This window comes from Plectropomus leopardus, chromosome 5 (genome assembly GCF_008729295.1).
Source record: "Plectropomus leopardus isolate mb chromosome 5, YSFRI_Pleo_2.0, whole genome shotgun sequence".
NCBI classification, from domain to species: Eukaryota; Metazoa; Chordata; class Actinopteri; order Perciformes; family Serranidae; genus Plectropomus; species Plectropomus leopardus.
In genome coordinates, this window is record NC_056467.1 from 14883338 (window position 1) to 15027516 (window position 144179).

Below are 144179 nucleotides of genomic sequence, written 5' to 3' on the forward strand. Positions count from 1 at the left end.
AAATTATCAGAGTGGGGGGTACATTCTGACTGGGAACGAGCTTTCTTGACTTTATTAATGTTTGGCTGTGTCTGCAGTGCATGTTTTGACTTCTCTTCGGGCTCCCACAGTTCCTCTCTCTGCTCGTTCAGGATTGGCTCACTGTTGGAAGGTGGGATCTGACCAGGTTGATCCAGCTCACTGATTGGCTGAGTGCTGCCAGTCTGACCTTTAAATTGAGGGTCATTCTGGGAGAGCAAAGGGGCATCACTACGGCGACTGGGGTCACTGAATGACTTCTTCTTGGGAGCTTTGCCATTGCCATGGTCATCTGTCATCAGTCTGTCCATTGCACCTGGCTCAGCTACGATGCTCCTGATCACCCCACTGTAGTCACGAACGCCATCATCACGGAGCCCACCATCACTATAAACTGACAAGTCACTGGCCATGCTGCCCTTGTACTCTGACAAGGCTGCAGCAGCAGAGGCCTCTGGAGCACCTCCTCCTTTGACAGATAGGGAACCTAGAAGATTGCTGTCCACAGATGAAAAATTGTTATTCCCTTCTTCTGCCACAGAACAGCGCCGCTGAGGCATGGGGTCACTAAGAGAGCGGTAGACAGTGGACTCCCCATTTCCAACAGCTGCTATTGTTGACTCCACATTACTACCATTACTGGAATCAGAGCCTGTGTTGTTATTACCAGAAGGAGAGAATTTGCGCCTTCGACGGACTGAACTTGGTGTCGCAGGGGCTTCAAGTCCTCCTCCTCCTCCCGCGCTGCCTGCTGACCTTTGTGACACAGCGCTGTTAGTGTTGATCTCCTCACTGTTGACATTGTTGATACCACCAGTGCTACTGAGCTCCATGATGAAACTGTCACTCTCAGCCACATGCGCAGGATGAGGCAAGGAAGGAGGTAAGCTGACTTCATTCAGACGATTTGTACAATTCAAGCTGTTCTCCGTCATTTCTTCTCTCTCCTGCTCCGCCTCATGGAGAGCCGATTGCTTCCATGCGGTGACTGGCTGCCCTAGCACATCCCTAGCAATAAATGACCCCAAATTAACCCCTGCTGACCCCAGGAACAACCTCTCAGAGGGGTCACTGGGGGCTGTCTCTGGCTCTGTTACAATCCCTTCATCTGTTAAACTAGACTCATGGCCTGAAAGTTCATCCACAGAGCGGTCGTACAACATGCTTTCCTCCGAGTCGCCCTTCAGTAAGGCTCGCTCTGTCTCTCTGCTCTGTCTCTTTGCCTTCTCCCTGTACTCTGTGCCCCTGCTGTTTAGCTTCTCCGACTGCATACTTTGTCCATCCCTCTCCCTCTCCCTGTTCTCTCTCTCCCTCTCATGTTTATCCCTGTCTTCTGTGTTCTTAAACTCAGACTCTTGATCTGTCCTTGCCTGATCCTTCACACACACTCCTGCTTTCTTCCTCTCCTCATTTGTTTTCTTGACCTGGAAACATTCATCCTCCAAATCATCATCAGTTCTCCTTACATCTACATCATCATCTTCTCTACTACTCATCTGGCAGATATCTTGAATGACCTGCCTTGCCTCCTGAACATACCTCTCCTGCAATGGAGTCGGCATCCTTTCCTCATCCTCATCATCAAATCCATAATCCCTTAATCTTTGCCCTCTCCCAAACCTAAAATCACCCCCATCACTTTCTACCTCCCTATCCGACACTGCCACCCTCCCTTCATCCCCCTCTCCATCGAAGTCAAGCTGCTGCTCAGAGGAGCTTCTCTTCGTGGCGCCACCTGTCAAGTAACACCTCACTGCTGGTGTGGGTTTGTCTGAATAGGTGAAGGATTTTGCCCGACGCAGGGTGGCAGTCAGGTCTTTCAGTGACGGGCGGCGGCCAGAAGGTAGCAGAGTACCGCCATGAGATCGTGAGCCCATCCTGTACACTGGTGACCCCTCCAAGACCCCGGATTTGTCTCCACTCGTTTTCCGCACCTTAAGCTCTGACAAGTCTGATTTCAGGAAGCTTAAGAGAGACATAGTTTCTGAGGTGATATCAGGGTTGGACATGGATATTTTGTTTTTATCAATATCATCAACCCCATCGCCACCTGTTGTCTTCCTTAATGATGCAGTCTCACCACCCCTAACCCCTGCAGATACTCCTCCTTCTCTGGCAAGCACATTGCATAAGGGGGTGACTTTGGGCAAAATCTTGGGGCGCACCCGCACAGGGGTACGGGAGAAGTTATCCCCATGGCCAAAGCTTGGGGAGCGATACATGGTAAAATTCCCATGGTAAGTTTTACTTAGCATGGATGATGATGCAGTTCTGCTAGTGCTGCCTCCTGCTATGCCTGTGTTTAAAAACACATTTGCTGCACGGCTGGCGCAACCAGCCTGGTCCTCCTCCTTTAGCGTCTCAGTGCTGGAGTATCGGCTGTTGCAACGCGAACCACCAGGACTGGAAACAAATGGGGGGATGTTGACCTTTGACACCCGCGATACACCAGGAAGTGTCGTGGATGTCACAGGTGAGGTGATGCGCTCCCATTGCTGCACCCTGGCTCTGTTACTGTTACTGCTGTGCCCTCTTGCTGAATGGCTCCGGGATACTGCTCCAACAAATTCTCCTCCTGTATTTTGCTGGTGGTGCCTCTGTAAGTGCTCCATTGTCAAGGCTGGGTCACTGTCGGTATCTTCTGATTCGCCATCATGATCATCATAATCATCACGGCCTGTTGCAAGAGCAGCTACACCAACCTTCTTCTTCTTTCTCAACGAGCGGCGGCGCACTGCCTCTCGACTGTGGGGGCCTAAAGAACCAGGGCTGTCCTCCTCACTGCCTGAAGACCTGCCAATGCCCTTAGCACCCCACCAGCCATTTTTACTTCGGGATAAATGGCTACCTCCTCGCTCAGTGGTGCCTCTTTCTCCTGCTTTGTAGAAGATGTCAGGAGCAGGACCAGAGGGGACACTCGAACCACCTTCTCTTCTTCTCCTGGAGTGCTCCTCCTCTTCGTCTCCAGAGCTAAACCTCCAGCGGGAGCTTAGAGGAGAGGCAAGTCTTTCTGGGGCTCTAAGCTCGATGGAGGGAGCTACAGTAGAGGAGGAGGAGGTAATGGCTTTATCTGGAGCTGGAGCAGAGGAGGAGGAGGTGGAGGTGGGGGCTGGCGCTCTAGAGGAGCTATGTGAGGAATGTAAACTATCCCTGGGCAGCCCGACCCCCTGTCTATCCCTTCTCTCCCTCACTGTCGGCTGCTGAAGAGAGGAGGAGCAGGAGGAGGTGTCCAAGCTGTTCGATTGACTCCAAGACGAAGTAGCTGGGGGTTGAAGGTCAGTGCTGGGGTCAGATGTCAACCCGGTCGTCCTGAGGTTCTTGTGGGCAGCCTCGGTCTCAGGGCTGGGACTATGAGATCTGTGTGGAGATGGGTTAATCCTTTGGTAGCGACTACCCCCAGTGCAACTTCGACTGCTACTGCTGCCACTTTGAAAAGTATTTCTGCCAGAAACTTTGTCATTAAAACTTTGTGCCTTTAAGTCTGCCTCCTTGTTGTTTGAGTACTGCTGATGGTCAGTTTTGGAATAATAGTCCATACCGTGACAAAAATTCTCTTTAGCAGTGCTTTGCGCTCCAACTATGTTTTTGCCATACAAAGACAGGCTACTGGCTTCATTAGCAGAGCTGCAAAGCAAGAGTTTGTCATTTCTATCCAAAAGAGGAGCACTCTCACTGGGGCTGAGATTGTGTAGATGTCCTCCACTAGCTACTTTTAAATACTCACAAGAGTCCGCCTTATGCTGCTGCGTAGTTTTGTCTAGCCTCTCATCAAAAATTTGTCTAATTTTGGTGACACTTGGCCACTTGTCGGAGTGCAGGGGAATAAAGTCACTGTGGTGTGTAGAGAGATAACTTCTGTGAGATTTACAGGGTGGGGGAACCCCTCTACTAACAACATCCTCTTCCTCATCTGTAGTCAGAGTCTTTCTGGGATCAGAGGGACATGCATTGATCTGTGAATAATCTCTCTTACCAGAGTTGCTCTCGGTTGTAGAAATCCGCTTTTTCTTTTCTGAGTCCGTGCCTGACAAAGAGTCAGTGTCAGAGTAAAACACTTTATTGTCTGTCAGTGACTCTGCATGAGCAATGTCACTATCCTGGAAATATCCACCTCCGTTGTCCTCGTGAAAAGATTTACGAGACGGAGACCCCTCTCTCCTGGAGCCCCTGGCCCGGGGAAGAGTGCTGCTCCCCCGCGTCAGTGCTGCTCCGTCTCCCGGTGAGGCTCTGTGCGTCCCGGAGGAACTAAATTTCTCAGTGAGCTGACGGATGGATGGAGAAATAGAGGAAAGAGGAGTGGAGGAGCCTTTCTTTGGGTCTGCGGTCGGGAGGCTGGTGGTGGCAGAGATTTTGGAAACTTTTCTTGACACACTGACATTACGCGTCGCCAAGTGCTGTTCTGCTTTGCTGGGCTCCGGGGGAAGGGCGACGCCAGCTGCCTCCAAATTCTCTGATTTGTGTTGTTGGTCTTCACTCCTGTTGGCGCTCCAGGACCCAAACTTTTTGAAAGAGACGCTGCGATACACAGCCGCGTTCTTCCTCTCTCTTTCTGCCATTGTTCATGTCTTTCTTTGTTTGATTTCACACACACATTTTAACTCCACAGATGTTACAGATCCGAGCACCTTTTGAAGTTGTGGTCCATTTCCCCTCACGAAGCCTAAAAAAATAACTAACAAAAATCACTCTTTTTAATTGTTGGCAAAGCTTCAAACTGCACTTTCACGAGGTTAATCAAGTGATAAACTGCTCAGAGCGTAAAAAGATTAGTGCGGCTCTGTTATCAAAACTTACATGTTGTCGATTCCCGAAACCGCATCCGTGCAAGGAGGAAAAGCGCTACAACTTTTTTTTGGCCAAAACTTTCCCAACCTGTTCACAAACACAACTTTTCCATTGTTAACCCCCTGCTCCTTTCTAAACTTTAGCCCATCGCCAGGTTAGCAGCCTGCACGGGCCTGATGCATCACCCACTGTTAATTCCCCAAACTGTTTGTGGTTTCCTTTTTTTGTCATGGTTTGGTTTTCCGTAACTTTTGTTGTTTTTTTGCATGTTAATGCCTGAGATAGGACAGAGGGGATGGGCGGGACTAGGGGTATAGGGGCTGTCATAGCCCCCTCGGGGATTGAGAGGAAAAGCTTTTTTGTGTTGTCTTTTTTGATAGCAGAGGCAGATAATGTGGACAAACGAGATATAATTATAGCCCTTTCCCTTGCGAAAAAGACAGTAGCACTGACAGAAGATTTAGACAGAAAAGAACATATTTTAGAGTCACATTTTGGAGCATTTCTGTAGATATCCCAGTGAATACACCAATATAAACACACAATTGATTTCCAAGATACAGTACGGTATTTCTGTTTTTAAAGGTAAAGGCTCACAGAGGAAACCAGAGACTACACTTTAATTTCACTGCAAATTCAGCCAGCAGCTCAACACCACACGGTGTTATGAAGGTGTTGGTTAAATCAGAGTGTCAGCATTCAAGGGGGTGCAGAAAAACAAAGAAAAAAAGTTTTCACTAATGCACAATAACTCCTCTGTGGTGCTTCCCATGTGGCTGTCTGGTTAACAGGTCCCTTTGTTCCTGAGAGGAATTCTGTGCTGCAGATAGGAGCAGCTGCTGACTGCAGCGCCCTCTACAGTCTGACCTGCAAAGTGTCAGGTCACTGGTGGTAGATGGTTCACTTACCTGTTGGAAAAATACAGATTACCTACCTCACTCTAATAACCATATTCCCAAATAAAACCTACCCCTGTACAAGACTATATATATAATACTACTGACCTGCAATAACTGAATTAAAAAAAGACGATTTGTCCAAAAATCTGTCTTAAATTTGGTTAAAAGTTTTCTTGGAAAGGTCTTAAAAAGCAAGCGTCTGATACACCCTTACAACTGGTATTTCAGCTCCAAATAAAGTGTACCTTTATTTACTTTAGGAGCTCTGATTTGAGTTTTGTGATATGAATCTTGACAAATAAATCAAAGAGGAAATTTGAACCAGACACTGTCATGTTGCCTGGTGAAATTCTGTTGACCTGTAAGTTGGAAAAGTTGACTTTTGTCAGGAAAGTTGCAGGTTGCATTACAGGAAAATATGAGAGGAGAAAAGAGCAAGGGACACAATCTACTGCATCAGTATTAACCTCTTAGATATAAAATATATACAAAGTAAATGATAGAAATTAGAATACATAAAGAGTCAAAGTTCATATTGTGAAGATAAGGACAATACATATGAGAACAGAATGAAGCAAAGACATTGATGATGCTGGGTGACGTTTAATAATGGCTGTTAGCTACATTATGACAACATTCAAAACACTTACAAGAGAAACTCAAGAGGCCTTCTTGATAAGAGAAGGAAAAAAAAACCTGAAATATATTAAAAACATAAATGTCACTTTTCATCAACATAATCATACAAAATGATATCTATGTAACAAAAATAAAATTCTATTCCTTGAACGTTTCTTTTTCTTTTTACAAAAATAAGAATTCTTCTAAATAATACTGATTGACACAAAGATGTTTGCACAATGCAGACATCGCTGAATCGCTCTAACTTGACCACACGCACACACGCACGCACGCACACACACGCACGCACGCACACAAACGTGGGAAAAACATTGACATTGCAAATAAAAAAACAGAGATAAGAATAAGACCTGTGTATTCAGTTTTTTTGCTGAAGCCAGAAGCACAACATACAGTATATTTCTACATTACTGACTATGCGCACACACATACATTAAGGAGTTCCTAACATTTTTAAGCACATGACCATGGTCAAAATGTTCCTTGCATTTTAAATGCATCAAAATGACATGTTCACATTAACCCAATATTCACAACAGTGTATAAGCAGAATGCCACAATTACCAACAAAACTGCAGAGTAAAATCTGGTTAGATTCATGCAAGATCCTTAAACCTTTAAGGCAGTGATTCTCAAATATCTTCATCAAATCCCCCCTCCCACCTGACAACCATTTATTAATCATTAACAGTAATTGGGGAAGCAACTGTAAAAAGAAAAGGAACCATGTTGAATATTAGTAAAATAAAGATCAGCGTGATAGCGCTGGCAAACTCTTGTCTATTTTCCTGATATAAATGATTTTCGTTCAACCTTGTTTCTGCCATCTTTTTTCCTGGCAATTGAGAGAAAGTTGAAAACCACTGCCTTTAGTACATATTTATAATGTTTTCTTTACAGTACTTAAGTATTAAGAAAAATCAAATCAAATTAACATTTCGCTACAGCAAAATGCAGTTACAACCATCTACTACACACTCTGCGTTAATGTTCATTTCATGAACATGACAGATTACCAAATCAGAAACTCAGTAACTCAGTTACTTGGTATAACTCTATAAGAAATAGTAGAAGGAAGTTCAGTTGTATAGATTTGAACACATTTACACTGTATGTGTCTGGTAAAAGTAATCACAACAATACTAAGCACTTAACAAATCACATATACTTTAAAGTACCTCGGAGTCCAGAGCTCCTTTGATAAAGGTCTCTTTTCTCAGTTATTCACGTTTTATTCTATCATCTCTATAGCACCGAACTAACATAAGCAGAGGTGATTTCTTGAAACAGAAATCCCAATTTAATGTAAAGGAATCACACACTAATAGGAAGTGGGTAAAAAAAGCAGTATTGAGCCTTAATTTAGACCCTGCCTTATGGTCCATAAATAGCATTTTACCTTCCCTCTAATGCATCGGATATTGACTCTAAAACATATTAAAACTGGCACACAGTTTTAAATGAGTTTCCTTTTTGTTTCACTGGAGAATTTAAAGATCACATGTAGATAATTATAGATTGACTATTGCAGAGTGGTACGAGCTTAATATTGAAGTTTTCTTGGCATTGTTTTATCTCTGATTGTAGTAGTCAACATCTTATCCTTACTGGATAACTTTTTCATAACCATGTTCATAACCACAGCATTTGTAGAGAGAACAGAGCTGGTATTTCAGTGCAGCAGGGTTACAGCAGTGGGGTGCACACACCATCCAGTGGTGAAAACATGCAACAACAACTTTTACAACATTAGGGGATAAACAGTAGATGCCTTCATATGAAAGTGCAATACTCAATACAAAAATGCACATTTCCAGAAACAAGTGCTTCATGCAGTCATTAACATTCACCATTGCTTTGAGCATTTTACATGGCAGTGTGCTATAGTGGATTTCATCCAAAATATTAATTTTTCCTTCTCTCTTTAACCATTTCCGTTTCCACCTCCACATCACACATATCTCTAAATCATCTTTCACCTTTAGTACTACATAAACTTTGGAGGCCTGCTAAAATGGACGACATGCCTCCTTATTTTATCATGTAAGAGCATTGTCATATATATCTACTGTATCACAGTGTAACATAAACATATTTTTTAAAAACAGTAAAAGTTCCTCTTTAATAGCCAGTGTACAGCAGAGACTGAAAATTAACATTTCACAGATAATACTGGATGTGAATGCCCTGGTCAACATGTACAGCACTCCTCAGACACAATAAAGAGAAAATCAAAGAGACATAATCTAGGGTCTCTGCCAGAAGTGTCCTAAATGCCTGAAATCCCAGACAATTACACTGTGATGGTGACCGCCGATTTTTGATTATGTAAGTAAGAAGAGAATATGAATTTTCTTTTCAGCTTTGAGAGTTTCTCCTCCTGGTTTTCTGTCTACATTTACCTTTCAGTCTTACAAGATCACAACCCTTATTTTGTATTTCAGTATGGCAAGTCATATAAACCTTTTACCGCTATTTCTAAGTACGTTTTAGACGTCTGTAACAGCATTTCTCAGAGTCAAAACTGTATTCTCTCTTGTCAGAATGGGAGAGAAAAAATATCCACAACACATTCTTACTAGTAGAAATGACATTTCAAGATATCTAAAAATATGACTGTGCAAGTCAAAACTAAATTTAAGATATTTTCGAAAAGTATATATGCCCAATTTCACATTTAACCCTTTGAAACCTGAGCAAATTGGTTTAATTTCTTTCAAAAACATGGGAGGAAGGCAATGAGCCCCCAAATTTTGCTTTTAAGATAATTTCACAATTTAACAATTTAAGATATTAGTAAAATGTTAATTATCAAATGGAAATTACCTCAAAATAAGCAAAAACAAAACAAAAATAAAAAGAGGGAAAAGGGAAAGGAAGACAAAAACAAATCCACAATACATATGTGGATATCTTTGCATAATGTGGCTTGCCATAGTTCAGAAGGATTTTGATGTGTCAATACCTCTAAATCTTCAGACCCTCATAGGAAGGTACAGTTCGTCTTTGCGGTGAATGAAAGGTAAAATAATAAAGGACTTACATTAGATTAGAACATGCACGAGGAAATGTGTTTGAAAAAACTCAGCAACCAAACATGCACGACTTTGCAGCCTCCTTGGATCCACCACTGTTGTAGCTTTAAGAAATACTGTTGCAGTTTGGGATCCACTGTCGGCTCACACACTGGTGCCCTTGTCCCTGAGGGTAGTAACTTTGAGTACAAACCTTCTGGTGCTCCGGCGGTAGCGAGGCTGGGTGAAGTAAAACAGAATAGGGTCCAGAAAGCTGTTCATGCTGGCAAATGGCCGGGTGCTTTTATAGATGATTGAGAACAAGTTTCTCGTCTCGCAGGGCGCATTAGGCAGAGTACGAATGACCAGGTACATGGTCTTGGTGAGATGAAATGGCAGGAAGCTGATGCAGAACACTGCGGCCACCACGATGATCATCCTCACCGCCTTGTCCCGTTTCTCCCCAGTCGCCATGGAGACACCCTGGTAGGACACAGGGCGGCAGAGGATGTGGGCCATCCGACAGTAGCACACCATCACACCCATGAAAGGCAACAAGAAGCCGAGGCAGGTCAGCGCCATGCCATAAGGATAGTAGTCTACTGATTTCTTTGGCGTACTTAAATCATAACACACAGTGCGGTTTCGCTGAGTTCCGATTGCAGCGAAGTGAAAAGTTGGCGCGCACAGGACGGTGACCACCAGCCAAACCGCTCCACAGATACACCACGCCAACCTGCGACCACCTTGCTTGTGCCACATCGCCAGAGGATGGCAAATGCCCACGTAGCGCTGCACACTGATGCAGGTGAGGAAGAGGATGCTGCCATGCAGATTACTGAAAAAGAGAAAAAGAAAATTAAGTTGAGTCAAGTCTTATGACGAGGGATTTCCCAATCACATTGCAAGGATCAGTATCGGCCCCGATTAACACATTTTTTAATTGGTTGGAATCAGTTATTTTGAGCATGCATCCCAAATGATTCTTTGTTTACATCCGCTGTCACACAGGGAGCATGATCTGCAGCAGATATTCAGGGATGATTGTAATGCTGCTACTCCCAATAAGTAGAAACTGATTTTTTTTCATGTTCAACTTCAGCTGCTACTCCGCTTTAAGTGGAATTGAATTTCTTATTGTTCATTTTTTGTAAACTATTTTTACTATAATGTTGTAACTAATGGAATTGTGACCCACTTTTATTTGTTGTGAGTGAGAATATTAAAGTTCAGCTATAACACTACACAAAGTGGAACTGTGATTATATTACATATTTATCGTGTTCTGTACTTCTATTACAATGCTGCTCTAAGTAGATTTGAGAATAATTTCTACTTCATAATGTAAAATAAAAAATGCTGCACTACGCGGGACTGTAATGAGAGCCACATACAGAAAATCTTAGTTTGTTCGCTTTGTTATTTTGTCAAAAATAAAATAAAAATCACTTGGGGATCTGTTTGGATGCAGACATTTTTTCTTGTATTGCACTGCAGAACTATTAAACTATCAAGAATATACACTGGATTGATTTTAATAACATTAAAGTACTTTTAGTGTGTATTGTGCAGCTCTGTTATCAAGGTAAATACAAGTATCAGATCAGGACTCGGTATCAGCAGATACTCAATATCAAGTGACTCAGATCAGGATCAATCCCAGTTTAGCACAACAGAAAATAATCCAATATTCTGTCAAGAATCTCACCTGTAGAACTGAAACCTGACTAGTTTACAGGCAAACTCCCCAAATGGCCAGTAGTCATGACTGCCATAGTTGTAGATGAGCAAAGGAAGTGACATCACATACAGGAAGTCCGCTATGGCCAAGTTGAGCATATAGATGTTGTTTTTGGACAGGTTGGGTCGAGTCCTCCATATCTTCAGTATGACAGCAGCGTTTAGAGGAAGTCCAAGCAAGAAGACTAAAGTGTAAACAGTAGGGAGTAAAATACGCTTGAAGTCTTCCTTATAGGTGCAGCGAAGGATGCCAGCTCCGCTGATGGTACTAACATTGCTGATGTTGCTGACGCTGGTGTTGAAGCTGTCTGCTGCGTATGACTCTGTAGGCCACGTGCTGGTAGATAAAAAGTCCAAAGGGAAGGTTTTTGAGATGAGAGTGTCCGTCGGGAAGGAGTTGACAGAATTTGGCATCTTTACATCCTGGAGGAAAGGCAGGGAGAGACATGAGGGCGTTGTTACTTTGAGAATAATGTGAATATTTTAACTAAATTAAAAAAAAAAAAAAAAAAAATCTAGGCCAGTCATGATAATAACGTGATCAAGTTTTCACAGTAAGCAAAAATGATCAAGGTCATGTTCATTTGTTGACAATATCTCCAATGTATTTACATGTTTGTAAGTTAATGTTAGTTTATTAAAGAACATCACAAAATTTTAGCCAACATGATGCCAGAATAAACAGCAGGGTTTTCCTGATTCCCCATTATCAGCCTTACCGAAATAGACAGGAAAAAAAAATACACTAAGATGTGTTTTGTTGTCATTCCTGGTCAGTTTAAAGTTCATTGCTCGTTGAAACATTGTACATGCACAATCATACCATTATAGGATCATTATATTAGTAACTTAAAATGGTCTTAAAATGATAATACTGTGTATCACAATTATAGGGACAAACAATTTCACAAAAATGGTTACTGCGACAGACCCAATTAAAAAGACAAATTAATGCCATTTTGAAGAGCTTTTGACGAATATTTATTCATTCATTATCCGTGACTGCTTTTCCTGTTAAGGGTCGCGGGAGGTTTGGAGCCTTTCCCAGCTGACACTGGGAAAGAGAAACTCTCCACCAGAGGGCACAAGAGATCAGTATTTGTTTGATATATACAGTACTGTCAACATCTTCAACACCACAGGAAAGCAGTCACATTGGGCCTTTCGACACTTGACTTTTCCTATAATAACTATTCTACTGACATTAAAATACATAAACAGTGGCAGTGAAATGTTTCAGGTGTCAGGTGTATGTTTTTAAAGTAAAATCTTCATACCTAAAAAGCTACAGATGTAATCAGGTAAAAAAAAACAAAACAAAGTATTGTACCATTAGCTCATAACTATGCTAAATTACTTTCCATCTGTGTAGTGCTATACTAGTATTTGCTCCATCACTAGAAAAACTGCACAAAAATAAATAACTGCCTGGCCAGTCAGCCCATTAGATTATGATAATTTATTCCATCACTCTATAAAAAGAGGGAGCTGCAAGTTTTGAAATAAAAACCACTGCAGACTGTCTGGTCACCCACTCACAGCTCATACTGTCTGGAAAGCAGAGATTAATCAACAATCCAAATTACCGCTCCCACCACCAACATCAATCATATTTTCACGGCAGCTTGTGGGCGAGTAAGTGATTGGCTTAAGCCACTTCCTCCGTAGACTTGTCAGACTGATTCATGGCGTTTCACAACCAAAGCCTATGTGTGCGTACATGTGCAGTTTCTTGTTAAACTGCTAAAAAAAAGTGTGTTTTTAGTAATCTGTTGAGTGAGTCTCTGTGAGTGTGTTTTAAGTTAACTCCTCTGTGTGGGTGCGAGACCAGTTTGTTGTGAGCAGAAGTGATGCATGACTTCATCAGGTAAACTAATGGAAGGAGAGGAGGAGGGAGAGGAGGAGGGAGAGGCAGCAGAGTGCCAACAGACCATAAAACACTTCACTACACTAAATCAATGAGTAGGCAAAAAGGTACAACAAAGGTTTTGAAAAGCACACTGCAGTCTGCTTCATTTGCCGATGACTCATTTACAGTGTAATTTGGATTTTTTGATTTGTTGACTCGCCTTTCTGAAGAAAGGCCTTGAAACCGACTTTCTTGGCTTTCATACAGCCCAGCAACGCTATGACAGTCACTCAAATCACTCAGCTTTCTGAAATCCCGGCACTTTAAAAACTGATGTCTGATTAACTACAAATCACACTCTGTCAAAGATGCAGTATATTTTATGAAGGCATGGGGCTCTTGTTTTGCCTGATGGTGCCTCTTATGGTCAGTTTTACCACCAGGGCTGAAATTAAATCAACTGTTTTTTAAAAAAATATATTTTTTATTACTATATTTTTATTAAAGCTTCAATCCATACTGTAACTTTCCATAGTAAATAATAATTGAAATTGCACAACACCTTTCTAGTCTTAGGACCACTCTACGTGCTTTTAGGGCTCATTTGTGCTCAATGTGGAGATGGACAGAGACTTCTGTCTGCACGCTGCGTTCATTTTATCCCTATTTGTGCACATTTTCTGAAAGCTTATGATATGGACAAAACAGAACAATGTAGAGTAGTTCAAGCAAGATTTGACTGTAGGAGACAACTAAGATATTTAAAAAGTGGTGGACCTGAACAAGTCTGTAATTTAGTAAAAAGAGTCCTCTGTCAACATGTTGCCACATATATAATGGCTTCACAGGCCATCACGTCTGCAACGTTACCTTGCAACGATTGTTAAAATGTACATCATTATGACCTCCTCCGTTGCCTGGTTTGTTGTTGTGTGAAACTTTTGACTCTGCCCTTTAGTGCCACCTATCGGCTGTATCTATGCCAACATAAAGGAAGTATGGAAGTATGAAGGGAGTGACATTTTCAACATTTGAAACGGATGTATCTATTTTCGTAAGAGAGTAAATATGAGCCTTTGCAATACAGAGTCACATTCCACATGTCACACACAGGTGGTCGAGGCTACCATATATAAGGTGCCACCTGCTACTCTGTTTTAATCATTGATAAACACTCACACAAACATGGCACAGCCATCAGGAGCAATTCAGGGATCAGTATCTTTTCCAAGGATACTTTGACATTTGGACTAAAGGAGCTGGGAATCACACCACCAGTCCTCCAATTACTTGACAACCCACTCTACCTCCTAAGCAAAGGTCACGGTGCCTCCTGATTGTGAATTGTGTCACGTTGTGGTTGTTGGTATTTATAATGCTGGCATGCAAATGCAGTTAATGTGTCAGAGAGCAAGCTGCAACAAGAAACCAAGCATGGTAATTATTTTACGAAAGAACAGGTCACTGGCAGGTCTCGTTTGTCTCGTATTACACTGTTAAGTTTTCTACAGAAAAAAAACAAAGAACACACACATTCTCGATCCAACAAGCCCCAGCAAATGAATCATTGATCTACAAAGCAAAGCAGGAACAACAGTTGGAATCTGCCGACGGACACAAACGCCACTCTGATTCCCATATTGAATATCCGCACCTTATTAGGACTGCCACTGTGTTGCAGATAATCATATATCACAGGAGGAAGATATTGTTCATGAAAGCTTAATTAACTGTTGAGTGCCCATTTCTTAAATAATTAGGTAGAAGAAACAAATGGAAATTTAAAACCTCTTCCAGAGATATCTCATTATATCCAAACATGTTATGGAAGGAACATGTGCAAAAGTAATTAAAAATTTAAAACTCAGTTAATGAACCATAGTTGATCAATGCCTTTCACACTTAATTGCTAGTGTATTTAAACTGAAATATTCACTGGATGAAAACAGATATGCCATTGCAGATTCACATTTCACGTTGAATAATGGCAATGTATTATTTTTGTTAGGCTTTAATGATGATTGGGTATCTGTCAGTGCTCCTGAAATATAGGCTGTGTAAGTATGTGTGTGTTTGGTCATGTTTCCAATTTCCAAACACTCCAGAGAGCAAACAGTAATTACAGGCCTCTAAGTGGTCGTTGCTGCACTCTGTTTTGTGTGTGTGTGTGTGTGTGTGTTTGGCATTAATATTTCTTTGCTAACAGATAATCACATTGAATCCCGGGTCGTCAACTAGGGATCAGCAACCCCTCAGGAGGCCAAATTTTGTGGGGTGGGAGGTTGTTGCTTTTTTTCCAAAGAGTAAAATGTGTTAACATTTATCCAACATATTATTAGCAAACATGAATTGACCTCATCATAAACCTTTTTAATTTACAGTACCCAATATTACTGGCAGGCTTGCTGTTAACCATAAATCCTTGTGCAATCAGGCGAGATAGATAAAATAAAATCCCTTTGCAGCACCTTCTTTTCCCACACATTAGCCAATTAGCTGTAATATTAGTCCAAGTGTGCGGACAATTCCGGTCTTGTTAGACACAAGAGATCGTTTTTGTAACTTTTCAAGCAAGCAACTGACACACGGTCCACCTCAGAAACCACCAGCGAGAGAGCAGAGGGTGAGGTCGATGTGCCACGCTACAACTGCTGCTGACTTTACAGTTACAGGAAAACGCAAATGAGAGAAAATATCCAGGGAATTCTCTATTCCCAAGTCCAGCTCCATTTTATACAACAAGAGGTCCTTGGCCTGAAAAACAGTGACAACTCCTGACTTAAAGCACAGCAAGAAAAACTGACAGACCAAATCTTCAAATGAATGGCAAAGAAAAAAAAAAGGAAATCAAATGACACAAAGGTTTACAAGTGTTAGTGTGCAGCCTTAGACAATTTTTAGACGAGACTCTCAAAACATAAAATGAAAGTCGCGTGTGCCATGAGGTAATTTCTGGCCACATGTTTACTCCATCATACTAACAGCAAACATTCATTAAAATATTGCTCATCAGCTTTTGCAGGAATTAAACAGACTGTGATTATGGGAGTGAAGGAGTCACCTACTTTTGCTCTGTGACTCAGTGCAGGTTTTTCTGCCCACATAGTATTTTTGGCAGGGGTTTCTGAGACTTGTCCATACATCTTCTCCTCAAGCTCTGCCTGTGGGAAAAAAATGCTTTTCCGCACCCATACAACTGACAGCTTTCACAGCTTTACCACCTTGAGGGGGAAATTTTGTGATTTAGAATACATTTCAACTGTATAAGCTAAGACTCTGAGACAGAAAAGGAAGAGATATGTGGTTCATTTTGGGATCAGTAAGCTAAAAATAGAAAATTACAAGGCATTTAATCTGTTATGCATTATTTGTGATGCATCTGCTCACTGTAAAGATAATGATGCCTTGCTAGAATTGAGCTAATTGTGTACACTTCCTCTTTATTGACTGCACCTGTGACAATCATTTAGTGCTACTCTGATTTCCTGCAGCTGACACCAGCGCTGGTTTATCTACCTGTGAAACATGTGGGCACTAAGCACATTTTTAAAGACTTTTTAAAAATTCTGCAAAGCAGTATGCCATGGTTGTTTTTTGTTATGCCTTATTGATCACAAAGCAAAGCATAAATCCAAGTCTGTTCTTTTTTGACTCTCCTGACGTGTCCTTGGATCGAAAGACCTGTTTCTGATTCCAGCATTTGTCAAGTGTCATTCCTCAGCCACACTACAAAAGCTGAGGTTTTGCCATTAACTTAAACTCTTCTTCACATAAACTGGAGTGTGATAAGTAGTTAGCATTCATTTACACTTGCATTAGAGGGAAATATGTTGCACCATACTACTGCAATTATTACTATGAGCAGATGACAGATTCCAGGGACAAACATAGCCATCCAATCAGTTATCTGGTCATAGACAACACTTTTCATTCGGCAATCACTAGCACATTTGATAATGTGTAGAAATCCGCTTGCCCTTAAAAGTACTGCCCTGAATGCATCCACAGTTGAAAAGCTTACTGGAGAATGCGGGCATCGATCCCGCTACCTCTCGCATGCTAAGCGAGCGCTCTACCATTTGAGCTAATTCCCCAAGCTGTCCTTTTCCCTAAAAAAAGACACCAAATGACATGTTTAGCAGTGCACACCCACAGTGCTGCCCACAGGCGTAATGTTACCAGTCAGTGACAGGGACGATCCCTCACTCTGTCCTCTATTTATCTGTCTCTCTCTCTTTCACACGTGCTTTGACAAGAGAGTCACGCTGCTGCGTACTCTCTGCCCTCAGGCCTGCCAACAGGCACAGCAGAGGGTGACGCAAGATTATTTATAAACCACGAATGCAAGAATGTGACTGCTACTCAGGACCGATACAAGATATTAACAACTCAACATAAACCTGACAAGGCTGTAAATCAAACACCACAATGTATAAAGTTTAAATAATTATTCAGCATGTGGATTTGTACCAACAGGACTTTTGAACTCTGGTTAAGGTAACATGAGGTAACTCAGAGTATTTTTTAACAACAATAATCTCTGATCAATCCTCTATATGCTAAATTCCCAGCACTAAACAGCAGACAGACACAGTACGCGCCTAGCTGGTGAACACTGAGCAAAGACAGTGTGTTGCAATTAAATTTTTGGTCAGTGTGTAAACATAGAAACTTTATAATGGGCCCCAGAATGATTATAGAAGGTTAACAAACCAACTGACAAATGCTTAAAATAGTATATAAAATGATATGATGTCGGCAACAATAAACTGTCAAAACCCCATAAATTATAGCATTCATTTGGTATGACTTATCATTTCATTGTTTGTTAACGGGGAAGTAGTTTTAAATTTTAATTAAATTAAATTAAAGCTGCAAGCAGCGATGAATGAGCCCTCGCACCTCCACTCATGTCAGGGCTACGGCAGGATGACAATTGATGTGGTCGTGTCTTTCTGTGAAACTCAATTTGAAATAATTCATCTTTTATCAATAATCGTCATTGTAAAGTATTACCAGCACCCCTTTCACACATATACAAGCACTCAGATACACAATAATGTGGATTCATTAGCTGTGGCAGCCACTCTTTAGCCACCTGTCTAACCAAATGGAGCAGGTAACAAGCAGATAAGGGCACATAAAGATTCATACTGTACACTACACAGATGTGCTCTGTGTCTGTAATAAACACAGAGCAGGAGATGTAAATGAATAGAGGAGGAGGATGTTGAGTTGAGGGGAGAGAGCAGGGAACAATTCACCTCTAATTGCTTTCCCATCTCTGATCTACGGTCTCTGGACACACTAATCAATGATTCATGCCTCTGTTGCTCACTTTCTGCTGCACACACTCATTCACTGATGTGCACACACACTCACAGGCTACCACACATGTATGCAGACTCATGCTTTGGCTGTGAAGAATAATAAAAATTAGCATACACAACAGAAGGGAAGGAAACTAAAATCAGTGTCAAACATAATAGACTGCAGACACAGTTGCAGTCGGACACAAACACAAAGGAGGCACACACACATGAAAAAACGCTAAAATGTGGCAGTAAAGTGTGTTCATCAGGTGAACAAACAAAAACAGAGACATGGACATGTATGTACAGAAACATGCATGCACAGCACACAACATAAACATCCTTCTAACTGAGATAAAACAGTTTTTTTTTTTTACCAATGAAGACAGATGTAACTGCAGTGGAAGAACACACACACATACAACTGCTGCTAATTATCTTAGCTAATATGCTGCAGGCTAACACGAGTCAATTAATCCTAAGCAATGGCAATTAAAGACATTTAAAACCAATCAGCTGCACTATGAATAGACACATGGGTGATGTGGAGGGCCACACAAGAGGAGAATAAACTGTTTTGCATGAGAGCCAACTACAATCAATCTACAACAGATCTAATAAACAACTTTCAAACTCACCCCAGAGTTCACAGGCTATCTCTAACATCCCGAGCAACAAACTCATTTGAACTAATCCTCCCCTTTCTTGGTATTCTCTGAAAAAAAATTGTGTTCAGTCCAGTTTGATTTCCAAAGAAGTTTAAGTACAAATATGGACATTACATGGCTACACTAAAGTCTCTAAAAGTAAGTCTTTAAAAAGTAAAATCCCCTTCTGGCAGAGCCAAACCAAAAAGCCAACTACAGATGGATGTCTGCCTTTTTATATGTGATATGGATCGCACACAAGGCTACAGGTGACATTACACAGCGCTCTGCTGATAAAAATTTGTCATAACTTGCCAGCAAAAACGTGTTGTTGCTCGCTGCTGTAAGGATTTGGACTGAGGATTTCATCAGGCGTGTAAAGACTGATAGACAGCAGTTGAGGCTGGTCCTCGAGTGACGCCTGTCAAGCGGTTGCCACACACAGGGGAAGTGAATGGAGCTCTGATGAAACAAATAAAACACAGACAGGACAGTCCAGCATCAGCCACTGAAACCTTCTAGGTTCCTTCTCACGTAATCATCAGACTTAATTGTCTGACACTGTGTTCAGGTTAGCAGGTTTCTAGTTAGGGTGGTATGGTGTGTGTAAGTGCAGTTTGTTTTGCTTTAACCACTCAGTTTATGCCATTCACATCTCAGATTTGATTAGCTGATCAAATTTGGTCTGGTGTTGTGCCCACAGACAGCTGTTTCTCCTGTTGGAGAGGAAACTAACCAGTTAGAGGCCTGTGGGCAGAATTAAGACTGGGGTAGGCTACCAAGCTCAAAACTCTACACACCAAATAGTACTTCTGAGCATCGATTCACGTTAAATCCACTGATGCCAAATGTCAGTACCTGAGAGCACATGCATGAGAACACCAGGTTTAGACGAGACGCAAAAATGCCATAAAGCTCCCCCGAAGCCTGAAAGCTTTTCGAGCTCTGACTCCAGAAACGGAGCTCAACAAAGCTGCTGGGTTCAGGAGGCAGAAGTGTCCGAACCAGGAGGCTGGCCACGGAGTTTCACGCCTGCTCCGCTTGCTTCCCAGCAAACCAACACTGGCATCTGATCTATTTTCTTTTCAACATTATTTTAGTAATAGCCTAGCATCACTGCTAGGCAAGCAGACACACATACACACAAGCAGAACGACAGATGGACAGATGCAGAGGACACGCTCCATGCATAAGAAAAGAGCAGGAGGAAAAAGTTTTCCATCACTACATCACCCCTGCAGTTTGTTCAAAAATTCAATTTTTGTTAGCACAGAGAAATTCAAGTCATCAGTCTCAGTTGTAGTAATTTCTGTGGCTGTTTTTTTGTGGATGAGGCTAACTAGCTGCATAAGATCACTTTCCTGAACTCTGTCCCACCACCAAATTTCTACCTGTTGAGCTGTTTTTGTTTGCCAATGAGCACAACTCCAGACCTACAGTGTAACAGTCAAACACTTTCATTTTCTATTATTTCTGTCCTTTACCCCTCTCTATCATTAAAATAATAAAGGCATAATGATAATGCACAAATATCCAAAGGACACAAATATTTTTAGATTCTGTTGCTGTCTGGGAACTTGTTTTTGCTCCTGGATGGTAATTTCTATTGACTCCTTTTAATGGTGGTAGAAAAACATGTTTTTTTTCTTTCTAAACATAAGCTGCTGTTAGTTCTTGTAACAGCTCGATGCACACCTCTGGTGAGGCAAAAAGCTTACCAAAAGCTTAACAGAGTGGAAAAGTGACTGTTAGCCTGCGCCCTGCGGTGGCTGTTGTCATGGGTTTGTGGTGCAGAGGGGACGTGAATGCCTCTCTGGTAAAAGCAGAGTCAGTAAAAAACAAGACAGGACAAAAAGAAACATCTTTACTGACTGACTCCCTAATGCATCTCTGACAGTGTAGAAGATTTATACAGTATCTTCAGCTCTGGTCACTTTGGCTCCTAATTAAGACGAATTATTGGGATGATCCTTGTAAATCCTACTCAGGCCAAAGAAGTCAGATTTATTTTTGGGTCATTTGCATTAAATTACCAATTTTAAGGAGACATTTGGCTGGGATGTTTGGGACAAATGCCTCATAAAGGAGACAATATCTGCACTTAACTTTTTTCTGTAAACAACTTTGGCAGTGTTTCTCTCTCTCTACCCCTCTATCACATCTCTGACTGTGTCACTAAGCCAGTGTTAAAGTAGGGTGTTCCCAGACAGACAGACAGACAAAACAGCTACTGAAGCCTGACCATTGCCTAGCAGAAAGGAATCTTCGCTAAAAACACAGTCGCCATGCCAAAGTCCCATGGTGAGAGTGCCAGGTCGTTTTAAAGTGACAGCCCCTCAAAGCGATTACTGGGTATTATGTCTATTATGTGACAACTTTTTTTTTACTGAACTTAGTAAAATCCCCTTAGTGTAGAAATACAGAAATTATGGAGAAAACAGTGCGACATAAATTGTGTAATATGAGTGCATCACAAAGATCACACACCACTATATTTCCACTAGTGTCATCAACAGCAGGGGATGATGCAACAATTAAAGGGAAGCAATCATGTGCATGTTGAACTGAGACAAATGACAAAAAAATAACTACTAAATAATAAATACTTTTCAAGCAATAACGCAAAAAAAGACCAATTTCCAACTTCTCAATTATAGGGAAACGCTATTTTTCTATTTCTTAATATGTGACGGTGAACTGCATATTTGCAGGTTTTAGACCGGTGGTTGAACAAGTCATGACATCTGAAGTAGTTACAGGCGGAAATGAATGAACAAGTCATACTGACTGACTGTCTCTAGTGTCCTGTATGTACCAGGTCAGTTTGTTAAATGTCTGACTGATCATGAATTTATGGCTTTTCCCACTCACCCTCTTGTGCATCGCATGGTACTGCTCATGCTGCCTGCTACAGTGAGTGAATGAAAAGCAATTAATTGATCAGGAATTCAGTTCTTTTTAGGTTATTCTGACATGAATAAAGCATAAGGCTGCAGAGGTAACTGTGATGTCTGCTCCTTGCCTCTCAAAGAACAACTTATTGTAACTGACGTTTCTGTAACATGCTACTGAGCTTACATAGCTTACCTACGTAAAAGTGGGATGCTGAATCAATGCATTAAAATGAATATTTCAGCTTGATAATGTAAACGTATACATGATGACAGATAATGCATTGAAGAGAAGTTTGTGGGGTGGGCAGCACTAGCTGTTAAAATGCGCATGTACTTTAACTGAGTGTCACAGAGAAACTGGCACTATATTTTGCATTGAAAATTGGGACGTTCAATACATTTACATGTATTAACTGGAAGGAATCAATACTACAAAAACAATAAGTCTACCCATCACTAATCTAAAGACATCACATTTGCATGGGAAACCCAGATGGCTATTTTTTTGCCTTTCTGATACTGTACGGACTACATACACACGTGGACAAAATTGTTGGTACCCTTCGGTTAATGAAAGAAAAACTCACAATGGTCACAGAAATAACTTCAATCTGACAAAAGTTATAATAAATAAAAATTCTATGAAATTTAACCAATTAAAGTCAGACATTGCTTTTCAACCATGCTTCAACAGAATTATTTTAAAAAATAAAATCATGAAACAGGCCTGGACAAAAATGATGGTACCCCTAGAAAAGACTGAAAATAATGTGACCAAAGGGACATGTTAATATCAGAAAGCTTGGTCTCAGTCGCAGGTCATGGGTCTTGCAACAGGACAATGACCCAAAACACACAGCTAAAAACACCCAAGAATGGCTAAGAGGAAAACATTGGACTATTCTAAAGTGGCCTTCTATGAGCCCTGACCTAAATCCTATTGAGCATCTTTGGAAAGAGCTGAAACATGCCGTCTGGAAAAGGCACCCTCAAACCTGAGACAACTGGAGCAGTTTGCTCATGAGGAGTGGGCCAAAATACCTGCTGAGAGGTGCAGAAGTCTCATTGACAGTTACAGGAATCGTTTGATTGCAGTGATTGCCTCAAAAGGTTGTGCAACAAAATATTAAGTTAAGGGTACCATCATTTTTGTCCAGGCCTGTTTCATGATTTTATTTTTTTTAAATAATTCTGTTGAAGCATGGTTGAAAAGCAATGTCTGGCTTTAATTGGTTAAATTTCATAGAATTTTTATTTATTATAACTTTTGTCAGATTGAAGTTATTTCTGTGACCATTGTGAGTTTTTCTTTCATTAACCAAAGGGTACCAACAATTTTGTCCACGTGTGTAACTATTAAAGTAGTTATCAGTAATCCCATGTGCATGAATGAGTGGGAGCATCTGGTTGGCAGCTGTCTTTTTGTCACAGCCTATTCTGATGGCATCCCATGAGGATGCTTCTTCCTGTTACTGTATTTTCTCAGTTAAGTATAAACTTGAAGGCAGAATAAGCAGGACGGATGTTGTTTGTAAACACAACATTGAAAGACTCCTCTTGGATACGAGATCTTGCACCTGGTTGCTATATTTTTAGAGTTCTGCTTTCACACCCTGCATCCTGTTATGGCTGGGGGCTATACACCACTGCCCAAAGGTTGATGCCCAGAAACTCTCAGAACACAGCAAAATAAATAATACAGTCAGAGAGCAGAGTCTCTGCAGATACACCCACACCGCCACACACTTCAAGTCACAAGTGATGACTGAGAGGGATTATCTTTGCATGAATCCACACATCATCTTTTAGATAAATCCTACTTATTTTTCCTTTAATATACTGTGGTATGAAACACTGTTCTGGATATTCTCAGATGATTGATACAGATATTAAGACAGAAGGTTGGTCTGTCGATACACTGCTGGTTGTCATACAAAATAACAGAGATGTTCTATAAATAAAAAGCCATTTATCGAGGTTGCAAGATTCATTGCAGGGTCCATAAACAGGACCAAACTTCACGTAGAGCATGATGATGCCTGGCCTGTTGATCTTTATACTCCTAACTCTAACTCTCATATATATATATATATATATATATATATATATATATATATATATATATATATATATATATATATATATATATATATATATATATGATGACCCAATTCAATGCAACATAAAAAGTCAAAAAGTCTAATTAATATTTGTCAAGTTAAGATTTGTGAATGAACAAAGTTCTGCAAATGAGATTATTTAAATTCTCTGTCTGACATTAATGTATTTTGTCAAGCGGAAATAAAACCTGAGCCGAATTCATGAGAATATTGGAAGTTTTCCCAGGATGATTTTATAGCTTCATTTTTGTGGTTTGAGACTTTGGCCTTTAAACAGTCAGCCTTAATCTGTTGGCTTCACTTTCATTATAATGGTTTGCAATATCACGCAATATTTTCTGCAATCTTCACATACATGATGTCACAAATTTTCACACCTGGTATGTGCACAGTAAAAACAACCCAAACATACACAACCTTGGTGCCCTGAAGCAGGCCACCTTGCAGCTTGTATCTGATTAGTGCCTTGCCTGAGGGCACTGTTGCTCTTTTTCTTTCATTACCCAGATTTAGAGATATCAAGTTTAATGACTTTGATGTGGATTAAAAACACTGCAGAAAGTAAACAGGGAAGGGATGCAACTAATGTGATGTTTATCACAGCAGGTAAGTTCTCATGAAAAGTAGGGTATCATAAACAAATCTTCCTCCACCAAAACAGAAAGGCATCTACAGGTTTGGTGGGTTTGTGGGACGTTACAGTGACTTATTTTTAGCAAAAGAAGCGTCCTTTTGTTTTGTGCGTCTGTTTTCAGTAGCATTTCCTGGGTGTAATACTTAAATGTAAGCACACATGTGGGCAGGAATTATATGTCACAACAAAACTGTAAAACTATGCTAAGAATATCCCACTGACACCACCTGAGCTACATGTAGAGCTGGTATGATAAGATTGGTATTTGGCAAAACAGCCACGCTCTGCCCCAATGGGATCGTTGAATTCAAATGCCTTCGCTGAAGAGGTTATGTCTCATTCCTTTACTTACAAAAGAGGCAACAAAACTACACACAAATACAACTTACCCAGGCTGACGGCTGATAAAAAAATAAGTCGAAGCAACATCAACAAGTTGGCGACATTGTGAAAGACTCGTCCCGCTCCTTTCCTCTCGTCTGTAATAAGAAAGAGCTGTTTAACTGGAGAGAAAAATACGCTGTGGCGGAGAAAGTGTAAATAAATGACTACGAGCAGATTTGAGGCACAAAACACCGAGTAAAAGTATCTGTAACCTCGCGGTTTCTCTGACCCCCGGACGTACCTGCTGAAGTGGAGCTGCTCCGGCGCTCGAGCTGCGCGCACACTTCACACACTGTTGCTACTGCTGCTGCGGCACTGCTCAGCGGCGCGCGCTAGACCGGAGCCACGCACGCGCAATGAGTCTCGCCTCAACATAATCAGGTCAAAGGAAACAGCTGAAGATGTTTGTACCCGTAGGTAGATTTGTTTGCAGTAAAAGATGAAGCATTTTTCTTGAAAAACATTTTACAAACATCACTGGTCGTCCCTGTCTGCCTGCAAACAGACACACTGACATCTCATGCTTGATATGTTTAATTATACCGTTTTAGTTCAACTGTAATCAATTGTTTTAATGGATATTAAAATATTTGAACTATATCTATACTCTCAAAAGTTTATTTTTGGCTTTGATACAATTGCCCTCATGTTACAATCGCCCCTGCATGTGGGGGCGATTGTAACATTGGGCTTGTAATGTTGCTTGTAAAAACAATTGACAGCTGTCAACAAGTAGAGCACAGATGCATGTTACCTACATAAAAATTGTATCCAAATAGCTCAAGAGGTTTTTGAGTAATGACATCAAAACCAAAAAATTTTACAATTGCCCCTGGTCTCCCCTATCTTGTGCACAGAATTTTAAAAAAAGAAAAAAAAATCACTTTTCAGGACTTCAGGGCCTAATCTGATCACCGAAAGGGAGTCAGATGCCCCCTGGGAAATGCGAGAAATATCCTAAAATCCTTGAAATCTCCTCAACATTAGTTTACGGCTCATTGACACTAAACATTGGCAACTAACAGCACTGACTACCAGCTCTGAGTAAACACAGCAGGTTTTCTTGTGCCCATGTGACTCATCTCCTTGGGATTTTATGAGCCTTTTATTGTGCTCTCATTTGATTTGTGAACATTGCTGGTTCCTGCTCAGCATCCGGTCTCCATCAAAGTGGGCTATATCTGATAAGATGTAGCCACCACAGAGACACAAATTTGGGAAATGTGCTAGCTCAGGGCCGAAATCACCTGTTAAACATTTAGGGCGGTCCTTTTTTTAATCGACACCCTCTGAGACCCAACCATGTAAGGGGAATTGCCCCGGGGATAACTTTTTTTTAGAAACTTTAGAGCTAAACTGATCATTTGAGAGCATTTTGTAAATAAAATATTAGATCAGGGATTCTCAAAATGTTGATCAATCAGTGGCAAAGTGCACACACAATGACTTTTTATTGCCCTTTTTTATGACATACTAACACTTTACTAACACTGACTGTAACAGTCGACAGTGATAAAGCCCACATAACATTCATATTACATTGTAGTTTTCCTACAAAAACAACCAGACATTACAGTGTTTTCTATTGATTGTATCTACCCACAGCAGTTGAGCAATGGATTTTGCTGGCATACATATTCAGAACTGCAGTACACTGTAATATTATAACCAGTAGTTCTAATAGTGGCAATTTGTTTATTTATGATGATGATTACATTTGCAAATGATTATTCTGGATGGAGGTCCATGGTTGTCTTTTGTAGTTCAGTAATATTTTATTACAAAATACAAGAACCACAAAGTAAGATTTTTTTTCTTATCCGTGGGGGGCATTTTGAGCATGTTTGAACAATTACTGCCTAATGGTAGCCTCCTATAATCATCACTAAGCACTAATTGCTATAAAGAGATTATGTTGAACAATATGTGAATAGAAACAGGTGTGGCTGCTTCCCTTATGTACTATTTGTCCCTTCAGATTTGCACAACCTTTATTAGGTCAATGAGTGGCATTTTAAAAAAGAACCAGATATGTGTTAAGATCAATACCCATGTAACCATATTAATGCAAGATCTGCAAGCCAACTGTGAGAAAATACACTAATGTTGTGTTTTCGGTCTGGAGAAGTTGAGATTAAGAAACTGGGGTGTAAAGTAAAACCACTGTCTTCCCACATCTGTATTTTCAAACTAGATAACATATTGCTTAATATATTCTTGTTTTTGTTTTCAGTGTTGTGGCCACTGTGTCATGACCACACATACTCCTTCATATCTACTTTCTCAGTTTGTCATGTGAAAATGAACTGTGCAGACCTCACTCACACTCATAATGAATCTGCCATTCACAGCTGAATCATTTATTATTAACAAACTTGTCAATAGATATTACTAACAGGAAGAGAGCTGTCTTCACATGTTGTTCTTGAGCCACTTCGCTCTTTATTTAATTAATAACCTATTGAGCGTAAATCATTGATTTGAACAGACTTCACTCCCTGTAGCTGTTAAATCCAAAGCCTGGAGTACTGGAGCATGAACCGTGACACTGGAGTGTCGACCGTCCCTAACAGAAAGATGAAGTTATAGAAACCAAAACATTTGTGCTGTTTGAATCTAGAGTTTAGTCCAAGTTTAGAGTGTGTGCTCAAGTGAGGGATACAAATAACCTTGGTGTTTATGAGCCTGAAGTCAAGAGAACTTTTAGGAATAAGCCACTGATGGAAAAAGCCTGTACAGAACCAGTTAACACTAAACCAGAAATTGGCAAACATGACCCTCAACCACACACTGATATAAAAGCACAAAACTGGTCATCTTGCAAACAAACAAAAAAAAACCTCATGTAGATACAACAGATGGGCACACACAGCACAGTAAAAGACAACAAGGGAGACAAATCCATCAATCTACCTGCTTCTCTCCGTCTTTCTGCCGCTGATATAGAAAATGAATATATCAAAGAGGGTCAAGTCACTTAGATGATTGGATCTCTAAACAGTTCCCCCCACAGACTTCTTTTTTTTTTCTGAATGAGCTCGTTTGTCATGTTGAAACAGAAGACGTGTGCAGACAGGGAAGTAGCCAAGAGTTTATTTCCCTTCAGAAACAAGTTGTTCAAAGCTTCATCAGCAAATTTCGGAATTATTGTGGACTATGCTAAAAGCCACTCTTATCCAAACTCAGCCATTTCAGGCCTACACCCTTCTTTAGCATCTTTTTTTTTTGCAAAGACATGGCTAGAAAAGTGTTAATGTGCCAAATCTGATCCCCGAAAGGGAAAGGGCAGCCTCAGAAAAGTGCATGAATCACACTTAAAAAGGCTTGGCCTTCTTCAAAAAGATAAATATTTGAATTGTGGTCAATTTCAGGGATGCTGGTACATGCTGACTATCCACAAACTCAATCTGAATTCTGTTTAAGACACGTCTCTGCATTCTCCACAGCTGAGTCACAATGGTCTTAATGAGTAACACCATAAATTTATTGTGAATTTTATTTGGACTGGTCTTAATGGCTGCAGAGTGACAGTTTCACTCTCCAAGAATTGAAAGTTGAACCAGACCGTCCTCGTGTGGGGTTTCCCACAAAAGATTTGTTCCCGACAAATATTCTCATGACTATAAAGTTTGTGTACATCACTTGAGCTTTATCTTTTTTCATGTCTTGACTTCTACTTTTTAAGTGTGTGACTGACTGTTTTCATATGGAGTTATGATCCTGTGAATGCCCTCACAGATGGAATACGATCTGCATCTGGTATTTCCATGTTGTCCATCACTGTCAATTCAACTTAAAATCTCTGAAACAACTGTGTCATGTCAAAAGTAATTGCTTGTGATTACGTGCCCAGTACTGTTTGAGAGACTCAACACCAACAGGATGTTATTATTTGCCTGTTATCGTCTCCAAGTTGTGTGTATTTTTTGTGTCTACTGAATATTCCTGCGTGAACAACTTAAAGGAGCAGTGCGTAGGATTTAGTGGCATCTAGTGGTGAGGACTGCGGATTACCACCAGCTGAAACTTCTCCTGGATAAAATTCCTTTAGTGTTTATTGTTCAGAAAGTTTTTACCCAGAGCTGAGTTATCTGCCGAGGTCTTCTCTTCTCAAAACAAACAGACTGGTTGATTAAACCCGATAAAAACACAGAATAAAATCAGTGTTTTTCTAAAGCTGTTTACTACAGTGGCTGATGAGAAAACACAAATGGACTTATCTAGAGTTAGTGTTTGGTTTGTCTGTTCTAGGCTACCGTAGAAATATGGCAGACTCCGTGGACAAAGATCCGCTCCCTATGTAGATTTAAGTTCTTATTCCAGATGAACCACAGTAGGCCTGTAATAAATGTGAAACCTGGAAGGAAGAAACAAAAAGGAATTGTTAATAGTGTCAGATCCATTTAGCTGTAAATAATATCAGGTGTGAGTTTGCAGGATGTAGCATTCTTGTTTTCCTATTATTAAAAGGAAGTGAAAAACTGAACATGCAGCACTAACGTGAAGAAAAAGGTTGAATGATGGGGAAACAGCATAGTGTACTTGCACAACGAAAGTGATTGCTTATTAATAAAGCTCATATGCTCTCCTGTTGTGAAATAAATAATGTACACTGTGGTCAGAGTATGCTGTTGATAGGCATACATCATAACAACACAATCAGTGTTTCTGCGCCTCTAATTTTCACTTAAGCAGTGTTCGTGGCTAAATAAACAACCATCAAGCGCAAATCTGGAAAAATTCTAGCTCAAACAAACTGAGAAAAAAATCACAGAGACAAAGGTGCAGATGCTCAGATGAAGACGAGGTAGTTGAGTCTCGTACTATGAGGCGACCTGTTGCTCTGTGATTTGTCCTGCAGGATCCCAGCAGATGAATTAAGTCATTAGTTTCTCATTAATGAACCACTGCGGCCACTGCGGTCATTATCATTAACACTCATTGCCACAAACTACATTCTGACATTTCACAATAATAAAATGCTTGTCTTTGTTTATTTTAAATATTTTTAGAAAATACTTGTGTATATACTGTGTTTTGGTTTACTTGAGGTGTGGCTAAAATTATAGAGACACTCCACAACATTCAACAAATCCAAAAGCATTCATTATTTTTTTAAAATAAATTTAGTAGATTATTATTTAGTAGATAATCTGATGTTAAAATTGCATGACATGATATTTGTGACAATGACTTAGTCGCAACTCTCCCTTTTACACATAAATATGCTTTTATTTGAAAATGCTTTAAAGTGAGACTTTGTAACTTTTTTTTATTCATACGAAGGAACAGCTGAATTTAGGAGCAATGAAACAGGAGTTTTCTACTACGTCCTAACTTGGTATGGTATGACCAGAGGGTAGTTTTATCTTTTTTTATGACATACAAACACTTTACAAACACTGAAACAGTCGACAGTGATATAACCCACATAACATTCATATTACATTGTAGTTTTCCTACAAAAACAATCAGACATTACAGTGTTTGCTATTGATTGTATCTACCCACAGCAGTTGAGCAATGGATTTTGCTGGCATAAATATTCAGAACTGCAGTACACTGTAATATTATAACCAGCAGTTCTAATAGTGGCAATTTGTTTATTTATGATGATGATTACATTTGCAAATGATTATTCTGGATGGAGGTCCACGGTTGTCTTTTGTAGTTCAGTAATATTTTATTCCAAGAACCACAAAGTAAGATTTTTTTTCTTATCTGTGGGGGGCATTTTGAGCATGTTTGAACAATTACTGCCGAATGGTAGCCTCCTATAATCATCACAAAGCACTAATTGCTATAAAGAGATTATGTTGAACAATATGTGAATAGAAACAGGTGTGGCTGCAGCTAAATTGGTATGGTATCACCAGTAGCTAGTGTTTGCAAACGTTAGATGATATTTCTGTCTCGGCATTTCATCTCATGTTTGTCACTTGTGGCAACAGTGGCTGATGTTCAGCATACGTGATATAGTCTTGCCTTTAGTGAAATTAACTATTAAGTAACAGAATTACCATATTGTGTCCATGCTTAGAGCTCTGATAAGATAGCCTGTGTGTGTGTGTGTGTGTGTGACTGAAAGAAGGAGAATACGCAATATAAAATTGGTGAACAGGGAAATAGAAGTGCACAAGCACTTAGCATGCAACATCAATTATCTGACTGCAAAGATGTTTAATGTTTTTCTTATTACTATCAAAATCAACTGAATCCTCTCACCTGCAACATACCAACAATCAATTATAGTCAACAGTAAAGATATGAAGCTGTGTGTGTGTTCTTGGTGGGGCACTGTGAATAAAAGAGGTGTGTGTAAATGTTTGTTCAACGGTTCATTGATGGGTGGTGGTATTGCACAACCCGGTCGGATGTCTGGTGATGGATGAAGGGAGAAGTGAAAAAGTGAGTGTCCTTTGCTGTCAGTCTTTTTCAGCAACAAAAAGGAAATAATGTTTGTGGTTCTTGTATTTAAATGCAGACAGCACAAGAATCATAAAACTTGTCAGTGTCCTCAAATCAACCTGTTCCTGCAATGAGACAAAGAGGAGCAAAGACTGCAGGGTTTAAGTGCGATTAAAGGGAAAACACTCTAAAATAGTATATACAATTTACTGATTTAATTGTTTTGGGCCATTAAGTCAGTATTATTGTCTTGCTCTCATGTAGATTAACTGTTTAGAACCTGGATCAACGTCAGTTTTGTTGACGTGTTTCACAAGCATTCATAGCACTGGGACCTAAGAAAACTGATTTGATTTCTTTCAAAAACTGTGTGACAAAGGCAATGAGCAGCTTGGCTAGAAATGTCCCACAAATTCCAAAAAATTAGTAAAAGGTGACAAGAAATTGACTTGAAAATTAGCTGCGGGGAGATTAGATTTTATCAGAAAAATAGAAATAATTTGTCCAGTGAACTATATTAGCAATTCTTATAATTTTATCTTTAAAATGACGCTACAGGAAATAAGTTTTGGCTTATTTTCATGCAATTTTCGTATAATGTTTTGCAAAATTCTTGCTAATTTCTGGGCCGTTTCTTGTTAAGTTGCTCATCATCTTCTTTCTGTAGCCTATTTTTGAAGAAATCAAGCAAATTTGTGCAGGTATCAAAGGGTTAAATGGCAGGTGGATCAGTTCACTCATCTGGGCCAAACCCCTTCAGCCACTGTCAAAGCTATCACCTTGTCCCATCCAGGACTCTCCACTGAGGACTCTGAAGACATGTCCATAGGCAGGATATGAGACATTGGGGCTCTCTGCACAGATAGACTCCACCGGCTCTCCTACACAAAGCAAGACACACACGCAGACTTTGTAATAGTTTGGTGTCTTTTTATGGTTATTTTGTGTCTCTGAAGTAATTTTTTCTTTTTTTAATTTTTTTTGCATCACTTAAGAGTCTTATTTGTGTTTTTTGAGATAATTTTGTCTTTATACTTGGTGATTTAGTATCTCTTTGTGGTTGTTTTGCCCTTTTTTTATAGCTATTTATTGAGTCCTTTGAGTCCCTTTCTTGCCAGTATCTCTTAATTTGTGTTAAATTTTACAGGTGATGTTCAGGCGGTAGATTCTTACAGAAATATTTGTGCATCCAATTTAAGCCTAAAACTGAGCTTTGATGTGATACATCTTCATTTATGACTCATGCGATGACTACAAAGACTCACACCCCATTTAATAGGGAAGGAGTTCTGTGTCAATGGGTGAGGCTACGACTTATCCATAACTGAATTGTTGTGCTATTACTTTAATAATGCAACACAAATAGGTTCAATTCAGGCAAATGTGACAAATTTCTGCTTATGAACATTGGGTAAATATCTTGGTTTATCTCAGTATAATGCAATGAGTCCTCCTTTTTACCACATTTACCCAGCAAGGGGAAAATGACAATACATTCAGAATAAAAAGGTCACAAAACACCATCTTCCTTTTATAGGAAAATTTTAATAGTTATTCAATGTTCTACATTTTACAGTAAATATACAATTACAAACTTGGCTTAGTTATAGTACTAGATCACTAACTGATCTAAAAAAAAAACCCTCAACAACAAAAAAACATTAAAAAAAAAAAAGAATAAAAAAATTAAAAACAGATTTACACTTCATATCACAAGCCTGACGCTGGTCCTTCACTCTGGACCAAATAGCTAACATACAGTTCACTTCTCTCAACGCTGAACAGACGTTGGGCTTCAGTTTCAAACACAACCTTACGGTAACAGATATACCATAGCATGTGCAAACTGGGTACCAAACTAAAACTTCCAAAGATGGGGTTGTTCCTAATACTCGATCCAGGGGGGATACAAGTATGCTTTTTTTTTTTGGAAGACAAGGAATTTCCACTTTTTGCATCACATTTAGTGTCAAATTAAACTAAGATATCTGACAAATTGAAATTAAAAAGCTGCAGCAGAACATCAAAGACATTTAAGAGCCTACTATTCACTGTGATAGTAGAGTTTTAATTTATACTCATGAAAAAATAAGACTTAGCAACTGCAAGGCAAAGAAAGAAGAGAGGGGAGAGGGAAAGAGAGGTGTTATGAATGGTTCTGGTCGTATTTTCACTGTCAAAGTGAAGAGGCGCAAGCTTAAAATATACTGGATAAAAACTAAAAAAGCATCCTCGTTAATGATACCCCTTTTCGATGTTTGGAAATGTCACAAAGGACAGAATGATGGAGGAAAACTGAATATGATAAAAGACACATGCTTAAGACAACTTTGCATTCCTCCACTAAAGACAACAAACTGTCCATTTTCAGTTAAGTGCAAATTTAAATAAATGAGAGGCGAGGCATGGAGTGAAATGAGGAAGCTGTTCCACCACTTTGAAAAATGAGCCTGCTCTGTGGGAGTGCACCTCAACTGAGCCTCCACATTAAAACATGAGCACTGGTCCACAGCCCAGGAACAAATCACTGTCTTATTAACTTAAAAATGACAAACTCCCCCAAATACAATCTTATTTGGTGTCAAAAATGTCATTTCTGAAAATGTCTGGAAAAAGTAAATTTAGTGCTTAAAATGTGACCCAATTTTGATCCTTCACTGTAAATGACACCAATAATCATTAAATTTTCATTTTACATCATGCTGATGCCACTTTTGGACTTTGTCACTGGTGACATCTAGTGTTTAAAAAGACTCAGTGATTTCATAAATACAAAAAAAAAAAAAAAGAAAATAGATCATCGCCATTGGTGGCACCAATTTAATGATATAGTTCAACATGACTGCTGCTAAGACGAGGTGGTGAGGCTTGCAAAGGTCAGACTGAAAGCGCACAAAGCCCAAAAATCATGTGAGAGCAGAGGGTTAAAAGTGGACATGAGAGGGAGCAGAATATATGATCTGACATCATTTTGCATCCCTGAATGTGATAAAAAAAAAAAAGAATGTTTGGAGGGATGCTAAATGGCCTCTGAAGTGTAAATAGGATAAACACGGGAGGATATAGTAAGGATGATAAAAGTGAAACAGGCAATAATGCGTCATCGACAATGTGTGGAATAGGACAGCAATAGGAAAACACAGATTCACAGAAAGCTAGACATAACAAGGACTCAAGATTCACCAGTTACTGAGGAGAAGAAACTAATATTTACTTAACAACTGTTGGTGAAATATGGCACAGAACAAAGGGAATGGAGGGTTTTTCATTCATCATTTGATGCATCCTTGCACCAACAGAACGGAAATAGACAGAAAAGCTGGCCCCCAAAAGCACGATGGAGACCTTTTTTTTCGGTCAATGCTATCCATTTCAGTTCTGTTATAAATCCTTCCTAAAGGTCTACAAATTTAGGCAACAATTAAAATGTGAGATTTGGTGACGAGCATTACCACAAGTGTATTGACAGACCTTGTCTTGACTTTTCCCCGTCCTCAGTAACAGATATGTAGAGGACAGAGATGCAGAAGAGGAGGTAAAAATAAAAATATTAAAAGCACAAACAGTAGCTGCCACAATGATGCAACCATGCTTAGCTAGAAATACATTACTGTACCACTTGCTGTTTAAATATACTGCATTTTTTTTTCAAAATTAGAGATCCAATGCTATAGTGAAATACACCTGAATATTATGCATACCCATTATGCTCAATTGACCAGAGGGAAAGAAGAAAAAAACATGATTTAATTGAGAAATACTGACAGAAGTAGTGGTTGGTTAAATAAATCCTAATGACAAGTAACATTACTGCTGTCGCAAGAAAACCCACTTTCTGTATTCCTCTCAGTTTTACTGACTTAAAATGTACAAGATCCTTTCATGGTGGTAACACTTTATGACTTGAAAACATCCACGTGATGTTTTCTAAATTACAACGGTCGTTTTAAAAATAAGGCTCAAATATCGACGGTTTTCATCCGATAGCGGCTTTATGTAACATTTTCTTGAGAATTAACCTACTAGTGTACAAACATCTGGACTAAGAATACCTCAAACACTCGACCTTATTGTTTTATTTTTAATTACAATATAAATTGCTTCTTCCTGCCTCCAGTACTACAAAGCCTAGGTACCTGTTACTTAGCATTAACTTATAGTCAAGTTTTTTTTCTGTTTTTTTTTTTTTTTGTCATATGTTGTGCAATATTTCCTCACAAAGTTATTCAATACCCAAATTTTTGATATGTTCTACATCTCTTCTTAGCAGTAATAATTATTGAATGGAGGCTGCATACAGAGCCTGTAATCCATATTTAGAGATTACAACAATAAGCATTAAAAACAAAATCATTTCAAAACGCTGATAAAATAATTACTGTATGTTAACAGTTGGAGGCGTTCCCTCTTTTTTATTGCAATATCAAACCACTTCATCTACATACCCGCGCAGTAAATGCTGTTTGTTATACAAATCTGTACTCTACAGATCCTGAAGTTGTCATTTCAGTCTTTCTCGTGTGTGTGAATCCTGACAAAATGCCACAGGCTTCACCTAAATATGAAACCTCACCACCACTACTCGGTATGTTCATAATGTTTGATTATGATGTGTCATCATAGTGCCTTTGCACCTAAATGCCTTTATATGTATAAGCTTATAAAGGCAACAGAAACTGGCTGTATATGGTCCACGTCTCATTGGCTCAGATATTATCCTCATCTGATGACTATATTCTTAAAATCAAGGTTTATGCTGGATTTTAAAAAAAATGGAGAAATACGTCTGAATGCCGTCAGTTAAAGCAGATATGAGCAGTTACAGAAATTTGCAGTAAAAAAATGAACAAATGGATTAATCTTTTCCTAAAAAATAACAAGTGTAAAAAGGCAACTGGACTGAACCAGTTTGAAACTAAGTCACTGAACGCCTTTTTCCACCTTTTTCTGCACATTATAATGAACCGTTGGGAGCAAGAAATCAGTTTCCTTGACATGAAGTACAAAATGTAACAACATTGATCTTTATTTGAATCATCTGGTATCGATTCATAAAATTCGAGATCAGTCTTTTAATACTTTCCCACAGACGTGTGAAGCTTTAACCCCGTTAGTTTCGCTATTATTACACGGGCTCTAGTCCAAAATATTAAAGACCCTAGTATTGAAAACCTGCTCATTACAGCTCCTTTTATCTGTAACTGTTAGCTTGTTTTATGCTTTGGTGTAAAATAATCTAATCCTGTTCTGTATTTGTACAATTAATAACATTAATTCTCTGAGGATCTCTTTCACATTCAAGCAAAATTGATATTGTAACTGAAATATCCCTTATCAAATCGAAACCTCATTGATCTAAACATAATCGACTCAGGAAGTCAGTGGCAATACCCAATCCAAGAGAGGATAAAGTCTTGCACGTAATAATCTTCTATGCCTTCCTATCATTGATAATTGGAATCCAGAATAGAGGCTGTTCAAGAATCAGAGCAAGTTTGGTGGAAAAAGGGGCATGAGTGTCACTATATCATCACGGCTCTGCATCCTTGCTAAAATGTCTCAATATTTTCTGCTGAAGCCATGGACACTAAAATCTGCATTTTTTGACTACACTGCTCTTGCAATTCAGATGATATTACCCAAAGTTAAACATTTTATTCAACAGCATAACAAATAACCCCTATGACATCGACCAAGTGTTTACACATTACAGCCTTCTGATTGGACACAATTTCTTCCTAAATGTGGTGCTCTACCACACAGAACTGGAATGGATAAGTGAATTGAATGCTATCCATCAGCACATATTGATTTGACTGGTCCATTATTAAATTGTGTACTCAAAAGTGTGGGTTTCTGTTTGTACGGTTACAAAGTCCTCGCCTGGACGCAGAAATGGAGGAGGAGACAATGTACTCGCAGTGAGGACTCAATGTACACATGTAGTGTGAAAATAGCCGAGTGTCTGTGTGGTCTCTTGCAGGTGAGATGTCACAAACTCGAATGTCTTGTACTTTGAAATGACCTGACTGTGAATATGTGATCTCCTCTTCTTTTCTTGTCCTCTGTCCCTGTCTCATCCTGCTCTGCTCTCTTTGCGCCTACACAATCCCTTTAAACTCCTTCTCTGCTGTCTGCCATGCACAACCCTTGAAATCCATGTAGTATGTGAGTGTGTGTGTGTGTGTGTGTGTACATAACTGGAGGTATTGTACAGTAAGTGCCACTAAATGATTATGTATTTTCCAACACATACAGGAGCCCCTGTATGTGTGTGTGTGTGTGTGTGTGTGTGTGTGTGTGTGTGTGTGTGTGTGTGTGTGTGTGTGTGTGTGTGTGTGTGTGTGTGTGAGAAAGTGAACACGACCGCCCATGCTGTTGACATGGTAATTATAAATATCCTTATATTTTTTAAAATGCATTGACCTAAGCTAAGTTTAAGAGTCCAATAGTGTCACAACATACTAGCCTGCATAGTATGTAGCATGAAGTGATGTTTTGTTAGTGTGTGTTATGCTAATGTGGACACAGTGGGACACGCAGCAGGATGTGTAATGGTCAGCAAGTGCTCTGCTCAAAGCGACATAGCACTCAAGTGGAGACGTAACGACGGGGAAAATGGACTGACTACTGCCGGACAGACAGCTACGCACTGGAAGACGGCTGAGATTTAACTGAAAGAGATTTAACTGAAATCGAAATAAAGTGGTTAAAAAGGGCAAAGAGAAAGGAAGAACAAAGGTAAGAAAAAAAAAGGCTACAGAAAATAAGTGTTGAGTTTGTTTAAAAGAAAGTAAAAAAATTAAATAACCCGAAAAAAAAAAACCCAAAATGCTAATCATGTTAAAACCCTGTGCTGATGTCTAGTTGTTAGAAATTTGGCAGCATAAGTCAATAATTCTTTGTAGTGACTAATCGAGATGATAATGAAGAATAAGTGCCCAATATTTTCCAGCCAACTGAGCAGCAGCAGCAGGAAGGACCACACACACCAGCACAACACAGAAACAGGAGCAACTGACACCTGTGATTGGTCAAGAGTCCTTCTGGAGTTCCGATGACAGACACATCGAGAGAAAATGAGGAGATAAAATTAAAAAAATAAAACAATAGCCATACAAAATAAAGTAATGACTGGTTGGCAAATGAACAGAGAAACAAAAAAATAAAAAATAAAAGCAGCTTTTTGTAAAAACGTTAGAGAATGTCGCATACTAACAATAACAATAATAGTAAAGTGGCTGTTGCACTTTAGTTTTGTTCTTGCAGACAGGTGCCGAGTTCCCATGGTTACCAGTGGGAGCCCGTGTAAGATTTGAGCAGTTGCATACGATGGTGAACTCCAGATCTGGTGGGAAAGAAGAGCAGAGGTACACATTGGTGATTGATTTGAGGCTGCCTCGGACCTCTGAGGAAAAGAGGGGAGAAGAAATGTGAGGCAGCGCAGTTTGTTCAAGTCTGAGAAAGACAACAGAGGGACAAAAAAGCAAAGAAAAGGAAGAGAGGAGGGGGGGGGGGGGGGGGGAGGAGACAGATGGAAGAGAGAAAATTGTGGTGGTGAGGAACAACTGAAAGAGGAAAGAGCGAACAGCAGGTGGGCAGACACTCACATGATGGGTGGGCTCTACCAGTGAGGCGGTACGTAGCTGTACCCAGGTGTCCCTTGGGGCCTGTAGGTTGGCACAGTAACTGGGTGTCCTCCAATCTGGGGGTGCTGAGGCGTTGTCAGCAGGGTCCCTAAATGGTAAGTTAACAACACCATTAATGAGCTTTAGCCAGTTACAGATCCTTCTGCTGAACAGCTGTGAAGGCTCAATTTGTTGAGTTGTGATAATTGAGTTTCCTGTGATATTATCATGTAAATGTTAAGGATTTTTCTTTTTTTTTTTTTTTAATCAGTTTATGACAGAAAACACACAGTCAACATGACAGCTGCTTTTTAAATATAAAATTATCCTTAAGGAAGCCAACTAAATCACTGAATCATTTTTAGAGAGAGATTTTAAAATAGGGCTGCCGCTAACAGTCACTTTCACTGACTAATCTCACAACTATCTTAAAAAATTGGATTTTGGGGGCGCCGGTGGCTCAGTGTCCTCGCTACAGCGGCCGCAGGTTTGAGTCCAGCCTCGGCTCTTTGCTGCATGTCTCCCCCTCTCTCTTTACCCCTTTCACACTCACACTGTCCTGTCGATTTAAGGCAATAAAAATCCCAAAAAATTGGATTTTGGTCAATGTAATTTCAGCAAATGGCAAAAACTGCCCTTCACAATTTGCCAGAGTTCGTGATGACGGCTTAAAATGTCTAATTTTGTCTAAACAACAGTCCAAAACATATTCATTATCACAGAAGATGAAGACAACCAGCAAAGCGTCACATTAGAGATGCTTTAATATGAGGGAGAAAAAAAAAAGAATATCAATGATCAAGAAAGTTGCCAGTAGATTTTCTGAACACGAATCAATTGTCTAATTTATACCCTGCTGTTTCATACAAAAAGACTGTCTCCAGCATTAATGTAGGAATTCAATTCACAGATTACAGTCAAGGGAGAGCACAGAAAAGTCAATAAACAAATATAAACAAACATAAAAAAAAACGAATAAGCAAACATTTTGGAGTCAGTGATTCTGGTCTTACCTGCACTCATGGCCATGGTTGTCCCAGCTACCATCCCCATGGCAGCCATGCCGTTGTTGCGAGGAGCAGGTACAGGGACGGGGGCAGGGTAGAGGGCTGTGGAGGGGATGCTGTTAGGCTGCACCACGGTGGTGTGATGGATCACATGTGGCTGAGCCGCATACACCGGCTGGGTATAGTACGCTCCCTGTCAGGATGGACACAGGACATGATTTTTGAGACTGAGGGTGTGCGCTCATGTATGAGCTCGTAATAACATTTAAATGTTTATCATAATTAAAGGCAGTCTAAGAAGAAGGTATGAGTCATTTCCCACTGCAAAGAAAAACAGAGAACACTCATGGACGTCATGACTTTCTTGCATTTTCCATTTCTTCTTGTTTCTGCACTTTTCAAACATCCATTTAATCATTAAAAAGAACAAACTGCACAAGAACAAATTGATGGCTCTGTTGTTGACTGTGTTTTTTTATCTGTTGTCAGTGTAATTTGCTAAATCACCAGGGTTTCTCTGTGGAAACGCAAACAAAATTGACTTTTAAATCTCAGTTTTGTTTGGGATTTTAGTCCCTGGAGCTTATTGAGACAACCAGACTGATTCTTTGGTAAAAAATCAATTTACCATTTCCACAAACGACACAAACACATCACTTAAATTAAAAGATTTACACATAAAACCAGTTACATTGCAAATATCCCCACTGTAGGACTAAAAAAGGATTATCTTATTTTAAGAAAATACTACTAGACAGTGCCTTGTTTTTTTAATTGATCACGCTCACAAAAAAGTTTAAAGCCTAAAGTCATATGGTGTTACATTTAATTGTTTCACCAATTTTGTTATATGTTGTAAATTGTAATCAAATTATAAGATACAATGTGAGCATATTTACTGAAATGACTGAATTAAATGGTGCCGCCAATTAAACAGGTGCGACCGGACAAATCCGATCAGCATTTCTCAGTAGTAGACTGCAGATTGTTGCCATGGTGATGTTTGAATGTAATTGTAATAATGTAAATATGCTTACCTGTGCATATATGTTCTGCTGAGGGTAGGCACTGCGGATGGGGTACATGGCTGTTGGGTATGGGGTGGGGGTCGGAGTGTAGGGCGGGGGCGCTCCATTTGACTGAGTGGGGGGCACTTTGTATGGGGTGCCTGCTGAAGTATATCCTAAAAACAGTCAAAGACAAAAAGAGGAGAAAGGAAAGTGGGTTTAGAAATACATTACACTAGGGGAACCCGCTTTATTCATAATTTTCTCATAATTAAGAGTCTGGTGTTAGTTTTCTGTGGGTTCGTCACTACATTCGACCCCTCTCACATAAAAGTAGTTCTATGATCTATTGTTGATAAAAAAAATTGCTTTTAGCAGCTTTGAGTGTTACCACCATTCCTCTACTCCTTTCAGAATAAAGTCACCACAGCGCTGTGATCACAGAACTCAGTCCACACTGTCTTAAATTTCTTTTCTCGTCTTGATGTAATAAAATCAAAAATGTTTCATATTATCAAGTTTGGAGTCTTGGCTCATGCAAATATTAAAGTTCAATGATGTTTACATTGTGTGACGTGGGTAGCTTTTCTCTTTGAGTTTGGGAGGTGTGGGTGAAGAAGACAATTAAAAGTTGCTTTCAAACTTGAATTCAGGTGTATTCAGTCTTCTTTAAAAAGGTCAACTTATTTCTTTGAGACAAAAGTTACACAAAACAAAAATGGGTATGTAAATCAAAATTCTGGTTTACTGTCTTCTGGGTAACATAACTAAAGTCTCTGATTGTCTCATAATTGTCTCCTTCAGCTCATTCACAAGGGCAATCAGCTGATTTGACTCAGCTGGGCAGCAATAAGTGTCCTAGCTGCCTGCGTGCTGGCTGATTGTGAGTCTTGTAGTCAATTACTGGATGTCAGGTTGGTTTGTAGTTCTTGCTGCAACCACCAGGAGGGAAAGTATCTCCCCCTCAATGACTCTACCTCTCATGACATCACAATTGTCAACAACCAAAAGTTGTGCTCTCTCGAGCACCAAACAAGACGGAGCAAACCAGGTAGACATTAAGCATGAAGGGGACTCCTGGGAGAAGCAGGAACTTGAACTGCTATTGTTCTCTCATACTGTGGAAAAGGCGAAGAAACTGGTGAAGTCGTGAAGCTAACAAGAGTCTGTGTTTGTTTATTGTATCTACCAACTAGCACTAATTTTAGAGAGAAATCTTCATTTTTGAAATGGTTTGCCTCTCATTCCCACGGTCTCCTCCAACTTAAATTGCATAGCTAGTTGAGACAATCAAGATCACAAATATAAAGTTTGCACACAAATACAACTCATCTTAATAGATCTGATCAATGCAAAATTGACAAGAATACTGTTGACATGATACCTTTTAACGTAGGTTTCCAGAGGTATGTGTTTTTACAGACATGTAAGGAATTGTTAAGTTAATATTTCTTAAAAGGAGTTTGGTGGAATATTTTTCCAGGAGAGGGATCAGAAATATTCTCGAATAATATGAATAATTCTACTCTTATAAAAATGTCTCAACATCATCAGGGTTAGATGGGGGGCAGTAAAAATCAAACTAGTATAATACTTGATCATACCGGTGTGTCTCAAAAACATTTAAACCCCTCCTTTAATTATTTGTTTTAACATTTAAATGTAGTAGATTGAGCTGAAACCATTTTGATAATTCATGGTTTAAGGAATCTTTTAAGCAACATTTGGAAGTTCCTTCTTCTCAAATAGAATTGGCTGCTATTGTGTGTCTTACATGACAGCAAAATTGAATATGGGGCTTTGGACTGTTGCTGCTCAGACATTTGATAATGTTATCTTAACCTCTAGAATATTTTTATTTGACAATTAAATGCATTTTCACTGTTTTCTGATGTATTTTATATCAAAATACAGTAATAATTAGTTGCAGCCTTATTCAAATGTTCTCTCTTCTGCATTTCCTACAAAATCCACCAGATGGGGGACTGGTGCAGTCTTTAATGGGACTGGAGTCTCAAAACAACACAGCCAAGAGTTTGTGTATCTCAAAAAGCCTCATTTAACCAGTCTCAACCTGATCTTTGAAGACAGCATTTCTGTATTGTTTACGGCTAAAGCGATCGCTTCTGTAGTCCACGTAAATGGAGTTCATATAAACCTTTTTATGAAGCATATACATTGAAACAAACAAAAAACTTTAGTTGCACATGTGATTCAGGTGTAGCCACCATTTAACTGACGCTACATGAAAAGGATGAAAAGCACAAGGTGCAGTGTAGGAGAGTGAAGGCATGTGGTGCAGCCTGCTACATCAGTGTCTGCTGTTAACTGGGCTCTCTGCTCTGTGGGGTGCAGTAACTCTGAGCCGCCACTCGGAGGAGCCTGAAGGTCAAACATGCTACTAGCTAGTTGCTGCTGCGGAGCTTATGAAAGCGCTTCTCTCACACAAGGACAAGGGAACAAAGAGATGCTAGAGCTGCCGTGTGTGTGTCTAAAAAGTGTGTGTGCATACTCTCACACACATGCATGCAAGGCATTAGAGGACAATGGAGTGTGACAATTACACAAAAGCCCTGCTGATAGAAAACTGTTTGTCTATTCAATGGTCTTGGGAAATAATGACATTGACCAAGACACATTTCTAATTGGAGCAGAGCTGGCTTGTCTGAAAGGTTGATATTTGTCTGGGGCACAAAATCCAAAGAGTCTAATTTCACCATACATTAAGCACTGCAGAATGCAAAGAAAGAAGTGTGCAATTAAACATCACCACTGCTGATTTAAACAACAGCTTCAGTAATTAAATTCTTTTGTTGAAATACAACTGAATGAGCTTTGCCAAAGCATACCTGATATTTTGTTTGACTTCCAAAAGATAAAACCAAACTGGGGGAGGGGACGAGAGGAGAGGGGCTTCAAAAGCAGCAGAGATGAAATCTACAAACCCATCCTGCCTGTGTAAGATGCTTAAAATTCAGGAGAGTGAGAAACAATTCAGGTAGCTAGTTATTTGTCTCCCTGTTGAGAATTTTTTTTATCTTTTATTGATTTACAGTAATTGACACCTGCAAATATGTTTTTATTCCAGTGACAACCTGCTTAAAGCTCTCCATCTCTCATATTATCTGTTCTTTTAAGGACTTTGTTATTTTTGTTATTGGCCCCAATTTATACCCAAGCTTGATCTTTAAACAGCTCCATCATATTCAACCCAGTTTGGGTTTCCAGGCTAAAAGGTTAAGACCCTGCCACACTTAACTATCTATATCTATACAGACACACCATATCTGGAAAGTACTCAGACAACTGTTATTCCCATCTGCTACAGGGACCAGACACTGAGCCCCAGCAGAGCACGTATCTGCTGCTTTAAGGCCACTGGCAGCTGTTACTGGCTAGCTTCCCACTCCTTCACCATCAATGCCCTTTAGGCTGAGATCACCACTTAATCCATACTGCCTTCACATTACTGCAACCTCCGTGGAGCTCTACACAACCTTGTTTGCTTAAAATATTCTGCGATGACATACATTTTGACAAGCGAGTGACTGTGGTACTGCATCAATTTTTGATTCACAACAAAATGTTAATCACAAAAACTCAGACAATTACACACTGATTTGGCAGCTGAGAGCATCACAATACAACATGATCTCAGAAAAGAACACTCTGAGCCTGTGGAACAGCGACGCAGTGTCTGTTTTTAAAAGCTGGTTTAGGTGAAAGAAGATACGGCCCTGGGGTGTGTGATATGATAGTGGCATCAATGGTAAAACTTTTAGAATTTCTGTTTGGAGATTAGGAGGTAATCATATGAACATGATGGTACACATAATATCAGTGTTACCTATTGGCATAACAGTATTGGTTTTTTTTTCCTTTTATGTCTATCCTAAATAATTTTTATTCTTGCATACCTGTATGGTCTGTTGTTTAAGTGTATATGTGATAACTGTGTTGGATATTTGATTCCCTCTAATAAAAGGGTTGGGGGGGGGGGGTTGCTTATGCACTTTCGGTTGCTTATGCATAATCACCATATAATTTAAGTGCAGCTCTGTAGAGCAGCAGCAGTAATAGATCCTCTGACTTCAAATTAAAATTACACCAATGTATATATGTAGTGTAATTTTTTTTTTAAAACATAATTGGTTTTCAGCCTTAACTTAACCACTGCCTAACAATTAACAATTCTTACAAAAAGGTTTAAAGGACAACTAAAAACTAGTTGCTGGACAGAATAACATGTCAAAGACAAAACTTATTGTTCCTATGAATATATATTTAAATCATTTAGTTCAATTCTCAACAGGAGCTACACAGTAATGCTCTTGGCTCTTTGGCTCTGCCTGCACATTTGTTTACTCTGTATAATTCTTTCCTTGTATTTCTACTCGTTTCAGTTTTGCTTTGTAGTTTTTACACTTTTGCATTTTGTATTGTGCAAATCAAGAAACAAATATCCCTCATATCTACTCAACAAAAGGCAGGCATACAGGAATACAACACATATAATTCCCGTTTATTAGATAAAAACGTGATAATGATGTGAAATCATATGCATGTATCAGTGTGTCTGTGTGGCATCCTTTACATAAAACTTCAATGGACCCGCACACTCACTGCTATCTTTGTGGTGTGTTTATCTGAAACATCCCACTAATTAACTCCAAAAGTAATTTAGGTGGACTGCCAGCAATTTCCCCAGCGATATTAACAAACAGAAACAAAGTCATGAAATGATGTGTGTGCTTGTGAGTGTAAGGGCTCACCTGGTGGATACCCAGGACTGCCTGTTTGATAGAGATTGGGCGTATAGGTGGGAGCTGTAGCAGGATACCCTCCTGGATACCCTGCAAGATATCACAGACAGGTCCTCCGTTATCAAAAACCGTAGCTTAACCAACAGAGAGGGCCACAGATGCACACAACAAAGACACACTCTCACACACACACACACACACACACACACACACACACACACACACACACACACACACACACACACACACACACACACACACACACACACACACACACACACACACAGGTAGGGCAGTATGTGGTTTGGAGCAGGATGTGCACAGATGGTGCTCATTAAAAAAAATGTCTGCACCAATCACACAGTCGACTGAATGCATCTTAGATACAGACGAGACACACCTGCCAATATGGTGTAGGTGGAGATAAATTCAGAAACACATTAGCAATGCACGTGCAAGGGGAGCGCGCACACACCACACACACTCTCTCTCGTGCATCATCAATTACACGTCGCGCAAACAAAGCAGATTTTGACCTGAGAAAAAGCTTTCACTGATAAAAAGGTGTGAGTTTGACAGACGGAGACAAAGAGGGAGGGAGGAGAGAGAGAGAGAGGATGAAAGCAGGAGAGTTAAGAGACGATATGTACGTGAGTGAAGCCCTGCTTGCTGCTTGCTATTATTGGCAGTCAATCTCACAGACTATCTGTTCTGTAGCCTTGAGCCTTTGCTATATCTAGTTCTGGCTGCTGTCTGCTGTTGTAGTTTGAGCCACAGTCAAATTAACAGGTTCATTAGATATCTGCATTAATCTACACTGCAGCAGCAGCAACGGTTGTGATGATAAACTAATCTGTGCTCAGTTAATTTTATTAAGATTGCACAGGAACATTTGACCGTACAATAAATCTAAAAAATTCTTTTTGAAAAGACAAAAAAAAAAAAAAAAAATACAGGTATAGCAATTCACAAATTCACAAAGAGGTTACATTTTATGTGTTATTAGAAATATTCAATATGTTTTCAATGCAAAACAAAAACAATTAAAAATGCATTTTATTTAAAATTTTAATTCAACAGAAAACTTCATAAAAGCATTATTAGTGCTGAATCCATTAGCTGATTGAATGGTTAGTCAACAAACAGAAAATTAGTTATTAATCAAATCATAGTTTCCAAACATCCATTAATTACAGCTTCCCAAACTTGAGCTTTTGTTGCTTTTACTGTTTTATGGAATTTTAATTTGAACCTCTTCAGTGTTTTGCACTGCTGGCTGGACAAAACTCACAATTTTAACTCACGTTGGACTCACACACTGTGATGAGCATTTTTATAGATTGTATAAATTAAAACAAATATGTTTATTCTGATAGATTATTCAAAACAGTAGATGATTTGATCATGACACAAATCAGTTGCAGCACTGAGCATAATATTTTCGATTTCTGAATGAGACGGCAGAGTCTTTGACATGTAGTCTGACTCATTTAGAGTTGTTTCTTAATGAGGAAAATAACACAAAATTATCATCTTAGCTCAGCAGCTGCAGCACGGTTCAGTAGATTTAACAAAATGTCTGCTGACTTGCTCAATTCATTGTATGCACTGATTCAAAGCCTTGAATTAACTGATACAATAACACACCAGATGTTACATCCCTACAGAGCACTGAACTTGTATGTTAAAAAGGTGTATTAGTTTGATACTAATGAGCTACAGGAAGGATAATTATGACTACTGCTTTTTACAAGCATAAAACATTTTTTGTTTGCTGACTGATGAACAGAAATGTAAATACTTAACAACATAAATTAAATCACTCAAAACACCCCTTCCTCACATTAGAAATCAAATCTGTTTACATCAGACATTTCAAGTTGACCTGGGTAATATTTAAAATCTTCAGAGCGTACTTCTCCATGAACCAGTTTACAAAACAACCTGATAATTTAAAAATCAAGATTGAGACCAACTTAAAGACTAAAATATATAGAGAAAACCATGTAACAGAAGCATATCCGCGCAGATAATTTTGTTAATAAAACTGCGAATGAATTTGTTCAAATACAAATTTAAAATAACAACCAATAATGTTTGGTTTGGTTTGTTCTATTATTGTATTATTGATGTCTGCTGGTCACAGTGAGCGTGCAGTTAAGATACACAGAGGCGCATTTTCCTATGTTCACAAGAGGTTGTTTATGATCAGTCAGGTTTGATCTTTGGAAAAATCAACTTTCATGGACCGTTTTATCACTTCCGTATGTCTGTGGTGAGTGTTTTTACAAACACTGGATACACATGAGATGGACTGCTTACCAATTGAAGCCCATGTGGGAAAAAAATTAAGTCTCTGCCAGGAAATAATCCCTGAAAAACATGCTGCTCCTCAGACTTTGTCACATGTGTGTCTTCTAGTTCACATGCAAAGGTAAACCAAACAGTGAGAGAAAAGCACATAACTGTAAACAACACTAGTTCTCTCATTTTCGGCATAACATCTAATTTTTAAATCTGTTTGCAACATGATGGATACATGATCAAAACTTTCATCTCTCCTGCAGTCACATCTGACCTACGGTTAAAACTATGCACTGTGTTTTGGAAAATAAAACTCCTTTGGTGTATTGAAAAAGATGGAGTGAAGGAAAGTAAAACGACATCATGGAGCAGCCAGTATTATCCCAGCTTCATGCTACTGCATCACATTAAAAAAATGTCACAAGAAATGAAAAAAGAAAACTTTCTGCTTGAGGCATATTAAAGTCTGGTGAAACAAATCTGACCAGGTGACTTGGATGACAAAATGTGGAGCTGCTCTGCAGAGTTTTTGCTTCTCTGACTTGGTCTCAAAAACATGTCTTGCCAGGCTTTTAACTTGAAAAAGGTGAGCTGTTTATCTTTTTCATTACATTTTTTCTTCTGCTAAAACCTACACAAAGGTTCATATGTGTAGCGCTGTATGACACCACAAGAGACTAACGAGCTTTTTGTCCAAGCTCATGTGCTTTCTGTCTGTTTTTAAAGGAGATTCTTTTATATTATTTTTCTATTGTCTTGGTACATCTCAACAAGTCCTTTACCTACTCTGCACTGAAAGCTTGTGCTTGTATGAAATTAAAGCCCCACGATGTGGATCTTTAGGTCATGATCCAGGTTCACATTGCTGCTCTGCAAAGACTGCTGACTCTGCTTCCCCCTGCCTCTTCAATCTGAGATTATTGACATCCCGAACTTCAGTCAACACTTTGTGACTCTCATCTCCTACCTTCCTTTACCCTTATCTAACACTTTCCATGCTGCATCAACCCCCACTTGTACTAAAAATGCCAGAAACATTTTTTACTAGTTTGTATTTTATCACTTTCTTATAGTACACAAGCTCTCTGGATACTACATTATTGCTTATATATTGCAATTGAGTCCCAAATCTCCACCATTAAATGTTTATTGAAAATTTTTTTTGTGACCTGTTTCTGCAAACTGCCTTGTCTATTGCAATATGATTATTAGATGTAAATTCTTTGTTCAGATGCTCACCAAGGACACCTTGGCCAGGTCACTCTTGTAAAAGGATTTTAAATCTCAATGAGTCTTTTACCTAGTTAAATAAAGGAGATATATATATATATATATATATATATATATATATATATATATATATATATATATATATATATATATATATATATATATATATATATATAACACAGATTTATTTTTTTTTCTTTCTCCAAAACCCATTTTATAGACTGTGGAAAAGCATACATGTAGTCCAAGGTCTTAACGTAATATCTGGTGGTGATGGTGCCATCAATTTTAAGATATAGTGCTAGCACATATGCTAAAAGTGCAGGAGAATAATATGTATTTATAACCCTAATTTGTAAGCAGCATTATAGTTTTACTGTACAGTCTAATGCTGCAGCACTTCTCTGGCAGTTTGTGTTATAGTGTAGAATAGTTCATTTATACATGAAAAAACATTTTCCATTTTTTGAAAAGAGAATTTAGCTTGACTAATTCTAGCCTACTCATTAAAAAAAGGGGGGGGGGGGTGTTAGGACACACCAACAGTATTAAAGAAAGAAAGGACAGCTCAGCCGAGGAGGACACCATTAACGTTTAGGTCTAATCTATCACGAGTGTCTCGTCCATAAGTACATGAATGCTTCCTTCTGTGTAGTGCTACAGCTGGCAGCTGTAGTTAGGTAGAAAGAAAATAGTTCCTACATGTAACTACGCACAACAAGGTCTGTAGATTATCTTGAGTAACCACTTCATAATTTCTAGAAAATTTTCCTTTTGTTTCTTTTTTTTGGGTGCTTTGAGCACCACAAGCCAAGTGCCATGTATTTCCATTATACTGGAGAGAAGGCAGGCATCTCTATGTCTGATATCTGATAATTGGCACTACAGGTAAGAGGAAAAATATGCATTTTGGATTTTGGGGTAAACTGTCCCTTTAAAAACTCTAGGTAGAATCAAGAGGCCGTAACTTTCAAGGAACTTGTTCACTGACTCAAAATTCAGCGTGTCACTGGCAGATATCCTTAAAAGCATGTTTATTATGGCATTGAGGATGATAAATGTGTGTGTATGTGTTAAGTCTCACCTGTGAAGGCCATGTTCTTAGGGTTTCCATATGGGGTGCCAGGCTGAACAGGGCTGTAGACTGGATTCATAGCTGAAGATAACCTGTTCTTACTGAGAAAGAGAGAAAAAGACAGTGTGGCAGAGAGGGCAGGGGGGATAAGAGAAGACAGAAGAAAAACAGAGGAGAGAGAGGTAAGCCGTGTAAATTGGAAAGAAAATTGTTACGATTACCAAGCATACGCACACACTCATCACGCACATAAATCCCAAACTCAGATTCTTAAGGCGACATCCAGCTGAAGGATTTTGCCAGCATGCAAAAAAAAAAATCAATCCCTGTGAATCCTCACCCTCAAGTAGGCTCAACGTAAGTACGTATTTAAAAACACACACTTTTGGAATAAATAAGGTACTGACGAAAAAGCACAAGTACGCATGGGTCCACTGAAAATAATGGTTTGTTTTCCTGTGTGGCATTAATTACAGCTCGCCCTGCCTTTTTAGGTGCAGCATTTTCAGTGCCGCACCTAAAAAGGCAGGGCAAGCTCTACCAGCCAGGTTTTCACAACAGGATTGAACGAAGAAGTGGCCACTAAACATTTAAGGAGGTGACCAATAACAGAGACATTTATACTACGTCTCACATACGGCATCTTTCCCCGCCAGTCTCACAATGTAGACGAAAAGAGCTCAAGCGCTTCAACTCCAACTTACCTGCTTCATGGAGAATATGGGCATGGGAAATTGTGTACATGTGTGTGTGTGTGTGTGTGTGTGTGTGTGTGTGTGTGTGTGAGTGTGTGTGCATGCGTGCCCCGTACCTCTTGTGCGTGTCTGGTTGATACATGAAACTGAATTTGTCTGTGGGATGCCCGCTCGCCATTCTTGCTGTATGCAAATGAGGAAGGAGTGGAAGTGGATATGCAAATCTGAAATTAAAACAGCGAGAGGTCATGATTACAACGAACACAGGAAAAGGAAAAAATAAAAATAATTAAATAAATAAAATAGCAAAAAAGCAAGCACCAGTGCAACAGCAAATGGTTAGTGACCGCAGCAGGGGAGACAGTGATTTAGACGGTGCATTTGAGTGAGTGTTTGTGGTGATTGCTGTGCCTTTAGCTACCAATAAATGCATAACTGTGCTAAATACAAGTCAGTGTATGGATAAAAATATTTATGTAAATACTGTGTGAAATGGACTGTGTTGTCCATGGACTGTGAAATGGGTAAATCTACCATGAGCCGTTTATGTGCATACAAAAACAAGCTGTTTCTAGCAGTACTGGCTGATAAAAAGAGCCTTGAGGTAATATTTTATTCATTTCTGTGTCTGTATATGATGTGTACATGTCCAAGAGAAAGTGAGACATGAGTATGAGTGTGTGTATATGTGATGTGCTGTACACAACATCCAATACAAGCAGCAAAGAAAACATTAAGACGGCCAAACGAAAAAAAAAAAAGCACCCAGTGAGCGGGCAAGTGACAGGGAACAAAATATAGTACAAATAGGCCGAGTTTTGCACTGAGCCATGAGTAAGCATGATCTAGCACACACATGAGCCAGAACCACAAGAGCATTGCACAAACACAGAGCAGAACAGCTGAGGAATAAATAAAGAGAGGAAAGGTGCACGTGAGCTGTGTGTTATTTGGGTTCATGTGTATCTTGTGTTGATTTGTACTTCTGAAAGAGATGGGACCCCGAGATGTGATGGCAGTGACCAGGCTGGTTCTTTCTGGTTTTCAGTGTGGCTCTGCCGTCTGTATGTAATAAGACTGCGTGAAATATGTCGTGGCAAGCTCTCAGCACACAGCACATCATCCATTCACCATGTACAGACTATCAAAAACTCTTTTGTCCAATTCTGCCTCCTGTAGATTTGTATATTGTACAAATTTAAGTCTGACCGATCCATCCTGGGCTTGTGCTTCATGGCCAGTTAACAAATCCTTCAGATGATTACAGCTTCACTGTCATAATTCCAGGACATACACTGTACCGTGGTGATGCCAAACGGCACCAAGTGACACTTCAAATTAGGCAAGGAAGCATTTCAGCGCTCCGTCCAGGAACACTGACGTCAAAACGCCCAGAAACACTTGACAACTGAATGTGAGCACAAACACGTGGGTGCATTTGCTTGTGAGTTGTGCATGAATTCCTTAAAAACACACATATGCATGCCCTAAAAATGATCAAAAACATGAGCCTGTGTTTGTGGGTGTGAGAAAACAAGAGTGGTGATATGTCAGCTTTGGTTCATTACCCAAATTCATATCTCATAACAAAAGAATGTGCCAGGGGAATTGATTAACCGAATGCTGAACACATCACATAGTACATACCTCATTAATCTACTGTACCTCCTATGATTTAAATCCTTCCTCTGGGGCAACTCTGCCTCCCACCTTTCAATCCTTACACCGTTCTTCTTCGTTTAGTTTATCATTACTTTTCTCCACCTCACTTCATCGGTGTTTCTACATGCAAACATGTGATTATCACAAGATTAAAGCAAAACACAAAGATTACTGCAACTGCCACATTTAAAAAAAACAAACAGCTTAACTGGATCATTTCCTGCAAATGCAACCCTGAATTTTCCTAAAATGTCTTCCAAGCTCACTGTGCAAGTTTTAACTTTCTGTACTGTTGATCTGCAATGAACAAATCAACAAAACCACTTTGAGGGTATACCGTGATATGAAAGTTGAACGTTATCATACCGTTTACATTTGCTTATCTACAAAAATGGGGGAAAATGCAACTAGGCTGAGAGTTTCGCTTTTATTTTAGTTATTTTAAAAGGAAGACTTTTTACACATACCTTCATTAAATAAATGTTTCAAGTTTCAATAATAAAATGTCTGTTCAACCAAAACTTATCCTTCTGTTTTTATTCCTGTAAGGGTTATTCTGACTGATAATAATAGTAATTCTGTAATACCATGAAACCATGAAACCACAATATTTTCTGAGACAATTATCAACAATCATATACAATTGCAACCTAATAGCAACCCATGGCTTTTGCGAAAATCAAAATCATTGTCATAATTTGGTTGAAGATATCATTTTATCATCAGCCAACGCACTCTTCTAATTTTATTTGTGTTATTTTGTTGCTTCAAGAAAATCTAGTCTCTCATTATCTATCTTAACAGGCAATTACCGAACCAAAGCATCAAATAAAAGTTACAGTAAACCATGTGGGAGCTTTTTATCTGGTGGTAATTCACATGAGAAGTTGTAATGTGCAAGTAAATGTGTAGCGTGAGGGATCAATGCCCATTAACACGTAGACAGGTGGCTAAGCTAACACATACCCTGTTACAGCTGTGCCTGAATAAAGAAGAGAAAGACGTGTGTTCATCCATGTCAGCCCGAGGAACAGAGTGTGTGTGTGTGTGTGTGTGTGTGTGTGTGTCTGTCTGTGAGTGAGTGTAGGCAAAGGTGACAGAAGTGAATGGGTGAGAAAAAGACGGGCACCACAATGTGCCTAATGAAGGTGTGTGTGAGAGGAACAAATATGGTAGAAATGCATGTGATGAGTAGGAGTGTCAGACCAACTCCTTTTTGTTTTCGGGGGGAGGGAATGAAGACCTTCTGTTCAACGGACCACTATGATTGTAAAATTCTCTAGAGGATATCCTCGATGAAAGAGACAGTTTAGGCTACATTTATTTGTAGGACAGTGTAAAGGGCCAGAGACGAGTACACATATCCTTTCATGGTCTGGAAGCATTTCTGGCTCTTAAGGCATACTTCATAACCAAAAGAACTAAAAATGACAACGTATTGTTGGTTGCCTGAAATATCAATAACACATCCGCACTTGCTAGACAGACACCAGTAAACAGCAACTGCTGCTGGGTACTCAGAGCCAAAGGTTTCGACTGTGTCCTCACAATGAAGTGCAATTTTCTTCTGCTACATGTTTTACTGTAAAAGGAACGAAGTGCTTTTTTTGGAAAGTAGATAATTTATATACCATCTGTACTGGAGGCAGATATTATCAGTTTCCATCTCTGTGTGCAGCTGCAAATCATGACTGCCATTTCTGATTAATGTATTATTTTTTTATGCATCTATAGCTCTCACTTGTGGTTATTTTCATAATTGAGTAATCTGCTGATTATTTTCTTGATTTATTAAATTAATAATAAAATTACGATCCCAATTTCTCAGATTCCTATTTTAAATGTCTTGTTTAGGCCAAACAGGATTACAATACCAAAAATATCTTCAATTTACAATCATTAAAGACAGAAACTATCTGTCAATTAATTTATTCGTTGATGGACAGAAAAGCAGGTGAAAAATTGAGTTACTGAAGTCGGAAAATAATATCTTCAAATTACTCAGAAAACATTAAGTATTTAGCTGGTAATGCTACTTTTTTAAAAATTTGATTTATGACTTAAAATGATTAAATTATTATCAAAATAACTAACATTACCATTAGTTAAAATTTTTTGACCATTTAAACACTGAGGAGATAACCATTGTTTTTGCTAGGATACATTTTAAAGCTTTTAGTGTGAAGGAGCTACAAGGCAAACTGGTCAAAAACAGTCTGGATCCACATTTGTGATTTTTTTTAAAGGCTCAGTTTTTGACAGGTGCATTACAATTCCTCATGCACACACTTTATGAGTAACTGGCTGTTAAATGCATTTTGTAAAAAATGACTTATCTATCCTTTTGCTCCTCTCTCCTCGAGACAATCACACCAGACTTCAAAGACAGCGGGGCTAGCTGCAGTGTAACATCCCCTCATCAGTCAAAGGGCTGCAGCTTACAGCCGACTCTGACAGTGATGATGAAACTGTACGAGACATAAAGCGTTTTCACTCATCTGCTGATATTTTTTGCACCTTTCAGTAGCTTATTGCAATGATACCAGTGACCATGTTACCACGTTTGGCTCTATAACCACCTGGCATCCTCGACATCAAACTGGATCTCACTTAAAATTTTCAGCTACCTGTCTGTCTATGACACTGATGAAAAACAGAAAATTGGATTTTGGAGTAAAAGCTGATGCTGGCACATAAAAGATGCCAAAAGATGGTGTGCACTGAATGGATGTTGTTTGCAATTGATTTGACTCTTTTAGTACATATCTGTTCAAATACCTTAAATTCGAGATTCTCAACTAGACTGCAAGGCCACACAAGCATGCAATCATGCCACAACATAAAAAGTCAAAACTATATCAAATAATTTCAGTGAACATAGTGCAACTAACAATCATTTTCAATTTCATTACAAAATTGTAATAAAAGCCTATTTTTATTTACTAAACACTGACTTACACAAATTCCTTGTTTTATCCAATCAAACAGTCCAAAACCAAACAACATTAAAATATTCTTATAAATGAGAAAAGCCAGACCATTAAATCTTAATTTTTGAGAAGGTGGAATCAGCAAATATTGGATATTTTGCTTGATGAATGTCTGAAGCAATTAATAGAACAGTTGCTAATTTTGAATATTTCTACTGAACGATAAAACAAATGTATGAAAAATTATCATATATTTGAAGATTAACAATATATTTGAATGTTTCTTGCTTCTTCCCAAGTTGCAAAATTTGTCGCTAGTCACTTAATAAAACACCAAAAAAATAAAACACGAAAAGGCATTGAGTGCACTGCTGTAAAGGAAAAAGGAACGTGATTTTTTTGCACAAGACAAAACGAGAGCATAATAGCAGAAACAGAATGCGGCACCATTATCGATTATCTTGCTTTCGTAATCGCAGGAAGCCGAAATCATAATGAAAATAAGTGTCAAAAATTGCCCAGCCCTAACTGCAACCTTCAATGTTGACACTGACATTATTAAGAAGCCCTTCAAGCTCCCTGTCTTAAACAGTTATTTATCAGGACTTTGTTAAGCTTAAACTCTATTAGTAGGACTTCATTTGGGCTGGATTCACAGCTATAGCCGCAAGGCCTGAGAGCACACACACGTCTCGCTAACCTGCATGCTAACAGAGCTAGGCCGAATTTGTGTGTGTCTATTTTTAAATGTTTTGTGTGTGCTCAGTAATAGCACTGTCAGGTTTCGCTTTGTTTCAGATCTTCAAAGATTATGCCCCCATATTTAATTTGTGTATGTTAATATCAAAATGTGAATGTTGCAAAACAATAACGTTGGTTGCACTCCATAAAGGGAGATTCCTGCAGCCTCAGGGGACCAGAAGAGGTAATAATGAGGAAGGAGGAGGATTGTGAAAGAATAAACCTCTCACTCACTCGCACACACAAAGAGCTACCATTCCTAGAGAACATGTACAATACAACACAACCCCCACACCAACTCTATCCTCCCACATAATACCTCACCAGGCATCTACTCTTTAAAGCAACAAATCAAAACCGGTGGGCGTCATCACACTTCAGTGCAGGAGAGAATAGAGCTGAACAGCTTTTTTTTTAATCCTCAAGAAGGCAGCATTTCACTTGGGTCATATGAAAAGAAAACGGAGAAATAAAAACCATAAGACCAAAGAAACGAGATAAACTACTGAGTGTAATGTGGTGAATCAAGTATATTTTTTTCTTCGATATTCCAAATAGCTACCTATAATGAGTTACATATTTAATATCCTGTGGGCGACTTTTTTTTTTTTTTTTTAAATCGCATTATTTTAACATTGGTTTACTGTAATGTCTTTTTCCAGAATATTAATCTGTAATAGTTACTCATTTCAAACTCTTTTTGCAGAGCAAAAATGCCAGAAAAAAAAGTGACTGTTTGTACAACTCCTCAAATGTGAATGTTTTCTGGATTTTTGTCTTCCATGATAATCACCTGGAAACCTTTGGATATAACAAGCCATTAGAAAATGTTACCCTGGGTTACTAGGGTTTTATTAAAACATTAAATTATACACTATCATAACTTTGTTTCGACCTAACAATTAAAGCTGGGGTAGGCTATTTAATTTTGACTTTGTTGGGCAAAAAAATCCCATATAAACTTTTAACATATTGTAGTTCAAGGGATCTGTGAGAAAACTCAGCTTCTAGACCTCCTTTTGACTCTGTTTTCAGGCTTTTGTAAATCTAGCTGGTAACAAGAAACTCTGGCCGATCACAGGTCATTTCAGAGAGAGGGAAATCCTGTTGACTGATCTACAAATGCAGATGTGCTGGCATGTCCCTTCAATGAAAGCCTGATTCAATGGCAGATAGTCCTGCTGAAAATGTTGCTGTTCCAGCATCGGCAACATCTGCCTACTGTGTAAAGCAACCTGAAAAAGAAGACTGACATACCAAAAGGAGAGTCTACAAAATAGCCTGACAATAGAAAACAAAGCAAAAAAACACGTCAATATTTGCAAAACATTTCAGAGATGGAGAGAAAATTATGCTAATAGTTTAGCAGTTATGGACACAGACGTGCCAGTCAGCTGCTGCAGCAACCCAAATCAAACCAACACAAACCCCAGCTCCAGGGGGCCAAATAGCCCAGAACTCCTCGCTGGATCTGCAAACTTTCTGTTGCTGTTTTTACACAGTTTAGACCCAGCACTGCTGCTGGCCACCAGCCCACAGTGACACCTGGCGCTGGAGGGTTTGTGCTGGCAAAATTTGAGATGTTACAGCTGCCATCTGAAAGTCTGTCTCACTAGCTCATGCCTGCTCTTCTCCCTGGGAAGGAGTCCACGGCAACGGGAAGCAAGGTGAGGGGACAGCAGGTTGGATAGCTAGTTAACGCTTGTCTCTTTGCGGTCTGATTAACTGAGAGAGGAACTAGAGGGGCGATGAGGGGCTAAATAAATGTGTTGTATGTACTGCACAATGGAATAAGATAAAATAAGGTATAGCAAACACTGGGTTATTGTATGAAACACATGGCCATGCTTGTCTAGTGGGAGGGGCTTAGGACAGAGCTGCAGGAGGAGGGTGTATTGTGGCAACCCTGCTGAACTCAAGACCACTGACAATCAACTCTTATTAAAGCCAACTTTCATGAGGCAGCCCAACTGCCTCATGAAAGTTGGAAATTCAATCATCAATCAGAGACCCCTCCGTCAACCGGGGTTGCTTAAAGTTGAGCAAACATTTTTATTTATTAATTAATTATTTTGCTTTTCAGTGCGCTGTGCTTGACTTTCACACTACTCTTTAGTGCAGGCTGCTGTGTAGACACACACACGGAGGACATAGAGATAGAGAGAGACTGCACTGTGGGGCTCTGAGAAATGATTATCTTCTCTCTTATGCTGACAAGTGGTAAATTGACAGCTTTCAACAACTTAATGCGACACAATCTCGGGGTTTTGTTGGATATCTAGTGTCAGCAAATACATTGTTGCACACTGCCAATCCACCGTTAGCACTGTTGACTTGTTTACTATATAACTTGAATGCTGCTGGTGCTGAGCACCGTTCAACCTTTAAAACTCTATATGAAAAAAATAGACAAATTGTTGAATATTCATACTAAACAGCCACATCTGATTTGACTTGCATAATTCCGAGTCGGCTACAGCCCTTTTAAAGCCCCTGACAGCTTGGTTTCCTATTGAAGAGTTTCTCTTTGACACTAAATATTAATAGAAAATATTGTGCTCATGTAGGTTTTCAGGGCCTTTAATACAGCAGAAATCCTAACAGCATGACATCTAACAAAACATGGGCCCAAGGGACAGAACAACTAATAGTGCCTGCTGTCACAATCAGAACTGACATTTGTAATCAAGTTCGTGATCAAATCCATCTCACTATAGTGCTCGATGGCAGTGTGATGGAATCAGAAATCCCCCCTGCCTTCCACACAATCAGACCTGCCCTGCAGCAAAGAGCTCCTAACAGCCCTGGGCTATTTTAGATCTAGGACAGCACTATGCACTTTGGGACAGCATCTCCCTTTTTCTCTGTGCTGGCTTCCTCCTCGTCTATTCTCCTCTCCAAAATCATCTCATCAGTCACATACCTCATGGGTCTGCATCCCTGGATTATGTGACAATATTGTGCCCGCCCACTTAAGATGGTTATGTTACCATGAAATAAACGTGATCCATTTAGGGAGATGTCTACCATGCTGTGGTGCTCGGTTACTATGACACATTTAGGAGGAGCTACTCTGTGGTAATTTTTTGCTGTTATCAGTTTGTGTTAAAATGATTTGATGATGCAGAATGAAATCTAAAACTCATTGTTTATGGTGTAAAAAGTTAATAGTGTTCACTGAGGTTAAAAGAAACAGAGGGGGAGGTGACAAAGTTGTCCCCAACAGGAGTCCTTTTTAAGGTGTTAATTAGAGGCTTTTGTTAAACTTTCTTTAAAAGGGAGGATCAAGTAATTTGGCTTTTAATGGGTTGCCACAGCAACTAGGGAATTACAGCATATTAGTAGAACAATACTGGAATTTACATACGAGACAACAAAAATTGTTGGATGGAGAAAATGTTTGCCAAAAGATATCTAAAGATACGACATTACAAAGAGCCAAAGTGAAATTCATCAAGTCAGAAGTGATTATTAGCTAAAAGTTCATCATGATTGCCATCCAAGTGAACTTTGAAAAAGGACAAAGATATGGTGTTTGTTGATTGTATAAATTTTACTTTCTGCATGTTGAAATTCCACCTCTGTACCAAAATAATTGGAAACATCTACAGAATTATAAATGGGATATTTTACACTTACATATTGTAGTACAGTGGTGTCCAACTGGTCGAGTCACAGGGTGCAGATTTCAAGTCAATATTTCAAGGTCCAGACATTATAATTAATTTTATCATTATTATTATTATTATAATTATTACAAAACGTAAACAACAGGTTAGCTTTAAACACAAAGAAATATAACATGTTGTAAGAATAAACAAAAAAGGCACTTCAAAATATAAGCTCCATTCTAGAAATTCAATGTACTTCAAAATTATGGTTTTTTTGGACAAAACTTGACACTTTCACAAGGCACTTGCGGTCCAATCAGAATGGGCCAGCAAAGCTCTTCTGGACCACGACCCACCAGTTGGGAACCTCTGCTATAGCGCATATCTGGTTGCAGAAACCCAAATGCCCAGCAAGACTCTTTCTTTCATCCAAAATTCAGCTGAAAGTAAATTAACTCTTGCTGATCGCCTCCATGGTAGGTGATATATTAAAAGCTACATAATTACCAAAGAAAAAGCTGCCCCGGTCATGCCTGTGCGTCGCATGAGTGCATCCGCAACACTGTATTACCACTTATGCAATAACAATATAAAAAGGAACTGGTTCATCCTTGGCCTTGCACTGTCTCTCTTTAAGTTTCAAGGCACTCTCAATGAATGCATAAAGCTCAAAGGTTCTCCAAATTAATGAACCAGGTGCATCAAATTTTATTGATTACTTACAAATGCCACATCAACCCAAAGTGGGACAGCAAATAATAAGCTGCTGGGCAAGGCCAGATTCTCATTTGGCCATGAGTTTGATTTTGAATTTTATTAACCTTTTAACCATTTTAACACTGCTTTGGAAAAAAGACAAATAGACAATGTGGGTGGATTTTCACTATGTAAAGGCCATAATTTTGCAAAACCTTTTTTATTTAGCACTTGATTAAGCCTCTCGTTTAAAAGAAACAAAACAAAAAACAAAATAAAAACTACTTAAATTTAGCTCCTTACCAGGCTCTAATAGCCAGTGATTTAACAAGTAAAACTATTCCAAATTTGAGCCTTCCTGGACTCATATCTCAGATAATTTGACCTCATGAGTAACAGGAAAAACACACGTGCATGCGCAAACACAAAAGACAACCAACCACTTTATGAGCCAGAACTTGGCAGTTAAACCCATGATAAACAATCAATACCTCCAGGCAATATTAACAGCAGACAGGAATTATTGCCTGCGGCAGAGGTGGGACTTGACAAACACAGGAGAAAAGAAGGGCCATAATGGTGTGGTTAACATAGCAACCAGTAACATTTTAATATCTCTTTGTACAAAATCCCCATTATTACTGACGATGGGCTTTGAAGGGTTGCTGACCAATGCCAGGCGCTCAGAGAGATTTCTAGCTTTCTCAATATAAAGAGCCGACCAGGTCTTCCGTGAAAGATACTTATTCAAATACTGTTCCCCGTTGCAAGCTAGCTCTTGATAAAATGATTAGATACAACCGGCAACTGGATGTAGAGAGACAAAACATCAACTGTCTCAAGTCCATGCTATTATACAAGAAACTAAAGTACAGTACCATTTCGCAGTAGCAGCTTTTGATACAGGAGGTGCTGGCTGATGTCACTGTGCGACATTAAAGGATTCTTTTCCTATTTTCAACCAGGTTTTTGTCACCATGATGTGGGGAGTGTGTGCAGATGAACAGTCTTAGGCTTCCCTGCTGTGCTATGAGCAAAAATCCACCAAATGATGCAAAACACCTCATTTTGTGAGTCATGTAGCAAATTTTGGCTGGTGGGTGGGGAGCAGGCAGCACAGGGGACCCCTTAACACTGCTCATCTGCATTCACTCCCCACACCATAATGACACAGAAATTGTTGAAAACCTGCAAAGAATACCTGTAAAAGGGACATCGAATTCTTTTGGTGATTTTCTCTCATTTATATACTGTTGATGACACCGAATATCCATAAACTACAGTCATATTCCTCTAATATTGTCGACGCAAAGTGAAAACATTGATACATATCATCCTTAATACATCATTTAGAGCTGCAATGACAGTTGAATTAATTAATTAGCCAATCAACACAAAATTAACTGGCAACTATTCTGATAATCATTTAAAATCAATTTTCAAGCAAAAGGGGCAAATAACAAATGCCTCCAACTTTTCAAATGTGAGCATTTACTGCTTTTCCTCGTCTTACAATTTATATTTTGGAGTTTGGGACTATCTTTGGGAAAACTGACATTTTATAGACTAATAAATTTATCAAATGATTAAAAAAATGACAACTGAAAAATCTGAAAATCCGATAGGCTATAGCCTACGTGCTAATATAAGCCATAGTTTTAGCAATGAATTACAGCAATAAATAATTTCAATGATGAAATTAAGTGTTAGATATATAGTGTTCGAATCTGCTCGTCTCTATTAAATAAATACTGGTCATTAAGTCGAGGGACTGTGGGCTGAAAACCAGAGGAGGGGGAATCTGGAAGTGAGCGTCTGTAAGCATGTCATTCACTGATCTCTGATGAGAAACTCATTAAGTGGTTCAAACCACAAGGGACTGAAGTGCTAGAGAGACAACAGTCTGTTTTAGAACCACCATCTCTTGTAAACATTAAGTGACTCCAGCTTTCTATAGTCTGACAGTTTTACGGCTGTATTGTACAGCCCACCATTCATACTCATGAGACTACACTCAACACATGCCAAAAACCCACCACATTTCCCCCTCTTTTCTCTGGCATAGTAGATAGGGGTCACCTTAGTCTAAATATGAAATTGAACTAGCAAGTACTTCAAGCACTTTAGATATTTAGCCCAGTTTAGCTCTAGTTGTTATCCTCAGCAAAAATATACATTAAAATTAAAATGTCACCAATATAGTGTAATTTGTGAGAGGATTTCTCAAGGATGACCATTATCCTTGCATTTATTATGCCTTCACCAGAGAAATGCAAATCTGCCAGATGCATTCTGATTTCACTAGAGTCTTGAAGAGATTGTGTGCTGTTTCTTCACTTGGCTGAATCAAGATAACTTTAATGTTGTTCAGCCTCATGAAGCATAACCTAAATTAAAAATTTAAAACAAATCACATCACAGAATGTCTAACATACATGAGCAGCGTGCTTTTCCCGGTCTCTGCAGAATACCTTATGAACTGTTAAAAGATAACTTTAACTGTGTTGCTCTGGCAAGGCTCAAGAACAGTAGTATCTGAGAAATCCCTTTAGACAGATAAGGCTTCTTGAATTAAATGGGATTAGTGGTCAATGACTGAAGCAGGTAATCCCCCCCCCAAAAAAGAGATGATCGCAAAGAGGATTCATTTCACTGATAAGACTAGTCATAAGAAAGAAGAAGAAAAATATGCCTGTAGCATTTTGTGTAATCCTGTCTCTTCTGAACTATGCAGGGTTTCGTTTAGTTTTTGTATTCCAGGTTGTCAGTGAGTACTGTGATGCGCTCTTAGACTGTTGCATCTCTACTGAAGCTTAATGATTAGTTGGTTAATTATTTAGATTTAAAAAAAGAAAATTAATGAACAAGAATTTTAATCATGAATTAATAATTTAAACTGTTTATCAAGCAAAATGCCAAACATTCTCTCTGCCCAGGCTGTTTTCTCCATTTAATGTCATTGAACAATACTATATTTTATTGGTAACAAAGTGGTATGAAAATTAGTTATTAGTTATACCATGTACATTTTCTTAATTAAGGTTTTGAAAAATGTATCTGAAGAGTGTGATCTTCATTTTAGTTATTCTGAAATGGGAGACTTTTTACACATACTTTCATAAAAAAAAACATTTAAAGTTTCAATTATCCCTTCTCTTTCTACTTCTTTAAGGGTCACTGTAACTTACAGTGATAATATTTCTGCAATGCTGTCATACCTTGATACAGAGAAACTGAAATATTTTCTGAGACGGTTATCATACTATGAAAATGTCACACCATTGCAACCCTACGTACAAGCAATTTCATGACGTTATTGTGGGAAATTTCAATAGCATTATTCACTATTATTTTTATCATTCTATAGACTGATGAATAATAATCATGTTAAAATGGGACAGCAGATTATTCAATACAGAAAATAATAATAAGCAGTTGCTGCCCAGATAAACCTTCATTTTGAATTTGTAAACTTCTGATAGTAGGTGGTTTCTTTGTGTAACCAAAACTGAACTAAAACACACCACAGATGCAGCTTAAAACTGTTATAAACAAATTAGTTTTCACTCTGTAGACTAAAGAACAACAGTTACATCAAAAACTGAACAGCAGATTGTTCAATACATAAAATAATTGTCAGTTGATGCCATGATAAATATGTGTTTTGAACTTGTAAAACAACTGATCGTAGCTGGTTTCTTTATGTAACTAAAACTCAATCTCAAGATGAACCACATGTTCACTATGAACCTAGGAGTGGTGTGCGTAGACTTAACTTATGCGAGCCATCAAAATTCTGTGTGCAAATAATTATATATTTAGGACAGACGCTACACTTCATTTTGTAACAATTTTTAAACACACCACATACGCAGCTTAAAACACGGATATAAAGAAATTAGTTCCACTACAAAACACGATTGTTTTGTTCATAATAGTGGCTACAGCCTGGAGGAAACAGCCTAGCATGAGAGCGTTTGTATTTACAACCACGTCAGTGGTTGATAATATAGTTATATCCATCAGAGTATGGCATGCACTGGCAGTACACTGCATTCCTGAGATAGCAAGCAACGCCAAAACAGCCATGGTTGGACAAAAATGGTCACACTCAAACAAGCTTAAGACACCATTTTGGAAATCCACCGATTTCTAGATAACAACTCCGAGATGCCATCTTGCCAATTACCATCCGATTAGCTCCCGTTAGCATGGCTATTCAACCATTCCGGAGCACCCCGTGCAGGAATCTATGCGGGTCACATAATACTAACGTTAGCTTAGCTTATCTGCTAGCCTGAAAAGACAACTGCTAGCCCGCCGTAGCAGCATCCCTGCATCCCTCGGCACACGCTGCTCAAATTGCTAATTAGCGAGCTAGCTGGGTCAATGTGAGCAAAAGTACAATGAAAAACACTCACAGTAGGTCAGACCGGACTGCGCCGGAACAACGGCGGCTACTTTTACCGCCTGGACGCAAACCGTTAACGATAAAACCGTTACGACAACAGTTTGATTCCGCTATTAAAGCTAGCTCCTTTAGCTTAGCCCGCTAGTTCCCCCACTGTAGCCGACACGGAGGACAATTGAAGGGATACGGAGGAAAAGAAAGACAGAAAAAAGCGAACAACTAGCAAGTCGACACATGGACATTCCTGCCCTCCATAATAGACATCGGACAAGACTTACCAATGCCAATCGGTCGAACAAAAAATGATTCCCCGCGTGTGTACGTGCTCTCTCCCGTGTGTGTGCTCTGCCTCGGGTCTGTGCGGACTGACTGGCTCTGCTACAGCAGCGTTTTGTCGGACCAGTGGCGCAGGGAAGACAGCTTTCACCCGAAGAGACGGCCACCGTGTGGGGGATGGGGATGCACTGCCGGGAGGGAGAGAGGAAGGGAGGGATGCAGGGATGTAAGGAGAGAGGAGGGGGTCCGACCCGGCGATATAACATACAACACTGAGCGGCTTTCATAGCAGCCGAATAATAATAGCATTAATATATTTTTTAAGGTTTTAAAGTGCAATAATTCTTTACATACTGTCTAAACCGCAATAATCGGTGCAATAACTTAACTACAGCAATCCTCTGTGTAATTATTCAAATGTGCAATATTCTCTCAATCCTTGAATGTAGGCTATATTTAGCATCTTACACACTTATTGTTTATAGTTATTGTTCGTCTTACGTAATCTGTTGTACATTGTGGCATCATACACATATTTTATATCTCTTACTTTGCATACGTTTATACACTGTGTTGTCATATGGCAGATAGTTTTACATTTGCACACACTTTACATGGACATTACACATGTTTATACAGTACTGTGCAAAAGTCTTAGGCCACTTTAAACTTTGTTGTTTTGGCAACGTTATAATGATCATATGCATTTAGTATATATTCAGTAGTATCTTTAATAAAATACGACCAGAAATATGCAAACAGTAGTTCAATAAAAACAATAAATCAACTTCAGCTGGCTAAAAATGCAAGTATTCCTTTTCCACATAGCATGTATTGAACTCTCTTGGGCAGACAATATTAGATTACTTATGCTTGGTATCAGAGCGACTGTAATGAATTTTCCCCCGTGTATCAGTACATTATTTCTGATTCGGTTTCTAATTCTAATAGAGGTAAAACTTGTAACCAAAGTAGGGATAAGGCAAATGAGTGATGGCCTTAGTTTCTGTTGTTAAGTTTGACTGATAATACTTGTTTTCTGAATCAATCAATAAATCAATAATTTAGCATTTTATATTAGGGGTTACTGTGACTATTAACTAGTCTTTTAATAAAGATGATACAGATGAATGGAAATGGTTTAGTCGACATGCGTTTGTATAATAACGCTGTTCTTTGTTCTGTTTTGTGTTTATTGATTGACTCCGTGATTTTGTGTTAGTAAAAAGTGGAAAAGGTATGTTTTGGCATATCTTCTTATTGTTACTGCCAGGAAAAACACACACTGTAGTAGTGTTAGTGCATGTCTACAAAAACCTGCGTTTATGTACCTTTGTATTCATTAGTTCCAGGCAGTGAAGTGTGTTATTCGGTCAGCAGCACTGTGGTGGTGAAACGGTATTGCATCAAAGCCACAAAATGTGCAGCACAGCGGGGCAACGCCATCCAATGGTAATGAGTCGCATTACACCGCAGTGCAATTTTCTGAACATACACGGTCTAGAACCCTGCCTACTTTTTTGTGCATATAATTCATGTACATAATGAATACAATTTTAGCTTGAATCGAATTCATTTGTTTTTAGTTTTACATGTTTCATGTTAGTAATTTGGTAATCAATTAGGCTATATGTTTCCTCACTTAGCCCGTTTCTTGAGCTTTTAGTACATTTATTCCGTGACTTTATATATATATATATATATGTGTGTGTGTGTGTGTGTGTGTGTGTGTGTGTATATATATATATATATGTATATATAAACTTTTTTTTTTTTTAATATCGTTATTATAATTATTATTATTTGTTGTAGTAGTAGTAGTATTTTCCAATTGCACCTGCAATAATAATGAATTAATTCCTCACAACAACAACAACAATAACTATGTTATTAAAATAAATAAATACAATTCAAAAAGCAACTAGACTAACCATTCTAAAGACTGAATCTCAAAAAAAAAAAAAGACACAGACAACAGATTTATCAGTAACAGCCTATTGGGCTCTAAAGTAGGACCTATTTATGGACCCTCGTTGGTATATCTGCAGCTAAGAACGTTTAAACCCTCAAACCACCACAGTACGCAAGGCCTGACCACACTACAAGTCCCAGCTGCCATTGCGCGGCCCTCTACTGCAAACAAAGCCGCATGCATACACATACAACGCTGCGGCTTTTATAAACGAGTTAAACATCTCATTATTATCAACAAACCGGCACACATTCAATAAAGATGATAACGACAATCATAACAACAGCAAAAAAAAAAAAAAACAATAAAAAAAAAACCCTTTCCTAGTCCTCGCGTGATTTCACGTTTCCGGAAGTGAGAATGGCATGAGATATAGAGCTGTCCGAGGTGCTGACACTGTGAGTAGTGCTTGTCCTGCTTCAGACTACATAGGCTACCTGTATGTCCCACGAGTATTACTTTTTAATGTTTGACTTTTAACAGCGATACATCATCTAAGGTAGTGTATATCATGTTTATTTTGAACTGAATATGTGAATGATATGTGATGATACTCAATGTGCTAGACATAAGATCTTTCCTTAAACTGCTGTCATGTTATGCATTTGCTTTTCTTATCTCTGCTCACTCTCTCTCTGTGTCTCTCACACACAGATACACACACACATATTCTCACAAAACGGCTTAGTCTCACTATATTCTGTGAAAATGCATAATTATCTTTGATTTTTTTTGTCAGAATTTGGAAAGATGGATGAACCTCAAGAGTCATCGTCCTGTATCACCAACGCCCACAACTCCAACTGCAGTAGTAAACCTGGCAGTCCTCCACAATGCAACGGGGTCTCAGAGTGCCGGACCATGCTGCGGGTGGCTGAGTCACACGGACTCCAGCTGCTGGGCGTGCTCAGATCATTCAGGGAGCGAGGCTTACTGTTTGACTTCACCATCAAGGTTCAGGAACGCAGTTTTCCCTGCCATCGCTGTGTCCTTGCAGCATGCAGTGATTTCTTCAGGTACTCTATCTATCTATCTATCTATCTATCTATCTATCTATCTGTCTATCTATCTGTCTATCTATCTATCTATCTATCTATCTATCTATCTATCATATATATGTAATATTGTTTCTATCTGGTGTGTGGTTAGGGCCATGTTGTTTGAGGTGGATATGCGAGAGTGCGGGGATGGTTCGGTGACTCTTGGTAACCAGTGTCCAGAGGCAGTGGGTTTCTTCCTGGACTTTGCCTATTCTGGAGAGACACTCATCACTGATAGTAATGTAGATATGCTGTTTCAGATTGCCTCTTTTCTGCAGGTAGGAAACAACCCCCCCATACACACACACACACACACACACACACACACACACACACACACACACACACATACACACACATACACATCACACACCACAATGACAAGGCAAAATGTCTGCAACACACACCCATGCAGGTGTCTTCACTTATCTGGACTAATTAGACCTCCCTTCACATGTTAGCGTTGGACTACTGACAACTTTATTATTCTTAAAATAAATACAAAAGGGGGCTAAACAACCACAAGGAGACACAATATGACCAAAAAGACACAAAATTACCTGAAAGATACAAAAAAATGACTACAAAAATCCAAAAATCCACAAAACATGCATAATTACAACTAATAAAAAAAATCTGTGTTTCTGGCTCCCATGGTGCTGCGCCCTTTTGCATATCTGTGCCCCCATTGCCTTATAACTGGCCAATGAGTGCAGGTGTAATCAAGCAAGTGAAAACACCTGTATACAGGACCCTCATTAAACTAGATTAACAAACAGAGCCAAATAATTGAACTACAATAGTTACTGAAGTAAGGGTTGTTTAGAAAGATACTTGTCTCTGTAAATTGCAGTTTTTAATCTGTGTTTTACATCTGTATTGTTTTCACAATGTATTAAACTATGTAAAAGGCATTTAGACATTTTCAAATTTATGTTTTCCCAAGTACTCTGGTCGTTGTGTCTTGGTGTCTGTCCATAGGTTTCAGTCCTGTCCCGAGCATGCAGCGACTTCCTGATAGGAACCATGGATCTCTGTAACTGCCTGTCCCTCTTCTCCCTTGCTGAGGCATACGGCTCTGCCTCCCTGCTCAAAAGTGCCAACGACTTTGTGGTTCAGAACTTCTCTGACCTCTCCAAAACCCAGGACTTTCTGGATATGCAGGTAGAATGGACAAGATAAGGAAGTTCTTTTATCAGAGCAGCTTTATTTCTTTAATTAGTTCATACCTTGACTATGTATTATGGATGCAGAGTCTGTATTCCATGACAGCTCCAAATCCTATTACAGCCAGCCAACTGTAATTGGTAAAAATCCTGTTTATTTACATCATATGACATAACTGTGTTAAAGAGTTGGGCTGGAAAAAAATTACAGCATGCATTTTAAATGATCTTTAGAAAAATAGCAACATTTGTCAATATGCTTAAATCTTCTACATGCGAAGGAAAATGGTTATGATTTAGATCTAAGATATAGTATTATTTTTATAATATTCAATAAAATAAAAAGTGTAGTAAAAAGTTTTATTGTTTACTTAGGGGGTGGGGGGAGGGCCTTTTTGCTTTTTTTTTCTTTCTTTCTCTCTTTTTTCTCATATGTTTGTTCTGTGTTCTTTCTCATCATAAAAAGCAATAAACATATAAATAAAAAAATAAAAATAAATAAATTAAAAAAAAACGTTTATGCATTTAGAGCTTAATGTTGTTCTCATAATTACACTTAAAAGTCAAAGTCTGGTGCAGAAAGTCTAACATTCCTTGTAAAAACAGTGTAAGAAGTGATTTTGATTTGACAAATGATGTAATTATCATCTTGCTCACATCAAAAAGCCCAGCTCATGTCACTCAGTACTTATTATTTCAATTGCTTCTTATAGGTGAATATTTTGGAGGCATGCCTGAGGTCAGATGCTCTAAACGTGCCCAGTGAAGAGGTTGTAGTGAAGTCACTTCTCAGATGGACGCACCATGATCTTGCAGGAAGACAAAAACTGTTGCCAGGCTTGTTATCTTTAACTAGACTCCACCATCTACCTGCACCTGATCTAAAGGTATGATCTTGGATTTTGGATTTTTCATTTGGTCTTGTGATGGTCTTATCCCTCATGTGTTATTCCTCTATTTCCTTCCCAGAATCTGCGTGACTCAGACACTCTCCTCTATGATAATGAGTCCTGCGTCGCCCTGTTCTCAGAGGCTCAGAGCAGGCAGGATCAGTACAGCGGCCTGCTCTCTGACGCTCGGCCGGCCACCACGCAGAGCTACATCTACATCCACAAGACGGAGGAGAATGGAGAGATCCGCCACACCTTTTGCTACTGTCTGGAAACAGACCAGTGGAAAGAGCTGGGGACAGGGCATGGAGAGGGGACAGCCATGATGCCAGACCCACCCGGATCCTACCTTGCCAGCTTTGCTGAGAAGGTATGTTTTGGAATTGGCAGTCCTGCTAAAAGATTTTGACACACCCTGCTGCAGTACACACTCTGCAGTTGTTCTTTTAAATTGAAGCAATGTCAGCTTTTGACCCCGTATTACAAGCTATAGCCTTAGTTTGGGCCAGGTTTGTGAGCAGTTCAAAGATTGGGTTTTCTTCCCCAGCTTGTTTTGTCTGAAAGCTTTTTAGAGACCTAAACAAAAGTTTACAAGAACTAACAGAACAATAAACAAAAACTTAAAATAAGAGAAAAAACTTAAAATAAGAGAAAATTATATATATATATATATAATATATTTTTTTATTTTTATTTTTTTTTAAGCAACATTATTACTTTAATCTCTAAGACCCACCATAGATCCATTTTTGTCTTTTAAATTGAGGACAGGGGATCAGTATGGGGAGATAGCAGGTCAACAGTTCATGGCCAAGTGGCATGCATAATTTGAAAGCTGTTCATCTGAAAATTTGACTGTAAAAAGTTTTTCATCATCTTCTTGTGTTTCTCTTGTGTCCAAGATGTTTGTAACAGGTGGCTGCAGGGGCAACTGTTGCCGGGCAATACGTCTCCACGTGGCTGAGCCGTTCCATGATGCCACGGATGAAGTTTGGTGCTTCTGTCCTGTAACCCTAACCTGTACGCCTGCACCGGCCATGCTGAAACCCAGAACCACGCACACAGCTGTGACCTGCCTGGACCGAGTGTATGTCATTGGAGGACGGACCAAGGGGTCCAGAGGGGGAGCACCCAGTCTGCTGGAGGTAACAGTGCCTCCTTTATATACAACTCAGACCATGTTAGTGATGGAGATGTCATTTCTTTATCAGAATATTGACAAGAAATGTAGATTTTTCAATTTATTTTATTTTATTTTATTTATATGTATTTATTGCAACTTTGTTTATGTTTTCCAAATGTAATATTTTGATGTGTGAATACATGTAGGCTATATACTTGATTGTCATTTACACAGATGCCCACCACACCCTCCCATCCAGGTTTACATAAATAACCAAAATATGAAAAATAATAAAAACAAACAAATAAATAAATAAAAATAATGATACTAATAATAACAATAATAATAAGGATTATGTATGTTAATAACATAGGTGAACCAATTCTTATATAACTGCAACATATTATTCAAATGACAAGGTTTTAAAACAGTGAAGGAAAGGTGACCAGGTTTCGTTAAACCTCTGCTGTGACCCATGTAGAGTATATCTGACCTTCTCTCGTACTATCATTGACATCACCTCCTGAATCCATTGATTAAAAAAGCTGGATTTTTTGCATTCCAATTCAGCAATATAAGATGATTGGCAAGAGGAGAAGCAAATTAAATTGCCCTTCCTTGGTGACCAGAAAGGCCCTCTTCTTGTTGGACTACCCCCATAATATCTTTTTAATGTGCAGTACAAATTTTATTCTTTCCTCTAGGTGGAGTATTATGACCCTCTGACCCAGACCTGGTGCTCAGTCAGCCCGCTGCCCACTGCCATCTTCTATCCTGAGGCCAGTGCTTGTGACAGTGTTATCTACACACTGGGGTCAGAGGTGGAGATCACAGACTCCTTCAATCCCTCATTGGACTGCTTCTTCTGCTATGACGCCCAGCAGGACCAGTGGAACCGCCTCGTGGCAGAGTTTGGCCAGTTCTTCCATGCTACACTGGTCAAAGCGGTGTCAATTAATAACACACTGCACCTCTGTGACCTGTCCACTTATAAGGTGAGCTATCAGATGGGCACTGATGAATGAATGAGTTGTCAGTCCTTGCATTGAAGTATGAAAGCATTAAGAAGGTTATGTAATTAAAATTTGCCAAGCAGGAGTGTTTAAATCAGAGCTCAAAATATGCCTTTTTCCCCATCCAGGTCTACAGTTTTTGTCCAGAGACCTGCGTGTGGAAGGGTGAGGGGTCATTTGAGTGTGCTGGGTTCAATGCTGGAGCAGTGGGTTTGAGAGACAGAATCTACATCCTGGGTGGAGACTATTCTCCGGACGAGATCACTGATGAAGTTCAGGTAGGTGAAACTTTTAATTCAGAGAAGATTCTCTGCTTTGGCTTTTATTGGCAGAGGTGCTGTTTTAAGTTGATGTATCGACAGGTTTTCTGTTGCGAAAAAAGAGAGAATACCTGCACATTGTCCAGTTACTTGCTACCAACTATAGTGTACATTTGTCCCTTTGAAGAAAATACTATCAATTTTCAAGTAATTGTCTTTTTGCTTTGTACTTTTTCAAGAAAAAACAAATTCATGCAAAGTTACTCATTGCTTTTTTCCCCTATGTTTTTTTAAAGAAATCAAACCAAATTTCTAAGATTCCTTAGGTTTAAAAGTTTTTGAAAGGTGGGAGGGGGGTTATTCATTCTCTCAGATCTGTGTGTTTTCTTGTGACCCGCACAGGTGTACCACAGTGGGAGATGCCAGTGGGAGGAAGTGGCCCCCATGCCCAGAGCGCTCACCGAGTTCCACTGCCAGCTCATCAGCTTTAACAGATACAAAGACCCATGGGGTGACACAGCATGATACACAGCAGATATACACCCACACACTCATTAACACATGAGTGGATGTACATGTATGTGTTCCATGTGCCACCGATGTAATCAAGTACCCACAAGTCTCCTTTATGCATGATGGACAGCTGACTGAGAGAATGTTTAACTAACACCATGTCTCTCCCACATCATTATAACACGAGAGCACCTGAGCCAAATGAATCATTACTTTTTTATTTAAAGATCTGATCTTTATATTTGTATGTGTAAAGCGCACACTCTCATAGGATATTTGTTTTGTCAATCAAAATGTGGTCCCTCCCATGGAGGAACCCTAACAGAAGACTGTTTTGGAAATCCTATTTTAGTAGCTAAATATTTATTTTTTGCTTTGTATGTTTAAAAAGGAGAATTCACTCACATAAGAACTTAGTTTATCATCTAGGATATAGAAAATAAGACTTTGATATCTAACATTTTTGAGGCTCCATTATTACAAGCGTCAGGAGGAATTCACTGTCCTTTTCCTGCATGAATGGATTTTGTAGCCGAAAAGAATCAAAGGCTTTTGTTCTGGCTACATTTCACACAGTGCTGAAGTCCCTTTTTAAACATGTGTTCTTTATTTTATAGAGGAGATTAGAAAAGGCACATTATTTTGAAATATTTTTGAAAAATGTCCTCTATTGTCTGTCATATGACTCCATATTATTCTCCAAATATACTTTCATAGTTTTTTTTTCACTGATGGAGACCTGCTCATATATATTGCACTATTTAAAATTCAGCTAAAACAATTTAATGTCAGTAATGTTAAACTGATCTGGGTGGATTTACGCTTTAAACTACTTGCCTTCATTCAGTTTCGGACTGTCATGTATCCATGCATGCCCTGTTTCTCCTCTCATGATCGATGGTTCTACATGTGATTAACACACAGATCACCTGATTATACTCAGTAATTGCTTGTTTTATGAAAATGTGCAACTATCATACAAAACATTCTGTAACTTTAAAGAACACGATAATTTTAGTTTCAGAAACCATGAGGAGAAAAATGTGGGTGTCATGGTGTAAATCATAAAGAACATTTGTGTAGTGAAACAGAAAAAAAATCCAACAAATGAACGACTGTTTAATGGCAAGAACATAAACATAATGCTCCATTATTTGTGTTGATGTCCTCTTGTTTGATACATGCATCTCTTAGTAAGAACAGAACAATAGACAGCATGGTTCAATGTATCAAAAGCTGCATAAATGAAACATTAACTACTGTGCTGTTTATAGTGACACTGCAGTGTTTTATACGTGTCACATTAAAGGTTCCCACAGTAAAAAACTGGAGCCAAAAATCCCTGTTTGTTTATTTTTATTCACCCTCCCATCTCCACTGTGACTCCCTCTTTGGCTCTTGCCAGAGAATCAAGGCCACATTCAAAAAACATCTCAGAGTACAAATTCGGATCCAAGAGTTTGTCATTGACAACGTGCCCTGGATGTATCAATCACATGGTTTATGACCTCATATTAATGAGAGCATATAAAGATGAACGACGCCTCTCCTCCTTCACCCAAAAAATAAACAAGTACAAAAATGAAGCCAAAATATTTAAGATAGAGCTGCTGTCATCTTGCGCAGGTGATGTCATTTGGAGCTAAAACACTTTGAGTTTTTAGTTTTGGCTATACAGCAGCCAGCCACCAAGCGGTGATTAAGATGTTTTGGCCTCACTTTTGGAGAGGTATCATGCCGTCCATCTTTATATACAGTCTATGACCTCATATGTAAACCAGAGCTATCTGAACAAGAATCAATCAGCAGCAGAGTCCAATAGGAACCATGCTGGCTTCCCTCCACACGTATCTCTGCCTCCCATTCATCTCCTCTCTTGTTCTTCCATGGTTCAGTCCTGGTAAGTTTTCACCAGCAGCCACATTAGCAGCACAGTGATTAAGACGATCATGAAGTTGAGGAAGAGCTCCTGTACCGAGCGGTCCATGGTGGCGTCACACCCAAGGAGAGAAGAAAAGAATGAGACAAGGAGAAGGGATGCTGAAGTGTTGGATGCCTTTCAAGAGTTGTGATCGGACCTGGACAGGAGAGGTGCAGAGAGACATGAGCAATGAGCAACATAATACAAGCATGGCCGAGGCAAATAAGATGTTAAACATAAGTGTAGGTGTCTTCAGTGGCATATCGTGCGTGTATGTTTGTCACCCCTCTCATCATCTGTTCACAGTTAATATCATTCAGCAGGGAGAGGGGCCACAATATCCCCTTATATACACACGGGACATGACGCACACAGCCACAAATCACACTTAATAATAAACAAACACACATGATCAGGTTAGAAAGTGCTGCGGGGCAAAGCTGTTGATGCATGAAAAGATCATATTTCCCAAGTCACTTTACATACATTGATTTTTTTTTATTTCTTGGTTGTCAATTGGAAACAGGATTTTTGAAAGATTTTGATTGGATTAATAACCAATAACAATAAAAACATCCTTCAAAATGATAACACACAATCAGATGCAGTCAGTGAACCGTTACCTTCTCTCACTAAAGTAGAAAGCAGTTGTTGTTATGTGTTGAACTTGACCTTTGAAAGCTTGTCCTCTTTCTGGAAACTTCTGTATTGTGTCACTTGTTCTCCGCAGCATCTATTAGCAGCTGTTCCTCTTCCCGTTGTCCAGCTCTGTGCAGTCGCCAGGGGCAGGGCCCGCTCCTAAAGTAGCCATCCTCAGCGGACCGCCCATGTTTTACATGCACACAGACTGATGTCACGCACCAACAAAGCAACCAATAGAGTGTGTTCTTTTCTGCGGTCTCATCCACTGGTGTCTTTCCAATCTATCACCTTACAGAGTCTCTCCCTCACACACAACAGAGGAGCGACTAAGAGTTATTTATAAAACATTATTGCAGATACTCAGTGGATTACAGTTGTTCCAAACACAATACTCACAACTTCTGATGGATATGAAACTGTAACAGTATCACTCGTATGTGCGTGTGAGTTATGCACCGGGAAGAAGAACGACAGAGCGACCTCTTTAAAATGAAACTTTGGAGGCATGTAGGTTTAAATCCAGCTGATACCACAATTTATCATGCTGTCCACCCTGTCACAGAAGAACTTTGCACAAAAAAAGGAAAGATAATGCCTCCAATAGTTCTGCCACTACACTTCAGTTACTTCCAATATGCTTTGTGGCTGCTGGATGACAACTGCTACTCTGGTGCATGCAGTGGCTGGCACCTATCCTAAATCAGTTTATCTTAATTGATTATAACGTTTTTTCTCTCTCTCTTGTCTTTGTGTGCACCCATTGTGCTCTTACATTCTTCCTCCTCTGTGTTATGCTGCTGCTAAGAAGGGGATTTTGACAGTTCACCAGAGCGAACCTCTCAGCTCATCTCACACTTGACAGCTGCTTAAAACGGTGTTATCTCTGAACTAATGTTAAACCCCCTTGACACACACACCTTCTCCTGTACACAAAGGGTCACAGCAGGACGAAGTGTGTATGAGCTCAGCAGCCTTGAACCTTTCCATCACAGGATTCCAAGGTCATTCCCGGAGGATTTAACAGATCAAAACGGCTGCCATTTTATCACCCTGTTGCCCTGCCAGCATTGGACCAAGAGCTATCTGACCCAGGGATTCCCATTGTCACGGAGATCCAGAGCTGGGGCAATTGAATAAAGCGGGGCGAGGTGTGCAGGCATCTCTGTGCGGGGTGGACCACAGCCCGCTCTGACAGGTGTGCGTGTGTGTGTGTGTGTGTGTGTGTGTTTAAGATAGAAAAGCACTGGCAGGGTTACCCTCTAAATCAGTGGAGAGACAGAGGGGTGTCAACAAGGCCTCGGAGACACCATTCCACACATTCTGGGACGCTGTTTGTGTGTGTGTGTGTGTGTGTGTGTGTACGTGCATATATGTGCATGCAGTGAGACTACTGTTTATTATCTGGTGAAGCCTGGTGACAGTTTTATGCTTGCCAGCTGTTATGGGAAAAATCAAAAAAGTGTAAAAATCTAATCAACAGTTACAACAATGATACTTTTGTATGCCATGAGACAATTATCTTAAAGATGGGAAGCGGGGGGGGGGAAGAATAGGTTTTCTGAAGAAACTTCTTTTTACTAAACAAACATTCTCATAACAATGCATGTAAATGTACGAATCAGAACATTTAAATAACTTTCAGGAAATGTTCTACTAAGCTTTTTTGAAGGTTAATTAATGGTTTTAAAAACCTTTAAGTAACCTTAAGGGAATGTTTTCTTAAGCTTCTCTGACAACCTATATTGAAAAAAATGATAAAAAACAAGATCTGATGCATAAATTAGCTATTCAGGACAGTATGTCCCAAAAGCCCTTATTCAATAAAGACAACACACCCTGGGGTTTAGCTGGCACATTAGCGTACAAATAGCTGGCACTGAACAATTATTTCGCCCACAGCTTTGCTCATTTAAAGTGTCTGAATCTTTTCCACTACAGAGGCAGCTTTGATTGGAGGAGAGACAGGAATTAATCTCAGCTGACTGTCGTCCTGACAGAGAGATGATACACACACCAAACACACAGCTCAGCCCTGTTCATATTTTTGGCCAGTTATAATATAATGTTTGAACATCAGATAGGCAGCCAAAGACCTCAAGTAGTAAATTCTGCCTGTTATTTTCCTTTTAGCTGCCAGTCAGTCAATGAATAGACTGATCTATTACGTTTTTCCCTGATGGCATTTCTTATTGATACCTGTAATGCAAGACAAACATATGGCTGTAAACATTCCTTTTTTATAAAAATGAAAACATAAAAAATTCCTTGGTTGCACACCAGTTATATTTCCTTCTGAACAACTGGCCATGGCACCAGGAAAAAAAAATCATGCCATGCTTTGGCTGATATATTTCAGCACTCTTACCTGTTTTATCCACTTGTGTTTTAATGACTCTCATTGCTCTCCAACTATAGAGAGATATCTGCTTGCATAAAGTCCCCAGAGATCAGAATCACTATTCTTAAAAGCAGCACCTGGTTTCTCTATCTGTCTATATCTGCCATGCAGCCTCCAGCTAATTAGAATACAAAGATGCCAGCAACAGGAGTTTGGCCTCTGGCAGCTGGCGCTACATATCAAAGGGGGATGGCATGCCTCAGGGTACACAAGTGGATCCACTCTCGCTCTCACAATTACGGTGCTTTTTCAGAGGTTGGCTGATGTGTGAGGTGAAGCTGTCCTTGAGCACTGGCAAGGGAAACATACTCCTAATCTTCTGTTCATAACCTGAAAGTGATATTTCCACTTGGCAGAACCTTGACTACCACTGTTCACAAGTTCATGAATGGCTAAACAAATGTATTGTTAAAATTAGACCTTTAGGATGAGATCCAAAGTTTGTCTGGAAACAGCAGTTAAGAAAAAAATGTCACTACGAAGTTCAGCTTTTGATCATGTTGCATGGTCTTCATTAGCAGATGCATCAATAATAAGCTACTAAGTGACCTTTATGGTGAGATTGTTTTCTCAACTGCTGTTTCCAAGGTCAAAATTTTATGCTGAACCGCAGCTTCTAAGCCAGCCTGCATGGGAAGTCCTTAAAATGAAAAAAAAAAAAAAGAAATTTCAAAGCAACTTGCTCCATGTGCTAAAAAAGATCGTGTGATATGTTTGAAAGCTCCAGAGCAGCTACTAAGTTGAGCTATGATTAGAAATCTACGAAATTTAAGACGACAGATTGACCCAGGGTCATGGACTAAAACAAAAGTGTCCCTGAGACAAAGACAAAAAAATAGGTTAAATGGAAGGAGAATTGATTCCTTCCTCTTAAATTAACCCATCTTTTCCCTGTTTTAGTATTATTGTTCACACCAGATAAAAATGTTTGTGTTGTGATTGAGCTTCATCTGTTGCTGGTACTGACCCTGATTAATTCCCAAACAAATATACTGATGCCTCTGAGTATAACCTAACACTTATAAAAGAATAAAGTCTATTTTTATTTTTTTATTTAACAGATTGCTCTGAAAAACAAGATGGAGCAGAGTGTTGTCATGATTTCAGAGGGGACAGCCATGGTCTCCTGTCTGACCAGCTGTTGTTTTGTAGACTAAACTGAGCGTGTTGTTAAGACAACGAAGGGTTCCCACTGGCCAACAGCTCAGCCTTGCACTGCAATTACTGAGATGGCTGCAGACAGGTGAGGGCCTCATTACACAATACGCTTGTGTAAAATCAAGCACACTGACGCACAAACATTTCATGCTCACACACAAAGACCACATCCAGTCCATGCATGCTGGAACATACATTCACATCCAAAGCGGCTTGTAGAGTCATTAAAGTGGCTGTAGAGGAATTCGTACACAGGATCTGAGCTAATTGGCTCTTATGAGGGAGGGTGCAGACAGAGCAGCAACACAGGGCAGAAAAAAGACAGAGTACAACACGTACAATTTAGCAACATGCCTGAATGTGATTGTATCGGATCAACATCTGCCCTGATGTGTAGAGTATGTTTTATTAAAAGGGGTGTGTAAGAGGTTAGCCAGTCAGCTCAGTGTGATAATACTCCTCAGTTCTTGGGTTATACAACATTATCCTCACTTGCCAGAATTTGAGTGCAGTCTGATGATGGATGAATGAAATGGATGAACATGGAAACATGACAAACAGCCTCCTCAGGTCAGCCTGTATACTTAGATTTTTATCCCCTACAGTATCAAGTTAGCAGGGCCTATAGACTGATCCCTGGAGCATTTTTGTCTGTCTTTTGTTGGGCGATTAAGAAGGCATGCAGCATGGATTTGCCATTAGGGGTATAGGTCCTATATAATGGAGCCGCAGGGCAAAACAATGAATGTAACTGAGGCTTGAATGCCAAGTAAGAGATGGATAGCTGACAGGAGAAATGAGAGGGCCCACTTAGGCAAAAAGAGCAAGAGTAATCCTATCATTAGCTTGATACTAAAGATATATGCCACTACACTAACAAAATGTCGCTGCTGGGATGTTATACACCAGGAAAGAAATAGCAGTATAACCGATGGAGAGTACAAACACCTAACAGTATTTCAATCTCACTAGAGACATGTTCAGAGTATGCCAATGCCACTCTGTAAAGCTGTAAAGGCGGACTACTGGGTTTAATGAGTTTCGGTGTCCGGTGTGATACCGTCTAACGACAAACACTGTAGTCCCATTTAGCCACTTGTTAGCAACTGCCTTTTTAAATACGAGTAAAACCTTAAAAGTTCAAAAATTGGGTTAAAGCAGATGTATTTTATGTTGCAGAACAAAGCGTTTCAATATTTCTAGCCTATGTTAACCACAGACCTTATTTAAGGCATTTTACCGAAAACCTATTCAAAAAACCCATAGACTCTAAGAGGAGGTAACCGGAAGTGCTAAAAGGCTAACGGACTTCCGTGTTTTAGGACTTCACCACTCTATGATCCGTCTACATCATTCCTGTTCAGAAGTGTGACTCTGCAGAGTTAGATTATTTTCTCAAAGAAGTGGACTGGAGAAAGAGTTTATTACAGTGTGGAGCGGCATTACAGTGACGAAGGTAAAGAAATTAACTGAACAATTGATTTCTTGCTAGCTAACTTTAGATATAAGCCACGAAACCTCACATTAGCTACAGTGCTGCAGGTTAACTTTAGGTTATCTGACTGCACCCCCTTTCAGAAATCTGATAACTGCCGAGTTACATCTCCAGGAAAAGTGAAATTAATTAAAATAATGTTAAATACATCTATTGTGGTAGAAAGTACAATATTTCACACTGAAATGAAATGTAATGTAATGTAGTCCAATGGAATTACCCAAGTAAGGGTACATCAAATTGTAACTAACAAGCTACATTTCCTGAGTAAATATCTACCAGCATCCTTCATTTCTGTGGGAGCGACACTCATCTTTGTGCTCTGAGTAACTCCTCATACATGCAGCACATTCAACTCTACATATAATTTCTCTTCTAGCTGCAACTGAACATATTAAACAAATGTATGCTTGGTGACACGCTGATGTTGTAGCCTTTTTGAGCTGATTCAGAAAGAGGTCTTGAAATCCGGGCTGAAAATTTAAACATTTGATCTGGTCTGATCAAATTGGTTGGTGGGGGCGGGGCCTCGTTCATTTCTATGAGAGCTGCTCAGTGGCGCATGGTCTATGTAGTTACTATATGAATCTCGCAAGTTAACCTGAAGTCCTCCTTGTTAAAAAAAAGCTGCCAAAAACTACACGCTGCTATGATTGGTTGGCTCCGCTGTGAGAATTTGATGATGTACAACGGAGATCCCGCCCACTTCCTTCCGGACGATCCATTATGGCGTCAACCGCGAACCCTGCAGCGGCCTCCTGCTCTCGTGCGCTGTCCGGGCGAGGCGCAGTTCAGCCCGAAAAAACCTAATATTTCAAATGCGCAACGACACAATCAAATTAAGTTTGCTTAACTATTGAATCATTTAATGTTCAACGCGCTCTGTACTCTAATGACCAAAATCAAACACATCTGCGACGTTGCGTGACGCAGGTGCATGTGTAACAGGCTAATGTCCACATGCGACCGTCAGAGCTTTGACTAGGGGGATTTTACTTTCAACGGAGTGTATACTGTTTTTGCCCAAAAAACCCGTAATGTGACCGCATTCAGCTCAACATTTCGGAAAACGTTGAGGAGCGCAGTGGCACGAAAAGGACGAGTGGACTGAAGACGAAGAGCAGACTAAACGAGGGACTTCGCTTGGACACAGCTCACAAAGTGACTCATACAGGTAAGTGCAACAACTTGAGACGATATTATCAACAGCTCCTACAGGCAGTATTCTCTACAGTCCCTTATTTTGCTAACATTTAAAGTAATGTTTTTTTCTCGCTGCAGTGAAAATGGAGGACTTCGCGTGGTCAAAGCTCACATTGTGACTCATACAGGTGAGTGCAGCAATAACAGATGATATTGTCAACAACTAGAGGCATCATCATGCAGACTACAGTCCCTCCTTTTGCTCCTCTTTGCTGTAATGTGTTTGTGTTGCTGCAGTGCAGTTTAAAGTTTAAACAGCTCCGTGTTGTCTGTCTTGGTGATGATTATATTCTGCTGTAGATGCTACAACATGTGTCAGGTTGGCTTATTTAGCTCAATGTTAGGCTACTGTTTGCACCCACCACTGGTGTCCATAGAGTTTTTACTCTTAAGTATCTCAAGTAGGTAACTTTATGTCAAATAAAATTATTAGTATTATTATTATTAGCATATCTAATTCACAGCAGAAGTTCAAATCAGAGTCCTACAGTCAGCAGAGGTTTGCCTATTATCATCACAATGTACTTAGATTTATTTATTTAATTTGTTGAAAATAGAGCCTATAATTCTTATATAAAGCTGAATAGTTTGATAAATAATAACGCATCATATGTTTATTACAGTGCAGCATACTGCGGCCAAATGGAACTGTTGATGTCCTCCTTTTTTTTATTTCTTAGATAATAACATTGGATAATTTAATGATATATATTTGAAATTTTTCCGGTTTTCATTTCTGAAATCTGGTCACCTTATACTTAAATACAGTACTTGAGTAAATATAGCCTTATTTGCATCCCACCACTGTAATACAATGCACATTTAACTGTTTAAAACTTCCACTTTATCCTAATACTAATTACTGCCAACTGCCAACATTTTTCACGTCAGAAATATTCAATAAATAACCATAAGTAGTTCATCTATGTGTATTGCATTCAATTAAATTAAAATCGCAAAGATAAGATATGCACTCTTTCATTAGAAAAAATATCCCAGCTTCAATGGTTGAGCATATTTACAGTTTAAACTGCATCAGTGAACTATGAGGGCAAAAAGCAAACAAAATAAAACAAAAAAAAAAAAATCGTAAATTGAAATCAAGGTAAAATGTTTAGTTAATCGTGATATTGATTGGGGCACCTGGTGGCTCAGTGGATAGAGCGCTGCCCCATGTGCAGAGGTTGTGTCCTCACCGCAGCCGCCGCGGGTTTGAATCTAGCCTCAGCCCTTTGCTGCATCTCTTCCACTTTAACACTCACACTGTCCTGTCAATTAAAGGCAATAAAAGCCCAGAAAATTATCTTTAAAAAAATAAAATAAATAAATTGTGATATTGATTTGAGGTAATATCGCCCAGCAGTCAGAAATCATCTTTGGGAAAAGTTCATCTGGTGTGAACTTTGAGTTTTTAGTTCGGCCTATGTCCCATTCACTGAGATGGAAGGGTGGGTTTTATGATCTATATTGCGGCAGACACCAGGGGGCGATCTAGATTGAGAAGCTACACTTTGGAGGGAACTGTCATGTTGTCTATTTGTTTTCATTTTTTTAATGCCTTTTTAATTGATAGGATAGACAAAGTGTGAAAAGGGGAGAAAGAGAGGGGGGAGAGTAACATGCAGCAAAGGGCTGCGACTGCTGCAGCGAGGACACAGCCTCTGTACATGGGACAGATGCTCTGTCCACTGAAACACTGGGCGCCATGTTGTCCATCTTCATATACAGTTTGTGTCAGATGATCACAACGGTTAATAAAGGAATGTATACATTTAAGTCTGTTATGTTGTTGGGATATGTGCAATGCTTTTGTAATGATAGTGGAGTGATTTTATTTCGGCATTTCCTTGCCTCACATTAACCAGGCATAAATATGGCATATTTTTTTTATTATTCACACTAAATTATTGTAGTCAGTAACTGTCATGTGGCATAAGCCATTTGGCACCAGCAGGCATAATTTAGGAATGATAAATGTTGAGATATTTTCTCTGTATTATCTATTGGAAATGACTGTATGTATTGATTACACCTAAAATAGTTGTACTGTAAATTCCGCCTGGTTAATGTGCTGTGACTGGACGGTTTATCATTAAACATGCCATAGTAACACAATTATCATTATTATTTGGCTATAACTTTCTGTTATCGATTAGTCAGACTGGCTACAGGCTTAGTAGTCTCAGGGTAAATCATAGGGCTGTGCATCCTTATTAATCTCTAGATTTGATTTGATTACGATTATCATGTCAAGGACTTGATTCAAGTCTACCATGCATCAAGACACATTGCATCCTCAATTTTCTATATTAAGGCACATGGCTACTTTTTCATCAATAAATACAAGCAGTCAGATAAATATGAACTTGTCTGCAGGTTGATGATGGGGAACTTTTTACATCTAAGGTCTTATCTTCTTTCTCCCTCTGCTTTGTAGAGTTCATTGATGCCTGACACAGTCCAGTGGTTAAGGACACCGACCGCCAACATAGAGAGGTAGCTTCAATGCAGGCTCAAACCCTGCCTGAGGTGTGTCACACGGGACTGCTTGAGATGAGTGAATGTGGGAGTCAAATTTCAAGCTTTGCGTTGGTTTCACGCCGATTTTTACGAATTTCAACTTGTGATTTCACGATTTCAAGAATTTCAACTTTTGATTTTACGAATTTCAAGAATTTCAACTTGTGATTTTACGAATTTCAAGAATTTCAACGTGTGATTTCACAAATTTCAAGAATTTCAACTTGTGATTTTACGAATTTCAAGAATTTCAACTTGTGATTTTACGAATTTCAAGAATTTCAACTTGTGATTTTACGAATTTCATCTTGCGAATTTCAAGAATTTCAACTTGTGATTTTACGAATTTCATCTTGCGAATTTCAACTTGTGATTTTACGAATTTCACCTTGCGAATTTCCCAATTTCTACTTGAGAATTTCCCAATTTCAACGTGCGAATTTACCGATTTCAACGTCCAAATTTACCAATTTCAACGTGCAAATTTACCAATTTCAACATGTGAATTTACCAATTTCCACTGTGGACCACAGAGGAAGGAATAGAGTGAACGTGAGTATATGAAAGCCCAGGGGGTTGAGCTGGCTTAATTAGCTAGCTCGACTGGTAAGTGTTTTTATTTTTAAGATAAACTTGTAAAATGGTCCAGATAACATTAGAAGCAACGTTTAATCTGTGCCTTAAAGGACCGACAGTTTTAGTTCAGATGAAGATTTGATTGAATCAAGGGCTTGTTGTATAGAGTTGAGTTCTTATTGGCTCATATCTACAGTTTTGTCCTCATCGAGCCTCATTGGATTAGTAGATTGTGCTGCTTGCCTTATCGTGTACAAGTAAAACTAGATCTCAGTGTCCTCCTGACCCAGATGGTTTGGTGGTCAGGAGTCCTGGTTTATACCTAGAGTGTTAACCAAGAGTCCATCTAAGACAACAGGGCATGTAGGACGCTGCAATGCTATTAGTTAAAGTAGGTATTGGTGCCTACAGCATGCTCGTACTAACTGCCACCCCTGCATAGGTCCGTGCCCCACTTGTGCCACCTCAGTAAAAAATAAAAATCTGGACAAGACCACCACAGAGGCAGGAACAAAATCAAAGAAGAAACGAGGAGGAGGTAGATGAGCAGATCACAACAGAGGAAGGAATGACAGTAAACAGGATGGAGGACAACGAGGAGGAGGAGAAGACTACAGAGTGATTGACGACAACAAATAGGAGGGTAGAGGAGGTGGAGGAGAAGAAATAAAACAAGTTGAGAAAGGAACAACAGCAAAGAGGAGGGAGTTGGATTGGAAGGAGGAGAAGATGAAAAACCACCATGTGGGAAGGTAGGACGATGAAGGGAGGAGGGAGACGGGGAAAAGGATGAGACAACCACCACAGGAGAAATGAACGACAAGAGGGAAATGGAGTATAGAACAAGACCACATCAGAGGAGGTATTGACACCAAAGAGGAGGGAAAAAGAGAAAGCAGGAGGAAGAGCATCACAGAGGAAGAACCAACAACAAAGAGGGGGGAGGAGGAGATGAAGACCACCACATAGGATGGAATGACATCAAAATATGAGGAGGTGGTTCAGAAGGAGAAGAAAAAAAAACCAAGTTGGACAGAACAACAAAGAGGAGAAAGGAGGAAAGGGAGATGACCCCCACAAAAGAAATGAACGACAACCACTAGGAATATTGAGGAGTAGAGGGAGACCACATCAGAGGAGGTATTGACACCAATGAGGGTGGAGGACAAGAGGAAGACCATCACAGAGGAAGAACCAACAACAAAGAGGAGGAAGGAGGAAATTAGGGCCACCACATAGGGTGGATCAACAACAATGAAGAGGGAAGATGAGGAAAAGAAAAAGACCACCACCACAACGAAGGAACGACAAAGGAGGAGCAGGAGAGGACTACCATAAAGGAAGGAATGACATCAAAATAGGAGGACGATTAGGAGAAGAACATGAAAACCACAACGTTGGAAAAACGACAGCGAATCATCGACCATCACAAAAGAAATTAAGGACAACCAAGAGGAAAATCGAGGAGTAGAAGAACACCACATCAGAGGAGGGATTTGACACCAAAGAGGAGGGAGAAAGAGGGAGGAGGACAAGAGGAAGACCATCACAGAGGAAGAACCAACAACAAAGGGGAGGAAGGAGGAGATGAAGGCCATCACATGGAATGGAACAACAACAAATGAGAAAAAGAAAAATAGACCATCACAGAGGAAGCAATGACAAAGAGGACAGAGAGGTAAGTGACTACCACAAAGGAGGGAATGACATCAAAGAGGAGGAGGAGAAAGATTAAAGTAATAGAATGAATCACAACACAGAGAGGAGGGGAAGTAGAAGATGATGACCACTACAGAGGATTTGATGACAACAAAGGAGGGAGGAGGAGGAGAAGACCGTCACAAAGGAAAGAATGATGATAAAGGAGAGGAAGGAGGAGAATGAGAACAAGAAGACTACCACCGATGAAGGAATGTAAAAAAAAGAGGAGGAGTAGGAGACCAAGGCATCATTGAAGGTGAATGTCAACAAAAAGGAAGGAGGAGAGGAAGACCACCATGGAGGAATAGACAATAACAAAGAGGAGAGAGGAGGAGGAGGAGGAAAACAAATACCACCACAGAGGAAGGAATGAAAAAGAGGACGAAGGATGAAAAAGGTGAAGAAGACCCTCAGAAAGGAAGCAACAACAACAAAAAGAAGGATAGAGGAGGTGGTGGAGGAGAGGAAAAGATCACCACGGACATGGAGCGTAAACAGAGGAGGGAGAATGAGGAGAAGATGCCCACTACAAAAGAAATGATCAATAACAGAGAAAGGCAGGACAACAAAAGGGAGGAAACGAGGGAGATGAGGATGAGAAGAAGACAAACACCTAGAAAGGATTGACAAGAGGAGGAAAAGAAGATCACAATAGAGGAAGGAACGACAACAAAGGGGAAAGGGGGTAGAGAAGACCACCACAGAGGCAAGAATGAGAACAACTAAGAGGTAGAAGGAGAATAAAATGAAGACTACCACACCAGAAGGAATGACAGCAGACGGGAGGAAGGAGGAGGAGAACAAGATCACCACATAGGAATGACGACAAAGGGGGGGAAGAAGGAGAACGAGGAGAAGACCACCACAGTAGAGGGTAATGACAAAAAAAAACGCAGAGGAGGGAGGATGATGGGAAGCAGAACATCTCAGTTGGAAGGAATGAAATAAAAGAGGAGGGAAGAGACACAGACTATAACAGAGAAAACATAAAGCCACAAAAACGAGGGACGAGGAGGAGGAGATGAAGACCACCATGGAGGAATGGAGGACAACAAAGAGGAGGGAGGAGGAATTGGAGCAGAAGGAGGCAAAAAAGACCACAACGGAGTAAGAAACGGCAACAAAAACTAGGGAGAAGGAGAGCAAGGACCATCACAGAAAAAATTAACAACAGCCAAAAGGAGGATGAATTGAGGATAAGAAGACCACATCAGAGGACATATTAACACCATAGAGGAGAGAGAAAGAGGGAGGAGAGGAAGATTACCCTGATGTCAAAGAGGAGGAGAAGACTACAACAAAAGAATTAACAAGAAAGAGGAGAGCGAAAGAGCAGAAGGAGATGATGAAGACCATCAAAAGAAAAGTCAATAAGGAGGAAGATGGGGGAGGAGTAGAAGACCACCACATATGAAGGGACTACAACAAAGACAAGGGAGGAGAGGAAGAGAGGAAGGTGACCACCCACAGAGGAATGAATGATAACAAAGAAGATGGAGGAGGAAGAGAAGACCACCACATTGGAAGGAATGAGAAAGGAGAGGGAGGAGGAGGAGGAGAAAATGAAGACCACCATAGAGGAAGGAACGACAAAGAGGAGGAGGAGAAGACTATCACAAAGGAAGGAATGATATCAAAGAGGATGAGGAGACCACGAGGAAAGAAGAAACAACAACAAACAGATGGGAGGAAGAGCAGAAGGAGATGGTGAAGACCACAAAATAGGAAGAAACAAAGAGACGATAAGGCAGAAGATTGGGGAGGAGTAGAAGACCACCACAGAGGAAGGACGACATCAAAGACAAGGGAGGAGGAGAGGAAGATGACCCCCACATAGGAATGAATGATAACAAAAAGGATGGACGAGAAGACAACCAACACATCGGAAGGAACATCAAAAGAGAAGAGAGGAGGAGTAGGAGGCAGATGAGATAAAGATCACTACAGAGGAAGGAATGACAACAAACAAGATGAAGGAGGAGGAGGAGGAGAAGACTGCAAGAGAGGAATTGACAGCAACAAGGGGGAGGGAGGAGGATTGGAAGGAAGGGAAGATAAAAACCACATGCAGGAAGGAAGCATGATAAAGAGAGAGATGGAAGGAGAAGGAGGGAGGAGGAGACAGTCATCTCAGGAGAAATCAACAACAACCAGAGGAGGATGAAGGAGGATTAGAAGACCACATCAGAGGACATATTGACACCATAGAGGAGAGAGAAAGAGGGAGGAGAATGAGAGGAAGACCATCACAGAGGAAGAACCAACAACAGAGGGAGGAAGGAGGAGATGAAGGCTACACACATAGGATAGATGAACAAGGAGGAGGGAAGATGACGAAAAGAAGACCAGATAGGATAGATTATAAAATAGGGAGCAGAAGGGGGAGATGAAGACCACAGTGGAGGAATGGACAACAATAAAGAGGAGTTAAGAGTCGGATCAGGAGAAGAGTAGGAAGACCAAAATGGATTAAGGAGCAATAAAAAAAGAGGAGGGAAGAGGGGACCAAAAAGACCACCACATAGGATGGAACGACAGCAAAGGGGAAGAGGAGGAAAAGATCACCAAAGAGGAAGAAAGTACAAGAAAGGAGATGGAGGAGAAAAAGACATTCATTGAGGGAATGGAATGCAACAAAGAGGAGAGAGAGGAGTTGACGCAGGAGGAAAAGAATAAAACCAAAATGAAGGAATGAACATCAACAAAGAGGAGGTAGGAGAAGGTGAAAAACATCACCACAGAGGAAGGGACTACAATTAAGTGGAAAGAGGAGGAGGAGGAGGTGGTGAAGAAAACCTTCAGAGAGAAAGCGACAACAACAAAGAGGAGGATAGAGGAGGTGTTGGAGGTGAAGAATTGATCACCACAGAGGAGGAGATGTACAACAAAGATGAGGAGGGAGGAGGAACTGGCAGCAACCACAAAAGAAATGAATGAGTAGGATGAAGGAGGAGAATAAGAAGAAAACGGGACAGAAGGACAACAGGAGGAAGGAGGGGAGGATGAGGACAAGAAGGAGATGAGCATATTGGAAGGAATGAGAAAAAGAGAGGAAGAGGGGAAATGGAGGAAAAGAAGATGACCACAGAGAAAGGAATGACAATAAAGTGGAAGGAGGAGCTGAAGACAACCCCCAAAAGAAAGAAACAACATCAAAGAAGAGGATACATAGGTGTAGGAGGTGGAGAAAAGACCATCACAGAGGAAGGAAGGGCAACAAAGGGGAGGACAGTTAAGAAGGATGAGAAGAAAACCACCACAGTGGACGGAAGACAACAAATAGGAGGAAGGGGATGACCACCAGAGAGGAAAAAACAACAAAAAGTAGAGGGGAGGATGAGAGGAAAAGAAGATGACAGTCACAAAGGAAAGAAAAACAAAAAAGGGCAGGAAGGAGGAGGAGGACTAGAGGACTAGAAGGTGACTAGAGGAAGAAATGACAAAAAAGAGGAGGAGACAAAGACCATCGTAGATAAAGGAAATACAACAAAAAGGAGGGAGGAGAGACATCCATAGAGGAATGGACTAAAACAAAGAGGAGAGAAGAGGAACAGAAGACCAAAATAGAGGAATGAACAATAGCGGAATAGAACAAAAGGTGAGAAGGTGGCAAAAAAAAACACCACAGAGCAAGGGAAGACAGCAAAGGGGGGAGGGAGGAGGAGGAAGAGGAGAAGACCACCACAGAGGAATGAAAAATAACAAAGCTGAAGCCAGAGTGGGACAAGAAGAAGACCTCCACAGTGGGTGGAATGACTATAAAGAGGAGGGAGGTGGAGGTGGAGATAAAGACCACCATGAGGGATTGGAAAACAACAAATTGGAGGAAGAAAGGAGTTAGAGGGAGGGAGGATGGAGGAATAGACCAAAAAGACCACCACAGAGGAAGGAATGGCAATAAAGAAGGGGGAAGAGGAGGTGCGGGGCAATTAATGAAGATACAACAAAGAGAAGGGAGGAGGAATTGGAGAGAAGCAGAGGGAGACAAAAAAGACCACAACGGAGTAAGAAACGGCAACAAAGACTAGGGAGAAGGAGAGCAAGGACCATCACAGAAGAAATTAACAGCAACCAAGAGGAGGCTGAATTGAGGATAAGAAGAAGACCACATCAGAGGACATATTAACACCATAGAGGAGAGAGAGAAAGAGGGAGGAGAGGAAGATTACCCTGATGTCAAAGAGGAGGAGAAGACCACAACAAAAGAATTAACAAGAAAGAGGAGAGCGAAAGAGCAGAAGGAGATGATGAAGACCACCAAAAGAAAAGTCAACAAGGAGGAAGATGGGGGAGGAGTAGAAGACCACCACATATGAAGGGACTACAACATAGACAAGGGAGGAGAGGAAGAGAGGAAGGTGACCACCCACAGAGGAATGAATGATAACAAAGAAGATGGAGGAGGAAGAGAAAGACCACCACATTGGAAGGAATGAGAAAGGAGAGGAGGAGGAGGAGGAGGAGGAGGAGAGGAAAAATGAAGACCACCATAGAGGAAGGAACGACAAAGAGGAGAGGAGGAGAAGACTATCACAAAGGAAGGAATGATATCAAAGAGGATGAGGAGACCACGAGGAAAGAAGAAACAACAACAAACAGATGGGAGGAAGAGCAGAAGGAGATGGTGAAGACCACAAAATAGGAAGAAAAAAAAGAGACGATAAGGCAGAAGATTGGGGAGGAGTAGAAGACCAGAGAAAGGACGACATCAAAGACAAGGGAGGAGGAGAGAAAGATGACCCCCACATAGGAATGAATGATAACAAAAAGGATGGACGAGAAGACAACCAACACATCGGAAGGAACATCAAAAGAGAAGAGAGGAGGAGTAGGAGGCAGATGAGATAAAGATCACTACAGAGGAAGGAATGACAACAAAACAAGATGAAGGAGGAGAAGGAGAAGACTGCAAGAAAGGAATTGACAGCAACAAGGGGGAAGGAGGAGGATTGGAAGGAAGGGAAAGATAAAAACCACATGCAGGAAGGAAGCATGATAAAAAAGGAGATGGAAGGAGAAGGAGGGAGGAGGATACAGTCATCTCAGGAGAAATCAACAACAACCAGAGGAGGGGAAAGGAGGATTAGAAGACCACATCAGAGGACATATTAACACCATAGAGGAGAGAGAAAGAGGGAGGAGAATGAGAGGAAGACCATCACAGAGGAAGAACCAACAACAGAGGGAGGAAGGAGGAGATGAAGGCTACACACATAGGATAGATGAACAAGGAGGAGGGAAGATGAGGAAAGGAAAAAAGACCAGATAGGATAGATTATAAAAATAGGGAGCAGAAGGGGGAGATGAAGACCACAGCGGAGGAATGGACAACAATAAAGAGGAGTTAAGAGTTGGATCAGGAGAAGAGTAGGAAGACCAAAATGGATTAAGGAGCAATAAAAAAAGAGGAGGGAAGAGGGGACCAAAAAAGACCACCACATAGGATGGAACGACAGCAAAGGGGAAGAGGAGGAAAAGATCACCAAAGAGGAAGAAAGTACAAGAAAGGAGATGGAGGAGGAAAAAAAGACATTCATTGAGGAATGGAATGCAACAAAGAGGAGAGAAGAGAGGAGTTGACGCAGGAGGAAAAGAATAAAACCAAAATGAAGGAATGAACATCAACAAAGAGGAGGTAGGAGAAGGAGAAAAACATCACCACAGAGGAAGGAACTACAATTAAGTGGAAAGAGGAGGAGGAGGAGGTGGTGAAGAAAACCTTCCGAGAGAAAGTGACAACAACAAAGAGGAGGATAGAGGAGGTGTTGGAGGTGAAGAAATTGATCACCACAGAGGAGGAGATGTACAACAAAGATGAGGAGGGAGGAGGAACTGGCAGCAACCACAAAAGAATGAATGAGTAGGATGAAGGAGGAGAATAAGAAGAAAACAACAGGACAGAAGGACAACAGGAGGAAGGAGGGGGAGGATGAGGACAAGAAGGAGATGAGCATATTGGAAGGAATGAGAAAAAGAGAGGAAGAGGGAAATGGAGGAAAAGAAGATGACCACAGAGAAAGGAATGACAATAAAGTGGAAGGAGGAGCTGAAGACAACCCCCAAAAGAAAGAAACAACATCAAAGAAGAGGATACATAGGTGTAGGAGGTGGAGAAAAGATCATCACAGAGGAAGGAAGGGCAACAAAGGGGAGGACAGTTAAGAAGGATGAGAAGAAAACCACCACAGTGGACGGAAGACAACAAATAGGAGGAAGGGGATGACCACCAGAGAGGAAAAAACAACAAAAAAAGTAGAGGGGAGGATGAGAGGAAAAGAAGATGACAGTCACAAAGGAAAGAAAAACAAAAAAGGGCAGGAAGGAGGAGGAGGACTAGAGGACTAAATGACAAAAAAAAGAGGAGGAGACAAAGACCAACAAAAAGGAGGGAGAAGAGGGAGACATCCATAGAGGAATGGACTAAAAACAAAGAGGGGAGAAGAGGAACAGAAGACCAAAATAGAGGAATGAACAATAGCGGAAATAGAACAAAAGGTGAGAAGGTGGCAAAAAAACACCACAGAGCAAGGGAAGACAGCAAAGGGGGGAGGGAGGAGGAGGAGGAAGAGGAGAAGACCACCACAGAGGAATGAAAAATAACAAAGCTGAAGCCAGAGTGGGACAAGAAGAAGACCTCCACAGTGGGTGGAATGACTATAAAGAGGAGGGAGGTGGAGGTGGAGATAAAGACCACCATGAGGGATTGGAAAACAACAAATTGGAGGAAGAAAGGAGTTAGAGGGAGGGAGGATGGAGGAATAGACCAAAAAGACCACCACAGAGGAAGGAATGGCAATAAAGAAGGGGGAAGAGGAGGTGCAGGGCAATTAATGAAGATACAACAAAGAGAAGGGAGGAGGAATTGGAGCAGAGGGAGACAAAAAATGACCACAACGGAGTAAGAAACGGCAACAAAGACTAGGGAGAAGGAGAGCAAAAACACCACTACAGAAAAAAAGGAACAACAGTAAAGAAGGACGGAGGAGAGGGAGGAAAGGATTTCCACAAAAAATGGACAAAAACAAAAGGGAGGAAGGAGATCACTAAAGAGAAAGCAACTACAACGAATGGGACGGAGGAGGACGACTAGAGCTTCATATAGGAGGGAAAGACAAAGAGGGGGGGAAGGACAGAAAGACCACCACAGAGGAAAGAACAACAAGGAGGAGGGGAGGAGCAGGAGGTGAAGATGAAGGCCACAACAAACAAGATAAAGGAGTAGGAGAAGACTGCAAGAGTGGAATCGACAACAAGGAGAAGGGTAGAGAAGGTAGAGCAGGAGGAGAAGAAATAAAACAAAATGGAGGGATGAACAACAACAAAGAGGAGGGGGGAGGATTAGAATTAGGGGAAAATGAAAACCACCATGCAGGAAGGAAGCATGATAAAGAGAAGATGGAAAGTGAAGGAGGGAGGAGGAGGACCATCACAAACAAAATGAACGACAACAAGATAAGGAGGAGTATAAAACCACATCAGAGGAAAGATTGAAACCAAAGAGGATGAGTGGAAGACCATCACCGAGAAAGAACCAACAACAAAGAGGAGGGAAGAATAGCAGGAGGAGGAGAAGATGACCGACCTCCGCAGAGGAATGGACGACAACAAATGGGAAAGGGGAGGAGAAAAAAAAAGTCCACCACAGTGGACGGAATGACAAAAAAGAGGATAAAGGAGGAGCAGAAGGACAATACCACCATAAAGGGAAAACACCACAAGATAGGAAGGAGACCATCACAGCAGAAGAGATTTTTAAAAAAAGAGGAGACGAAGAGAAAGGAAAGACAACAAAAAGAAGGGAGGAGAGGAAGACCATCATGATGGAATGGGGGGGTTAAAAAAGATTTTGATTCTTTCTCTCTCTCTCATTTTTCTTTAAGTATTGTCTGCTAAGTAACTGACAGACAAAACATTTTTTCCCCTCCGAGAACCGCCACCTTAACGTGGTGGAGGGGTTTGCGTGTCCCTGTGATCCTGGGAGCTGTGTTGTCCGGGGCTAATAGCCCCTGGTAGGGTCTCCCAAGGCAAAGTGGTCCCAGGGGAGGGGCCAGACCAAGAGCGGTTCAGAAAAGACCATGACTGAATGCTATCTTGGGGACACGAGTACCTCGCCTGGTATGGTCAGTCTGCAGGTGCCGGTGAGCGTCTGGTGGCTGGGCCTCTGCCCAAGAGCTCAGCCTGAAAAGACGACATGGAGCCGCCACCCTGAGGGCCCACCACCTGCAGGGACAGGAGTTAAGGTCAGGTGTGTTTTGTGCTTTGTTTGAAACTTGTCAATTTACTAAGCAGTACATCTTAATGCTATAGACAAAGTGTTTTCTTGCAAATGCCATTAGAAGCCCTAGGAGGAGCAACAGGAACAAGAGATTTTCCTCAGATTATCTGTCTCATGTACTGCTGGAAAGATGTAGTGATAAATTCAGCATATATGACAAAAAGTTACTAAACCTGAAATACAAGTATATCTCAAAGTTCATTAATCAATTATCTTTCAAATGTCTTTTGCTATCCAAAGTGGCATCCTGGTTCCTGTCACCTGTGCTGTCCGGTATCATGTCAGGAATTCTTGTCTATTTTGTTTGCAAATTCATTCTGAAAAGGTAAATCTGACCCTAACACAAAAGAGTACATGTTTGATATATCAGTGTAATTTCAAGTCATCAGTGGTGACAGCAATGTTAAGTTTCTTTTCTAAAGTTAAGTACAAAATATATAAGTACTCTATTACCAGTCGAAGTCCAGCATTCAAAATTACCTTTACCAACCTAAGGGTTGAGCTCCTCCAAAAGGTTCACAAGATAAATCCATGGGGTCATTAGTCCTTATCTCAGACAGACTTCTCTCTGATGTTCCTGACTCGTGTGCATGGTGTTGGGTTTTGACAGTGTGCCGTGATGGGGTATGCTGTGGATTGCTGGGATGTGCCTTTGTCACAGCGTTGGTTGTTTGGTTCGCTGTCTGTCCATACCTCAAGAAGAAAATCAAGCGTGAGTAAATCCTACACTTTTGGACTTCCACTCACAAATGCATTTCAAATGAAAACAAATTTTAGGCCTGTTGCTCTTTATTAAAATATAATTATTTTGTCTGGATTTGTATAATCCTTGCATAGACAAGAAAAATAATGAAAAAATAGTGTTTTAAAAATAATTTTCTAAAGTGGAAAGAATGTTTTAGAGTAAATAAGCTTGTATAAGCCTTGCCTAAAATATGACACACTTGATCTCAGTTAAACACTTTAATGTACTTCAGGAGAAACAGCCCCGGCTCCCTGTGAACCTCCACCAATGGAGAAGTCCAGCAAACCTGCTCCAGTAGAGCCGCCTTCAACCCCAGACTCCTCCAGCAGACAGTCAGAGGGTGGCTTTCAAACTTGGAGGTTCAGAGAAAGCTGACTTGGACAACAGCAACATGGAAACTTATGATTTGGATATCGTCAGTGGTGAGAAATGAATAGTTTTTTTTGTTTTTTTTATTATGTTATTACTATGTTTCTTTATTGTGCGGTGATAACAGAACAAGTGACGGCAAGTGCAGGGACATAAACAGGAAAAAAAACAGATTTATAAAGTGACACAAAGGCATAAAATAAAAGTACTGATAGAGTAGAACATAAAGAAAACAGAATTAAACAAAGACAGTTAAAAAGGGGATAAAACCAGCGTTCAGTTTAATGGGAATGCAGGACAAGGCAGCAAAACAAGAAATTAAAAGCAGACTTAAAACACAATAAATCCCAAATAAAACTGGTAAAATAGAATATACCCCTCCTCCATGTTTCTGCTCCAACAGAGCCGTTTAGCAATCAAACAGAATCAACCACACAAAAAATACTAGTACATATAAACAAATTCAATGTTACAAAAATTGTAGGTGAGATTAAATAAAAAGTGCAATAGATGATAAAAAAACAACAAAGATATTAAGAATATTTTTAATAGCAATAATAATAATGTTTGTTTTTTTTAATTGAAAACTTGCTGTGCCCCCATCCCAAGTTAAATTTAATAGAATTCTGTCATTTATTTATTTAATTACTCCACCTACCTGCCCAGGGACTATGGATGGAAAATAGCAGTTTTGCTAGAAGCTGGTACAAAAAAAGGTTTAATACTGTTCTCATTTTTTCATCTGATATATCTATCTTTACACTTACACTAAAAACTGGTATAGGCTTGATATTTTTTAACTTACCCTTAAAGTTCAGTTGTAGTTCATTGTGAAACGGATTCTACAAGTTTCATACTACAGTACAAAAACTGAGATCTTTTTCTAACAATAAATGCAGCGACCCCTGCTAATGTAGTACATTAAAATATCCACTAGATGGTAATGTTCCTGCAGCAGCCACCACAGTTAATGATTAGTTTTACCCATAGACTGCACATAAAGGTTGGTTGTATGTGTTTGATATGTCTAAAATCTTACACATTACATTTGGAAAATAGTCTATCATTCTTTTCAGATGAGTAATGTAAAAATAAAGGTATTATCTGCTATTATCCTTATGAGCCCGTATTATATTACCTGCTCTGTGCCCAATATTATAACCACTCATCCTTTTTACCTCCTTTTACCTGTTGAAATACCTTTGAAGAGCCAATACAACACATAAAAAATTGCCAAAAAGTGATCTATCTTGTCACTAAAAGGCTGTTTCTGCCTCAAAATGACTTGATTTCCTTTAAAGTGGCTGTATTTGACAGATTATAGCTCAGCGTCCCTTTTTATCAGTGTAAATACCTTTTAAAGGGCCAATGCAACAAATAAAATGCAATTTTCAACTTGACAAGAAGTGACTGCAGCTGCTATCTTGTTATTAAAATGTCCAGTCTATTTCTCCTAAACATAAGAGAGTTCAATATAACATCAACACAAAATTATCTCAATTCAGCCCCTGAAAAATAGCCTTCCGCTTGCCTCACCCTGTTCTTAATTCAAGAATTCAATACTAAATACTCTCCTCTTCTGTTGTTGTAGTGATCTACATTTATCTGAAATAATCAGCTCTTGAGATGACTGATTAGATGAAGATCCAAAAGAAAACTTGATTGGCCTGTAAAATTAGCCTGCGCAATTTAATTTAATTTCATATTTTGAGCAGCACAATTTCTAGCCTTTTTCCTTAAGGGATACCTTTTCTCTTGCAGGAAGGACTACAAACCATCATGGCATCCAGTAAAAGACTACAAGACCCACACTAAGCAAGCAGGGCAGTCAGGACACTGATTACTGCCCAGCTGAAACAAATCAGCTGATTGAATCGGTGCATGCAGACGAGAAGACAATGACTGAGACAACCAGAGAAGAGCAGAGCTTTTTAGTTATGTTACCTAGAAGACCGTAAACTACAATATTGATTTACTTGCATGTTTTTGTTTTCTTCAACTTCTGTCTACAAGAAATAAGTTTAAAATGCTGTTAAAGAAGACTAAATTCACCTGAATTTGAGTTGGAAAGCAACATTTGAATGCACTCATTTCCTGCACCCATACTTCTGAAGTTCCAAGAGAAAAGCTCCCAACCTCTCACGGCATCACAACATTAAAACAAGTGAATGGATAACAAAGATCCAATAATATAATACCATAATAACAACATGGGCCATTCTCCGTAATAGGCATGTTTACTTTCAATACATTAGATTCATGTTGTTGTTTAGTCACAGGCCCATTTCATGGACGGCATTTTGACATGTCACAGTAGGAACAACACAGGTGAAAACAATACAGTCAATGACTGAATTACATTTAGCTGCTTTGATTTCAGGATCTTTTTATTCTGCATGCTTGCTTACCGTCAGTCTCACTGAAACACTTGAGTAAAACAGCCATCATTAGTGTTATCAGTAACACCTGTGCTTTTCCTACTCTGACAAGTCAAACTGCTGTGGGAAAGGCCTGTTGAGATTGCTATGCCACCTGCATTTTACTTGCATGTGCTTGACTGTGTCAGAGGAAGCAGTAGCCAGACAGATTTTGTGTCTGCATACTTTTGCTTTTGTTGAGTTCTGTTTTGCTTTCACTTTACAACACCTTACATTTCATGTCCTCTCACCTTTTTACATCACTGATTTTACTGATTGACACCCTCCAAATTTGCAGTTTTTCAGTTATTTTCTTTGTTACAATAAATATATTTTATTTACTGCCAACCACTATGACCATTACAATATTTGTCATGGCCTGTGAGCCAGTACATGGTGTACATTCTTCTCCGTAACTATTAAAAGCACTACTTATCCTTGTAATTTACCATTTTCATTGTTACCTCTACTAAAATAAATCTGATCTAAAACTTCTTCACTGTGTTTCATCTTTCTTGCACGTGCTGTATGTTCAAGTTTTACTGATTTTGCCTCAGTTCTATTGAAAACATTTTCTGAATGATCTATGTTATCATTCTTTAATTCTCCTTTCGGACTTGGAAAATGTTATGAACCGCGACTGATAGACCATCTGTCACCACAGCAGATAATGATAGTGACGGTAACAATGGCAGATGTTTACAGTGGGGAATGACTGTGGGGATTTCCGCAAACAGAGATGTTAACATCCTTCTTTGAAACAGGAGCTGCTACATTCCTGTAGTAACTTTTACAGAAAATGTGTCTGTGCTGATGGGAAGTTGTTTCCGTATTAAATGTTTAATAGTCAGCAGACCATGTTTAATTTTTGGAGGGTAGAATCTGAATGATTTGAAACAGTGGCAGTCTGCAGTCACACCCAGTGGTTCTGTGAGGCTGTATTTAGGCGCGCTGGAGCTTCGAACTACACTAAATGCCAACGCAGCATTTTTAAATTGTGGTTCTTGTTAACACAAAGATGCAGGAATCCAGGTGACTTATCAACATGACACCACTGACAAACCAACAGAAAACTAAAAGATCAATAAAATCATCATAAAAAGCACTGTTTTGAAACAGTGTGATTTGAAGTGGTTGTGAAGCTGCTTAGTTGTACAGTTGTAGTAAAGAATTATGATGTACCTCATGAAATACAGAGAAAGCTGTTTCCAATAGGAAACAAGACAACAAAAAAGAGTTTAGAGTAATGCTGACTTTTAACTGCTGACTGTAGTAATTTTACACTGTAATGTTTTCCTAAAACACTTGACTCCAGCACAAAATTATTAGACTTAAATATAAGTATTGAATGTATTGCCATGGATATTTTGTTTACACATTCATGGTTCTCAGAGGATGAATCCCAATTAATCCCACCATCACTCTATAGAGGATGAAAACATTTTAATATCTGTTTTTTTTTTAATACTGAGTCCCCAGAAACATTGTCATACCAATCATTCTCTTCTAGGTGGTGCAAAAGCATTTCCTGTACCATGTATTTCCTGGTACGTTGTTTCTTTGCAATGTGATCAAACTGGAGTGCTGACTTTTAAAAAGGTTGATGGCAAGCTGCCAAAAACGGGGAGGAAAAGGTATAAATACACCGACATCCAAAAAAGCACCAGTTCTCAGTGAGTCGGAGAAGACAGAACTGTTTCAGTGATTCAAACATTTGTGTGAACTCCAAATCTGTCGAACCATGGCCTTCAGTGCTCTAAGGCTAAGTCAGAGGGATGGCAGAGGCAGACAAGGACAGACTGAAAGGACTCAGAACACAGGTAATCCTGCCCTTTTTTGCCTCTTTTAGACTAATGTTTATCAGCTGTACTTATATATATTTTAAAATCTGTGAAATACTTTCTTGATATTCTGCATTCTTGCTCACAGCTTAAAAGTCCTTGAGATTCATCACGGGTAATGTAGATGGTAGAAGTGCAATGCTAAATCAGTGGCATACTCTTTTAATGCAAGGACATCTGAGTGGTATCAATCTTTTCATCTAATTGTAAGAAAGAAAGCAAATAAACAGAGTATTTTCCAAAGAGTCAATCTACTGGCTGCCATGGCAAATATATACCAAAAATCTAACTGAAAATTGAATACTGTTTTTGAGTCGTTAAGATTAGAACATAAGATACAGATGACTGATTAGTTATTTTTGGGGGGTTCTTAAATGGCTTTCAATTGATAGGACAGTAATAGAGATGACAGGAAATGGGGATGAGAGAGAATTGAGATGACATAGAGCAAAGGGCTGCTGGTCGTACTCGAGTCCATGGCCACAGTGATGAGGACACCTTTAATGATATTGTCGTATCTTCGTATCAGATTTTTCCCAAGAACAAAATGCACGGTAACTTATGACATTGGCTTCAACTTTTGCTTGTAAACAATAGCATATTATTGACAGTGATATGCAATACATTTTACAGCATTTCTATTGATTAATTTTCTTACAGTAGAAGCACACTAAAGAACCCATGGCACCTAGCCAGCCCCTAATCTCTCACACTGTTTTGTAGATTTTGATCCCGATGAAGAAATTCGAATCATACTGATTGGAAAGACAGGAAATGGGAAGAGTGCATCGGGAAACACCATCCTCAATAGAAAAGCCTTTACATCAGTCCTCTCTGCGGAGTCTATCACATCAGAGTGTGAAAAGGCTAAAGGAACGGTGGATGGACGCAGGGTCGCGGTCATTGACACACCAGGAATTTACGATACAAAATACAAAGAAGCCGACGTAATCAGAAAACTGAAAGAGTGCATCTCTCTCTCCTCGCCTGGCCCTCACGCGTTCCTGGTTGTGGTCAAATTGGGCAGATTCACAGAAGAAGAACAGAAAACTATTGAACTTCTGCAGCAGGTGTTTGGTGACAAAGCTGCAGATTTCTCTATGGTTCTCTTCACTCATGGTGACCAGCTCGGAAGCACAAGAATTGAGGACTTTTTTAGAAAAAGTAAACAACTTAGCCATTTGATTGTAAGATGTCACTTTCGATATCATGTTTTCAATAACACAGATACCAATAACAGTCAGGGGCCTCAGCTGCTTGCTAAGATAGAAAGTATGATCAGTGATAATGGAGGAACATTTTACACAAATGAAATGTTCCAGGAGGCTGAGAGAGCGATCTGCGAACAGCAAGAGAAGATTCTGAGGGATAGTGCTGAGCAAAAACTCAGAGAAGAACAACAACTGATGGCAATGTTTGAGGGAGAACAACTGAAGAAACAATTAAAGTATCTCGATGAAGAGTATATAAGAAAATCAAGAGAAAAGGCAGAAAAGAAAAACAAATTCATTAAAAGTGGTGTGATTGTAGCAGCTGCTGAGGTGGGTGTTGCAATCGGTGCTGCGGCAGCAGCTGCTGGAGGCCCTCTTTGTATTGCCATTGGAGCAACAGCTGGTGGAGCTGTTGGGGCTGTAGTGGGATTATTAGCACCAGCAGCAATAATAGCTCTGAAAAATAAATGTGCTGTACAATAAAAGATACACAGCATTTACATGGCCAGAGTCCTAAAAAAATAGAAAGGCACTGACCAAAGAACCGTCTCACCTACCTCTGTCAACTCTGGGAAACGCTGAGGTCTGATATACAAAAGTGAAGCTTCAGTCAGTCTTTCAGTTAACTTTTTTTACAGTCCATAACATTACATTTTGGTTAACTGTTTTCAGTAACTTTGTTCAGGTAAATACCCTGTACCTGCACAAAATGAGATTTGAGCTGTGGAAGACCTAGGTTTTTCTTTCAGGAGTTGGTTGAGACCAAAACCAAAGCCAAATACAAAGTGAATATTGGACATACATTTGTTAGACAATGCCAAATAAATGTAAATAGGAAACCAATTAATAAACGTCTAACACATTAATTCAGCAATATATTACAGTCTGAATAATGTCATTGGTATCGTAATTTTAGGGCCTAAATACATTGTTTATGGACATTGTGCGATATGAATATGCCCTTGGTCACATAGCATGCACTGTGCGGCTTAATGCAATTTTTACACGGCTGATCTTGTGTGTAAAAATGAGAACAATCTGTTAAAAAATTATTAAAACAAATACCTAGTTGTACCAGAGGCAGTGTGAAGCAGCAGAGCAACCTTGTGTTTTTGCATTTCACATTAAATAAATCAATTTAAATCGATGCATTCTGTACTTAATGATCCAGTTAGTTAATTTTGTTATGTGTGTGTTCCCGTAACAGAAAACCACTTCTGTGCACATTGAAGGTAGAGAAAGAGCAGCTTTTGAAAGTCAGTAATCCATTTGTATGTGTATGCATGTATCTGTCTGGTAAAGCCTTTGGGGGCAAGTGCTAGCTAGTATTTCTTAATTGTCTTTGGCCATGAAGTGGCTGCAATGACAAAGTGTTTCTCTGTATGTCAAAAAGCTGTCTCAGTCAGATGGAAAGTGGATGTGTAAAGAATTGTACAAAATGAGCCGAAACACTGCCGGCAAGCTAATGTCAGACTCCTGTGTAATACACACATAATACACACTAATGTATAAACACGAGTGGGCTGGTATGTGTAAAAAAATCAACTAAAACTCCAGCACTGTCAATTCAACCCATCTCTTCAATTTTTAGGTCAATTACCTCTTCATATTTTCACATTTCTCCTCATTGTGTCTCTTTTGTTAAAAACATCCTCTGCTGACAGCTGGACACATCGACCCTCAGGGATAATGACCATCTCTCCACAAATGGACTATACTGTGCATAAAGGAGCTTCACATTGCTTTGAAGCAGCTTTGCCTCACATGCATATGCCTCCACACTCACACAGGGCACCTAAATGTACAGTCATTTTCTCGCTCTCACTTGTAACACACACAAAGGCCACAACAGCGACTATTTTAAGGGGTTTTCTCATGCGGTAGTAATTGTTCCAAAGGCCACAGAGTACAATAGAGGTCTACAGTTAACAGCTTGGTGTGCTGTGACATTAGAGACACGTAAGTGGCTTGGGGTGAATCTGTCTTTGGAAATTAAATTCAAAAACTCAGACAAGCTCATTTCAAGCACAGACAAGCAATAAAAAAGACTGCATGTGTGCTTGGCTTTACTACAGTGTATGAATGTAAGAATGTCATATCATTCTTTCAAATCCTCTGAAGCTATTTAAACCAACAAGAAAATGCACTTCATACACTGCACAGGGTCCCAGACACTGAACTGATATAGTCACAGTTTGGTTTTGTATATTTTGAGACTTGCAGTACCTTTTCATCAACACGTTTTAATCAGTTACTATTTGTGCATAATGTACTGTATCAAGCATTTAATTATTATTATTTAATGTTTATCTTTTTCTTTACTACTTTGTGACTAAGCATCCTTTACAAAATGTTCTTTATGGCTTATTAAAAGTCAATAAAGTTTTAACCAGTGCTTTGTATACTGTATCAGTTATAAGACATTAAAGAGAACAAATGTAACAACTTGCTAGAGTATGTGAAGTCTCTCTGTCTGGTGTTCATTAATAAAGGGTTGACTTTTCTCATGACTCTGCTACTGTTTCTCTGTGATAAGCTCTCAAGTCTGTAGTTATAAATAAAACATATAATACATTAGAAAATGATTTATTAATCATAATGAAGCCATTAGTTTCAACTTCTAAACCCTTAACAAGCCTGAGACGGATGGAACAATACACAAAGATAATTTTAATGTAAATTTTCAGATGTAGATGAATAATTCAGGCATTACAAAGTTCATCTAAAAGAAAGTGGATATGCACGGGGTAGCAGTCAAAAGAGCTCACATGCAAAAGCTGCACCAGCATCAATAATTCTGCAGGGTTTTCCTAGCATGCTTCGAGCACAAGTTTACCCCTGCCCCCCAACATACACAACCATACAGCAAGAGAGAGAGAAAGTGCTGGGTGAATAAACTCTTCCATGAAGCATGAAAAGCATTCATTGTGTCATTATGTAGCACATCCACAAGCACACTCATCTAGCGAAGCACAGCGGTGCAGTTGCAGAGACCGTCTTCATACTCTTTCTTCTTTCTTCTCCTTTTAATTTTTTTTCTGTCAACAGTTTTACTTTTACACATTCAAGCTGGCAACCATCGATCCAGGGATAATGGAGTTATCGCTGATGGCAGCACAGGTAAGAAAGAGGAAATATATTTATTTATTTATGTTCTTTCCCCAAGACTTCCTAAGAAGGATTATAGCACTATTTACAGTTTTTGGAGGGCAGTGTTACATTATTGCTTTATTGTAAGTTCACCTTTTACGCAAGCTCATCAAAGGAAAGTGGAGTTAATATGTTGCTGAGGTCTTAGCTTTATATATTTATTTGTATGTAATGCTCTGCATTATTTTAACAGTTGTGACAATATCAGATGTTTTTGTTGTCTGCTGTCAAAGTATTTATGACCCACAATCTCATTACTCATTACATTAATCATGAAAGAAGTCATGTCAGATATTACACTTTGCAGTGGTTGAAGTTGAAGAGTAGCCACAATTCAGATGCTCTAGGGTCTATTTTTCACAGCCACAGAATCCAACGACTTGGGAGTTCAACGTAGCTGCACGCATTGAGTCACAGGAATGTGACAAAAGTTTTTGTGTATTCTTAAAGTACATATTAGTATGGGAGATTTACAGTTTTAGACAGTGCACACATACAGAGATGACAGACTGCAAACTTGCTTCTCTGAAACAAGACACGCAACAAGGACTCACACATTATTCGGACAACTGAGTCACTATGAAGCTGCTGTTCTGCAGTCCTGTCATTTTAAGAACTTTTTGACTGAGTGTAGTAAAGCATGAGCCATAAACACACAAAGTGCACCCTGAAAAACATTTTAAAGTTCAACAAATATATCAAGAGACTACCATTTGCCTGACTTTAACCGAACACTCTCGCCCCTTTATTTCCCACAGCGTATATTTAGTATGATTTGTCTGCCAGTGTGAAAATAGTTTAAATTTAAAGAAGTGACAGCAATTAAAGGGGCTTTCAGTTTTTAAAAGCATGCATCGTACACATTTATCAATGTTGAGTGTAAGTGTTTATCTAGAATTCTTGATAACAATTAGGAAAATAATCTAAGAAATTGCAATTTCACCTATTGCATTTGCTGCAACACTCTTATCCTCTCTGTTGCTCTGTCGTAGCAAAACATTCGTGTCCCATTTTCTGCCTGTTTTTCTCTCTCTGTGTGTCTTCTCTGACCTATGATGAGCTTCAACAAGCCTGAGGGCTCAGCTTTATGTTATATCTGAGGTCCCTTTGTGGGTTATAGAGCTCTGCAGCCTATGGACAGGTTTAAAAGTAATTACTGTACTGTAGCTTTCAAGTGCACAAGCACAGTGGAAGTCCTACTTTTACTTCATTGAATCACTCTCACTTTAAGAATGTTTTTTCCTGTCAGAAGATAGTGATTGTTTGGTGAGGAGAATAGTTCATTACAGCTACGTTTTTAATTGAAATTATTAAATGTCTAACATGAAGAAAATAACATGCTCCTTGCACTTTGCACCTTAACAGGAGCAAAGAATTTGGATAATTTCAAGAGACAAACTTCAGTCATAATTTTCAAGCCCATGTCAAATTCTTTAATCATATCATTTTAATAGCACACTTACCTTAAGAGTTGTCACAGAGACACCTAATGGAAATTAAATATTTCTTGTGAGTGTGTGTGTATCGTGATCCAAATCAATTGAGATGGATTTTGTGTTCCAGTCAAACACTAGATGGGGTTTTTGAGACTGAGCTTGTACTGAACCACTACTTCTGCACAGTTTTATTTAAAAAATCCTTGTAATTCTAAACATGTGAGGTATGTTTATCATATGACGGTATTCTACTGTAGATTGTTAGACTGCTGATAACACAGCTCAGATTTACAACATCTGAATCTTTGACGTCAGTCAGTTAGCCAATGTCTGCTTACCCGTGAAATCACACCATCTGTTGGTTGCGTATGAGAAAATATTTTTTTATTCCCATTTTTTACAGCCTCAGCTTGAGCTTGATAATTCTATGATAGTAATATGCATACAGAGTGATGGTTAATAATAAATTGGAATCCTGAAGATGTCTTATAGCATGACACATGCTGCAGTCCTGGTGTGCAGGTGCAACCCATTCTCATCCCAGGTCATCAAACACGGATGAATTGTCACACACATTGGCTTCTCATAGCAATGCACACAGCACACATCGGAAACACATCGTAACACGTGATTAATGTTTTGGTCACATTAGGATTTAGGCAACAAAACAACTTGGTTAGTGTTAGAAAAAAAGGATCATGCTTAGGATTCAAGCATGTTTTTTACTTCACGTAATATGATCTAAATACGTAACGTGAATGATGTCATTGTGCGACAACCGTGTGTTAACTGCGTAACTTCATGGGGTTAGGTTTAGTAACAGTTATATTTATTCTCAACCAAACCAAAATGTTTTGTCTAAACCTAACCACATGCTCTTACTGCCTAAACTTAAGGAAGTAAACATATGTTAAAGGGTTTTAGCTATGTTGTAAGTATATTTTGGGGCATGACAAAGTGTTTGACGCCCTGGGAATGAGAGCGGGAATGAGAACGGGCTGGCAGAAATGATGCCTATTGCAGTGCAGTGTTGAACACTGCAGTGTTCCCTGTCCAGCTGAGCAGATGTGTTGGGAAATCTCTTATGATAACCATCTGCTCAAAAGTACTAAATCAGGAAACCCTCTGTGCAATGACACCTTTAAGTTACGGCAAGAAATCTTGCAGTTCTTAAAGCTTTTCTGCATTTGACAACTAAACTAAACTAAACTCTATTTAAGTATTCCTGCTCAAAAATCAGCTCCAGTTACACTTTTCATAGATTTAGAGGTATTCCCCTTTAATTCTCTGAATGATGTCACTGAGCCTGTCTTCTCCAGACGTGAACCCTGTCCAGCTGAATGAGTTTGATGGAAAGCCTCATCTGATAGCCATCTGTTCTCAGATAGTTAATCAGGTGTGCTCAATGTGTGGTCTTTAATCACCCAACGCTAACTGTCTCTGCACACTCTGCAGTCAACACCTCAATGCTTTTCCTAAAAAAAAAAAAAACATGCACCTCCAAAACTTTGTTTTCCAAGAAAATGAAAAAATGTGGCATTTTTTTGCAGCTGAAAGCCTCAAGGGTCGCTGAAATGCATTGTGGAACCATATAATTACAATATGTTTTCATGCTGCAGCAGTACAAAGTCAGCATATTGGTAATAAACTGCATATTAAAGCCCACTACTTCTAAAAGCATATTTTTAAGACCTGGAGATGAATATCAATATACATCAGGGTGCTCTATGAAATAACTTTGTATTGTACTGATGAAATAAGCGAGAAACTAAGTTCATACAGGGACCAGTGTCTGACCTTGCCTCAGTGACTGGGTTCACTCTCTTTCTATTCCAAGCCTCCTTTTTTTCTAAGACTGAACATTAGATTGGTCTTAATTAAGTCATGTCTATCAAAGTGTTCGTGATGGAGAGTTAGGTCAGATTACCATCTGCTAAAGAGTTTATCAGGTAGTTCTGGAGGGCATCTCTGTGACACAGATGACAAACCTGATCCATCATTAGCAGCTCTTCCTTGCGGTGCTTCCAAAAGGGTGTTTGTATTAGAACATTGCACAAATTGTATTTATTTTTTAAGAATTAAAAGAAAAAAACACTTTAGCCATAACATGGAGCTGAAGTAAATGCACAGGCAGATTATGGGACAAAGGGCCCCTTGGAAAAATATGCAAAGGGTCGCACCACCTCTCCTACATAGACGCAAGACACACAGACTGTGTGGTGGTTTTGTGTCCCTTTGTTTATGCATCTTCTTGTGGTTTTGTGTTTCTTTCTTTTTGTAGTCATTTATGTTGCTTCGTGGTAATGTTATGTTGCAACACAATTCCTTTGCATCTCTTTGTATATTTTTGCGTCTCTTACTGATCGATATAGTATGTTAATTTGAGTGACATCTTGCAGGTGAGTTCTGGGGGCCTCCTGACACTTTTGGCCCCTGGACCTGCGCACAGTAGACCAGTTCAGCAATCTATCCATGAGTACAGTATAGGGCATAACCATGTGCTTCATGTGAAAATTTTTTTTTCATTTTGTAAACAACTGTAAATTTTTTCTTACTTTCGTCTTATGTGCACAGTATATCTAAACATCTATTACAATTGAAATCTGTTTCAACATTCATTGTTAAGTACATTTTGTGACAATATGGCATTATTTGAATAAGAAGATTCACGCTTTACTTTCTGAAACACCTGAGAGCTCATTTTTGCTAATATATTGGTATCAAGAAGCAATACAATTGCTAAAGATAATCCCACAGAAATGGAGTATATGTACACTACAAAATCAGGCCATCTTGCTTGAATATGCTTTCTTGTAACACACAGTGCTAATATCAGCAAAATGATGCTGAAGTCAGGAAGTCTGAAGTTCAGGCCCATTAAAAACAACTGCAGTCCAGAAGCAGCTGGAAGATCTGGCTATGCAGACTTTTGATAAATCAGATCATGAGGCACTGATTTACAATGGGAATACCTATGATCATACCATGTTTTATATCTGTTTACATCTCATGTTAGTCTGGATGTTTGCTTCACTCCCACTGAATGTTGTCCCACATTCTTGTCCCACAATGTTGTTCCCGTACTGCACTGTAATGTGTATAGACAGACAACCATCAAGTTTTCTTTTATATATATATAACACAACATTTGATTTTAGTTTTCTGAACGTCTTTAACCGCTTATTGTCCCCCTGTGTCTGCTCCTCTTTCATTGCAGGGCTGCTAAATTGTTTTAATATTAATAATGCCGACACAGTACATTAAATAGATATTAATTTGCCTTGACAAAATGTCTTGTCCACCTTAAAGATGAACTGTTGGGTTTTTTTCTATACTATACTATACAGTATGAATAGAGGAGTCATCTGAGGTGGAAGGATGTTCAAATAGGGTTTAACTACACATTAGGTGTTTTTATGGTGCATTTATTTGTTATTTTAACTTAGAGAGTTGAGATAACCTGCATGATAAGCAGAAGCTGTGACTGCTGAACACACTGAGCACTCAGGCAGATGAGTCACTCATGGCACGCATAGAATAATCTGTAATAATGCTTTATTCATTCAGCATGGATGGCATGATGGATTAGACGCAAACTCACACGTCAGACATGTATGTGTTTGGACACAAATGTAGTTTTGTTACATAAATGAGTCAGCTGTCCACCCACACTTCACCTCAGAGATTTTTATGTTCCTTTGATGAGATTATTCAGATGTTGTTCAGTGTTTTATTATAGCCAAATACATTCATATTTAGATGGGTCTTTGTTTGTTTTTTTAATTTACATTTCATTATAATAAATTATATTATATTTCAGTTTCAGGTATGATTTCATTAACTAATTTGTTCAGAAAGAAACTGAAAAATCTGACTTAAATTTAATTTTCTTGGCCAGCTTCAGTCAAAATGTCAGATGAGAAAGTTAAAAATTAAATTCCCTCACAGTAGGATCTCAGGACTGCTGTATTTTTCTGTCCCACAAGTCTATCCAACATGTAAACGCATTACACAAAAGTGTATTATATAAGTAAAAGTTTATTTCTATAGTACATTTAGTCACAATGCCTAAGCTTTAAATATCAAATGCAGCAGCCAGGCATTGTCAGATATTTTTATTTTGCTTTTTATTAGAGGATTCGAATAATCTCTCTCTTTCACACTACATTTATCACTATATTGTATTAAAATACAATTCGGCATGACAAAAACCTGGAAACAGCCTTGATAAACCAGTCCATACACCTAAAATATTACATAATACAGAATGTGGGGATTTGCAGTAATCTCTAGTGCTTTATTTGAAATATCATACAAAACAACATGTAATGTGTAATGTGAAAATCAGTGACCTGCACTATACACCTCATGAATTAAGGTTTTGTTGTTGTTTATATCATGTTTTATTCTGAAAGTCAAGCTCCTAATGTATCATGTCTTGTTTTACCTCCTGCCTATTCAAGCTGTGTCTTGTTCTTGTTATTAGTTCCCTGCATGTATACATGCCTGTGTCTTTTCCTTTGTTCGTTGTCGTTGTCAATGTGTCTTTTCCTTTGTTCGTTGTCGTTGTCTATGTTCATGGTGTCTTTCACGGCTCTATTTTTCCTGTTGGTATTGCTCTCTTGTGTTTAGTTTTGGTTCTTCTTTCTTTTGTACTTTGAGTTACGTCTGCCTGCATCCTCAGTTTTGTTGCCTGCCTGTTTGGAGGATTTTTATCACATTAAAGCTCCCCTCTTTTTACCACCTGCCTGCCTACTGCTCTGCATTTAAGTCCTCATTTGAACTGAAACATAACAGTCTTATTCAGATTCAGTTTACAGGAGCAACACTGACATGGGGACCAAAATAACCTCTTATATTAACTAATATTACCTCATAATATCACCCATATGTTAAATGAGAGCTATGTTAAATACATGGCTCCAATTACATGTAGACAGTAGCAGATGAACTTCTGCTCTTACAGAAGTTGTGTTATTAATCAGTCTTGACCAGCGACCCCTCCTGTGTCAAGATCTGTCAACCCTGTCTACCTCATGTAACAGCACAAAAGGCCTCTGCCCAGGCTTTAAAATATGAGTAAAGGTGAGATCACATTGTGCCTTCACAAGAAACAAACAAGGACACACACACACACACACACACACATATATATATGTATGTATTTAAGTTAAAAATAGCCATTTTGGGGCGCCTTGTGGCTCAGTGGAGAGAGCGGGCACCCCACGTATAGAGGCTGTGTCCTCACTGCAGTGGCCGCGGGGTTCAATTCCAGCCTCAGCCCTTTGCTGCATGTCACCCCACCTCTCTCTCCCCCTTTGCACTTGTGCTATCAATTAAAGGCAAAAACGCCTAAAAAATATCTTTTAAAAAAAATAGCCATTTTTCTATGATTGGGGAATCTCCGTTACAAGGTTATGATAAAAAATAAATGAACACAGATTAAAGTTCAGGGATGATCATGGTCATGCTGACATTTTGCTTTTAAATACCTACATCTGACTTCCTCCTTTGCCTGTATTCTCATAGTCACCAGACGACTTTGTCACTTGGACGTAAACAGTGTCAGTAAAAGTTTTCAGCTAGAAATGAACATTGAACTTTTCTTAAGATATCCAAGAAAATGCATTCTCAACGGTTTATTTTAAATCCTATAAATTAGAGCCCCATGAATGATGTTATACGTCCTTATCGTACAGTTACATAATCAACGAAAATGTACTCAGATTAGGCTTAGGCAAGTAAAATTACTACAGTTAGGCTCAGAACACACATCTCCAGGGGAAAGTCTGGATTTTTGTGATCCATCCACCCCAAAACATACAGTTTGTAAGAACAGCCTGAAATGAACCAGGGACATTATAATTACAAGGCACTCCATTAGACGACTAGTGCACAAGCTGACACGAGTTTCAGGTCCTATTTTCCAAAACAATCATATGGGCATCTGTATGTGAACATCTGTGTGTGTACATTTGCACCTTCAATAAGTGCAACGTGTGCTTGTGTGTGTTTTTGTGTGTTTGAAGCGTGAAGGGTCTTATGAAAGCTGGATGTGGCCACTTAGTGATGTCAGTGAATGCTGTTCTCTGCTCGTCTGTCAGGCTCTGAAGCCTCCAGCAAAACTAAGCAAAGATTCATCCACCCATGAGAACAAGCCTCTCTCTCGCTCTTTCTCTCTCCAACTCTCTGTGTCTCTCTCTTTAGTGTACTCACCATAACCTACAGACCGGACACCTCTGCCTTCTCACGCTCATCTCCTTGCATGTTGTTCTCTCTGTCCTCCTTTCTTTATTATTCTTGCTCCCTCTATTCTTGTCATGAATTCAGTGAGCTCAGGCCCCCCCTGGACATATTCTAGCAGCAGTATTTTCTTTTCATCTCACGGCTCAATAACTTGGAAATGATGGAAATTATTTTCAGCTGCTTCTACTTTTGTGATTTGCTTGGTGTCCATTTTTTCAGGGCAAAATCAACGTCTCATGAGAGTCTTCTAAAATGAACTCAATCAAATGAGCTTTTATTCAAAACCAAGACCCACTGCCAGCAGGAGAGATTATCTGCAGGTCTTTCAAAAGTCTTAATAAAATAAAATAATTTAAATGTATTACCTTATTTAAATACTTTAAAATCCTTTTTCGGAGTTTCTTTCAGTGCACTGATGGATTCTTTTTAAACTTTCATTTTGATGCAAATCTTTGAGTAGAGGCACTGACTGAGATTTAAATTCAGTGATTAAAACTTAGTAAGTTATATGTTTGTTATACATGATGGTTCAGTTTATTCATCCAGTGTAGAAAAACAGATGCTGATCCCATCTAAACTCAACAGAAAATGGCTCATTTTGAATGTTAAATTGCATGCCTTTCTGTCACATTGGTATTTTTCCAAATGACCCAGCAGATTTGTCCAGAGCTGGGGGCTTTGTCCCTGTGTCATCAAAAATACTGAAAATCCCATGATCTGTTTGACAAGATCTTATTGTGGACTTGGGTGAGGTTTTAACCATACTAGCAGTGTTTGCCTGTCTAATCCTAAACCCAAATCCTCCAAACCTAACCCTAAACTCTCATTCTCAGTCTGATGAAGAGATAACAGATCTTTAACAATCACTGAGCACTTTGAGAGTTTCTTCCATTGTAATTAAATATTTTTAGTTATATAATTCATTAAAAAAAAAATTTCATTTAATATTATTTCTGTACTTTTCACTTAATGTAAAGATAAAACTCATTCATGAGTTTTGCTCATGATGAGAATTGCACTCAAAACCAATCCACCGGGTAAGAGAAAGAGAACACTTACAGGGGGAAGGACCATGCACCTCCCAGGTCCCATTTAGTCTGGGGTCGGGTTCAGTTTCTGAATCCCAATCCCAGTCCCAATCCCAACCCCCAACCCCCAAACCCCAACCCTAACTCCCCACTGAATTCCCTCAGCAACTACTGGATGGATTGCAATATTTTACCCACCATGAGGTTCAAATATGTGGCTTTGAATGAAATGTTTTAATTTCTCCATTTCTACAACTATTGGATGGATTGCCTCAAATTTTGTAGGGACACTCACGTCTCCCTTTGGATGAACTGTAATACCTTTGGCGATCCTTTAAGTCAAATTTAAATTTGTCCAACACCTTGGTTTATAACTAAATATCTGCAAAACTGATGGCATTCCCATCAATGTCAGCTGTGCTTTGTGTTTACAGCTAATATGTCTTTACATATTATTTGTCATACAGTGTCATACAGACTCATACAGTGTTATCTCTATCTTTACCCTTACTCGCCATTTTCTTTGTTTCTCTTCATCATTTCCCTTCACAACTCCACTGTCTCTCTGTCTCTTTCAGTGTTTTTCTTCTATGACAGATGTTTCAGAAAGAAAAGGAACATCTGGCTGCTGTAGAGCTGCTTATTCACCCTGTCATTTCTTTTCTTTTCTGTCCTTTCCCTCTTTCCTTTCATCCTTGTTTTTCTGTTAAAGCAGACACAGATGGAGACCCAAATTTCCCGCCTGGGAAATAATTTTTTTAATAAATATTTGAGACAATATGCACAAGGATGAAATGATACCCTCACCCAGGAGCAAAAGTCCACGTCACCGGCTACATTAATAGCTTTTGGGACAAAAGCCTCATAAATGATGAAGTAAGTTCTGGCCCCTTTTGCTCCGCCCACTCCTATCTTTAGCTAATTATGGGAGAGCTCTTTTTTCTTCGCCCAAAATCCCCTTATTCCGCTCAAACTCTCTTAATTTTAGATCCCCCCCAGCCTCCAGTGTGTGTGTGTGCGCTTGCTCTTCCAGTGATTGATGAAAGTGTGTTTCAGCTGCATATGTCTGAGCATTCCTTTTTGCCCATGTGTCTGCAAGTGCATGTGCGTGTGTGTGTGAGTGATCACCGGAGGCAGTATCTGGATCTCCTCTTAGGAGAATATTATATAACTTTGTAAACTGTCACTTTCTTGGACACACACTCACAGATATTCAAAGACTACACACATGCTCTTCCTCCATCTGAACCCCCACAGGACTCACTTACGGATATGCACAGGACGCAGGCTGTTATGCCCACTTATTATACACAGAAGTTATGTTGTGCACTGGATACGTCATGCACATCTCTTTTTCAGAGATTTGGAGGATTGAAGCTGTGTATGTTGTCTCTAATCCCACGGGCCCTGCAGCACTGCACACTATATCAGGATGTCCTGTCTGTCTGTGCCCTGGATCAGGATGATTCCCAGGATGGATGCATGAGGGAACAGGGAGGGGTGGGAGAATCTGTGGAGGGAGAGGAGAAAATGGACGATGACTGTTAGCAGAGGTGAGAAAAGAAAGAGAATAAGTGCAATTGGAGAGGAGCAGGACATGGGAGAAGACATACAAGTTTGAGGTAATAGAGAGATGCAGAGGGAGGTAAACAGAAGTAAGTAGTAGGTTTTATGTCATGGACAAAGGACAGGTGGTAGAGTTTGAGTTAAAACAGTGTCAGGGTGGCAAATAGAAAGGTGAGAGACAGAACAGAAGGCTAGATTAACAATAAACAGCTACGAAGGAGAAAAATTAAGAATTTAGAGACAGGCAAGGAAAAGGAAAGATCATGATAAGAAAGAAAAAATAGTAAATGTGAGGAAAGATGATGAGGGCAAGAGAACACATCATGGAGTCACGTTTATCCACTGATTAACCTTATCTTTCTCTTTCTCTCTGTGTATTCTTTCCCTTCCCCTCTTTACTCCAACTGGATATTAATTTTTGTTTGGGAGTAGAAAGTGAAAAGCAAGTTGTGGCAGTAGACACCCTGATTTGATTTAGTGATTTAGAGTGTTGGTTACTTGATTATTTGTTTATAGTCCTTGTTGTAACAGAAAATAGTCATGAAACCAGCCTTTGGTACAAATAATATGTAAAGACAGATGTTTTCTGCACTGATTTACATAGAATATGGCACACAGAGGCAGTGAGACACATGTTCTCTAACCTGTGCATATGCATTCGCCCATGCATACACATGCATGCTATTAATATTTGTACAATAAGCACATCCACATATGTGCGCGACCCACCCACGCACACACACACACACACACACACACACAAACACATATGCACATGTATGCATACAGAAAAAAAAGCACACAGAAATCCTCCTTGATTGAGTTACTTGTCACACAGTCCCTGATGTAGATGCAGGAAAGCTGATCGTCCTGGTGACTCAGCAGGCTGAGTCGTTCGCCATGTGATTACAATGCTATTAGTACATATTTTATTTAGGATTTCTGCCATGTCATATACCCAGTTACCCCATTGTTCCAGTTATTTGTCGTTGTATTGTTTCTAGTGAAGAAGAAGTGTAAGAAAAACATTGTTTTAAGTAGACAGTACAAGAGAGACCTTCACTGGGACATCAACATGAAGGCTTTTGACAAACAACTGGACAAAAGCAGCAATTAATGGGCTGTAACTGAGCTTTTGACACAATTGATCTGGGAAAAACATACTTGATATTTATTATCAGATTTCTAAATTAGTCTGCGGTGTGGTTGTTATAGCAGTCTTTGAGCATCAACTTTCAGTTTTTAAACACATCATCTTTGGATGTTTTTGGTTGTTTCCTCTCAAAATGGGCTCAAATGTGTAATGAAATACTCAGCTACTGAACTGTGTCTGTAGTCATGTGAACATCCAGCTCAGCTGTTTGAAAGATGAAAGTGTCACCTGGTTAAACTTTCTACTGTCACCCACGTGGACACATTTTACTTTTTCATACACCTACCCGTGTCTATGGTGTGATCTGTCTCTCTCTGTCTCTCTCTCTCACACACACACACACACACACACACACACACACACACACACACACACACACACAGCTACAGCAGGATGTCTAAATCTGTCCATCTCTGTCTAGAAATTATGTTTACGCTCTCAGTGTGCTCTAAACTCTCACTTTCACTGGGAGGGATCTCTCTCTCTCTTCTCTCTCTCTCTCTCTCTCTATCCTACATGAAGTCCAGTCTCTCACTTTCACGAAGCCATGAAGCATCGCTTCCTCCCTCCCTTTTAGAAGCACTCAGCCTCAGTCAGAGTGTAGGACAGGATAGACAGGAACACCAGAACTGATCTCTTTCTTCACAGACAGCCGGCAGTAGGTACAACTCTCTTTCTTGCTCTACTTTTCTTTTCTTGTTCCATATTTCTCTGTCTTATATATATGTATATATATGTTTCCAAAATAAGTAACTGAGTTTGAATAATGAAAGTACTTCACTGTTTGCAACTTTGAATCACTTGAATAACTGAAGTACTGTTTGGTGTTGCAAACGATTCATTCATCAAACGATTGATGTGATACCCTGCTGCTGCTGCTGCAAACGCAAGGCTAATTCTAACATTTGAGTACATATTTCAGCTGTTGTTCACACATTACAGTCCAAACTGGCTGCAGTGTATGAATTTTTGCTCTACCTGCAGAGACTCTACTGTATAATACATTAGGATGCAGTCTTGTATGGACTTGAAATGTTGATGTGATACCAGCCATCTAGCACTTACTTGTGTAATGTTGTGATGCCTGAGTTTGTTTCGTAATGAACTACAGCAAAAATATCTTTAGTTTAGCCTTTTTTTTAATTTTTAATCTATTTTTTTCTTTTGTAATCACAATTTATATTTGGTCTTCTTTGTTTGTGCACCTTCTTGGCTTTCTCTTTTGTGTGGACTGTTTGTGTCTCACTAACTTTATAAAGTCACAGTTTCACCATCTGTGTCCTGAACTGACTGGCTGTATGTGGGCTATTACTGTTGTGGCTGGTGTCAGTTTTATGTTACATAGTAGGGTATGTTGTCAAAATAGCACCCATCCATTATGTGAGAAGTCACCTTCGTATTTTGATCTTACCAGTCGTGTCTTGATTTTCCTTTTCTTTTTAAAGTTTTTTTTTTCCTTTGCCATGCATGTCTGAGTCTGTGTATATAGTTTACATTTAATATTAGTGACTATTGTAGTGTAAAACAAATGACATTCTTTAAAAAAAAATCCATATTCCGATGTACACAATTTATTAGGGTTTTGGTGTGCGTGTGTGTGTGTGTGTGTGTTTGTGTGTCTTGTTCTGTTCTTGTTTTTGTGAATTGTTCTAAAACGATGACAATATTACTTCTCAAAAATATAATATAAAAATCTAACATGAATAATAGATGGGGTGAAAGTGTAAAGATAGAGAGGTCAGCTCCTTATGTAACTGTAACTTCAGTCTGAATGAACAGATTGCTGCCTTTCTACACAGCTAGTGTTAATGCTTAGTGCAGCGTGTGTGTGTGTGTGTGTGTGTGTGTGTGTGTCACTCACTAGTAGCTAATTAATTTCTTGCAGCTGGTTTTAGATCGTGAGTCTGGCTGAGTCCTTACAATCCATTAATACCATGCAGGGCTCTTAAGCGTATATGTAAGAACAATATATGAAAAGCTTGTTTAAAACTTAGATAACAATAACAACAAAGTGGATACTGTGGTGGGCAATATGAGTTACCTTTAATACAGCAGTACCAAAGCTGCTAGTCTTGAAAATTGGTAACAATGTTATATTTTCTGACCTGAACTGAAAAGTTCAAGCTGTTTTTGCAGCTCATTTCCCACTGGACAAACCCCCACTAACACCCTCAAACATCTGGCATTTGTCTTTCGTGAAAAAGTTTACAATCTGCATTAATTCCTGGAACATGGGTATTTATTGGTTCCAGCTCTGAGATTGCCAGTGACATGCTAAGGTGCAATGCGTTATCTCTGTCAGTAAGTTTTGCAACTTTTTTTTGTTTCAGTCAAAATTTGCATCCCTCTCCATCCAAGCAGTGCTCAAGTATTGTTCCAAATTAGTCAGCATTAAGTGTGAAAGAAAGACTAAATAATTAACAGATATAAGAAGTAACCACTTTAAGATTTTTACTGGCATCCATCCTGCTTTCTACCATGAATGTACAACAATAACTGGACACAATGTTCAAGGGCCCCATTCCCTCCTATGAAAGTTGCTCAGTGACAAAGTTTGACTTCCTATTAATAAAATTAACCGTATCTTTCTCATGGAGCATGTGCAAAGCAGTGCTGCTAACTTCTGTTTTAGCCCTCCGTCAATTTGTTCCAAATTTCCAAATGTTTTCGCACCGAATAGATCAAACCCAGAAAGTTAAACAAGTCATGTTGTGAGTGTCTTGATACTAAAAAAAACATATCCACTTATTTACAGATGCACGCATTTTTAAATCTATGCGAAAAAGTCTATTTTGATCCCATGGCATCATATGACAGACCACATAGTTTGGCCACAATTTCAAAGTACACCTGCATGGGCCCTGCTTTTTACTGTTTACTAACCGTGTATTTCCGTGTGTTTAAAAACAGTAAGGCATACTCATCTGCTTGCAGAGGGGAAGGAGTCTATTGTCTATTTTTATCAGGTTTTGATACACTTGAAAAAAAAACTGCGTACATGTGCTATTTTTGAGCAATTAAGTTAACCATCACATGTTTTGTTCTCATTGGAAAATACATTCCTGTTTTAGGATGAAATATTTTTACAGTTCCCACTAAGTTCATTAAATGTGTACTTGCAGCTTTTTAAGGAACACCAAAATTGGTACTGGAATAGCTTTCTAGAAAGCAGAAACATTTTAAATCTTTACGTCAGTTATTGGTTTTAATTTCTAAATAATAATGAATAATAATTACAATAATTTTGAATTCTAAATAATACAATATATCTCTTCTTTGGATGGGAAGCCCACCATTTTCATTCAGTTTGTTGCAAGATCATCAATTCGGCGGAATGAGAAAAACAATATCTGATGGGTAAATACTTGAACACCTCCATTATTTAACAGTACAGTCTGCAAGATCACTATATTGACATGCTGTCTGTTCTCTGTTACTCTCTGTTGTCACCAGTGATTCACATAGACATGAATTGTTAGGCAACCCGTTGAATCATTTATTTTTTCACTTAGTTGTAACATTTGTTTCCCTTCCAAAAATCTCCTATTCAGAAGAAGTCCAATTTTCAATTCTCAGCTAATGTAAAAGTTGTGTAACATTAGACAAACAATTTTTAAAGGTTCTGCTTCCTTGTAACAAATGTTATTTTCATGTCATTTGATCAGAATAGAAAGATTTAAAGCTGGAAAATGTGTCTTCAACTTCAAATGTGTATACAACCAATTATACCCAATTTTCACTTAAATGGAAAAGTTACATGTTCATGATCAAGCATCCACTTAAATTGCCTCTTTCAGTTGACCATGTAGAGTTGCAGCGTGCAGGAGGGACTACGTTTTTTGATTAAGGCTATGTGGTTCAAAAAACAAGCTCATTATGTATTTGGGTAGTTTGTCTTTGAGGTGTGTGGTGTAATAAGTCTTGCACATGCTTGTGCTCACTGCTGTTTTTGTTGATGACCTTTATGTGCTGTTTTACTCACACACTCAGACACTGCTTCAAGGCAGGGGGTGTTTTTTAATGAGGAGGTGAACCAGTTCAGTGCTCCCTTTACTATTTGTCCTGCGGTTGTGATTGTGTTTATATGACTGTATGTAGTCAGTTGCATGTTTTAAGTTCTTTCAAGCCAGCATGAGAACAGAGGAATTTACTCCCGTACCTTGCCTTCACTCATGAAAAACCCTGAGAGGCAGTTAATTAAATATACATATTAAGTGGCTGATCTGAGAGCTCTTAAAGTTTTCTCATAAATTATGCTGCCATATATTAACTGTTGCAGCATTTTAGACTTAAGACTTTTTTTTACACCTCTGAGAAGGACTGAACACACACGCACAGACACAAAGAAAGGTGGTCTGTTGAATGGGATGAGATAAGACAGTTGTGCATGCTTTAAGGAGCTTAAAGAGAAATCATTTGGGATTTAATACATACCATTGTAAGGCATGGGATCCATACTAATGGTTGGGACATATAAGGAATTTATATCTATCTATATCTGCAAATTAATGTTTGATATTAATATTAATTGTTGGGATCAGTCAAGGGACTTTTGATCCTCATTCGTCTTTTTTTTTATCTCAGTCTTTATTTATTAAATTGTGCACAAACTACAGTAAATCATGTGCACCTTAGTTGCCCGAAAAGACAAATTTAAGATTTTACCAAGATATTACCAAAATCAGTCGACATTTGAATCATCAGAGGCCTGATCCCAGTAAATTAAGGGTATTTTTTGCGTTTCACATGCAGCAGATATGTTGAACTTTACATTTCAATTTTCAGTGAATTTAGACCTCCTCTTTTCCATTCTGATGAGAACTCATATCAGATAAACATAACTTGAACTACGTCATACATATGAAACTATAGCATATGATTTACAGAAATGCACAATGGTAGCATTTTATCCCGACGACCGGGCTGATGGCCCACATCTCCTCTCAGACACATGGTGTCGGATAACCTCATATCATGCCTCCAGTGACTCCTTATTGAACCCTCTTTCAAAACGGGCCTCAGCTTAAGTACTTTTATCCCTGTGAAGACATCAGAATCAAATGACATAGTACTACCTGAGCTTCACCACTGTGTGTTATAATGGGTTTCTCTTGTAATATCAAGTGATAACAAAAGTGAAACTCCTTTACTCCTCCTTGTATTAAGAGGTTTCCTCACTGAGAGTTTCTCCTGGAGTCATGTCTGTTGGGTGTCGAGATATGGTGGATGAGGACACAAGAGAAGCCTGAGAATAACTTAGGGTCAAACTGAACCTGATGCTTAAAGCATCCCAGAGCCACACCAGGAGAAAAAACAAGTCTATTTACAATCACAAGGGTTTGACCTTCGACTGCAGACACACTGACACAGAAAGTGAGCTCATCGGCTTAATTAACGTCCATATTCTTTAAAACATTTTCTGCATTTTCTTTGTATATTCAGGTGTCCTCTGCCATATGTTTGTAACTGTTTTTAGGAGTCAATCCTTTCTCTAAATCTATAAAAGAAGATATACACATGTATTTTTATTTATTTAATTTTGAATCTGTGCAGAGAAACTTCCCAGAAAACACACTAGGGGGGCAAAAGTAAAGCAGAATTTTAGCTATTTATTTATTCATTTTAAATATATTTTGGTGAACTGAGCCTTTAATGAACGACTTAAAACCAATAATTAAATCCACCTCTACAATAAATTAGCACTTTAAAAATGCCATATAGTTTGGTTAGTGTGCATCCTATTTCGCCCTTATGTTTTAATTATCAAACAAATTACCTTTTTAAAACTGTCTGCACGTCAGGTCATGTAAGGATGTTTCCAAGCAATATCACACTTTTCTTCTATTCTGTCTAAGTGATGCTCTTCAGCCACCACAGAATAATGCTTTTACATGCTAAAACACCCGCAAGTTAAAGGGTCAGACTCAATTGAACCTTTCAGCTGTCAGAGAAAAAGCTGGAATTAATAATGGTCACTGAGCTGTCTGTTTGTATCAGGCTGTTCAGTCTATGTTTTGTATGTAAGAGTATGAGAAAGCCTGTGTGATCTGCTTTTTTGCAGTGTGTCATTCACTTATGTAAAAAGTTACTGCACATAAAGTTCACACACCTGAGTTTACGAACTGCATGTCTGTGTGTCTGTGACGCAGGTTCACACCTCTAGAATAAAAAGCAAACAGCTTCATTAGCAACTAAAACTAGGTAGAAGGTAGCGAGGTAGCTTTTGTGAATAAATGTGCGCCCGCTAACACCCACTAACATCTTGCTTTTTAATGCAATGGGAATGCAAAATCAGCATACACACCCGGGTCAAATGACTCTGCAGTAGACACTGGTTTTTATTGCCTCCAGCTCCAGTCGGCATTGACGGGAATACAACACACGGGTGAATGCAAGAATTTCAGCTCCTTAGCTGGCGAAATGCAATGACGCTCCGTCACTAATTATTATCTGTCTCCTTCTGAGCAGCACTAAAACATTGATTCAGATACATCTGCACCGAGTTTTAAGGGGGACTTGTAAGTAAGAGAAATACTGAGAAGAAACCATTAAAAAGTTTTCAGTTTGTTCCTGCTGCTGTTTACCTGTTCTCCTGCCTGTCCGTGACATCGCAGGGACACACCAACAAGACAACACGCACACGCACACGCACACGTGCACATACACACACACACTCACACACACACACACACAGAGGCCTGCTGACATAAAGGCCGACTTGCTCTTCAGTGGTAAGTTCAGTGGCAGTGGGAAGGCAGCCATTTAGCGGGTTTACCATTATTTTAAAAGAAAAAACTGCGTGCACCCACTAATTGCAGTGGGAATAAGTTATAAAAGAGAAAGATATTAGGACAAGAATTGTGCTTGTTTCTTTGTCATGGATATTTTAGGTTAATAATTACCAGAGATGTAATCTCATCAAGTCTCTTTGCTGTCTGGGTGACTGGGTGCTATGGAAGCCCTCCAGGGACAAACACATCCAGCTGAGATAAAATTGGGATTCATTATCTGCCTGGCTTGTTTTTTCCTTTCTTTTTTTACTCTCTCTTCTATCCTCTCTGTGTGTCTCTTTCAGTATATGTGAAGCATGTGTCAGACTCGGTTAATCCATCTGAGAATTAATCCCCTTGAGAAGCTGATTCCCCTTCACTGTACAATACAGCTGTCCTGATACCAGGACAGCACAGCTGTGGGCTTAACCCCCTGAACAGAACATGTTATTGTTCAGCCATGCTGTCCTTCTCATTGTAAGATTCATTTAAGGTTTAATGCATCTTATTTTTAACCTTTGAGACAAATAATATCCTAAGTATTAATAAGCATTAAAGTATCAGTGCAGTCAGCATGAGGAGGAAATCAGATCTGATCATCCAATCAGATTGATCACTTCCCTATACTGAACAATTTTCTTCCAATCCCTAATGACAGAGTTGTATCACTCTACCCCCTGCACCAAAAGAACATTTAAAAATATGACTTTTAAAAGCTAGCCTATAATAATTACTTTTCTCCTATTTCTCTTGTGGAGTGGATTAGTGAAAACCTAAACACATCCAGGAAATGACATAACAAAATGATCCCAGTTTTGTTTAAATCAGTAAGTAATTTGTAAAACATAATTTTAATTAAAAAAATAACGTGTTAAAGAAAATTTCAGCCAGTCGAGGTACTTGTGACGAAGTTCAGCCAGGACTAAAGGTTTCCAAGCAGGACACTGCATTGTAATGAGGTGATGTTATTCACGTCACCTGTCAGTGGTTTTATGTTGTGGCTGATCAGTGCATTTCAGTAACTTCACTTTTTTGTATGTTTCTGCTATTTGAGTTGAATCTTCACACACTTTTATCTGAAGTCCTTCCTTGGTCTCATCCTCGGTCTGTTCCTCCCCTCTCTCACTGACAGCATTTCCCGGCTGTGAGCGGGGCCTTCATGGATTCTCCATACAATGGCAACACGTCCTTGCAGACGTCCACCTCCAACCTTAACACCGCCTACTCTCGACCCTCAGAAGCAGAGGATGATGGGAAAGTGTCCAGTGACACTATTTGGCTTTGGATCGCTGTGCTGGCAACCATCGGCAACATCGTGGTGGTGGCCGTGGTTTGTGCCTGTGCCTTCTGACGAGATGGAAGAGTGGAGCAAAACACTGCTGCTGTTGGGTGATGGGGAATCTTGTATATCCTGGAAATATATTTTTCTTCAGAAATGATGTAAGATAGCCTTACTTTTAGATTAGATTTTTGAAGCGTTTTAACTGAAGATATTTATGTATTTATTTAAGGCTAATACCAGACTGAATAATAATCTGGCAGAGACACAATTAACTTTTTTTGTTCAAATCTGCAGTGAAACAAATGGGAAAAGCCCCAAATTTAAGGTTGATCATAGCATGGAGTCTTAATAAGGGAATTTGAGATGGCTGCTGAGGCAGATGTTTCTTAAAATACTGGATACCAACCAAACAAGACCACAAACAGACAAATATCTTGCATGTATATACTTATGCACATTTTAACTAACTAACTAACTAACTAACCAGCAAGATGGCTTCCCAGAACACATTTGGATAAACCAAGCCTACAGATCACTTATAAAACAAACTATGCTACTGTTCTATTACCCAGATAAAAGTTTAAAGAGTCATATACCAGCACTTGACCGTCCTGGTATATGACCTGCAAAAAGCAACAATCAAATACATAATAACATCCGACAACATGAGTGCTTTAATCACTGGCATAATAAATTGTTCCTTAAACAGACCAGAGAAGCTAAAATCAGATGGACCTGTCCTAAGGTTTGCCCTTTATGGTTTGAGGAGCTAAATGGGTCACAGAGATGTTTATTTTAGTCTCCACATGAACGCAAAATTAACATTTTTTTAATGAGGAGCTGCCCCGAAGCAAATATTAAATTCATTCATTCTGGATTCTAGGCTGAAAAAAGCAGTGGCCTTCAAATAATAGTACTATACTTGCCAATGGTCAGCTGGTTATGCAAGCCAAGCCAGTGTTACATAAACTTGTCGATCCTGGTTACACCACAAGCTCAGCAGAGGTCAGGAGGATTAGACAAGATCATAACTTGATCTCTTAGTGGGATCAGAAGCCAGAAAGATATCCACTGTTGAAGCTGGTCATTGACATTACGTCTGCGTGGTAGTGGGATTTAATAGAGTCCTGAGATTTTGGCCCTATAGCATCCTAATGATGCTCAAACAAAGCACTGAACTCCAACCTGTGTTGTCTATACTGTTCTTTTCTATTTTATTGTTTTTACTCTTACATTTTCAACAACCAGTTTATTTAGTTGACTAAATCTGAAAACTTAGAAATAGGCCGTTTATCAGCCATGCCCCCCATACTTATTGGTCCTTTCTATCAAGCTTTCTGATATAGCTCTCAATAGGTGTATTTCCATCCACCTTTATTTATTTAAAAAATAGTGAAAATGTCAGAAATTTGTAAAAAAAAAAAAAAAATAAAATAAATAGATAAATAAATAAAAATAAAAAATTGAAATATTGAAAGAAAACATTTTTACACTTAAGAAATGGAAACAGATTCAGGCGAAAAACGATGACGTACCATCGTTACATCGGCCACTAAAATCTCTCTCGTCTCTGGATGGCTTTTAAGATGCTTATATAAGCACCTGGCTGTTACCTTACCAGAACTCTTTCAGAAGCACAATTTTCCAATTTAGTGTTTTTAAACTCTCTATCCCCACTATTTGTGCTACATTTACTTGGAATCCAGACTACTGATAACAATGGTAGATTTACCTCTGTGTTTTAAAACAAGTCCTTGATTTAAGCCTAATGTAGACACAAGCAAGCTACTCATTTCTAGCTGATGACCGACTGTTGATTTTGCAGGTTGAAATGACAACTGTCACCCACAAACATTTCTTGTTGCTAGTTGGCGAAATTTTTAAGCTCATTTCAAAAAGAGAAGTCTGCAAAAGGGGCTTCAGATATGAACTTGATGGCTATGATGTTGCACTAAAGGACATAGGCTAAAGCTGTACATCCCCAAAAGTCAGATACAGAACTTGAAAACAGAGGAAGTAAATAGTCAATTACAACAATGTCATGTCCACAAATGTCAACTCTAGCTAATTTAAAAACTTTAGTTCATCTGACACGCATGTCTTGCATTTGAAGAAACTGTAGCATCCTAAAAAAGCCCAAAGGAACAAGGCTCAGCTGTGATTGAGCAGTGATTTGTTGAATTTTAACAAGCAAGGAAGGTTACGCAGGGGCATCTCTTTCTGTCAGGACTACTCTTTCCCCATTATAGGGATAAATGCATCATTAAAGGGGGCATTCGCTTTCAACTCTCTTCAAATCAATCTGAGATTGTTAGTTGGGAGATGGAATCTCATAAAGCTGGTAGGGAGGAGGCAAGGGTTTGAGAAGAGAGGGAAGAGAGAGGAGAAGGAGTGCAGAATGAGAAGGATAAGGTGGATCAGGTCAGAAAAAGAAACTTGATGAAACTGGAATGTAGCAGAAGAATCAAACCAAACCTTTTGTTAATCGGCGTGGTGTGATCCTTGTCTGCAGTCTGGTGCTCAGCAGGTAAGCGCACAGTGGGTTTTTGCCTGAAAACAGCTGCCTGCTGTGAGCAAAAATGATGCTGATGAAAACGGAAAGAATGAAATCAAACAGTAAACTTGTAGTCCAGAAACCTGAGCAACAAGCTGAAAGTCACCACAAAACTGATGACTGACGTACATATATGTATGTTATGCATATACAAAATAGCCAATATTGTCACTTTATTGAAGAAATAGTTTAATAATATTTTCCTATCCCTATAACCAAGGCATTTTATTGCATTAACTGAACCAAAACTTGTGAGTAGGGACACGCCCCCCCCCCCCCCCCCCACATTCAGAGTATGTGCATTTTCTCCCCTCAATAAAAACATAGAAGTAGGAGAGGATTGTATTTTGACAAAGAAAATGATTACCTTTAATTAATGAAAAAAGGCACACATTGGTGCATAAAAAACACAAGAACGATGAAAATTAAGTGTTTAATGCTCAAAAATGTTAATTCAGAGGAGAAAATGCAATATTACACAATAAAACAAATATTTTTCTATGTGCAGGACATCATTAGGTCATCAAGTGCTTTTTGTAAAAATTGACAGACAGTAGTGGTACTTCCATATGTGATATTTACTATGCTGTCTGAGATGAAAAAATATCAACACAATGTGCTTTTAACCCAGTCTAGTCAGAATAAATCATGCAGTCAGTGTGTTCCACTACATGCATGTTTATACACATACATGTGTTTGCACATGTATTTCACTATCTCAGCCTGTGTGAGCAGTCAGTGCTCTGCAAAGTAATGAGCTGGAATAAGCCTTTTGAGCTTCCTGCCCCCCCCCCCCCCCCTGGATCTCAACCCCCCCCCCACGCTCGATATCCCAGAGGGAAGTGTCCTCAGCGGCGATTAGAGTAGTCAGAGCAGATCGTATCTCTGTAGTTGACTTTATTAGAAGATGATTTTACAGACCGAATAGAGTCCACTCCAGCCATCAGACGCGAGGATAGAGTTTAAAGGAGCGGAGGGACAAAGAGTTTGTAACATTAGTCATCTGAGATAAATAGTGGCAATGAGGGACACATGAAGTGAATAGGGAAGATGTGAGGAAAGATAATGAGGCAGGAAATGCCCGTTTTCATTTCCGCAAGTAGTACATTCACTTATGAGAACTGACAGGGAAATGGACATTTGAGTGGGAGTGAGGAAATGAGTGGAAAGGAGACATGATGTGTTTAAGGGGACAAAGCAAGAATGGAGAGGACAGGGGTGGTTTAAGGAGGGTGATGTTTGACAGAAAGAATGGCATTAATAGAAGAGAAGGGGAGTGCATTAATAATGTAGGCACGCATGAGTATTTGACAAAATGCAAGAAAAGTAAAGGGCACAGGTGTAAAGGAAAGTAAAGGAGTCTGAACAGAATTAATGACAAGTTTTTTCTTCCCAGTGAAGAGGTATTCAGTTGTTGTTTTTTGAGTGTATAGGGTACAGGTTACAGGGTACAGGTTAAAACTACCAAAACCTTAAGTTTCAACTTTAAATTACATTTTATATGACTGTATTTCTAAACTGACAAACAACCAAGAACCAACCACATAGTACATAGTCACAATATTTATGCTGCAGACAGTGTGTGTTTGTGGTCCTTGTATGGTGGGTCAAGGTTCAGGTGTCCACCAATCACCAACAAATATATATATTTTACCTCAATCAACTCCCTAACTGTCCAATCAGCAGCCAGTTTCTGATGAAGCACTGGACCTACAGTATCACCCAATTCAGTTCCATCAGTGTGATTTTATGTGGTGACACGAAGCTTTTTAACTCAGTGGATCTTACAGAGAAGAAAGCATGCAAACATGAGCATCTGCTATTGCGGACAAGAGGATCTACAACAACCTCCAACCATATAGCAAACGTTTTTAGATTCCATCTTACTGCTCACAAGACCTGCCTGTGCATTCAAGGATAAAATCTCCATCCTGCTGTTTAACTCCAGATGCCTGTGACCCCAAACCACCCAGGCACCCAGAGGTGAGAGGTAAATTACTGTAGTTATGAATGTTGTGCTGTGCTTTTATCTTCCAAGCAGTCTTACTGTAGCATCACTCATTGAAAGTGATAAGCCAGCCGGTCTGCAGCAAACATTAGTCATGAAGTGCCCAACTGCTTAAAATCAGAGTATCAACTCATCTAAAAGATCATCCTACCCTCAGGGAAGACTTTTTTGTTCTTGCATTGAATGCATGATTCATTCTGAATGTAAATAAAGGAGACAGTCACTCCCACGTGCATAGAAAGTATTTTGTGTAAACTGAGTGGTATGAATTGCACAATGATTTTTTTTAAACAACAAATAGTTTTTTGAAGTGAATCTTTTTACTTAATTTCTTATGAAAGATAAGGTATCTTGCTAAATAACAACACTGCACTGACAGGTCCCCATGCAATATGTTCAAGGAGTGTAAGCACAAAAAAAAAATCCTTCCTTTTGGATATGAACCCAAGGTGGCAGTATAATAACCTAAATGAGCAAAGCAGCAAACTGAGCTGACAGATCTGATCAGCAGGGAGGGCTTCTCTCACAGTCTAACCCTCAATACGTCAATGCATCTAAATTTTTCTAACAGATACATCCTCCATCAGCGTGTTGGGTTAAGTTTTTCACTGTAAACCCAGTTTATCATTGCCACAGGTACACAACAGAGCAAATGTGAATTTAATACAGTTCACTTCTTTTGTTTCAACATGAGCTCCTTATCGGGTGTACAATTAAGCATATTATTAGCATGTTTAATAGTTTTATTATTCTCTGTTTTTAAAAGCAGTGTTCACTGTGGTCTCTCTTTTGTTACATTGTACGCTCTGTTGTCGTCTTTCACTGTTTCCTCTGTTGTCTCCCACATCTCTTCTTTCATGTATGCGAGGCACCAGACAATGAAGTGCACATTGTGAAAACCTTCCTTTGTATACACACACACACACACACACACACGTTTTTCTCCTTTGAGGGGACTATTTAGTTTTTACCAAGTTGTGGGGTCTGCACAAGTACATGCACACACTCACATACACAGGTACTCACACACACACACACTGCCCTCACCAAACCTCTGACTTGTCTTTCTATCTTGTCTTCCTTTTACCACTTTTTCCTCTTCCTTCTTTGAACATTTAGTTAACTCATTGTTTACTAATACTGAAATATTGTGGTGGGTCAGAACAGTAAGTGGGGTTGACTAATATCAAGATATGGTTGAAGTTGATTTTCAAATATGGTATATTGATATTTTTTAATAATTCTGATACAAAAGTGGATTTTGAGTTTTCAAGCCTTTTCAACAGAAAACAAAAAGCATAGACAATTTTCACAAGAAAGGCTTGATTAAAAAAAACATGATGGCAAATGTGCCTTTTTACTCTTAACTTTGTTTTCACTCTACAAGAAAATAATGAAACTTTTTTTCTGCACACTTTCTGCCTCTGTAGAAATCCCCATCACTGATCTTGGAAGAAGAGGTGGCAACTGGACAGGTCCATTTTCCACACTGCAAACTGAGAAATTGGAATATAAGCAACAAAACAAAATGCAGGTGTGTTGCGATGACCATGTTCTATATCATCATTCAGAACTGGATTTGCATGAAGAAGAATCCTATCCCCTGGAGGATGTTTAAAAACTGTGGTGTGGAGACACAAGGATCTTTTCTGGATGAGAAGACATATAAATAAGAAAAAGTATCAACAGCCTATTATGGTAATTGTCTTATAAAGGTTATTTTGCTTATGGGTCTAAACTGTTCAACAGCCCCATTAATTAGCAACTGCTTAAAGATTCCTTCCCTCCAATATAACCAATCCCAGGGTGGTAATGAGTTACATATTTGCTTAGATGTTCTGAACTCAGTTATGAGAATATTTGGGGAATGTAGTGGTAGAGGTAAAGATGTTTCACCATTCAAATTACACAATTCACTGTGGAGGAGACAATAAAAGTCAAGGGTTTAAATGGCTATATTGGTGATTGCAGTTTTCTTATGAAAACATTATGGGATTAAAATATTTATAGGACTTTCTGGATGATTTATTTGTACTTAAGGCAAGCTTTATTGTGACAAATAAAGCCAACATGTTCAAAGTGGAAAAGACATCAAATGCTGTAGGTGTTATATCTTACAGATATTTATAAGATTTTTTTTAAGTGTTATAAAGCGAATACAATCAACATCAGACTAACAGAGATGATATAACAGTGGCAGGCATGAAATAGATACCAGTGCAAATGTGAAGTGGGAACAGTATGACTGTATACATCTGCAGCAGCACTGTATGGTTAGCAGAAGAACTATAGAAACTGACTTAGTGTGAACATGCTACCATTGGAGCATATGGTGTATCACACTTAAGATGCGTAATTATCGCCAGATTTCTCTCTTTTCCATTGCTATTCTTCTTGATGGAGTTAAGTGTTTGCCTCTTCACGAATACCTGACAATCATTTGCACACAAACATAGTTTATGATTATGCATACGAGTTTGGCTATACATTTGATTCTAGATATCCATTATATGATTTTTCTATATCTCAGTTTTAAGTTTTATTTGAGGATTTCCTCTCATTTTACATTTTCAATAATGCCATGAATCAAACTTCCTCATCTTCAAAGGATGTTTTGTAAAGATGGACCTTTCTACTGTATGACTTCTGTAATATAACTTCATTAAATTATTAAGAATGTGAGATGTTTGTCTGTCCCATCAGGTTTCTTTATGAATGCTTGTCACATCCAACTTATAGCTTTGATACTGTAGTTAGCCAATACTCGTATTACTTATGCTACATCTATATTAAAACAAGTTAATGCTCTCACAAGCACACAAAGTTATGATCTATGTGCGGACCAAATATTAGACATGTACATGCTATATGACATGTATTACAGATCACCAGCTTTCTTAATTTCATGCATTAAATTGATGCTGATATCAAGTGAATATCTAAAAACAGCACCTGCAGCTCCATAATTAAAGCAGCCAAAAGTCAAAAAGGTAACTGAAAGGCAACATCTATTTTAAGTGGACCCAGCATTGAAATGTACTGAACTGCACTGCTCTTCCTAATAAGCCATGAGGAATGCCATTACAATTTAGAAGCCAGAACGTTGAATAATTATTGCTAATAGTTGTCACGTGATTAGGGATAGTTTTTCCTCTCATTTCTATAAATGAAATGATTAATTCAGAGTGGTTAGTCTTGATATTGACCAGTGAATGTGAAATGACTGGACTTCATTCTGAGACTGTCTTAATGTGAAGTAATGATGTGGCTTAATCTTGATTCAACTTCTTCTAACACAATGATGATCACTGGCTTCCCTGGTTTGAAATAATAATGACTGCAGCTCCTTTATACAGACGTTAGGAGAATCCTAGACTATTATGACACCATCTTATTTAGACATGAAAAATACAGTTTAGACCTTATAATACTTAAACATTCCATCTTCTTTTGCAAGTAGAATTCATGCGGTGCAATTATCCGCCTTTTACATAGAAATTCTGTGACTCAAACTGTACAATAGAAATTTTGGTAAACATGTCTGGATGTTGTCAGTGATATTGGAAATTAAGTTATGATATACTTATATATACTGTGTGTATATATATCTATATAGATATATATACTTATAATAATGACATTTATATCATTTATAATATTCGAATTGCATTATTTCAGCATTGTTAAAAATGCTGGAAAGTGCCTTTAACTTATTACTGGAATGTTCATCACTGTAAATTTAATTTATGATTTCAGGCGAGTGACATTCAGTAAAATTACATTGAATATATGATATGGCGATATATGATGGAATAGTTTGATATTCACATGTGAATCATAACATTGTAATTTTATTTTGATGGACTTCTGCCTCTCCTTAAACTCTCTCGATATATTATTTTAATGGAGCTGTCACGTCACCACAGTTGCAGAAATGCCGATGCACTGATGGAATTCATTAGCTGTACTCTGATAGACTTTTGATATTGAGTATTAAAGACAGAATCTATAGCACAATAGCGGTCGGTCTTTGTTTGTTTCTTTCTTTCTTTTCAAAGCCCAAGCGTAAAGTGTATTACATTCTCTGTGTGTTTCGGATGTAACACAAACTTCATACTGTCCTGGGCACGCCATCTATAGAGCCGCCAGACACGGCTATCTTTGCGGAGATGAGGTCCTTAAACACACACAGATGAATGAACATATGCAAACACATGGAAACATGGAGTCAAAACTGTCCTGTACACACACACAAGGAATCTCCTGTATTATTTAAGGTAACAAAAAAATTCTTTTCTTTCTGTTTTTATTTAAAATCCAGGGAACAGTGCTTCCAAAACTCACACCTTTTGTTCTATTTTCATCTTTTAGTTTGTTTTTATTCAGTCATCACATCAATTAAGGTATCAAAATTATAAGAATTTACAAAGACTTGTATTTATTTGTTTACTTTTCACTTTTTTCCTGAAATGCTACAGCTATTTTTCAGCAAGGTGGATGACATGGATGGATATGGCTGTTTGGAGATATGACGCAAATGAAAAGTGAGTTAAGCGGTTACTGTGTCACTGTTAACCTTGAGGAGAGAATCACATTTTGTTCAGAATCTAATCTTCCCCAGTGAACAAATATAGCAGGTCATCACTGGAAAACACTGAAGATATAGCTTGCCAATAAAGTAAAGAAATGTGTTTGCCTATTTTCAAGGCTGCTAAAGTACAAATCTTGAAGACAAGCCAAGGCATTTCATCTGCTGGAATGCAAAAAAAAAAAAAAAAACCCTTTTGGCTGCACATTGACAAAATCAGTGATCGCCCGCGTCTTTGGCAGTACATTTAATCTACCACTGTGCTATGCCAAGAAAGGAGGAAGGGATTAATGAATGATAAACAAAGACAATGATGGATAAAAAAACAGTTGAGCCAGACTTTTGTGATAAAATTATTTGATATGAATAACTTCTGACGCCTGAGAGCAGGGCTGCCTGACCGGACAGACTTCTTTGTGAGACAAACAAAAAGTTATCAAGAAATGCTTTGTGTACTTTGAATCCAAACGATAAGCAGATATTAATACTAATATAAAAGTAGACTATGTGGAATTGCTTAAGTAAAGAAGTCAATATATTTATAAAATGCACTTTTAAATAGTGCAATAAACTAAAGTATGATCATTTTTAGATGTTGAAACACCTGTTACAAGAGATTTGATATCTTTGTATTTCTTTCTGAGTGTTTCTTACACACACACACACACACACACACACACACACACACACACTCGCACAGCAGTGTTTTTATTGAGTAGCTGTAGCATTCAGGCACAAAGATGTCTATATATGGTTTGAGAAGGGCAGAGGAAAATAATGATGTAAACTTGGCTTTCTTACTCAGTTTTTCTTGGCTACTTTAGTTTTAATATTGCAGGTCCCTGTCACCTTACCAGTCAGATTGGCTGAGAGTCAAGTAAAGTCTAAACACCACGGTGAACTGTCAGATCTACTGACCTCATATTATATTTACATTCACAATGTATTGTTATCTGTTTGTACTGCCAAATTCAACAGCACATTGCGGCAATAAAGCTTGTGTTGTCATCCTCTGACCATTGAAGGAATTAATTCGTATCGGACAATTCTGCAGCACACAATGTACATTGATGTGCAGTCGAAATGCAGAACGTAAATGTATATCTTTTAAGTACCAGGCTTAAAAAACAAGATGGAGGTAGGATGGTAAACAATTCCATCTATCTCCTGCATTACACCAATGGGCTAATCCGAAAGAAGGCAGATTGCACACAGTAGATTTGTCAGGTAATTATTGATTTTCCTGATCGTGGTAGAAAATTTCTGGACTTAAAGAAATGTATGATTTGTACATTTGATATTTTCAGAGACCTCTGAGTTCTTCACTGTTGGCATGCTTTATTTGTGGAGGCTGTGGATGTCTGGAGGTTAAGATAAAGATGAGGACCTTGTAAATATTCTAGACTCTCAAAGTAAATAGTCTATAAAAAATGGTTACCCAACAGTGTTTTGTCTTTGCTTTGGTGGCGTGATTACACGTGATTCTGTATGATTGGGGTCATAATGTATAAAGCTGAGTGAATGTAATGCTAGTTTAAGTTTTTGGTATATCTGTGTCCAGGTGTCCATGCAGTACCAAGATCTATCTTATCTAAAGTCTTATTTTTGTAATAATAAACTTGTAAATTCTCTCTATATATATATATTCTAGAAAAGACAACTGAGGCATATTGTTTTATTGTTTTATTCATCTAAATGAAGACTGGCCTGAAGTACGTTTTCCACATTAGTGGGATATCCTATATTAATTGAGAGTTGTTATGACATAATACAACTAGATTATACAGTACGTACTATGACTATGAAAGCGTTTGTGTGTGTGTGTGTGTGTGTGTGTGTGTGTGTGTGTGTGTGTGTGTGTTTGTGTGTTTGTGTGTGTGTGTCTAACTGTCCTTGGATGAACTCGTTGCTAGAGAATGACCTCAAGTTTTACAGCAGCAACTGCTCACTTGCAGAGTGTGTGTGTGTGTGTGTAAGAGAATAAAACAAAGATAGAGACAGTCAGTGAGTCAGTGTGCGTGTTGCCTTGACAGTGCAGTTGTGTGTGTGTGTTTGTGCGTGTGCGCGTGTGTGTGTGTGTGTGTGTGTGTGTGTATGAGTGTGTGTGTGTGGGGGGTTTCCTGTAAAGACTGACTCACTGTCGTTCTCAAGATTAGTATTTTTTACAAGCATAAACACTACAGAAAATGTTTGTTGGCTGCTACGGGGCACAATTCTGATCATGTCTTAACAGATCTGATCTTCACATTGCTACATAACTTTGTAGACTTTCGGTTTTGGATGTAAACAGCTGAAAAAAGCGCCGAAAAGGTTTAGATACTTGTCTCACTACGTCACAACAAAGTTTGTGGCTAAGTATTGATATACATGTAAAGGAATTTTTGATCATAAATGCTTGATTCAAAATCTCATAAAAATGTTTAATTTGTGCATTGAAGTGCAGTTGACCTTCAAAGTATCAGTGCCCACACATACCTGTTTGCTTTGGTGTTTCTATTGGTGCTGCATTGACTTTAAAATTGCATATTGCAGTCGTTATTTGTGTATTGAACCATTAAAAGCTCTCTATTGAGGTTTGTTTAAAAAAGGGTAACTGTTGTGTGTAGAGGGATTCATTTATATTCCATATTAAAAAGTACAGATTTACCAACATTTTGTTGTGTAAATCTATTAGAGCTGTGATGTGCCGTTAAGTTACATAACATAAAGTGCTCATCGGTCTGTTTTATCCAGGGAACGTCAGGCTGTAGATTATATTTGTATCTGTGAGTGCAGAGTGATTAAGTATCTGACAGGCAGCCAGATGGGAGACACTCTCTGATCTGAAAGGTGGCTGGGCAATAATGAGACACAGATGGTTGCAGTATGTCTATACACACAAACACAAGCGCTACACAAACCACACACACACAGCTCATCTTTTAGTCTACAACATGATTGATAAACAGTAACATTTCAATCACATTTTGAGAAAAAGGTTACTGTTCTGTTAAAAATCTGTTTTTAAGAGATTCTGAAAGAAATATTTGATTTCCATTCAGATTTGTGTATTTTCCAAGAAGCTGCCTTTGCAGTCAAAATAAAACATAACATTGAATGAATTGGAGAAGTAAATAGCCATTTGATTACCTACACATGTTGAAGGTAGCAGAAGGTAGAAGGTAGATTTATTCGTAATTTTTTGAACAAAGTTTAAAAAACAAAATTACATTTATTCCCGATCCTGCTACATCTTAGGGGTTAAAGGATTTGCATCAGAGTCTTGTTTCCTTATGGCTCCCAACAAGGTCCACCCATCCGGTGCAACAGCCTGATCTGGGATGTTAGGGGTTAACCATATCTCTGTGAAGATGTCTCTGATCGCTGATTTCCCATTGCTAAGAGAGCCTCAATCGCATCTCATCCACTTTATTCTCCCGTAACTGGACATTGGACAGAAAAAGGTTTGGTAGAGGAACAGCTCTCCATCCAATGCGGGTCAGCCTCGCCCTGATGCAGGCTCTCCTACCTATTTTGATCCGGCGCTTTCGGTTTCGGTTTCGTTTCTTTCCTCTGGTCTGACAGGCTGGTTGAGTTATGCCATTGATGGGGACCCTCTCGAGGTCTGCTTGATTCAGTCCAAACTCCACACAACTTTTCCCAATGTTGATAAGTGCTTCTCTATCATAGAAAATTCATGCTTCAGCAAAAGGGGGTGTGGTGTTGAAAAAAATTGAAAAACATAGCAAAAAAATTTTGGATTTCAGGAGCTACTGGCTGCTGCACCTTCATGCTCTGATGTTGTCACAGCACTATTTGTTACAGTATTTGTAATGCAGTAATATTGGCCTTTACTTTTTAATACCAGCAGCAAAAAGTTTTTTGACCAGTTGGCAAAAATGAGATGAAACACACAAGTGTCATGTGTCACACAATTTTTATTGCATATATTATTTTTGTACATTATTGGTAGTGTTGTTTTAAAAAATAAAACATATTGACAAAAGTCAATTGTTAACCATATTTTAAGCCATTTGTTGGATTGTTTCTGTGGTTCAACTGGAAGATAATGCAGCTATAAAAACTTGAGCAATGTAATTAGATACAAATGTTGGTCGGCTGTGCACTTTAACATAAGATTTGGATCTGTGCCTGGAGAATCCATTGGTCTCTACTTCCAGCGCACGTCCAGACTCATCTGACCACACAAGCACAGAGAAACAGACACACACACACACTAGTGTGAGTGGGTCTGTCTGGAAACGGTAGAGACAGAGAGGTGGTCTGGGAATGCTGACGGGGGGAGAGCCGCGAGGGAGGAGAGGTGGAAAGTTGCAACTCCTGGGCAATATAGACCACATGCTATGGGAAGGAATGCATGTGTCTTTGTAGAGGCATGAAAGAGCAAATGAAAAGAAGAGAGGAGGCAAGAGGAGGAGGAGGAAAGAAGCAAGGAGGGAGGGATCTGAGCTCTGCAGCGTGGCTCTGTCTGAATGAAAGGACCTCTCTCTCCCACTTTCTCCTGCTGTCTGTATGTATGGCACACGTCCGCTGCAGCAAGTGAGCACGTGTCCAGAAAAAAAACAGTGAAACTCTCCAAGTGACTTCAAGCTGGAAGTAAATATTTTGCAGAAACTTCGGCTGAGGGTGCACCTTTAAATTTCTGTCCCTGCTGGATTACTACTTTGCAAAGTGAGTGGTTTTTTTTTGTTTTGGATTTCTGAGCATCCAGAAAATAATGTATTTTTGAGAAATTGTCATGTTATGGACATTCATTTTCAGTAACTGGAAGATTTGGACACTTTCTTTCATTCATGAGTTTGGGTTGTGATCCGCAGGTGTGTTTGAAGACTATAAATGTTTGAAGATACTGTACTACTGTAGTGACAAGGACTAAATCTCTCTGCATCAGCATAACTTTTGGACATTGGGTCTGCCAGCCTCGACACACCACCTACACAGCTGCACTGCAGATCTCCCCACCATCAAAAGAATTCACTGGACCGGAATCAACTTGACCTTACTCAACCATATTTACACACACCAAGAGGGCAGCTTGCCATATAAACATGATGTCTGTGTTTTGAGAGCATTTCAGGTCTCTGGCCAACTTGCAGGCAAGTGTGATGCCAAGTGTTTGATACACACTTTCAAACTACTACACACATATGGTTGCTTGAAATTGCAGAGACCAGTACATCAAATGAGGACATCCAATACTCCAAACTCTGATAGAAAAGCTAACTTTGACTCTCAAACCTGTGCTCAACAGATGCTGGTGGAGATGTAACATGACTATTGTCTTACAACAAGGCTTCAATCTTTTCACACATTATAGTGAAACATCATATCCAAGCCACTCTGTTTTACACAAAATTGGGTCAAGAGCCAAACTATCCTGAACTAAAAGACTTGACACCATGACCTCACACACCGGTAATATACAGCATGGCCTCGTCCCTCATCTCCTTCCCCTCATCCTTCTGTTGCTCCTCCAGGCCTGGGGAGGGTGCTGTCACCCCCAGTGTTTGGACTACAAGCCTCCATTTGAGCCCAGGCAGCCACTGCTCTTCTGTAAGGAGTATACTAAGTTTGGATGCTGTGATCTGGAAAAAGATAAGGAGATATCAGTCAGGTTTTACTCCATCATGGACAATTTTGACCACTCAGGTTATGTGACATGTGCCAAGTACATACGCAGCATCCTCTGCCAGGTAAGCAAAACATTTAGTTATCCTTATAATTACTATGTTTGATTGTGTGTCCATGCGCTCCTTACACAGGCATCTGGATGCTATGATATTATCATTTCCATTTGATTATGTGACATTCTGGGATAATGTGAAATGATAGCATTGCAGTGGAAACATGCATCTGCCACTTGCTAAAGTAAAGATGTGAGAGAAATACAGTCATTTTTATAGTGTAATCCACATGCGTGTTTTCCCCACTATGTGTATGTGTAACTATAAAGTCCCAGATTTTGTAAACCTAAGTAGTAATAATGTCATTTATATTTCAGTGGTCACAAAAACACACAAAAACATCTCAAAATCCAAGTTTCTGTTTAGTTCCAAAGTTAACACCAGTTTGTTTCTTCAGACCTGATTCCAACAAAGTACAGTAACCAACAAAGCATGTGGTTTAACGGCTACATGAGGTTGACATCTGTTAGTCAGCACTTACTCATGCTTGGAGAGCCAAACCGCAGACTTAACTAGTGGTCATGTGTTTTGTATCAATCTAAACTAGTCAAACAATGCTGTGCATCAAACTTTTCAACTTTGTTTGAAATGTAGAACAAAAGCTAGCCTTTTGATTGGAAAAGTAAAACTAAATCCAGAGGAAATCCTTTAATGCAACTCACTTTCTTACTTTTTCTCATGTGTGCAACATATGTAGTAAATCCACAGTGATGCAGCTATGCTTCATTCCTTCCAGATTCCCCAAAAAACCTTGTTTAGTATTTTCTCTCACATGAGAGACAGACATAGGCATGAGTAAGCTGGACTCCAGACCCTGAGGCACAATGACTGTCCTGCAAATGATTGCAGCACAATTTAACAAACACATTTACAGTACCGTTCTTTCTAGTAACCCAACAAAATGCACTCAACTTAGAAGAGCTGGAATAATGTTTAGACCTTAGTTATGAATAATATTTGCTTCTCCCTGTTCCCCCCTATGTTGTGGATGGGAAAACGGAATTACCCTTAATTCTAGAGAAACCTTATTGATGTGTGTAAAACAAATCCTGTGCAAGGAATCCACTCTCAATTAGTTTAAAAAATAACTTTTTCTCATAAAAAAAAACACTGCATATGATCAAATGTCTTCACATTTCTCTTTCTTAAGTCAAATGTTACTAAGGTCATTATATCAACACTGTAGTAGAATCACAAATACTACAACTTCCTCGGAGCAGGACTGTTTGTTAAGGTTGGGGAATGTTATTTAATACAATGAGTATTTCTATTTTAGTTTCACGACATTTTTGTTTCTTTCCTCAGCTTGCTAATCTTAGATACCAGCTCTGAACTCCTTCTCTGGAAGAATGAGCCATGAAGCCAGTCCCACATAATGATTGCATAATTAGGTGCTGACTGTGCGCCTCAGACACTAACTTTGTGCAGATGGTGAGCACAAAATGAATGATAGATGCAGTGTAAATTTGCCCTTGCCCATATACCTTGGATAAAATCTTAATTTGGAGCTGTGGTCTGTCCTGTAATTTAGACTATCTTTGATATCAATGTCAAAACAATGGGAAAAACACATTGCACATCTTCCTGGCAGTTTATTACATCATATGCTATGTTAAGGCGGTGACAAATCGTCTGACTTCTAAAATATAGGTTTCTATCGTTATGGTAATTATAGCCCTCATGGTTCTATCCAGGCACTAAAGACTGTGCGTAATGTGTGCTGCAGTGCACGTACGATTTAAAGCAGTTAGTGCAGTTTGGGTAAAATATAGTCAAGTTTAGTATGTAGATATGCAAAGCCTAGAGAGGGGTTTCTTTGTTTAACATTACATGTAGACCTACTTTTAGTAAAGAAGTTTCTAAAGTACCATTTCACAGGCAAACAATTTGTTCATTACTTAAATAAGTGCAATTAGGCTATCTTAAAAGTAAACAAAGTATTTTGGTTTCAGACTTTTTCCATTTTTTAAAAATTATTTCAGTCTTTTGACTAAAGAGGCTATGTGGCTGCTCTTTCTTTAAGTTATGAGTATTTATATATCTTATAAACTGTTTATGTAGATTTTCCAAAAAAATATTTTCTTAATCTTCTTTGGAGCCCCACTGAGACCCACTCTGTGGTTTTCAGCTCCCAGGTCGACGGTCTGGGTTAAAAGATGGCCTGGAAGTGGTCAAATTACCCCACTGCCAAGGTACTTATCCTGGGTAAAGCCAACACACTGAGGCCTCTGTTCCGACTGCACTGCAGGAGCTTCCTGGCACTGATATCAATGAGACAGTGAAGATGGACAGACAGATAGATGGAGAGCGAGACAGATGGGAGGGAAAATTAGTTAGTTAGTGTTTGTGTGTGTGTGTGTGTGTGTGTGTGTGTGTTTGTGTGTGTGTGTGTGTGTGTGTGTGTGTGTGTGTGTGTGTCTGGGAGACAAGAGGGAGATTGTCATCATCCTTGAGCTTGACTGACCAAACAAACAGTCATTTCCTCCACTGGCCAGGGGTCCAGGATACATCAAATTCCTGGAAGAGAGGGGCAGAGAAAGAGACAGATAAATGCAGTGAAAAGAGAAAAAGTGTTCGGCATAGATGAAACAGAGAAACAGGCAGAGACACCTAAAAATGAAGATCAATAAACCCCATAAAAACAGGTGAACAGAAGTTGAAAGGTTGTCTAGTGCGGCTGTTTTACAATAATTGATTATAGTTTTTCATAAGACCACATTCAATGATTAAAAACAACAAAACCCACCTGAGGCCACTTGAAAACATTCAGAGAGCAATAAACAACGCAGAATTAATTATTTCTCGTGTTGCATTTTTAATTGATACCTAACAGTGTTTCTGCATGTTCTCAGTGCACGGTAGTTTTTTCTGCAGCAGTAGAAAGTTGCAGCTCATATTCAAGTTTCCAAACAGCACGTGATGGCAAAATACCACACCAAATCTCAAAGTCATTTGAAAGTCTATAGCTTGTTTTCCCTCTCTGACCACAGTCACAGCTAACTTAGCATCATGCAGCAAGTGACATTTACTCTAGTTGGATCAGTCTATATAAAAAACTTGAAGCATGGTTATTTCCATTTTACTCTTCATCTCACTTTTTTTTTCTCTCTCTCTCTCTCTCTGGGCATTGATTCCAGCTCCTGGTTTTCTGTTTGTAATGACTACTCTCTCTCTTAAATGTAATAAAATGTCGCTTTGTTGACTTTTCAGTGCAGTGTGGGGAGTCAGGAGGGTTATATCCTGCTCAAGTTTGAGCTTTAAGTTTATTCTCAACTGTAAACACCAAATTATAGTAGTTTGAAGTGGCTGTATTGTTAGGGAACAGCTGTTTGCACTTACATGAATTTATCCTACCCTATGATAGTATGAGCCAAAATAAGACTGTCTCAGAACAATGGCTGGTTTTTCAACAACAGGAGAAGTAAAGACACCGTGCACTGACGCAGCCATAGACCAGTAACTCAACACTCTGTAATGTACCTTTTACCGTTTATATTTTCCATTTTCCTGACTAAAACACTTACAGAAAGCTTTATGTGAAGCATATGCATGACTCCTGCGTCTTCACTGCATGATAAAGAAATCAAACTGTCGGAAGCATTATGACTTCAGTCTATTGAGCTTTTGGCTGCTTCAAATCCCAGAAACTGTTTTGATGAGCAGAACCAGCAGCTCAGACTGAACACAGCTTTTGTTTTGCCCCGCAAAGCTGTTTCCGAGTGAGGCTTTGATCTCAGCCCAGCAATGTACTTTCATGTAATGTACCAAAGACTCTCTCTTAGTTTGCTTCTTCTCATTTTTTTTGCATTAACAATGATTTATTTATTATTTTTGGCTTTGGTTAATTTTAGGGGTTCAATTAAGCTGAAACGGCATGCTGAAGTTGCATGAGTACAAAAATCAAACAAAGCCAGAAACATAAATGCCTAACCTCAGGGATTAACCAGTGCCACAACAAAAATATATTAAATTGATTATTTCAAGGAACTCCACTACGATGGCTTAAAAAGCACAGTCTAATGGCTCCTGCAGGCTTGAGTGGACAGGAATTGGGTGTGGTATTCTTTCAAGTTTCTGTTCTTGTGTTTATGTCCACTTCCTGTTTTATTTTGAAATGTGTTCTTATTATGTGTAGTGCTACTTTTACTTTACGAGTTTTCCCGCCTTTTGTGATTGCCTCATGGGTTTCACCTGTGTCTTGTTTCACCCACATGTGTGCAGTTAGTTATAGGCCCTTGTGTATTTAAAGGCCAATGTTTCCTCCATTCAGTTGCCAGATTGTCATTGTTGCCTGAGTGTGCTCATGTTCTCATTTTGCTTGGATTAATGGACTTTGTTTGTTGTGTAATTTTCCCTGAATGGATCTTTCTTTCTAATGATTTAGATTTGATAAACTGTTCTGTTCAAAGTATGAAATATTTCTCTTTGGCAGTAAAAAAGGAAGGCTATAGCGCTTAAGTTTACCTTGGACTTAAAACTAACACCTATGTTAAATCTTTGGTGTAATCATTGATGAAGATTTCAATTTCAGTGGCCACATTAAAGCAGTAACACAACCATCATTCTAGCATCTCGAAAAAACTTAGCTAAATGAGACACTTTGTGTCCAAGCAAGACTAAGAAAAGCTCCTTCGTGTTTTTATTTCTTGAAAGATAGGTTTCTGCAATGGACTCTTTATTGCCGTCCCAATTAAGGCCAAGACAGTTACCCCTCATCCAAATTGCAGCTCCAAGAAAACTGGCAAACACCAGGAAGAAACCCTTTTGCCAATTCTTAGATCCTTGCACTAACTTGCAGTTAACTAGAAAACTTATTTCAAGGTCCTACTTATGGTCTATAATTCACTCAATGGTCTGGGCCCAAAATATATTGCAGACATGTT

The 144179-nt window shown here is 39.1% G+C and overlaps 6 protein-coding genes, 2 long non-coding RNA genes and 1 other non-coding gene across 18 annotated transcripts in view; 5 read left to right on the top strand and 4 right to left on the bottom strand.

Annotated features, from left to right (window-relative positions):
* Positions 1-4997, bottom strand: part of LOC121942765 (rho guanine nucleotide exchange factor 17-like) — a 76934-nt gene extending 71937 nt beyond the window's left edge. The window contains exons 1-2 of one of the 2 annotated variants that reach the window (XM_042486014.1): positions 4813-4997; positions 1-4690 (exon numbers count right to left, since the gene is read on the bottom strand). The exon at positions 1-4690 is cut by the window's left edge and continues 628 nt beyond it. In XM_042486014.1, coding sequence (XP_042341948.1) covers positions 1-4574 — 4574 coding nt within the window. In that variant the 5' untranslated portion in view covers positions 4575-4690; positions 4813-4997. The other variant, XM_042486013.1, reaches the window with a different exon arrangement.
* A 4179-nt stretch (positions 4998-9176) lies between these two features.
* Positions 9177-27929, bottom strand: LOC121943325 (P2Y purinoceptor 3). Of its 3 annotated transcripts, none has more exons than XM_042486842.1 (5): positions 27852-27929; positions 24944-25033; positions 19222-19368; positions 11067-11521; positions 9177-10196 (listed from the first exon to the last, which is right to left on the bottom strand). In XM_042486842.1, exons 3-5 carry the CDS (start codon positions 19273-19275, stop codon positions 9524-9526), a joined length of 1182 nt encoding a protein of 393 aa, XP_042342776.1. In that variant the 5' UTR covers positions 19276-19368; positions 24944-25033; positions 27852-27929; the 3' UTR covers positions 9177-9523. The 3 variants fall into 3 exon arrangements, with proteins under 3 accessions (XP_042342776.1, XP_042342777.1, XP_042342778.1); XM_042486843.1 differs by lacking the exon at positions 27852-27929 and adding an exon at positions 25180-25243; XM_042486844.1 differs by lacking the exon at positions 19222-19368 and having other exon boundaries at positions 9179-10196.
* Positions 16969-17041, bottom strand: trnaa-agc. The gene has a single exon. It is a non-coding gene; the product is annotated as a tRNA-Ala (tRNA).
* A 5366-nt stretch (positions 27930-33295) lies between the features above and the next one.
* On the bottom strand, positions 33296-65553 carry fam168a (family with sequence similarity 168 member A). 5 transcript variants are annotated; one of them, XM_042486428.1, is made up of 8 exons: positions 65385-65553; positions 51172-51279; positions 50370-50461; positions 45761-45841; positions 41019-41164; positions 39988-40174; positions 38957-39083; positions 33296-38694 (listed from the first exon to the last, which is right to left on the bottom strand). In XM_042486428.1, exons 2-7 carry the CDS (start codon positions 51231-51233, stop codon positions 38971-38973), a joined length of 681 nt encoding a protein of 226 aa, XP_042342362.1. In that variant the 5' UTR covers positions 51234-51279; positions 65385-65553; the 3' UTR covers positions 33296-38694; positions 38957-38970. The 5 variants fall into 5 exon arrangements, with proteins under 5 accessions (XP_042342362.1, XP_042342363.1, XP_042342358.1 ...); XM_042486429.1 differs by lacking the exon at positions 51172-51279; XM_042486424.1 differs by lacking the exon at positions 65385-65553 and having other exon boundaries at positions 51172-51305.
* Positions 65554-67760: 2207 nt separating this feature from the next.
* Positions 67761-73612, top strand: kbtbd3 (kelch repeat and BTB (POZ) domain containing 3). The gene is made up of 10 exons (XM_042487249.1): positions 67761-67853; positions 68094-68370; positions 68504-68672; positions 69376-69558; positions 70274-70447; positions 70530-70820; positions 71353-71595; positions 72278-72568; positions 72715-72864; positions 73249-73612. Exons 2-10 carry the CDS (start codon positions 68105-68107, stop codon positions 73369-73371), a joined length of 1890 nt encoding a protein of 629 aa, XP_042343183.1. The 5' UTR covers positions 67761-67853; positions 68094-68104; the 3' UTR covers positions 73372-73612.
* An 8098-nt stretch (positions 73613-81710) lies between these two features.
* Positions 81711-84690, top strand: LOC121942902. The gene is made up of 3 exons (XR_006105833.1): positions 81711-82147; positions 82255-82304; positions 84614-84690. It is a non-coding gene; the product is annotated as an uncharacterized LOC121942902 (long non-coding RNA).
* Positions 84691-94915: 10225 nt separating this feature from the next.
* On the top strand, positions 94916-99242 carry LOC121943650. Of its 3 annotated transcripts, XR_006105859.1 has the most exons (5): positions 94916-95218; positions 95489-95573; positions 95859-95960; positions 96226-96415; positions 98124-99242. It is a non-coding gene; the product is annotated as an uncharacterized LOC121943650 (long non-coding RNA). The 3 variants fall into 3 exon arrangements; XR_006105860.1 differs by lacking the exon at positions 95489-95573; XR_006105861.1 differs by lacking the exon at positions 95489-95573 and having other exon boundaries at positions 94916-95213.
* Positions 99243-100508: 1266 nt separating this feature from the next.
* LOC121943538 (GTPase IMAP family member 9-like) lies at positions 100509-104241 on the top strand. Its single transcript, XM_042487078.1, has 2 exons — positions 100509-100599; positions 101344-104241. The coding sequence occupies exons 1-2, from the start codon at positions 100521-100523 to the stop codon at positions 102312-102314; spliced, it is 1050 nt and encodes a 349-aa protein (XP_042343012.1). The 5' UTR covers positions 100509-100520; the 3' UTR covers positions 102315-104241.
* Positions 104242-138694: 34453 nt separating this feature from the next.
* Positions 138695-144179, top strand: part of si:ch211-136a13.1 (HHIP-like protein 1) — a 20629-nt gene continuing 15144 nt past the window's right edge. Inside the window, exon 1 of the mRNA XM_042486672.1 lies at positions 138695-139305. Coding sequence (XP_042342606.1) covers positions 139012-139305 — 294 coding nt within the window. The 5' untranslated portion in view covers positions 138695-139011. The remainder of the gene's footprint in view (positions 139306-144179) is intronic.

Coding starts and splice junctions, on each gene's coding strand:
- kbtbd3 (XM_042487249.1), top strand. CDS start 68,105: ATGGATGAACCTCAAGAGTCATCGTCCTGTATCACCAACGCCCACAAC. Junction 68,673..69,375: donor AGATTGCCTCTTTTCTGCAG/GTAGGAAACAAC, acceptor GTCTGTCCATAG/GTTTCAGTCCTGTCCCGAGC. Junction 70,821..71,352: donor TTGCCAGCTTTGCTGAGAAG/GTATGTTTTGGA, acceptor CTTGTGTCCAAG/ATGTTTGTAACAGGTGGCTG.
- LOC121943538 (XM_042487078.1), top strand. CDS start 100,521: ATGGCCTTCAGTGCTCTAAGGCTAAGTCAGAGGGATGGCAGAGGCAGA. Junction 100,600..101,343: donor TGAAAGGACTCAGAACACAG/GTAATCCTGCCC, acceptor ACTGTTTTGTAG/ATTTTGATCCCGATGAAGAA.
- LOC121943325 (XM_042486842.1), bottom strand. CDS start 19,275: ATGAAATCCTCAGTCCAAATCCTTACAGCAGCGAGCAACAACACGTTT. Junction 11,522..19,221: donor GCAACAACACGTTTTTGCTG/GCAAGTTATGAC, acceptor CCTTTCCTCCAG/GATGTAAAGATGCCAAATTC. Junction 10,197..11,066: donor GTCAGGTTTCAGTTCTACAG/GTGAGATTCTTG, acceptor TCTCTTTTTCAG/TAATCTGCATGGCAGCATCC.
- fam168a (XM_042486424.1), bottom strand. CDS start 51,305: ATGACCTCTCGCTGTTTTAATTTCAGATTTGCATATCCACTTCCACTC. Junction 45,842..50,369: donor TAAGAACATGGCCTTCACAG/GTGAGACTTAAC, acceptor GATATCTTGCAG/GGTATCCAGGAGGGTATCCT. Junction 41,165..45,760: donor CAGTCCTGGGTATCCACCAG/GTGAGCCCTTAC, acceptor GACTGTTTTTAG/GATATACTTCAGCAGGCACC.